The 140,560-nt window shown below is 42.1% G+C and overlaps 9 protein-coding genes, 2 long non-coding RNA genes and 1 pseudogene across 24 annotated transcripts; 9 read left to right on the top strand and 3 right to left on the bottom strand.

The window, feature by feature from the left end:
• Positions 1-24,564: 24,564 nt before the first annotated feature.
• Positions 24,565-30,997, top strand: LOC122035524 (serine/threonine-protein kinase ATG1c-like). 3 transcript variants are annotated; one of them, XM_042594815.1, is made up of 10 exons: positions 24,565-24,712; positions 26,180-26,273; positions 26,359-26,439; positions 26,518-26,623; positions 27,951-28,023; positions 28,095-28,414; positions 28,490-28,842; positions 29,918-30,200; positions 30,294-30,364; positions 30,547-30,997. In XM_042594815.1, the coding sequence occupies exons 2-10, from the start codon at positions 26,232-26,234 to the stop codon at positions 30,769-30,771; spliced, it is 1,554 nt and encodes a 517-aa protein (XP_042450749.1). In that variant the 5' UTR covers positions 24,565-24,712; positions 26,180-26,231; the 3' UTR covers positions 30,772-30,997. The 3 variants fall into 3 exon arrangements, with proteins under 3 accessions (XP_042450749.1, XP_042450748.1, XP_042450750.1); XM_042594814.1 differs by having other exon boundaries at positions 28,481-28,842; XM_042594816.1 differs by having other exon boundaries at positions 24,580-24,712; positions 26,363-26,439; positions 27,941-28,023; positions 28,481-28,842.
• Positions 30,998-31,618: 621 nt separating this feature from the next.
• On the bottom strand, positions 31,619-32,446 carry LOC122010302. Its single transcript, XR_006119840.1, has 2 exons — positions 31,908-32,446; positions 31,619-31,822 (listed from the first exon to the last, which is right to left on the bottom strand). It is a non-coding gene; the product is annotated as an uncharacterized LOC122010302 (long non-coding RNA).
• Positions 32,447-34,677: 2,231 nt separating this feature from the next.
• Positions 34,678-40,325, top strand: LOC122035498 (nuclear transcription factor Y subunit B-3-like). 3 transcript variants are annotated; one of them, XR_006127051.1, is made up of 7 exons: positions 34,678-34,882; positions 34,970-35,212; positions 35,307-35,436; positions 35,580-35,585; positions 36,467-36,565; positions 36,666-38,645; positions 38,723-40,325. XR_006127051.1 is itself a non-coding variant. In XM_042594813.1 (7 exons), exons 2-7 carry the CDS (start codon positions 34,980-34,982, stop codon positions 40,110-40,112), a joined length of 522 nt encoding a protein of 173 aa, XP_042450747.1. In that variant the 5' UTR covers positions 34,679-34,882; positions 34,970-34,979; the 3' UTR covers positions 40,113-40,325. The 3 variants fall into 3 exon arrangements, 1 of the variants encoding a protein (XP_042450747.1); XR_006127067.1 differs by having other exon boundaries at positions 34,679-34,882; positions 36,663-36,716; positions 40,110-40,325; XM_042594813.1 differs by having other exon boundaries at positions 34,679-34,882; positions 36,666-36,716; positions 40,110-40,325.
• Positions 40,326-40,715: 390 nt separating this feature from the next.
• Positions 40,716-46,720, top strand: LOC122035482 (enoyl-[acyl-carrier-protein] reductase, mitochondrial-like). The gene is made up of 10 exons (XM_042594812.1): positions 40,716-40,985; positions 41,197-41,294; positions 42,154-42,285; positions 42,399-42,542; positions 42,632-42,734; positions 43,664-43,763; positions 44,410-44,486; positions 44,596-44,674; positions 46,205-46,323; positions 46,472-46,720. The coding sequence occupies exons 1-10, from the start codon at positions 40,813-40,815 to the stop codon at positions 46,563-46,565; spliced, it is 1,119 nt and encodes a 372-aa protein (XP_042450746.1). The 5' UTR covers positions 40,716-40,812; the 3' UTR covers positions 46,566-46,720.
• Positions 46,721-68,393: 21,673 nt separating this feature from the next.
• LOC122035396 (exosome complex component RRP43-like) lies at positions 68,394-73,052 on the top strand. 3 transcript variants are annotated; one of them, XM_042594808.1, is made up of 9 exons: positions 68,394-68,669; positions 68,750-68,799; positions 68,899-68,968; positions 69,042-69,147; positions 69,668-69,734; positions 70,315-70,390; positions 72,090-72,388; positions 72,594-72,703; positions 72,849-73,052. In XM_042594808.1, the coding sequence occupies exons 1-8, from the start codon at positions 68,480-68,482 to the stop codon at positions 72,675-72,677; spliced, it is 942 nt and encodes a 313-aa protein (XP_042450742.1). In that variant the 5' UTR covers positions 68,394-68,479; the 3' UTR covers positions 72,678-72,703; positions 72,849-73,052. The 3 variants fall into 3 exon arrangements, with proteins under 3 accessions (XP_042450742.1, XP_042450743.1, XP_042450741.1); XM_042594809.1 differs by having other exon boundaries at positions 72,846-72,878; XM_042594807.1 differs by having other exon boundaries at positions 68,395-68,669; positions 72,594-72,878.
• A 1,939-nt stretch (positions 73,053-74,991) lies between these two features.
• On the top strand, positions 74,992-79,163 carry LOC122035386 (putative respiratory burst oxidase homolog protein H). The gene is made up of 15 exons (XM_042594799.1): positions 74,992-75,379; positions 75,749-75,911; positions 75,986-76,034; positions 76,132-76,245; positions 76,321-76,737; positions 76,824-77,210; positions 77,292-77,387; positions 77,482-77,597; positions 77,666-77,768; positions 77,852-77,940; positions 78,023-78,173; positions 78,249-78,392; positions 78,479-78,607; positions 78,678-78,756; positions 78,839-79,163. The coding sequence occupies exons 1-15, from the start codon at positions 74,992-74,994 to the stop codon at positions 78,946-78,948; spliced, it is 2,535 nt and encodes an 844-aa protein (XP_042450733.1). The 3' UTR covers positions 78,949-79,163.
• Positions 75,328-79,727, bottom strand: LOC122035456. Of its 4 annotated transcripts, none has more exons than XR_006127025.1 (5): positions 79,593-79,727; positions 79,473-79,498; positions 77,957-78,437; positions 77,560-77,861; positions 75,328-75,461 (listed from the first exon to the last, which is right to left on the bottom strand). It is a non-coding gene; the product is annotated as an uncharacterized LOC122035456 (long non-coding RNA). The 4 variants fall into 4 exon arrangements; XR_006127027.1 differs by having other exon boundaries at positions 79,473-79,495; positions 79,593-79,714; XR_006127024.1 differs by lacking the exon at positions 79,473-79,498 and having other exon boundaries at positions 79,593-79,720.
• A 21-nt stretch (positions 79,728-79,748) lies between these two features.
• Positions 79,749-82,988, top strand: LOC122035430. 2 transcript variants are annotated; one of them, XM_042594810.1, is made up of 4 exons: positions 79,749-80,114; positions 81,041-81,216; positions 82,122-82,311; positions 82,502-82,988. In XM_042594810.1, the coding sequence occupies exons 1-4, from the start codon at positions 80,027-80,029 to the stop codon at positions 82,723-82,725; spliced, it is 678 nt and encodes a 225-aa protein (XP_042450744.1). In that variant the 5' UTR covers positions 79,749-80,026; the 3' UTR covers positions 82,726-82,988. The 2 variants fall into 2 exon arrangements, with proteins under 2 accessions (XP_042450744.1, XP_042450745.1); XM_042594811.1 differs by having other exon boundaries at positions 82,505-82,986.
• Positions 82,989-83,286: 298 nt separating this feature from the next.
• On the top strand, positions 83,287-84,894 carry LOC122010287 (annexin-like protein RJ4). Of its 2 annotated transcripts, XM_042566769.1 has the most exons (6): positions 83,287-83,441; positions 83,517-83,662; positions 83,742-83,957; positions 84,051-84,269; positions 84,335-84,424; positions 84,507-84,887. In XM_042566769.1, exons 1-6 carry the CDS (start codon positions 83,366-83,368, stop codon positions 84,702-84,704), a joined length of 945 nt encoding a protein of 314 aa, XP_042422703.1. In that variant the 5' UTR covers positions 83,287-83,365; the 3' UTR covers positions 84,705-84,887. The 2 variants fall into 2 exon arrangements, with proteins under 2 accessions (XP_042422703.1, XP_042422709.1); XM_042566775.1 differs by lacking the exon at positions 84,335-84,424 and having other exon boundaries at positions 84,507-84,894.
• A 4,324-nt stretch (positions 84,895-89,218) lies between these two features.
• LOC122035367 (pre-mRNA-splicing factor CWC22 homolog) lies at positions 89,219-97,326 on the bottom strand. 3 transcript variants are annotated; one of them, XR_006126967.1, is made up of 11 exons: positions 97,134-97,326; positions 95,904-97,015; positions 95,693-95,815; positions 95,550-95,616; positions 94,863-94,966; positions 94,659-94,761; positions 94,272-94,573; positions 92,758-93,063; positions 92,324-92,678; positions 89,709-89,812; positions 89,219-89,639 (listed from the first exon to the last, which is right to left on the bottom strand). XR_006126967.1 is itself a non-coding variant. In XM_042594781.1 (10 exons), exons 2-9 carry the CDS (start codon positions 96,981-96,983, stop codon positions 92,334-92,336), a joined length of 2,430 nt encoding a protein of 809 aa, XP_042450715.1. In that variant the 5' UTR covers positions 96,984-97,015; positions 97,134-97,326; the 3' UTR covers positions 89,219-89,812; positions 92,324-92,333. The 3 variants fall into 3 exon arrangements, 2 of the variants coding, with proteins under 2 accessions (XP_042450715.1, XP_042450721.1); XM_042594781.1 differs by having other exon boundaries at positions 89,219-89,812; XM_042594787.1 differs by having other exon boundaries at positions 89,219-89,812; positions 95,904-97,011.
• A 10,774-nt stretch (positions 97,327-108,100) lies between these two features.
• LOC122003827 (zinc finger BED domain-containing protein RICESLEEPER 2-like) lies at positions 108,101-117,096 on the top strand. Its single transcript, XM_042558827.1, has 3 exons — positions 108,101-108,399; positions 115,835-116,975; positions 117,049-117,096. Exons 1-3 carry the CDS (start codon positions 108,170-108,172, stop codon positions 117,094-117,096), a joined length of 1,419 nt encoding a protein of 472 aa, XP_042414761.1. The 5' UTR covers positions 108,101-108,169.
• Positions 117,097-118,966: 1,870 nt separating this feature from the next.
• LOC122035364 lies at positions 118,967-122,480 on the top strand (annotated as a pseudogene).
• Positions 122,481-140,560: the final 18,080 nt, after the last annotated feature.

Raw genomic sequence — 140,560 nt, 5'->3', positions numbered from 1 at the left:
TTCTTAGAAGTCTTAGTCACATTTATTGCAAAAATACTCTTAGGGATGACTTCCCTAGTATTCTTGGCTTGACCACTAGACCTAGGGTTTGTTCCATAACTATATGGAACTCTATGGTAAGAGGGCACATCCTTCTTAGCCTTTGGTTTGTATCCCAAACCTCTATGGCCATTGGATGGCTCTTGTATCCCTAAACCTAGGTTATGCTCATTTTGCCCTAATAGGATATTTTCCATCCTTTTTAGGGTCTTTTCCATTTTATCAAGTCTTGACCTCAAGACTTGATTTTCTATCACTAAGTCCTTAGTTTTAGGTTTTTCATTTGATCCATGAGCATTTTTGTTTCTAGGCTTGTATCTTACATCCTTAGAGTTATTGCCTAGGTTTTTACCTACATTCCTAGCCTTAGGGATAGTAGTTTTGGCATGTAGGGCCACATGCTTTTCCTTAAAGCCCTCATGCTTCCTATTCTTATGGTAAATCGCATTAAAATGATAAAATTTAGAACTATCATGCTTTTTACCATAATGTAAAGGGATAGGCTCAATAAAGGTTACCTTCTTCTTTACCTTGGAGGCTCCCCCTTGCCTAATGCCTCCTTGAGCCTTGACCATCTTCTTCCCCTTGGGGCATTGACTTCGGTAATGCCCTTTTTGTTGACACAAAAAGCACACAATGTGCTCCTTGCTCTTCTTTGTCCCGGGGGTGGTCTCCTTGGGCTTCTCCTTGCCCTTTTGTGCCACTTGGCCCTTCTTCTTGGCCAAGTTGGGACACTTGCTCTTATAGTGCCCATGTTCCCTACACTCAAAACATATTATATGATTTTTATTATTAATTGAAATATTTATACCTTTGCTTGTAGGGGTGGCATCTTTTTCTTTGGATCCGGAGGTAGAAGCTTCCTCTTGATCGGACCTTGATTCTCCTCCATTTGATTTTTCTTGACTTGTGGAGGTAGAATCTACTTCCTCCTCTTCGTCTCTTGACCCGGATGTAGAAGCTTCTCCTTCTTCTTGATCCGGTGTCACCAAGGATTGCTCCCCCTCAATCCTAGAGGTGGAGGCTTCATCATCTTGAATATGAAACAAGGAGTATGCTCCCTCCTTGTTCCCTTCGTTGCATTCCCTTGAGGATGAAGCTTCTTGGATTTCCTCTTCTTCGGAGGTTGAGCATCTATCAACCTCGGAATCCTCCTTTTGGTCTTGCTCCAAAGAGTCACCCTCTTTGGATTCTTCATGATCTTGTACAGTGGAGGGGATCTCTTCATGAAGCTTGGCCAATTTGCTCCAAAGCTCCTTGGCATCTTCGAATTCTCCAACTCGAGCCAAGATGTGGCTAGGCAATAAGTTGACCAGAAGCTTGGTCACTTTGTCATTTGCCTCGCCCCTTTGAATTTGCTCTGAGCTCCATCTGCTTTTCTTTAGAAGCTTGCCCTTGGAGTTCGTTGGAGCTTTGAAGCCTTCCATTAGAGCAAACCATTGCTCTATCTCCATCATAAGAAAGTTTTCGATTCTTGATCTCCAAGAATCGAAGCTTGCCGATGTGTATGGTGGAGCCACCCTTGTGTCAAATCCAAGTCCATCTTGGAATTGCATCTTGAAGTTGAGCTTGATAGAATCTTGAACTTGAAGAATTTGCTCCAACTTCTTCACCCTCTAGCTTTTCTTGTTATACTTGACCCTTCCGGCGATGATTCCTGAAGAGCGGCCTCGCTCGATACCACTTGTTAGGACCAAAGTAGCTAGAGGGGTGAATAGCTCGTCGCGTTCGCTCGGTGCTGTTCGGCGTTGCTTGTTCCTTCGAGATGTGCAGTGGAAAAAGAAACAAACACACAACGCTAACACGGTTGGTTTTACTTGGTATCCACCTCACAAGAGGTGACTAATCCAAGGATCCACACCAACACACACACCCTCCACTAAATAAAACTCTCCTTTATGGTAACTACCAAGGGCGGAGAAGCCCTACAAGACTCAATACAAGAAGAGAGGGAAAGGATACAAGAAATACAAGCTTACAAGCTTACAATGAGTACAAAACCTAACCCTAGCTTCTCTTCTTGGCTTTGATCCGCCTCTTGACTTGGGAGCTTCCAAGATCCTTCAAGAACTGGCGATCCGAGCTTTGTGGCTGTGGAGGAGTTGGCGAGAGCTGGAGGTGAATCGGTGAAGTGATGCCGCAGCTATCGAACGCCTGCAGCTATAAGCGAGCGGTCGGATCCGTCGATCGAATGTTCCCAATCGATTGGGAGGCTTTGGATCGATCACGGATCGATCCAGAGCGCCTCGTGCTCTGAAGCGCGCTGGATCGATCCATGGATCGATCCGGCGCTTATCGCGCGAAGCAGATCCACCGATCGATTGGGACCTCTGAATCGATCCACGGATCGATCCGAGTCTCCGCGGACAGGATCGATGATCGATCCAGATCTGCTGAATCGATCCACGGATCGATCCGACGCTTTTTGTCAAAACCAAGTCCCAAACATCCCAAACCAACATCCGGTCAACCTTGACTGTTGGTATGTCATGCCTAGCATCTAGTCACTCCCTTGACCTGCTGGACTCCCTTACCAAGTGTCGGTCAATCCCTGACCCACTTGGACTTTCTTTAGTCAAGTATCCTTAATCCCTTTGACCTACTTGGACTTTTCTTTCATGCCAAGTATCCGGTCAATCCTTTGACCTACTTAGACTTCCAGCACCGGATGTCCGATCATCCTTGATCCATCTGGATTTTCCTTGCCTGGCTTCACTCACCAGGCTTTCACTTCACTCACTAGGGTTTTCCATCTGCCTAGCTTCACTCACTAGGACTTTCACCTGGCTTCACTCACCAGGATTTCCATCTGCCTAGCTTCACTCACTAGGACTTCCTTCTGCCTGGCTTCACTCACCAGGATTTCCATCTGCCTAGCTTCACTCACTAGGACTTTCACCTGGCTTCACTCACCAGGGTTTTCCATCTGCCTAGCTTCACTCACTAGGACTTTCACCTGGCTTCACTCACCAGGATTTCTTCTGCCTGGCTTCACTCACCAGGACTTTCATTTTGCCTAACATCCCAGTTAGGACTTCGCAGTCAAGTATCCAGTCAACCTTGACCTACTTGACTCTTCTTCAATCAATATCTTATTGTCAAACATCTAAACCCAAACCAAGACTCAGCTTGGTTACCCAGGTCAACCTTGACCTGAGGGATATTGCACCAACATCTATTAGCTATTTCTTTTATCATCCCGCACTCTTTCCTAGTTTTATTTCTCCTTCCTTCCATCACGCGTTCATCCCTGGCCTTATACCATGACCAGTACCTCACAGCCGACCGGCGGTGCTCCTGGTCTTTGGTATTCGACCATGGAAAGTCGGTTCGACGAGGAGGACGCCTTGCGCCTCACTCGAACCTATGATCTGTCGACCGACCACCACATCATAGTATCTGAGACCACCGATCGGCCACATGAACCGCCGCCCGACACCGTTCTTTTCTTCCGAGACCAATTTTTGGTCGGGCTGCGTTTTCCACCCCACAAGTTCTTCTTACAAGTCTGTAATTATTTTCGCATTCCGCTCGGCCAGGTAGTCCCTAACTCCATTAGGCTGTTGAGCGGAGTGATAGTCCTTTTTAAACTGAACAACATCCCCCTCGACCCTAAGATTTTTCACTACTTTTTTTATCCCAAGCAAGCCGAGTGGGGTACCTTTATTTTCCAGTCTATGATAGGTTTCGTCTTTTTTGATAATATGCCGAGCTCCAATAAACATTGGAAGGAGCACTTTTTCTATGTGCGTTTTCCCGAGCCGCCAACTTTCCGTACCAAGTGGCAGACGGCGATGCCGGCGCAACCGGAGCTCGGCAAATTTAGAAGCGATGCGGCCTACCTTCATGCGGCCGAGCGGTTAGTGGGTCAGTGCTATCACATTGACAAGCTGCTCCTTCCGGGAGTAATGTATATATTCGGCCTGTCTTCTACCCCGGCCGATCTGCCCTGCAGCATGAGTAAGCGATTCTCATCCCTCCTTTTTCTTTTGTTCTAATTGATTTAATCTTTGTTTCTGCAGCTGAAGTTATGTGGCGTGCTAAGGCGACCGAGAAGCTCAAATTGAAAGCCGCTCAGATTGAGGCGGTGAAGAACAAGGAGGTCGCCGAGCGGGGCCTTGATCCAGCTGATCCGACCGGCGAAGTAGGTGAGGGGACTCAAGATGCCCCTGAAGCCTTAGCAGCTACTACCTCTCAAGACGAGACAGCGGGCGGCGTAGAACCTTCTACCCAAGCCGAGGTGGAGGGTCGTTCGGCCGATGATGTTCCCCTGCTCACTCGGAAGCGCAGACGGCCAGAGCCGGCATCTGCATCAACTGCATTTGATGAGCCATAGCCCGAGCGGGGTGCGGATGCTCCATGTTATCGGGGACCATTTCTCTAGAGAGTACCCCGACCCCACATGGCTCTCCGCGGGCAAGCTATGAGGTTCCGCGTTCCAGCCCTTCAAGAACTCTGCGCCGTATCAGGCGTTTGGGCAAGCTTCCCTCCTCGTCCACCGGTGGGCCATCCGGTAAGGCCGATGTTTCTCAGAGCGAGCTGAGCGGCCCGAATTTAATTAAAACCATCCTGCGCCTCCCCTCAGAGGAATACATGGCTGCTGCTGACCGGCCATTGGTCCCCGAGCAGCAGATCACCTTGACAGGCCCTCTTGCAAAAGCTTGGGAGGATGATCGGCGCCGAATAACCGCGATGACTCCCGGGCAGCTCGGCGACAGCAACCTTCAACAGGCCACCGGGGTATGCTCTTTTTCTTTGTTCGTGTATTTGAATTAAGTTTTTAACCTGTTCACTTTTGCTCGCAGAACTGGGTGGAGCAGATTGCCATTAGCAATTGGTTGGCCGAGCTGGAGGATGAATTGAAAAACCTTAAAGACGCAGGGGATAACTGACAACCGACGGCCGCTCTGGAGAAGGCCAAAAGATTACTGGAAGCCGAACGAAAACGAGCTTCCGATCTGGCGAGCGAGGTCGCTCGGCTTGAATCGGTGGTCAAACAACGAGATAAGGAGATCAAGACGGCGACCACTCGGAAGCGCCAGGCCATCGATGACATGGACCGAATGAAGGTGGAGATCAGAGGGCTAGAGCAACGCATCAAGGATCTGGATGCCCTTCTGACCACTGAGAAGGAGAGCCGCTCGGCCGATTTGCTGAAATTTGATGAAGACTTAAAGGCTCTCCATGCTGCCAACGATGCCTCCCAGGCCGCGCTCAAAGAGTATCAAGAGGGAGAGTCAGCTCGCTCTGAGGAAGTGAGGAAGGCATTCGTCCGCTCGGATGCCTTTGGGGAGAAATTTACTGACAAGATCTCCCTCACCTTTGAAGAGGCGATCAAGTCGGCTGTGGATCACTTGAAGATGAAGGGCCACCTTCCCGCCGAGCTGACCATCCCCCCAGAGGATCTGGCTACCGTGATGGGCGCTATTCCTGATGCACTTTTTGATTTTGACGCATGAGGAGTGTTTCTCATCAACTTTTTTGTACCCTTGCCGTTCGCCCAAACTTGTTTTTTTATGTAACTTTTTTGGTTTGCCCAGTGCTTGGCATAAATAGCTTATCTTTTCCATTCCTTCAACTTTTGTTTTGGCAAGAAACTTTTCTTTCGTCACATTAAGTGTTCTTTAAAACTCCTCCGCTCGGCTTCACGCTCTAACATGGACTCAAGCCGCTTGCCTTCAATAACGTCTTTCGCCATGCAATTGGGCAGCCGCTCAGCGCGCGAATGTCACTCATTCACGTGCTCACATTTTTAATTCTAATTAACCTTCTTTTGCTTTGCGCCTTACCTCAAAGGGGTTTTCGCTAGATTTTTGCAATGCGAGCCGCTCGGACGTTTATAGACGCCGGCTCGTCTCTCGATATTTAACGTCAGAACTCGACGGTCTTCCGCTCAGACGTTTATAGACGCCGGCTCGTCTCTCGATATTTCGTCGGGCTCGGCGGTCTTCGCTGGGCGTTTATAGGCGCGGCTCGTCTCGATATTTAACGTCCGAGCTCGGCGGTCTTCCGCTCGGGCGTTTATAGACGCGCGGCTCGTCTCTCGATATTTAACGTCGAGCTCGACGGTCTTCCGCTCGGACGTTTATAGACGCCGACTCGTCTCTCGATATTTAACGTCGGGCTCGGCGGTCTTCCTTCGGGCGTTTATGGCGGCTCGTCTCGATATTTACGTCGCTCGGCGATCTTCGCTTCGGGCGTTTATAGGCGGCTTGTCTCTCGATATTTAACGTCGAGCTCGGCGGTCTTCCGCTCGGACTTTTATAGACGGCTCGTCTCGATATTTAACGTCGGAGCTCGGCGGTCTTTAAGGCTAACTTTAATGACGTCCTCGGCAAACCCATTGGCCATCCTTTGAATTAATTTTGCTTCCTGCATTACAAGGGTACGGGCGACCAAAATATATGCCAAAATAAGTTATATTAGTGCACCTTTCACCCGATAAAGTTGGAGATGATTCGCTCCACGAGGTCCGATTGGCGCTCGTCTTCATCCTCCAAATAATAAGCGCGGCGGAGTTTTCAATAACTTTGAAGGGCCGCCCACGGTGCCTCCAGCTTGCCAACATCGGCTTGACTTTCTTCCAGACAAGATCGCCGACCGGAATGATCCGGGATTACGTGGCGGTTGTAGTTTTGCTTCATCCATGCCGGTACGTCATCAGCCGAGCGGACGCCTTGGCTCTTTCTTCTTCACCAAATCCAGCTCCATGTTCCTCCGCTCGGCATTGTCCTCATCGTAATTTTGGATCCGGCGGACTCGACGCCGACTTCAATCACGCCTCGCCGCCATACACCAAGTGGAAAGGCGTGCGTTCCTTCCTTTGGAGTCGTTCGGATGGCCCGGCGCGCGACACTTCATCTGACTTCCTCCCAAGTGATCGAGCCAAGCGGCGAGAATCACGAAGAATTTCCCGATTGGCTACCTCGGCTTGACCATTACTTTGGGGATAGGCCACGGACGTGAAGTGTTGCTCGATGCCATAGCTTTGGCACCAATCTTCGAGCAACTTTCCTGTGAATTGCCGCCCATTATCGGAGATAAGTCGACGGGGGATGTCGAACCGACAGATGATGTTCTGCCAAATAAATTTCTTGATCATCTGCTCGGTGATCTTGGCAAGCGGCTCGGCCTCCACCCACTTGGAAAAATAATCAACCGCCACTAATAGAAATTTCCGCTGCCCGGTCGCCATTGGAAATGGACCAACAATATCCATTCCCCATTGATCGAACGGACACGAAACTGTTGATGCCTTCATTTCCTCTGCCGGCCGGTGGTGGAAGTTATGGTACTTCTGGCACGAAAGGCACATCGATATGGTCCGAGCGGCGTCTGCTTGTAATGTTGGCCAGAAGTACCCTGCCAACAGGATCTTCTTAGCCAGCGATCGTCCACCCGGATGTCCTCCGCATGATCCTTGATATACTTCTTGGAGGATGTAAGCCGAGTCCTCCGAGCTCACGCATTTCAACAGCGGGCGTGAGAAAGCCTTCTTGTAAAGCTGATCGCCGCTGAGTGTGAGCCGACCGGCTCTCCTCCTTAACAGTTGGGCTTTGCTCCGATCGGACGGTGCGGCTCCCGAGCACAGAAACTCAGTGATGGGTGTTCTCCAATCGCTCGGCAACGTGAGGCCTTCCATCCGGTCGACATGCGCCACAAAGGATACTTTTTCAATTGGCTGCTGAATGGCGACCGACGTTATTGAGCTCGCGAGTTTGGCTAACTCATCGGCTGCTTGATTTTCTGCTCTGGGTATCTTCTGGACAATAACTTCTCTAAAATTGGCTTTAAGTTTCTCAAACGCTTCAGCATAGAGCTTGAGCCGGGCGATGTTAATTTCAAAAGTGCTAGAGAGCTGCTGCACGGCCAACTGCGAATCCGAATGAAGTAGTACCCGACCGGCGCCAACATGCCGAGCTGCCTGCAAGCCGGCTATGAGGGCCTCATACTTTGCTTCATTGTTGGTCACTTTATAATCCAGCCGGACGGATAAGTGCATCTTTTCTTCTTGAGGGGAGAGCAACAATATCCCAATCCCGCTTCCGAGCCGAGTGGACGACCCATCCACATATACTCACCACATAGCCTCCGGCTCCGGCCTTTGCACCTCAGTCACAAAATCTGCTAATGACTGAGCCTTAATGGTCGTGCGGGGTTGATACTGGATGTCGAATTCACTTAGTTCTATCGTCCACTTGATCAGCCGTCCGGACGCTTCGGGATTGAGAAGAACTCTCCCTAGCCGGCTATTGGTCATTACGATGATTGTGTGCGCGAGGAAATATGGGCAAAGCCTCCGAGCGACGAGGACTAGCGCAAAAGAAAGTTTCTTGAGACCAGTGTAGCGGGATTCAGCATCCTTTAAAATATGGCTCAAGAAATACACCGGTTGTTCATCACCGTTTGGCCTCACTAGTGTCGGGCCGATTGCGTGCTCGGTCGAAGATAGATAGATATAAAGTGGCTCACCGATGGCCGGTTTGAAGAAAGGAAGGCTCCGGTCGGCAGTTTTGGAGATGAACCTGGAAAAAGCAGTTATCCGACCGGTCAAACGCTGCACTTCCCTTGTATTTCTTGGAGGCGGCATGTCTTGTAGAGCTTTCACCTTGCTGGAATTTGCTTCAATGCCCCGCTCGGTCACTATGTACCCCAGAAAACGCCCTCCTTTTGCTCCGAACAGGCACTTCTGGGGATTTAGCTTGACTCCATACTTGCGTAGCGTTCGGAAGGTTTCCTCCATGTCTTTGAAGAGATCGGCCGCGCGGCCGAACTTGATGAGAATGTCGTCCACATAAACTTCCAGATTCCGCCCGATCTGCTCTCTAAATACTTTGTTCATCAAGCGCTGATATGTGGCTCCCGCATTCTTCAATCCGAACGACATCACATTATAGCAATAGGTGTCGTCGGTCGTCACAAAGCTGACTTTTTCTTGATCTTCACGGGCGAGCGGCACTTGATGATAGCCTTGGTAAGCGTCGAGCATACATATTAATTCGCAGCCGGCTGTAGAATCCACTAGCTGATCTATCCGAGGCAAAGGATAAAAGTCTTTCGGGCAAGCTTTGTTGAGATCCCAAAAATCTATGCATACTCTCCACTTGTTGCCCGGCTTGGAGACTAATACTACGTTCGCCAACCAGCTCGGGAATTGCACCTCGCGGATATGGCCGGCCTCCAAGAGTTTTTCCACCTCCGCTCGGATGATGGAATTCTGCTCGGCGCTGAAATCTCTCTTTCTCTGCTTTACTGGCCGTGCGTCCGGTCGGACGTGTGGTTCATGCTGCGCTATGCTTGGTGAAATTCCGAGCAGCTCATGTGTCGACCAGACGAAGACATCATGGTTTCTCCTGAGGCATTGGATCACCTCCTCTTTCTGGTTGGCCTCCAGATCGGATGCGATGAATGTTGTAGCCTCCGATCGGGTGGGGTGTATCTGAACTTCCTCCTTTTCTTCATAAACTAAAGAGGGAGGCTTTTCAGTTATAGCATTCACCTCGATCCGTGGCGATTTCCGAGCGGAACTTGCTTCTGCTCGGACCATTTCAATGTAGCATCGCCGAGCTGCCAACTGGTCTCCCCGTACTTCACCCACTCTATCTTCCACGGGGAACTTGATCTTCTGATAGAAGGTGGAGATGGCCGCTCGGAACTCGCTGAGCGCCGGTCGTCCCAAAATGACGTTGTAGGACGAAGGGGAGTCGACCACCACGAAGTTTGCTGTCCTCATCCTCCGGAGCGGCTCTTCTCCTAGTGAGATAGCTAGCCGGATCTGTCCGACCGGCTGAACTTCATTACCCGTAAACCCGTATAGGGGGTTGTCATGGGTAGCAGCTCGGCTTGATCAATTTGTAGCTGATCAAACGCCTTCTTGAATATGATGTTGACTGAGCTTCCTGTGTCGACAAATACGCGGTAAATAGTGTAATTGGCTATTACTGCTTTGATGAGGAGAGCGTCGTCGTGGGGTACTTCAACTCCTTCCAAGTCCCCGGGCCCGAAACTAATTTCGGGTCCGCTCACCCACTCTTGGCTACAACCGACTGCATGGATTTGGAGCTGCCTGACGCTCGCCTTTCTTGCTCGGTTGGAGTCTCCTCCGGTCGGCCCTCCAGCAATAATGTTGATCTCGCCTCAGGAAATATTACTTCTATTCTCTTCTTCCCGAGCGGACGGTCGGGACTGTTCTCTTGACGCTCGGCGATTCTCCTGCCTTGGAGAACGATGCCGATCGGGGGTTTGTTGCTGTGGCCTATCAGATCTCGTTCGATCGGCCTCATTAGTTCTTTGTTGCCCGTCGACTGAGGGAGACCGTCGGCCGCCATTCCGGGGCACGGGATGAGCCACGAAGGGAAGACTTCGACAATCCCTTGTGTTGTGCGTATCCGTCCGGTGGAAGGAGCAGAACATCGGGGTCCATTTCTTCTTTGGCTTGGGCCGGGCGGCTGCTACCTCTTGCACGTGGGACCTCACATGAGGGGAGCGGATTGCTTCGACCCTCGGTCCTCTTGGCGGTTGATGAGCGGTGGGATGCTTCCGCTCGGCAGGTGGAGCCCGATCAGTCGGAGCTTCCTTTCTTCGAGCCGCTTGGGCCTCCTCCACGTTGATGTACTCGTTGGCTCGGTGTAGCATATGGTCATAGTCTCGAGGAGGCTTCCGAACGAGCGAGCGGAAGAAGTCCCCGTCCACGAGGCCTTGTGTAAATGCGTTCATCATTGTCTCTGAGGTGGCCGTTGGAATATCCATGGCTACCTGATTAAACCGCTGGATATAAGCTCTGAGCGGCTCTCTCGGCTCCTGTTTGATGGCAAACAGACTAACACTGGTTTTCTGATAGCGCCAACTGCTTGCGAAGTGGTGGAGGAAGGCCGTCCGGAAATCCTTGAAGCTTGTGATGGATTCATGGATCCATCCGGCAGCCTCCGAAACCACCGTTGAGCCGATACCGCGAGAGTGGTAAGAAAAACTCGGCACTTTACTCCATCTGTATATTGATGGATCGTAGCTGTGTTATCAAACTTACCCAGATGATCGTTTGGGTCGGTTGTCCCATTATACTCGCCGATCGTCGGAGGCACGTAGTGTTTCGGCAGAGGATCTCGTAGAATAGCCTCCGAAAATTGGCGATTAATCCTCTCGGGCGATGCGTCCGCTTGGGGGGCTTTCCCTTTTCTGTCATCTCGTCTAGGCATTTCGTCCGAAGAAGATCTACGATCTCTATGAGCTGCTGCGGCTTCAGGGGTGCGGAATACGATGGCAGGTGGTGCCTCCGCTCGACCACCAAACGCTGACGTTGCTTGCTGCTCGGGCCGCTCGGTGTACCTTCTGTTTTTGCTCCACAAGCTTGGCGGCCCTTATCTCGATCAGGGCGTCGAGTTCCTCCGTCGAAAGCGTCACCGTGTGTTGTCGTCCAGCCTCGTCCATTGTTTCCGGTCGGATGCAGGAGCGTTCCCACAGACGGCGCCAAATTGATCCTGTCCGAATGCCGAATCAACGGACGCTGGGCACGGGGTGCTCTCCGACTGCTGACGTGGATCTTCGGCTGGTGGTACGAAGCTCCGGCGAACCTGCATAGAAGTCGGGCCGGGAAGGGGTTCCCGGCGGCGACCCTCCGACGCTCAAGTCAGGTAAGCAAGTGGTGGAAGAAGTGACTTCAAAGGTATTTCACGCGTACCTCCGGCGAAGTATGAGGCTCGTTATATAGGATGGTGAAAGAGTTCCTGTGCGTCCACACAGGCACATACATGTCCGCAGCCCATACTTCGATATGTGTCTGTCAGAACGCTTACCTGATGTCATACTGCTACAGTCCAATCACGTCTTCGATGGGACAACAGAACACCTCGTTGTCAGACTTGGAGTATGGCCTAGCCATAGGACTTGACGGCTGTCAGAAGATGTTCCTGTCCTCCTTTACCCACCGCCGGCCGGGACGTACGTCCGGCCGGCTGGACGGAGACCGTCGTTCGGACGGCCTTCATCCCCTGAGCCGGCCGGGCGGCACGCCCCTCACTTCTCGCCTGTCGCTTGTATTGATATGCTGGGGAGACTTCCGGGCGAGTGCCCTCCGCTCGGCTCTCAGACATTGTTTCAACTGAGCGTCGGAACCCCGACCCCTGTCAGGGCACCTTTTACTGTTGGATGCTCCTCAGTTTAGCCGATCGGTCTGTCCTTTTCTTCCGAATCAGGTCGGCTCATCCTCCTCCGGTGGACCCCCCGGCCCTTTGATCTCCACGTGGCATTGACCTCTTGCAATGGGGTCCCTTGCCTTGACCACCAGATCAATGGCCATTAGGACCAAATGTATAGATAAAGCGTTCTTTTTACGCTCTTGCATTCCAGCTATGGAGGCCATCAACAACTACAACCTTCAGAACCTTGTTGAATGTACTAGCTCAGTAAACATAAGTTTGTGTGCAGAATATTATAACAACCTAGTAAAAATAGATGACTTTACTTATACTACTAGGGCAGCTGGGACTGATATCACGCTGTCCCCCACTGCCATTCGAGAGTTTTTGGAGTTACGAGAGTCTACCTGTCCCTTTCAGTGTTATCCTCCCGGGACCTACCCTTTGGAGATCCCTACTCGCATATCACTCTTGATACGATTTATTCGTATTTTTTCGGGGGCGAGCGAGTACCCACAGTGACCCAGTTTAGGTTAGTTACCCTTCGAGTCCAGGACTACGCCTTGTATAGGGTCTTAGTCTTTTGCATTCTACCTCTGAGCACTCGCGACATCGCGATGATGCGCCCATTCCATTCCTTTCTCCTCTATGCTCTGTGTCATAGGCTAGATATTGACATTAGCCTGCATATCTTTTCCACTATCATTTACTCGGTCGGATATATGACGAGTGGGCGAGTTCATATGCCCTACTGTCACATTCTGACAGCATATATGTCCTCTTTGGGCATTAATGTCACTAGAGGTGACATCCGCTATATGACCGAGTTTGACATTATAGGAGCTAGGAACTTTTCCCTAGCTAGTATTCATATAGATGATGAGGGCATCATAACCTGGCAGAGGGAGGCACAACACCAGCCTGACCCAGATGCACAGCAGGAGGAGGCCGATGAGTTCTTTCTCGCACTCTTTCCTGACGAGGCCGCTCCTGCCCCACGTCCCGCTCCTCGCACTCTAGCCGATCGAGTATCCGGACTAGAGAGAGCCATTCGAGCCTCCAGCACGAGTCCTCCGAGTTCCATCGAGATATACGACGAGAGGTCTCCGATCTCCGACGAGAGGTGCGACAGGAGGTCTCTGATCTACGGCGGGATGTGCGGCAGGAGATCTGGCAAGAGATCTCCAACCTACGACGAGACCTACGAGAGGACGACCGGGCTCGTCACACTGAGATATTGGCACTACTTCGGTCGATGGGTTCCGGACCACCTCCGTCATCATCTCAGTAGTCGTGATTATTACGTAGCATTGTTATGACACTATTACAGCCTTTTGTAGTACATATTATTCTACTGATCTTCATCTATGATTAGTTATACTCTAATAGACTAGGATTTTCAAAATTCAAAATTCCTTTCAAATTGACTGTTTTAAATTCTGGGTTAAATTTGTTTTCATCTGTTTTAAAACCTTTCAACTTTTAGAATTTCAAAACAACTTTAGCCTTGGACTAGAAAAATCCCCTTAGAAATCATGTTCCCCCGGACTAGTATTTGAGCATCTCACCAACACCCTAGGATTACCTTGCTTGTGATTAATCAAGTTATTTTAGATGTCAGGTTTAGGGGGAGGATTATTTAGTCTCATATTTATGTTTGGTTTTGAAAATCTTACTTTTGCAAATTAATCTTTATAAAGCTTATGTTTAAAACGTTGTTTTAACTTTACAAGCTTATTTTTGAAAACTACAATAATTGGATCTAGCTTTAAAGTTTGATTTGAAAATTAAACTTCACCTCATTTTGAAAATCTGGATTTTGCAAAATTAGACTTGAAAAATAAATTTTAATTAGTTTTGAAAAGTAAATTTAACAAACTCAGTTTTGAAAAATAAAGTTAGATTTGAAATTTTTTGATCTGAAAACTTATGTTTTTAATCCACTTTTGAATACTTGCTTCTATAAAAATAAGTTTTTAAATTAGATTTTATAAACTAAGGTTTTGAAAATTGATTTTGAAAACTTACTTTGAAATTTTGATCTTAAAATTCTCTTTCTTAAGTTTTGCAAAGTCAATTTATTTTGCAAAAATTATCTATGTTGCTAAATTAGCTATTTTCAAAACTTAGTTATTTTACAAAAGTTAAGAAACAAAAGCTAAATTACTCCCCCAAGTTAACCTAACATCATTTCCTACAGTTTTTTATGCATTCTGTATTGTTAAATGGTTAATTTGTCTTCCTTATTTGATGAATGCTGATCCTGTCCGAAAGCTGAATCAACGGACGCTGGGCACGTGGCGCTCTCCAAGCGGTTGACGTAGATCTACTGACTATCCGCCCGGACTTCCGGTGAACCTGCAGGGAAGTCGGGCCAGGAAGGGGTTCCCGGCGACGACCCTCCGACGCTCAAGTCAGGCAAGCAGACAACAAAGAAGTGGCTCCAAATATCGTAGAATGCGTACCTCTGGTGAAATGCAAAGCTCCTTATATAGAGCTGGGGAGGAGCTCAGGCACACATACCTAGGCAAACACGTGTCCTCAGCCCATACCCCAGTAAGGGCTTGTCAGCAAGCTTACCTAACACCATACTGCTACAGTCCAAGCATGTCTTCGATGGGACAGCGGAACCCCTTGTCGTCAGATTTGGAGTATGGTCGGATTATAAAGCATGCCCACTGTCAGAATATGTCCTTTGTCCTTTTCTCCTTACTCCCTGTCAGGCGTCCGGCCGGCCAGCACTTGCCTTACGTCCGGCCGGCCATATATAGTGATCTACTTGGGAGATACTCGGTGATGTGCTTTGTGGAGCACTGTTAGCAGTATGCTACCTTATGTCTTCGGCTGAGCGTGCCATCCGCTCAGCCTTACAATCCTGTTCGACGAGCGTCGGAACCCTAACTCCCCGCCGGGTGCCTTTGACTCTGTTGGGACCTCGCTCGGCCGACCGGTCTCCTCTTCTCCGATCGGCCGACTGATCCCCTCTTCTCCGGTCGGCCGTTCGGCCCTTTGACTTCCACATGGCATTGACTTCCCTCAGGGGGAGGGGCCTCTTCTTATCGCCGGATCACTTGCCTCCCCTTCAAGTCTAGTCGAAGGAGGCGATTAGTCCGACTGACTAGACAGACCATCAGTTGAGCCGAGCGGCGCGCTGCAACAACCATCCGCTCGGAAACCAAGGGTAGCCAAAACGCCAGTCAACGCCACCGTTACTCAGCATCTCTTCGAATTTTCCGCCAATCTTCATCATTAAGGTCTAGCACGCGCGCATTAAATGTGTTCCAATGGTTGAATGCCACGTGGCGATGCTGCCGTCATCGTATGGCGGCGGCATGGTGTCCTGATGGGATCAAGGTGGTTCAAAATGAACGGCGCGATGAGTGCTCCGATTCTCGCGACCTGGATCTAATGGTGGAGGCCGCTCGGGCTCCACACTATAAAAAGCTTCGTTCTCTCTTCGCCGCACTATTGCTTTCGCGTGCCTTCAACTTCTCGTGTTCCAGTTCCCCGGCGATCTCCTTCTTCTAGTTTCGGCAATCTCCAGTGCTCTTTTCTTCAATCTTCCTCTTCGTTGCAAGGTTCTCTTTCTTTCCCTCTTTGCTTCTGGTGTTTTCTTTACATTTCCTTCCAAGTTTCCATCTTTGGGACACTGTTCTGTTGCCATTTTGCTTTTATCTTCTGTTTCGTCTTTTTTGGTTTCGTCCGCTCGGATAATGGCTAGTTCTTCTCATCCTGAAGACTAATCCCTCGGCCCTTGGTACACCACCATGCAGTCACGATTCGATCGGCGTGACTTTGATATTCTGACCGATAATTTTGAAATCCCCGGTGATTTTGAACTTCTGTTGGTCGATCCCTCCGCTCGGCCACACAAGCCGCCGCGTGGAGCTTTCTGTGTCTTCCGCGACCAGTTTACTGCCGGTCTACATTTCCCTGTACATCCCTTCATTGTAGATGTTTGTAACTTTTTTGGTGTTCCGCTCGGTAGTCTAGTACTCAATACCTTTCACCTTCTCTGTGGTGTTGTTGTTTTGTTCAAGATCCACAACATCCCCCTCCGACCGGAGGTCTTCAATTATTTCTATTACCCCAAGCAGTCCGAGCCGGACACCTTCATGTTCCAAGCTCAGCCTGGCTTAGTCTTCTTTAATAAACTGTCTTCTTCCAATAAACATTGGAAGGAGTATTTTTTCTATATTCGTATGCCCGATCAGGCCAATTTCCGGACCAAGTGGCAGGTCGACCTACCCCTCACTCCTGAGCTGAAGAAGTTCAAGACCCGACCGGACTACCTCCATGCTGCAAATATGCTAGCCGGTCTGCTTCTGCACGAAGGAGTGATGTATATCTTCGGCCTGAGTCCCATACGGACTCCTCTTCCGAGCAGCTTCGGTAAGAATTTTACTTGGGCATATGCTTTGATTGCTAACTGATTTCTCTTCTTTCCTTTGCAGCGGACATCGTCATGGAGTCGGTAATGACCTACATTTTGAAGAAAAAGGCGGCAGCGCTCGTGACGCCAAAGAGATGGAGGCGCTCGGCATCCATCCGATCGGCTCGCATGAAGGAGGCGGGACTCGAAGAGTCGACGCTCGGGCCTCTCGGCGAGAAATAGCGGAGCCACCCCAGTGGAGGACCAACTGTCAGAAGAAGGTTCCGCTCGGGAAGAGGGACAACCTCTAGCGCCAAGTGGAGACTCCACTCCGATCGGCTATGTCTGCCGTTCAACCGTCATGGAGCTACTCGCACGCTCGGCAAGGCTCGAGGTCGAAGCTATTTACGTCGGGGACGCCCTACAGATGGGACGAGCGGTATCCCTATTGAGGCTATTCGGTCAACACCCTTTAGCAGGCTAATCGCCACTCCAACGTTCAACCATCCGATCTGGTTTTCCTGCCGGCCTCGATCCTCTTACCGCGATCAGACGACCCCGATCATAGCCTTGTCTGAGTCCTCTTTATCTCCCATTGGCTGCTGCCGGAGGCCGATACCGCGACACACCATCACCTTGAAGGCCCCTACGGGATGTGGGTCGGCCTTCGGGCGCGTCATGTGATCCCCTCGAAATTTGGCCATAGCCACATGCGGGAGGCCACGAGATAAGTTCGTTTTCTTGAGTTTGGTATGCATTATCTCCGCTTCGGCCACTAACAACTTCTAATTTTCTCTTGCGGAGATGGGTGGAGGATATTTGTCTCAACCGCTGGCGATGGTGGACGAGGAATTAAGACAAGCTGGGCGGTAGCGGTCCGTCCAAGCTCTAGGTTCGGTATGTCGAAATTGCAAGGGTGAAAGCTCAAGATTTGTTGGTGGCCGAGCAGAAGAAGTCAAAGTGGCTGCCTTGGCCAAGTCCGAGCGGCAGGTCAAATCGCTCGACACAAAAATAACCTTAGCCACACTCGTAAAAAACCACGGCCATCTCGATTTGGAGAAAAGAATGTGGAGCTCGGGGCCTGAAGTAAAGGCGATGGACCAGCTCGATGGCGAGGCGGGCCGCTCGGTGGCCTTGAAGCATATAGAAGAGTGAAAACTCTGCGGAGTCCCTCGGCGTCTCAATTGGCCTTGAAAGAATACCAAGAGGTCGGCCAGTCGGATAGCGCCCTAAGACAAAGCTACATCCGCTCACGAATTCTCGGAGAAAGTGCGGCGGATGTACCGGCCTTGACACAGCTATGACCGCCACCACTCGTGTCAAGTCTAAGGGTCTTCTTCCGGACTCTATTACTATTCCGGCCGGCGATCAAGTGGCGCTCCTGAACAACATTCCCAAGGACCTTTACGATTATATTGAGTAGACGTTTTTATATGTAATTAGGCCGCTCGGCCAAAAATGATCCTTTTTTGTACTTAAGCCGCTCGGCTTAAAGTTTTATTTTTAATGCAATGCTTTCCTTTCGCGTACTTTGCCCCTTTGTCTAGCTAATATATGTGTTGTCCGCCCATCTATTATCACACCTCTAGCATCCGAAAGGGATTTTTACGAAGTATTTGGCGTGACCCTTCCGCTCGGATAAATAGGTAATATTCCGCTTTGATAGCAGAGATCGCTCGCTATATGCCGATGAAGTACTTTTGGGTTCTGAGCCGAGAGGAACGTAGAGACGGTCGAACGATATTGTCGGCGAGTTTCTTGGACACTTGCAGTCCTTTTTATGGGCCTCATCCGCTCGGAAGGTTATAGACACCGTCTCGTCTCTCGATATTTAACGTCGGAGCTCGACGGTCTTCCGCTCGGAGGGTTTATAGACGCCGGCTCGTCTCTCGATTTTTAACGTCGGAGCTCGACGGTCTTCCGCTCGGAGGGTTTATAGACGCCGGCTCGTCTCTCGATTTTTAACGTCGGAGCTCGATGGTCTTCCGCTCGGAGGGTTTATAGACGTCGGCTCGTCTCTCGATTTTTAACGTCGGAGCTCAACGATCTTCCGCTCGGAGGGTTTATAGACGTCGGCTCGTCTCTCGATTTTTAACGTCGAAGCTCGACGGTCTTCCGCTCGGAGGGTTTATAGACGCCGGCTCGTTTCTCGATTTTTAACGTCGGAGCTCGACGGCCTTCCGCTCGGAGGGTTTATAGACGTCGGCTCGTCTCTTGATTTTTAACGTCGGAGCTCGACGGCCTTCCGCTCGGAGGGTTTATAGACACCGGCTCGTCTCTCGATTTTTAACGTCGGAGCTCGACGGTCTTCCGCTTGGAGGGTTTATAGACGTCGGCTCGTCTCTCGATTTTTAACGTCGGAGCTCGACGGCGTTTAAGGCTAATTTTGACACTGCCATTCGGCGAAACTATTTTCCATCCTTTTATCATTTTACTTCCTGCATTACAAGGACATGGACGACCCACAACATATATAAAATTACATTTAGCGCACCTCTCATCCAGCTCGATACGACTGGAGATGATTCGCGCTTCATGGTTGATCCAAGTCCCAATCCATCTTCATCCGCTCGGTGGTACTCCCCCTTGAATGCAGGTTGGATCATTGTCTCGGGGGAGGCGTCCGCTCGGGGATCATTGCCTCCGCTCGGCCACCTGATTCTAACGTTGTTTGTTACTTCAGCCGCTCGGCTTGCGCATTCTCTCTATCTGTTACTCCACAAGCTTAGCTGCTCTTGCCTTGATTAGAGCGTCGAGCTCCTTCGTGGAGAGCATCACCGTGTGCGGTCGTCCAGCTTCGTCCATTGCTTCCGATCGGATGTAGGAGTGTTCCCACAGACGACGCCAAATTAATCCTGTCCGAACGCTGAATCAACGGACGCTGGGCACGTGGCGCTCTCCGAACTGCTGACGTGGATCTTCGCTCGGTCGTACGGACCTCCGGCGAACCTGCAGGGAAGTCTGGCCGGGAAGGGGTTCCCGGTGACGACCCTCCGACGCTCATGTCAGGCAAGCAGACAACAAAGAAGTGGCTCCAAATAAGCTCAGGCACACATACCTAGGCAAACACGTGTCCTCAGCCCATACCCCAGTAAGAGCCTGTCAGCAAGCTTACCTGACACCATACTGCTACAGTCCAAGCATGTCTTCGATGGGACAGCGGAACCCCTTGTCGTTAGATTTGGAGTATGGCCGGATTATAAAGCATGCCCGCTGTCAGAATATGTCCTTTATCCTTTTCTCCTTACTCCGTGTCGGGCATCTGGCCGGCCAGCACTTGCCTTACGTCCGGCCGGCTATATATAGTGATCTACTTGGGAGATACTCGGTGATGTGCTTTGTGGAGATTGTTAGCAGTATGCTACCTTATGTCTTTGGCTGAGCGTGCCATCCGCTCAGCCTTACAATCCTGTTTGATGAGCGTCGGAACCCTAACTCCCCGCCGGGTGCCTTTGACTCCTCTGGGACCTCGCTCGATCGACCGGTCTCCTCTTCTCCGATCGGCCGATCGGTCTCCTCTTCTCGGAAGGCCGACCGATCCCCTCTTCTCCGGTCGGTCGTTCGGCCCTTTGACTTCCACGTGGCGTTGACTTCCCTCAGCGGGGGGGGGGGGGGCTCTTCTTATCGCCGGATCAAATGCCAAAGGGGGAGGGATAGGTGGTTAAGTTAGAAAAACAAAATAAAATTAAAAACTAACTTAAACCTCATACTAGAACAAAATGTTTAAACTCTTTTACTCGCATATTTTTACTAACTTAAGCAGGTTGTCATTCCATCAAAAAGGGGGAGATTGTTGGTGCAGTTAGCACTAACAGTCTAACTCAGGTTTTGATGAATGACAATCGATTAAGATTAGGTTTATTGTAATCTAATACTACGGCGTGTGCGGCGAAGTCGGCAGTCGACGGGCTGGGGATGTGCAGCACGAAGTCAAAGTCGTGGTGGCCGAGCGCTTGGCGAGAAGTCCGCTAGGTCGTCGGGCTGGCCGGATAGTGGCGTGAAGTCCAGTGGGTCGACGGGCTGATCGAGCTTGGCGAGAAGTGCGGGTCGAGAAGGACTAACCGGACGTCAGCGGATAAGTAAGGTAAGTCGTCGGAGGGTATTGTGAGAACATTCCAGAAGGAACATTAGCGTCGATCCGGCAGATCCATTCGGATATCTGTCGAGATCATGACTAGATTCCGGTCTCGGAAAGACGGAATCTAAGTCATACTTTTTATATTAAACCTATAAACTGTGCTAACACTTTGTTTTGCAGGATATACCTTATCTATTTGCCTCGGACTAACCTTGTCTTGCAGGAAAGCTGTCTTCTGGAGAAAGGTGATCCGGGCGCCCGGGAGATGAAATTTATCCAGATCGTGCGTCGCCACGTGGAGCTCATTGGTTGGACCTGCCACGTCTCACCAGGGCGCCCGGAAGGGATCCGGGGCGCCCCGAGCCTCATATAAAAGGAGGGTCAGAGGGGAGATTCAAAACAACAACTGAAAGAAAGTCTTCTACTGCTTGCTCTGCTGCTCTACGCTCCTGCGACGCTAACAAAGCTCCGACAACACACTCCTTCCCTTTTTAGTTAAATTCTTGTCGGTATTTGCTTTATTTCTGTTAGCATTCCTGTACTTTAATTTGTAACAATTTTTGAACTGCTAGTGATTGCCCACCGAAAGCACCCTTGTGTGCAGGCCTTGGAGTAGGAGTCGACACAGGCTCTGAACCAAGTAAAACCAGCTTGTGTTAGCATTGTCCTTTTATTTCCACTGCATTTATACTCGAACGATTTTGTTTATCGATATTCACTCCCCCTCTATCGAATCTCACGGTCCAACACTTTTCTCTTCCAAGCCCGAGTGGACTTAGTTTTCTTTGATAAGATGTTGTCCTCCAATAAGTATTGGAGAGACTACTTCTTCTTCGTTCACCTTCCCAAGCAGCCAGATTTTCTTGACCAACTGGCAACTAGAAGTGTTGAACCCTCCAGAACTCAAGAAGTACAAAAATCGATCGGACTACCTCCATGCAGCTTCAAGCTTGGTCGGTCAGAAGTACCACATCCATAAGTTGCTGCTAGAGGTCGTCCTCTACGTGTTTAGCTTGAGCCCAATCCGCACGAAGCTTCCGTCCAGCCTAGGTATGCTCTTTCTTCTCCCAACCTTTGAATTTAACTGATTTTTCCTCCTTTTGTGTAGCTCGAATCATATTGCGAGCGTGTTTGGCTTAAAACTACAAGCTCACGAGCACAGAGATCAACGTTGCGGTCGTGGCCAAGCTAGAGGGTTGCGGCTTACAGTCGGTCGACTCCCACAAGGATCAGCTCGGCGACGATGAGGGAACACAAGTGCTGGGGAGTGGAGGGGGGGGCTAGCCAGGTAATAGCTAGTGGAGCTGCAACTACTGTTGACCTCCCGCTTGAGCGGGCGTCAATGATATCGATCACGGTCGCTTCGGAGTCAGCCACCTCCAACGATCCCCTACGACTACGGAAGAGAAGCTGAGCGGAGGGGTCCTCCTGATCTATAACCTCTGCCTTGTAGACCCCAACAACGGTCGTCTCTCGACCCTCCTCCGAGTGGGGTGAGACCTCGCTTCTGCCTCTCGAGCAGGGAATCATGGAACTCCCTGCGTCTATATCATTCGATCGGACACCATCGCTATCTGGGCTGCCTCAAGGGACGATCTATGCACCGTCGATCGCATTCATGCCCTCACCATTGCCAGCGGCGCAGGTGTCCCGCATCCAACCAGTTCCAACGTCCCGACCTTCTGGCAGGGCGACTTCAGACCCCTCTGGCCCGAGCAGCCAGAGGCAAATAACGACAATCATGCATCTACCGATGGACGAGTGTCTCAACGCGGATGACCCAACGTTCCTCACTCCCGAGCATCATATCAGAATTCAAGAGTCGCTCGCACAGATATGGGTCGATGCTCGAGCTCATGCGGTGGTCATCTCTCCGAGGGAGCTTGCAACCAGTCATACCCAGATGTCCACTGGGGTATATACGCTGTACCTTTCTTTTCTTCTTTACATCCATTCAACTCATACAATTTTATTATCTTTGCAGTACTGGGTAGAGATCCTAGTCACGTGTCACAGGTTCGTGTACCTGGAACATAAAGTCCAGCAGCTGCGCTCCCTGAGCGGACAGGAGGTGACTTCGCAGGCGCGCTTGGAGCAGATGAGCATCGAAATGACCCAACTAAAAGTCGATATGAAGAAGAGCTCCGAGCTGCTGGCGGTAGAGAAGGGCAAAAGCGTCGGGCAGGCTACGCAATTGACCCAGCTTAATAAACAGGCCAACTCCTTCGAGTCTAAGATCCACTCGGCCAACACTAAGAAGCTCCAAGCTATTGAAGACTTGGAAATCAAAAACTCCTTGAGCTCATGAAGCAGGCCTACCTCCGCTTGGACACCTTTAACGACAAGGTCACCGATCGAGTGCTCCGTATTTTCAACCTCGTGATCGATGGGATGCTTAACCAACTGAAGGATGGTGGGTGAATTCCAACCGCTCTGACAAACAAGATCATCAGCTGGGATAAGATGATCGAGTTTCTACCCGACAATGTTTTGGATTATCTTAAGTGAATCTGCTCGTGCAAGTTTTGCCTCATTTTGTATTGCCTTTCTAGAACTTGTAATTTTTACGTGTTAATGAATGATCGCCCATTCGACGAACCTTTTTATTTAATGTCACTCCTTTGCGTTGCGCGGTTCGACGCTTCTTTGCTTTATTTTCCTTTGTTTGTCCTTATGTTGTCGCTCAGGGTCAAGTAGGACTACGAACTGCTTCCCATTTCGCCTAGCGAAAAACTTAGGATGTGTGGCTCCATGGCCCACCGATCAGCGTTGTACTACTCGCCTGGGTAAGTTATTTTTCGTTGGTCTCAGGTTTATAGCCGTCGCTCGGCTGTTGAAGACGCAGACTTGGATTTAAGATTGCCGCTCGACCTTGACAAAGACCAGGATTTAAGGTCGTCACTCGACCACTAATGACGACAAGGGTTTAAGGTCACCGCTCGACCGTTGACGAAGATCAGGGTTTAAGGTCATCGCTCGACCGTTGATGACGATAAGGATTTAAGGTCGCCGCTCGACCGCTGATGACGATTGGGGTTTAACGTCGCCGCTCGATAGTCGGTGAAGACTGGGGTTTAACGTCGTCGCTCGACGGTCGGTGAAGATTGGGTTTAACGTCGCCGCTTGACGGTTGGTGAAGACTGGAGTTTAATGTCACCACTCAACAGTCGGTGAAGACTAGGGTTTAACGTCGTCGCTCGACGGTTGGTGAAGACTGGGGTTTAACGTCATCGCTCAACGGTTGTAATGCGTAGACAAGAATTTATAGTCTCATCTCGACTTTTAACTTAGATGATCGACTCAAGAGTCTAGAATACTTGTGTTGTTTATTCATATTTTCCCTGCATCCAAAAGACATACATGCACTTATTGTTGGTTGCTACTCGGAATATCGTACCGATTCCCCTGTACAAAAATTTTGTACAAGTCCTGAACCTTTCCTAACAACCTATTGTGTTCTTTAGAAATTAAATTTGGAATCGCAAACAGAACTTAACATTATTGATTCCAAATTCAACTTATCTATTTTTAGAGGTTTAGACTTGGATCGCAAATGATGCTTAACATTATTAATCTAAATCAACCTATGCTACAAATTTGATTAAATATTTATTTCAGAGATCGGCTTCCAGGTTAAATATGGCGAGGCACTAGGCCTTCTTGGGTATGAGATTATCCACCACTTCCTAGACAAAGCCTTTCAACGAAATTCAATATTTAATCTCCTTATAGTAACCCTAGGTTTAACCAATAAGAACAATCGAATCACAAGTTTGAAAAACAAAAGAAACATAAAATTCGAATCATAAATCCGAAACCTAGAATCGCTAGCCTCTTGTGTTTGGTATTTCAAGATCTAAACAAAAAGATGAACTAGTTATGATGTGAAAACTAATAACTAGTCATACCTTTTGTAGCTTATAGACCTCATGAACTTGCTTTGCCTAGTTAAAATAATTATAAATTTCTTAGTAAAATAATCTGCTCTGATTACTTTTTTAATAGTTTCCTCCATTTTTGTTAGAATCTTCTCCTCTCAACATATGAAGAAAATTCTGTCTTGAAAATAGCTGACTTTGGCTTTGCACGGTGAGTTTTCTACATCTGATGATCAAATGATTCCTGTACTATATTAATATTTATTTATTCTTAAAAAACATGATTTCTAGATGTAGTCTAATGCCTCGTTATAGTAACAACATATCCTTGTGTTGCAAGTACTGAATAGATATTATATTTGTATATTGTTGTTGGATAATTAGCCATCTAGTATGGTATATTAACTGTACTTGTAAATCTTTCTTCCTAAGATATTTATCTCTGATTGGTTGGTTATGTTGTTAACTTCCTCAGCATGTTAACCATGGATCTTTGGTCTTTACAGTAGTGAATGTGCCCTTTTCTATTGATTGAATTTTGTGTTGATTTTTAATTTTATTCTGCAGTAATGTTTGCAAAATAGCCGACCCTACCTAGTGGGATAAGTCTTGGTTGTTGTTGTAGTAGTAGTTATGTTTGCAAAATGTATTAATCTAGGTTCTTTGTTCTATATGCTCTGATCGAGAATATCTTTATCCAAGGATTTTCTCAGTTTTTCTGCAAATGGTTGTTTCTCACAGTGAAAATATCCAGTGTTTGGTATCAATACCATATCATTCATACCCTGAAAGAGATTATGCCAATCTTACTCTTTGTTTCACTTAGTGAAGTATGAAATTAATCGTGCCATTCTCCAGCTGACATTGACATATAAGAATATATAGGTTTTTTTATCTGATAGTGGAGCACCTCTGCTAGATGCCTTATTTCTCTAAGTTTGTGTCAACTATGCTTCTCATATACCTATATATTTTGCCTCACGAAGCTGTGATTGCCCCAATTTTTATCCCTCAATGGAAATAAGGTTAAGATTCAATGTGATAGGTTTTTGAAAACTTTAACGTTGGATGTCTAATGCAACCTTCGGTTGTTCCCGTTCATGCTTGACACTTGCATTGTCAGTTTTATTGAAACCTTTCTTCTATCAAGCACCCTTTTTTAGAGTGGCAGCTGTCCTTCAAGGAAGTGAATGAAAGAGTATATATAGTATGTTAAAAGAAAAGGATAATGAGGTAGAAGACAGGAGCAAAAAACTATAGTAATTCTTAAAGAGAAATTTTATTATGTTAATAGTTTATCTATGTCTATCGATCACATTTGTGTATAGACTTTTGAGCCCTTCTTTAATACAACCTCCTTGAAGTTGTCTGTCTTAATGAGATTATGTTGGATTTGCCGAGTTTGAAAATTTATCGGCTTCTTATTTGTCATTTGGGCTTCATCCTTCTAGAGTTATGAAAAGGAGCTTAACCTGCATAAAATTTTCATCATTTATTCATTGTACTTATTATTATTTTATTGTCCTATGAAAATTTATGATTTTTTTATGAAATATTTTTCACTTGCTTTTTTCCCCCTAATAGTCTTTTTCATATTTCAGTTTCTTGTTGGATTTTGTTGAGGAAAATATTGTGATATGGTGCTTGTTTCTAACTTTCTTCTTAACTCATTTGGCAGATCTCTAGCACCTCGTGGCCTTGCTGAGACTCTTTGCGGTTCTCCTCTTTACATGGCTCCAGAAGTAATGCAGTTTCAGAAGTATGATGCAAAGGTTTGAGTTAATAAGGCTTATCACATTATAATTACCATGCATATTTGGAGCAATCTTGTATGATGCCATTCTACTTAACTAATAGGCAGATCTTTGGAGTGTTGGCATTATTCTCTACCAACTTGTGACTGGAAGAACACCTTTTACTGGGAATAGTCAAATACAGGTAGGCCTATACATTTCTTCTGGCGCTTTTATATGCAAGAAATTGGCTTCTTCAATAACAAAAGCCTTTCTTATACAGTTGCTTCAGAATATACTCAAAACAAATGAGTTCTGTTTCCCTTTGGACTGTAATTTGAGTGGTGAATGTGTTGATTTGTGCCAAAAATTGTTGCGCCGAAATGCGGGTATGCTCTGCTTGTTTTCATTTCATAAATTACTTGCCCACACATTTTTGTACCCTACAGATGGGTCAAAATTTTTGCTTCTATTTGCAAGGGTAAATGCAGAATATTATTTGATGGATGGAAGGACCGTATTACTTGTTTCTTTAATTTTATGGAATCAAATAGGGAAGTTCATGAATACTTAAAAATTGAAAAGAAAGGAATTTTTTTTCTAAGAAAAACTCTTATCTTGATAGACTTCAATAGAACTCACTTCAGGGCTTGTTCATTTGTAATAGTTGATTTTTGTATTTTCTATTCCTAATTCCTTCCATATTGCTTTAATGATTGCACATCTTGTGCAAATGCCTGCTCAGTGAGATATCTAAGGATGAAATTACTAGTTTGATATGACCAGGAAAGATAGATATCCTTGTCATGTATTGGCCCTCTGACGGGAGGTGTAATGATAACAGAGCTAGATCAAGGGCTGGGGCTCTCATAGGGTTTGAATAGGTATCTCATAGAGCTTCTCTGTGCGTTCATATTGCGGTATAGTGTTTTTCCATGTAGATATCCATAATACAATGGTAGGGCCTAGTAGAGCTAAGGATAGACGGAAAGAATGGGCCGAGTGATAATGTCTTGGCAACATGACTAGTCTTGCAATGTTCATTATTCTCATTCCTCAGATAAGGACTATTAGCGAGCTGGCAAACCAGATTGACTTTCTTTAGTTTACTAGATCAGCATAAGTCGCCGCCCTTAACTGCTTGCCTGAATCTTGCATTAGCTTCTCTTCTTTTAGAACTTACTGGCTGTGTTATACAAGACATCATCTTTTAGGATTTTTCTTTTTGTGAATGAATTCAGCTTAATTTTGCTCAGGTGTTCCAATGCTTTAGTCTATTATGAAGTACATTTATAGGATTGGGCAAACATCATAAAGGCAACACACATTTATTATGAGGTGCATTTTAATGATTGAGTCATCCTAAGTTGAATATTTTAAGTTCTGGGTTTTATAGTGTCCTATATATACAATGTAATATGTGTCTCTTTATTGGAATAGCTGTTGCATTATTTTTCCCAATTAATGACCTAATCAAATTTAATTGGCAACGGAACAAAGTGCCATTTGAATCCTCTCAGTATATTGCAGAGAGCCTCAAATAAGGATTCAATACAGGTGCAGTTCTTAGGTTACCAAAAGCACAAATCAAGTTTTTAACTGAATTTTCTGGATACTGATCACTTCATCATTTAACAAGTTGTCATCGTACTTTTTTTTGGGGTCAGAATCTTGTTATATGGTTCCAGTTTTTGATAATATGACAGTTCATTCCAGTTGAACGATTGACATTTGAGGAGTTCTTCAATCATCAATTTCTTTCGGAGCAACCAACCATTGACACAGCAAGGTGATACAGTAGTGCATATTCTTCAATGATCACCAAGTGCCATCAGAGAAATTGATATTGTACATTTGCAGGATTAAATCTGAAATAAGAGATGACATTACACTTGAATGTAGTCAAAAGAGGTTATCAGGAGAAATTTCACATGATGACAGTCTGCCTTTCCCTTTAGATGAGGAAACTAATGTGCAGGAAACAAGTATTCCTGATCCCCAGAACACGGGTTCAGTGAGACGTACTACTGGGTTTACTATTGGTTCCGAACATAAAAATCTATCTTGTAGTCCATTAAAAGATGTTGCTGTTCCTTCCAGATGTAGGGGTCAGACACATGATTTTAGCATGTCTCCTCCACGAACTGCTAAAGAACAGAAGCCTTCTAATTACTCCAATGGTCTCATCTAATTTCACACTTGCTTACTATTTAATATTTAGATCTACTGCTAATCTGTCATATTAGATTCTGCAGTTGTGGATTCCTTGGAATTTGTTGATCAAGATTACGTGATTGTTCCTAGACCCCCGTTGGATATGTCACCCAATTCAGTAAGCCCCAGTCCAAGCAATTCACCTCGCAAATCAGAAAATTCACCCGTTGCACCTTCTAAAGTTAATGGACTAAGTGCACCAGTGCCAATAATTGGTGCAGCAGGTGGTAATAGCCATGCCATTGGAACCCCGGGAAGTGGTTCTGCATCATTAACTTCACAGGGTTCCATGGACGTGATCGATGCTATAGAGCAGCCATTGGGTCATTCCATGGTGAGGATTAGATCATTGCAGCAGTTTGCATCTGTCATAACAGACATTGTTAAAGAAAAGGTAATTTTTTGAAATTGTCAGCTCGTTTTCATTCTTGTTCAGGAGCATAATCTTTTTGAATGATTAGATTTCTTCAAATCATTCTGAATTTGTCCAAGGAAGGACATTGATTCTTGTCACTGATAGTTATCTTTTTGTTTATGAATGATTGGAAATAGAATATATATTTTAACATTCTGGGTAGTACGCTGGATTTATCATGCATCAGTGACAACAACTTTGGTTTATCTATGGTTACCTTTTTACAGTCATACTGGGTAGTGGGTAGTACAAGTCATGCTCTACTATGCCCACCCAATTTTGGTTCCCAGCTGGTACATGGAGTTATTTCAGTGAAGGCTTTAGTTACTACTGTTAAAAAATTAAAAGAGTAATGCTATGATTAGTTCATGGAACTGGGTTGACAGGGCGTCGAATAGAAATATGTATTCTTTAGTTCATGGAATAAAATAAAAGGCAATTACCCTAGGATACCCCTAATAATCTTAATTCCTAAAAGAGTTCATGGAGTTATTTTAGTGAAGGCTTCAGATTGCAATTGCCTTACCAAAAATACCTCCATGGGGAATTGTAATTGCATGGGAATTGGTATTCCAAGTTACTTTTTAACCAAAATACTGATTCCATTGGAAATAGTTATTCCATTGAACCAAGCAATCTAGAACTGTCTTCTTATATTCTGCTGCTCCTGTTTTCTACTGAAGAACAATTATGATGATTTACATTTTTCTAAAAAAGAGAGCGATGTTTACCAGAGAACCACTTTATGAGCAAAAAATCTTGTTCTATTTCAGTATAAGATACAGCCTTTTTAGGTTTCTCTTGACTTCAATTCACTTTTGCAAAAACACGGGAACGTGTCTATGGGAATTACTAAAACATTGACATGGTTCTCCTATGTCTCATCTGATACTCCCACAATATTGCAACTTATGCTGTATTTTTGTTTACCTGCTTCCTTCATCCTAGACTGTTCTGCTGTAATTTTGTTGTTTTTTCCCTATTTTTTTTTTACTCAGATGTGTGGATTAACTTGCTATCTTTCTGTTTTGCATTTTGCTGATCCTACCTAAAGATTGCAAATGGTCAACAACATGAAGCATTCTCAGTCCAGCTATTGGTTCTTGCTATCTGGAAGCAAACACTGCACATTTGCCATGCAGAGGCTTCATCCACACCAGATGTCAGTCCATTTCGAGAACTAAAAAGCCTAAAGACCTGCATTCCCAACACTGCTGAATATTTGAATTGCATAGACTCTCAAGTGTCAAATTCAGTTTGTTCTGAGATCGAGAGGAATTTCCTCCTTGGCGTTGAGTATGCCGAGGAACTTGCTTTAGACATCAAACAGAAGACTGGTACAATACTACAATTGAGAAATTTTTTCGTGATTCATATTTAAATGGAAATGTGAAATGCTGTTTCTGATGCTTAAATTCACGATCACGCAGTACCTACTGAACTGCCGGATGCAATTGAGATAATATTCCAATCGGCCCTTACATTGGGCAGACAGGGTGGTGTAAGTAAAATATCTTACCTCTGGTGATCTCTCTAATAATTGCATTGAACTTTTGTCGATATAGTGAAGTTTTAACTTTTCGTGAGGCCTGTTTTCTGAGGACACCTCAATGAAAATACTGAAGCAGAATCACTTTTATCCTATCTTCTAACACTAAACCATTGCCCTCTTAAAACGACCAGGTTGATGAGATGATGGGGAACATGGAGAGGGCATCATGTCAGTATTCAAAAGCAGTAAGCTTGTTGTGTTTTCTTCTAGTGGAAGCTCCAACTCTAGCGCTCAGCCCACCGTTTTCGCCCACCAATTCAGACCGCTATCGTCTACGTACGTACATCGATGTGCTCCACAATAGACGAGGCCAGTCCTCGTTCCAAAGGAAGGGTGATGATGGAGTAAGTCCTTAAACATCCTAGATCATGCAGTTCCAATTGTTTGTACTAATTCTTTAGGCTGATGTGTAGAAGATGTCATTATTATCAATGCATCCGTCCAAACTGTGAAGTAATTAGTTGGTGCAGAAACGCAGTCATCCAAATGTTGATAAACCGTATGGCTCAGTGAAAGAGAGCAACTTTGATTGTGCTAACTAATTAATTAATTAGTTTTTTCTTGACGCTTCTAGATTGATAATGATCTCCGTGTAGGCCCTGCCTGTCTCGTTTCATCTGCATTTATAAATTGTTTTATTCCCACGCCACAGCTGCTTTTGTTGAATGATAAGGCACCACCTCCACCAGCAATATTCGATTTTTTTTCTAGCATCTTGTCGGATGCACGCCTCTCCAGCAATTATCCAATATATTAGGCAGAGAAATGCCCGTTGATATGGTACGTTTTTTTTTTTGATATTATAATTACAATCAGATTGTAATCATAATTCGATCATAATTAATTATGATTGATTTTTCTATTAAAATTATAATTTGGATATGGATGAATAATCTCTAGAGGTCATTCTCATTTGAAACCTGACAACCTTTGGTGATCTTCGGCCATCTATTCTGACCTAAAATATAATTTGAGTGGAAAGATGAACCAGAAAATAATCCCTTAATCTATAAAAAATATATAAGAGGATCCTCTTTGATTATCGAGGATAAATTCTTTTACTTAATAGTATAAAAATTACCAAAATAATAAATTATTTATTTTATTGCCTTTGTGTTTTATCTCCTCGTACGCAATGATTACTTCGTCAATCATTTAGAATCGAAGATTAAATATATTCAGAGATCATCAAGCGATTCAGCGTGAATCCGGTGAAAAGGAATGATCAGCAGTACTATTGCCAGAATATACAGAAGATTTAAAATTCGCCTGAAAAAAATCACAAGTATTTGAAAGGATGGCACTCTACTTTGGCACAAGGCGATTCCCAATCGCTCCGGCATTCACCTCTCGCCCCGTCGCAGCACCTGCACGACATTCCCAGCGACTCCAACACTCTGATATTCCCTGCAACAATCCAAAATCGATCCAATCAACAACCGAAAGCTAATAAAAATAAAAAAACACATCACAGGCCAATGCGCTCCCTTACTTTCTTCCTTTCCCGACGGCAGTGTCCTCGCCTCTGCGTTCCCGCAGCCATGGACATGGACGGAAACCAGAAACACCAGCACAGTGAAGAACCGAACCCTTCCCCGAACATCCATCACTAGAGAGAAGATCGATTTGAACACAACCTGAAACCAGCGATACATATAGCGACTGGGTATTTGGACGACGACAAATAAACCCGGCCACTTTTTCCGCCCCCTTCGACAGCTGCATGCATTCTAGAACTGCTGCCTATATCTCTGCTCGTGCATGATTGATTCTCGAGTCGTCGATCGAGTCTACGTCGTCGGGTCTTCCCTCAGGGACATGCCAATGAAGGTGCGCATTAACTGTACGCACACAGAACCTTGACGACTAAATAATATCGACGAAGGAATTCACGGATCGTGGTAACTGGTGTGAACGAGAGAATTTAAGAGTTATCTGATTGGGCCGTCTGGTTTACGGTTTGTTGGTGACGTCGCGAGAATTCTGTAAAGAAATTGGCGTTCATACTCGCCGTCTAGAACATGAGAAAAGTAAAATTATTAATTCCTTAGCAAAAGGCCACACCGTTAATATTCCAACGAAGCAATGGCCACGCCGTTAACATTCCAACAAAGCGATGCGATGGATTGGAATGACGAAATCGATCGAAATTATTTGTCCAAGCGTTTGCAATGGGAGAAGTTGATAGGTAGATAAAGAGTTCGGATCCTCTGTCCTTAAATTTTTTTGTCCCCGTGTCTCTTTATCAATTGGACGAATTAGATTATATCTTCAGAATGTCTTGCACAACACGATGATTCACATGCCTTAACTTGCTTCGTTTGGATTGAGGGAGGAAAAGGAGAAAAGTTAGCCTTGAATATCTTGCGGGCGCGTGCAAGTAGAGGCAGAGCTCTCGACCCGTTAACAGCCTGTCATCTGATGGGATGGGCTGGCCCGTTATACTGACGGACTATGAAGTCTGATGGGATGGGCTGGCCGCTATCTGACGGATTAGGAAATCTTCAATCTACTTAAGGTAGATTGTGGATTAGAAATTTAGACAAGTTAATTTATCCAAAAATATAAAAAAATTCTTATAAATCATTAAATTTAATAATTTCGTAAAAAAACTTCTTAAAGGTCTATTTCTATTTTGATTTTTTTTCCCCCCATTTTCTTCTCAACTTGCGGGGCAACTCGAGCATGTCGCATCTTGCAACTTATTTATGTCCATTTTTTAAATGAATTAATAAAATTTTAATTTAATCCATTTAATTTATTTGAGAGGAGGATGAATACGATAAACGTAAATTGATGTCTTTTTGAGCAAACTCTATGTCCAGTGAGATCACGATTGAGGCGATTATAAGCTAACTCGTGCCCTCGCTTATAGCTATGGCTATAAATGAATTAAACGTTCATGAACAAGTTTGTTGTTCGACTTGATAAGAGTTTATTTATGTTCGTTGAATATACACAAGATTAATTAAATAAATAAATTTAGACAGCTTGTCGAACTAAATAAATAAGCTTGAACAATATGTGTTCAGTTTGATAATATTCATGAACAATATTAACGAACAACGTTTATAAATAATGTTCATGATATTAATTAATAAAACTCTTTTCAATATACTAAATAAATAATAAAATAAATAAATAAGTTTTAATTATCAAATTTAATAACCAATTAAACAACTAAAAATTTTAAATAATCAAACAAGCTTTCGATAATATCTAAATGAACCAAATTCAATTAAACTTGAATTAAAAATTCGATAACATTTAAACGAACCAAACTAAGTCATACTTCAAATAAGCTTAAGTTTATATAAAAAATAAATCAAGCTAAACTTGAATAATCATTTCAAAGACTTGAATCATTTTTAACTGGGCTTAGTTTAGCTTAGATAATTACCTTATCAAATAAGTTTAACATTCTAAAGTTTAATTTAACTTGATTCATTTACCGATTTACCGCCTTAGAGGTAGATACCGTTGGAAAAGATTTGGCAGACTTTTTTTTTTTTTTTTAACAAAGAGGAAGATAAAGGTGTGTTTAGTTTGTCCCATTTTCATTTTCATTTTCATTTTCATTTTCTGAAAAATGCACGTTTTTCATTTTTTAGAAAATGATTTTTCCACGTTTTTCGTTTTCTTAGAAAACGATCTCTCATTTTCTTAAAAATGAACGTGGAAAACGCAAACCAAACTTGTTTTCCATTTTCTCAGAAAATGAAAACAAAAAACAGCGTGGAAAACGTAAACCAAATGCCCCCTAAGTTTGTTAACTTCGATTTCAATTTTCGACGGTTGAAAAAAAAAATTTAAAAAAATAGTGAACTTTTATAATATATTATAGATAGAAAAAACAATTCAATTTTTGCAAACATTTTCACTGTTATTTTGTTATTATTATTTTTTATTTTTGGCGTCCCAAATCAAATAATTCCAATTTATAGTCCATAAGCGAAGCGGAATTCAATTTATTCTTTTTTCAAAAAATAGAAAATAAATTCTTATTTTAATGATTATGATCAGGTAACTTTTGAATCCTTAAAATAGTTTAAAGCAAAATGGTAATTTTCCAGATTTTTCAGGAGCATTTTGATAAATGAAAATATGATTTTAAAGGTGAAGTGCGTATTGTAAAATAAAATTCATTTATTTATTATTATTATTTTTTTTAAAAAAGAAGAAATTAGATAAGTAAATTACGCTTTCTACTATCCGCTTTGAGTGGGGAGGGTGGGGCCCGTCCTATGTCACGTTAAAGTAGGGGCGACGGACGGTGCAGATACCCAATTATCGTATTCGAGCTCCGATCCCAGTCGTCTCCTCCGCCGCCTACTCTCCAGCGTCCGATCTCCTCTCTTCCCCCCTCCCACAGCCCATCGCCGCCGCCGCCTGCTCCTCCTCTTCTCCCTCCCTAGGCGCGCCTCGATTACAAAATCCTCCCTCCCTCTCTTTCCCTCTTTTTCTCAGGTATCATCTTCCTCCCTTTTCCTCCGATCTAGGGTTTCGTACTTTGACTGTGGCTTTGATTCTCGGCCTCGGCCATGGCTCGCGCAGTATCGCGCCCATGTCGGAAGTCCCGGCAAGTCCTACCGGCGGGGCCGGTGGCGGCGGTAGTCACGAGAGCGGCGGCGACCAGAGCCCCCGATCCAGTGTCCGGGAGCAGGACCGCTTTCTCCCCATCGCTAACATCAGCAGGATCATGAAAAAGGCGCTTCCTGCCAACGCCAAGATCGCCAAGGACGCTAAGGAGATCATCCAGGAGTGCGTCTCTGAATTCATCAGCTTCGTCACCAGCGAGTTCGAGCCCGCCTCTTAATTTCGCCTTTTTATTACTCTTATTGTCGGCTAAGTAAGCTAAGAGGTCAGGATGTTCGGATGCTTTGCGCTGTAGGGCTAGTGACAAATGCCAGAGGGAGAAAAGGAAGACCATTAATGGCGACGATCTGCTCTGGGCGATGGCCACGCTGGGATTCGAGGATTATATTGAGCCACTGAAATTGTATTTGCAGAAGTACAGAGAGGTCAGCTTCTCCCTCTTTCATTGTTGTCCACTTGATAACTCAGACCGAGTCTGAAATGCTACGCTTCAGAATATAATGATAGCAAAATGACGTTTTTCCCTGTTTCTTCTTCATGTACTCTGCTGCGGCTAATGCTGGTCCAGATGGAGGTAAGGAGCCTTCTTTTTAGTTCCTTAAATAATTCATTGGTGCTGTCTATTCTTATCTCTGTTCCAGATATTGAAAGCCGGGAGAGCTTTTAGCCTATGCTACTGCTTAAATAGGCTTATATTATTATTTTGGTTTAGGTAATCAATACAAATTTTCACATGGTTGAGGAAATGTGCTATTTTATCAATCCTAAAAATTTAATCACAAAAGAAAACAGATTTTTTTTCCCTTTTCCCTTTTTGTCAATAAGGTTGCCTTTAGAAGGTGGATGCTTTATAAAGACAGCCTGGGATGATGCTTAATGGATGCAAGCATATACGCATTTTCTCTTAAATTGGGAACATAATATTTAGCAGACAAATTATAAACAAAACAAAGTGTGTCAATACCTCTCAAGTATTTAGCCTTGGATGAAGCTCAAAGATATTTTCATCTTTCAAATCAGCTGTTGGAAACAAGTAAATTTTGAGTTGCTCACTGCTAAAGCAGTTAATACCTCGTCAAATCTGTGAAAGCCCACATGACATGGGCAGATGTTCACTAATTGGCCTCATGACAATTATGTGAGAACAACATAGGTTTTCAGCTCCTCACTTAAGGTTCCAACAAGAGGCACACTAAGTTTTTAGAGGGCAAATGAGTCTTTCTCATTTGGGTTGCCTTTTGAGTAAAGGACAAGAATCATGGGTCTCACTCCTGGAATACCTTGACAGGCCTGTGGGCCACATTCAGAAACTGACCTCATCAGGTGGTTATTCGGCACTTTCATTCCTAGTTAACGTTTTACTCGTATTGTGCTAGAGACATTGGGATAAAAGGCTTGTTAAATGCTAAACAATGATTTTCTATTTTTCATTATACTTTTGAGTATGTTGAACAGGGTGACAGTAAGGTGTCTGCCAAAGGTGGAGACAACTCTGTCAAGCAAGATACAACGAGTTCTCACGGTGGAGTTCAGCCTGGTTCAGTCTCTCAAGGGGTAATACTGACCTCATTTTTCTGCTAATTCAACTACAATTTTAGTGTTTTATCCCTAACATTTATAATACAACTTAACTACTCCTAAATGAAATTAGTAGATAGGTCATCAAGGATCTTTTACACAAGGCATGGGCTATTTGCAACCTCAGGTACCATTCTTTTTACTTGATTTTTGATATACCATTCCTTTTTTACTTGATTTACAACTTGACTACTCATGCCTTAGTTGTTCACTTAAGTTCAGAAATACCATTCTTGTTGTTTGGTTTTAAGACTGATGTGCTTACATGCAATTCCATAAGTTTTGAATACTTAGGAAGAAATTCATTATAATTTGGCAGCTTATGGTTGTAAAAGCATAAATATGATAACTTTTCAGTACGTTCAAATTAGAGAAATATTTTCTTGCACATTAATTTATTGTCATTCTTTCAAAACTGTTGATGTGGACCTCATATGCATATGCAGACTCATTATGTATGCTTTACAACGATTAAATTAGAGATTATGTGGGTTATATTGTGCTTATGTGGTCATATATTAGGTTGATCTTTAATTTATTCATCTAGACCAAGCTAATTTTTCAGTTTGAACCAAGCTACTATGTGCGAGAAAAGATTAAATGCAAAATTTTATTTTTTGTTCAATTTAATATAAATCTAAAGAGCCAATTATTTGAGATTAGAAGTGTTGTTTAGAGCTTGTATTGAATAATTTATATTTTTTACAAGTTTGCTCCTTAACTTTTGAAGTTTATTATAGTCTATTTTGCTTATTGGTACCTTGGGAAGTTTGTACTCATGCTGTCATTCATAGCATATGCGCAATACAGTGAAGCATGCTGCTTGCATACACTTTTCAAGACCTTTGTATACTCTCTGGAAATGATTGATGTTTCATTGACTCTTTTTCTTGCTTGAATATCTTCTTGAAAATTGCTTACTTACCTATAGATTTTTTTTTTGGTTTCATTAATTTGCCTTTTTCCTTGATTTGAAGGGAGACATTTTTCCTTAGTTTAGGAATATTGTTAAACTTATTTTTCCTTAATTTCAGAATATTGTAAAACTTTTATGATTTTTCACCTAACCTTAGGATTAATTTTACGATGCAACTGCTGTTTCTTTCAAGAATATTAACATTCCTTGGCTTGATAATCCTTGAATTTAACTAGTTTTCAAATACAGTATCAAGCAGTATGCTGAGTGATGCAAGGCTGATGCAGTATTTTTTGAGCTTTTGCTTACCTTTGTTGTTTTTTTCTCTCCAGATATTATGTAGGCATATAGCAGGCAGTAGAGAAATTTCATCTTATATTAATCACATAGATTCCCCGATCTTAGATTGTGTAGTTTAAGTGTAACTGATCTGGCATTTTATGACATTAAATCAGTTGGTGTTGTTTCATATGTGATTCTGAATAAAGTCGACATTTTTGCAAGGATGATGATTATAGACATCCCAAGACTTGCCAAACAGAGAGGATTACGTGATGCTCGCTCGGCATACCTAGAGACTGCTTGGCTTCATGTTGTGCACATTGTGTTGGTTGGTGTGCCAAGCTCAATTTGGCTAGTACCTGGGTTGTGCTTAGGATGACTCTTGCTAGGCTTGACCCACAAGCTGGGTTAGGCATGGTCCTCTAACTCGGCTAGGTCCAACATGAGTCTTGAACAAGAACCAATCCTATCGTCTAACTTCTTTTCCCATAAATTGCCTAAAATACCCCAAATATAAATAATAAGAGCATTTTAGTCATTGTATTATCAAAATAATTAAAATTCCTAAAAAACTCTCATAAATGCCTTCCATCCATCCACCTATATCCTCATCTCTTCATTCTCTTATTTTTCTCACATCTCTTCCTTGTTCTCCTCTCATTTTCAGTTTATATCCTCACTTTCTCTAAAATTCCTAGTTTCTATTTTCATATTTTGCTGTTTAGTAGGAGCTAAATCAACATTGTGCGAGGATGATGAAGGATTGTGGTCATGTGGAGGCTCTACACTATGGCTATAATGAAGCATATAGTTGCGCCACTTTTGTGTTATAATCCTCAAATCTCAAGCATATCGTGGGTAATATACCCAAGTCTTTACCTCAGTACATATTCTTTTGCCATCTCTTTGAGCTGAACTGTGGATGTCCTATTTAGATGGTGGCTAAATGAGGACAATGTATTCGAAAATCTCAATCAGGGACATGCTTGTTCTTTGTTGTTGGCCAGTTGAACCGATGATGTTTAAGCCCTTTACAGGATGTTGAAGGCTATTAAATCATCGATCAATCACTCCCAATGGATTAACATCAGATTCCATAGACCATGGACATCCAAGGTTGTAAAAACATATATATTCATCACTTGGCAACATATAAAGGATAGGAGTTCGACAATTGCAAATTAGAATGTATATCCATTTATTCATGTGTTTGTGTTCATTTGAATTGTCTAAATCTGTGCAATTTTTATATCATGTAATTCTTTAGATTAATGTAATATTTTTAATATTTAGTTTTTTTCAACACGACTCATTGACACCCCTAGATATCCATCCTGTATCAACAAAACAAGTGAAGGTGCCGAGTTATTGAGTTGGTAATGACCTAAGAAGTTATTGTCAAGGTTTTAGGTTCAACATCCAGCTTTACTGAAATCGGGGTTTGTATATACATAGACAAGGGGAAAAAATGGGAAGTGAAGGGATCAACCAGTGTCATAGACTTAGATAGTGTTTAAGTAGACTGAAGAAGGGGTCTATCACATGTAGAAAATATGACATTAGACATGTCAGCTGAGGTTCTAAATAGCATGCTCATATCTAATAAAAATAGAGTATAATTAGAAGATAGAACCTTAATATAACGAACTAATACTACAAGAGAAAAAGAAATTCCAAGGTGCCGAATAGAAAAAATGGTTCCCTGGATATGCAAGAGGAGAAGACATTGTAACATTAAGAATAGGCAAGTAAACACTATTTGCAAGATAACAAGATGTGACTCCACCACAACCATTTACAAGCTTCAACTTCTAAGATATAATAGTTTTTGTTTTCAATAACCTTTTCCTTGACAGTGTATATAACATTAGTGAACAGATAAATCATGCATAGTGCAGGATGTTTTTCGTTCAATTGTCCTTAGATGGAAAATAAGAGAGATAGAAAGAGAGGGAGAGGGGGAGAGAGAGAGGGAGAGGGAGAGGGAAAAAAGACTTGCAAAATTATACATGGAGCTCATTTTTTGTTACTTTCCTCTTCTCCCTCGTACTGAATTGTAGGTAGAATTAAGAAAGCTGGGCATTTGGCTTACAAGGAGTTCTGTTTATCAAAGCTTGGAAATCATCTTACAATTGTATTCACGTTGTTTGGAAGATTCACCATTGTCTTTTGCTGATCCTTTACGCACGCTAGGGCACATGTTAAACCATATATGTTTTATGCATTTTCTTTTTTCATTTTAAATATCCCTCATTATGTTTTCTGCTAAGAGATGTTCATGGGCAATTCAAATTTTCTGATTGCTATTTTTCTGTGGTGCAGTGACTGGATCTGAACCTCGTAACATCTTGAAGTGTGACTTTTAGGCGGAAAAGCTTCGTTGCTTCATGTTATCACTAAGCTTTGTATTTGATGCTTTAGATTGTAAAGTAGTATGAGTTGTATCAGTCTAAATTGTGTACGAAATTCATCTTTGTTACACTTGCTGAATTTTAGGTGGCAACACATTGCGTTGAATGAGCCTGTTTCATTCTTACTTATCTATACACTGATAAGTGGGCTGACTCACCAATTTTTATTCGTATTGCAATTATAGCTTGATTCCCCAGGTCCATTGTGTTGAAATGGTATCAACTGATTTCATTGCAGCTCGACTCTGCATTTTGTCGTCACTTGATACATACACGGATGATGGAATCATCAGTTCTACATGTCTGACTTAAAAGTATCCTTATCAGTTTTTTTTTATAATATTTCTAAAATTTAAGATAAATTATTTATTTTATTAAATTTAGATAATTATTTTTTACTTACATAATATCTTCTTAATTTTTTTTATTATAATTTTTTCCTTTCGGTATATTATCTATGTTTTATTATTCAATTTATTTTTATTATTTTTTTCTTAAATTATATATCTATATATATCGTGTCGGTGTCAGGGGGGAAGGCGACCCACTGCAGGCGACAGCCACCGATCTCTCCATCGTTCGCAGCGAACGAGTGCCTAAACGATCGCCCATAAATGGTGATTCCCAGGCTGCTTCTGGGATCGCTCAACTCGTCCCCGCTTCGTTCCCAGTGCTACCCCCTCTCGCGCCTCGCGTCGAGCAGCTTCCGAGCATTCGCCACTAAGTTATCCCCGCCGTCAAAGGCCATCGTCTACGAGCAGCACGGGCCGCCGGATAAAGTCACCAGGTTATTTGCGCAGTCGTCTGTCTCTTGATTATAGAATTTTAATGTCGTAGACTTCTGTGGATAATCTGATGGCAAGCTACTGATTTCGTTCCCATGCTCTTCAAATTGCTCGTTCTCATTGTTGACGGGGTGATTAGGGGCGTTGCTTAGAGATATACAATGCCTTTTTTTTCCCCTTTTGGGCGTTGAGACAAGGTTGCTATGTTTTCAGGTTGATTGATCTACCACCAGTGGAACTGAAAGCAAATGATGTGTGTGTCAAGATGCTCGCGGCTCCAATCAATCCTTCGGACATCAATAGGATAGAAGGTTCGAGTTTTATAAAAAGTTCTAGTTTCTGGATCTACAACGAATCTATGAGCAGCATTATGCAATGCAAAACAGTTTTATCTTGCCAATTTTCCCCTTTGCACTTTGTTGCATTGTTTCCTATCGAAGGAAGTTTGGTTACTTGCAAATATGTTTTCTGCGTCACATGAATTTTATTTTATTTTTCTTAGTGAAATACATTTGTTTTTAATATCTCCTCTAATAGGCTAGAAGGTTGTTTGTGATTAACATGGAAATGGAATGCCTATTTGCCTTATATCCAATTGGTTATTTGATATAGTTGATGCATCCCTCATGCTTGTGTATGTTAAAATGTTATAGTTAATAGGTATACCTGTTTTATGCTTTGAGAAGAAGCAGGTAGCTGAGCAAGAGGCTGAGAATTCCAAGTTCTTTGTTAATGTTACCTACACCAGCAGTATTATCACGCTGCTGTAATCCATGTCAAGGGTGAAATTGAGGCTGCCTCCTGCCTTAAATCACTACCACCCTCTTGCCTTGTCAAGATATTTTTGTAAGCGAATTCTTGTCTTGGCTTAGGTCCATTGGACAAACCCACCATGACAAAAAAGGAAAACCCGGTGCATGAAACTCCAGCCAATACGGTTAATTGGCTATCCTAAATGTTCATTGTCATTCAGAGACCATTTCATTGCACTGTTAATTTGGTTGATGCAAAGTAATATGCAGTATGATATTGTCCTCATATTGCATTTGTATTATTTGCCACCATGTTAAACTCCTCATCTTCTTTTCTTGATTTCATAGTAAGGGTTATTTTACTTTTTGGATTATGTTTCATATATGGATTTTCTGATTATTTGATACATACTTTTAGGTGTTTACCCTGTTAGGCCTCCAGTACCTGCAATTGGTGGATATGAGGGGGTTGGGGAAGTGTACTCAATTGGATCTGGAGTGAGTAACCTCTCAGTGGGTGATTGGGTCATACCATCTCCTCCATCCTTTGGTAATTAATTCTTGCTTTGTATTATAGATTCATCTCTTCGAGTTCGAGTATAAATGCTTTTACAGATTGTGACATTTTTCTTCACGAAAGAATGATTTTATTATGCTTCTCAGGAACATGGCAGACTTATGTTGTGAAAGAAGAGAATGATTGGCACAACATAGATAAGGGTGTTCCTATGGAGTATGCTGCCACTGTTACTGTAAATCCTTTGTCTGCTTTGCGTATGCTAGAAGATTTCATTAAGCTAACCCCTGGTACTTTCTCATTATCTTGTTACATTACAATATGAGTCTTGAATTCTATGTTTTTTTTTAATATCCTCTTGGTCACTAAATGCAATCAGGTGATACAATTGTGCAAAATGGTGCTACTAGTATTGTGGGACAATGCATCATTCAGCTTGCTAAAAACCAGGGTGTTCATAGTGTGAATATTGTGAGAGACAGGTGCACGTGAAATTTTATCTGTTTTTCCTGGATTGTATACATGAATTATCACACAACTACTAGTCCAATTTTATGAAAATGTGTTGCATGCTAATGTATTTTATGTTACCATTTCAATCGAAGATCTTATATTGAACTATAGGGTCATTTTAAACTAAGGCTTTCCAACTAAACGAAATTTATTAAGATACCCACACATTATATCTGTTTTGATAGAGTGATTTTGTACTTTGACAAGCCATCATGATCTCCAATTATTTGAGTGAGACTGCTTTAATATGGTACAAGATAAAGACGTGATTTTCAAATTTGTTTTTGGTTGCTTCATATTTGTACGCCCTGTCTTTATGTAAACCCAAGTACCCAACATCTAGCTTTATTTTGATTGTATAAAATGAAACAAAGTTTCTGCAAGATCACATATATCATGTTACAGTGTTCAAGTAAACTTTAAATACCAAATATCTATAAACCTGGATTAGCTTTACAATAAAGCTCTGTGCCTTACATACAATTGAAACTGATCATAATACCAAGTCATAGGCATAATACAGTGGTAGGTTGGCTTGCACAAAAAAATCACTGAAATGTTAATTAATTTATGAGGATATTGTTTATTTTCTGTGATGTGATTAAGAAATTGTATTTTTTTTTTGTGTCTTGCATTTGTTTGTATATTCCTTGTAAATTGGTCAAGGACTCACTATTTCATGTCATCAAGAAGTATATTTTCTTTGAAACTTGCATCAAATCAATTGTTGATGTGCTAGTTTCTGAATATTCTGGTAGCTAAAATATTATTTACTGCATTATATGTGCTGTGTGTATATTCTGTTGTTTCAGATATACTTTTATGTGTTCTCAATGTTTGTTTTCATAACTATGCATTGATTTCATTACTTTTCTACCTTTATTTTGTACATATGAAGAGTTGGAGCAGAGGAAATTAAAGAAAAACTTCAGAATCTTGGGGCAGATAAGGTTTTCACTGAAAGCCAATTAGAAGTGAAGAATGTTAAGAGTCTCCTGGTAAAATAATGACCTTTAAGCTATTTACTAACTAAGCTGTTTAAGATTGCATAGGTAGCTCTTCTCGTTTGCAATGGCAAATTTCTCAAAGGGTGTACCTAAAGTTGGGAATTTAACGCGTGGCCTAAATTTTCATTTCTTCTCAGAAGGCACACTCTCTTCCCAGAGTTGGGAATTTACCATGGGTGGTGCTAGTTTTTTCTCAAAATGTTCTTGATGTTGATGTTGTGAATTTTAATTTTTGTTCTTTTATATTTTCTTTGTGAGGTTGTATTCGTGTTGGCGTTATGATACATTGATTCCAATTTACATGATGACATGTTTTAGGTACATCAAGGTGGTTTAGGTCAAATCACCTAGATGTTTCATGTGCAAAACAGACGTAGAATTAAGGGGTATTTTAGGAATTTCATAAAGGGGAAGTCTGCCCTATGGGGAGAAACAAAACTTGAGGTGCTCTATGAGAATTCTAACTTTGGACCTTTCCTTTGAAAAATTTGCCTTCTTTAATTAGTTTGGAATGATCATGTTGTGTTTTTTGGACTTGTCATTGTCAATTCATTTTCTTCAGAAGATAAAAATCATTGACTTCTTTTTGTTTGTTTAATTACTTTGTACTAATCTTAGCTCAATCATCATTTACTAGGGTGATTTGCCAGAACCTGCCTTAGGATTCAATTGTGTAGGGGGAAATGCTGCCTCACTGGTCCTGAAGTTCTTGAGGTGATCCAATAGAAGAGTGCACTGCATGATAGAACAGTCACTTGTATATTTTATGATTTAGATTGTTACATCTTATTAAACATGTGGAAAATTTAATTTTCTTCTCCAGGCATGGAGGCACTATGGTAACTTATGGAGGCATGTCAAAGAAACCTGTTTTTGTTTCTACTTCATCATTCATTTTTAAGGTTTCTTTTCCTAATCACTGTCCTGAAAGATAATTTTATTTCTTTCAATTGCATGATATTATACATGTTGACTAAAGAAACGTGATGCTCATTTGACTTGCCTGCGACAAATGACATCTTGGAACTCCTATTGCATAAGGTTCACACCAATCCTAAGCCATTGAGGACTGTGAATATACATCTTTTCCTTGCATAACTAGCAAGGTAATGGTGTTTGCTCTTCCAAAGCTTATCAAGGCAATTTTATTCCCTAGCCCACTTGATGATAAATGATCATGCAAAGTTATTTCATTTACAATGATTTATTGCACTTATGGAGTGAGTACTATATTTGCAATGCTTCAGGAAAAAAAACACTGTCATTATATCTTATGTTTAGCTACCTAACAGTACATTTTAGTAATCAAGACCTTGTTTACTTGGGAATTGGAGAGGGAGAGAAGGGAAAGGCTAAGGTAGAATGATAGTATTATTTTATTCTTTTTGTTTGGAAGGATGGAAAGAAGAGGGGAAGGGAATGCCTCCATCTACCTCTAACTCTGATTTCAATTTCTCTTCCTCACCTTGAAGTGCTCCACCAAATGTGCCCTAGTGACTATCTCTTCGACAAAGCCTTACTCTAACTCCACCTTTTCCCCAACCACATCAACTGAAACTGGGTGGAAGTTACAACAGCAGCAGAGGCCACGAAGCTCATGTGGATTGGCACAGTAGTGGAGTGGATGACCTTGTGGTCACCATGGAACCAGACTTTGGTCATTCTCGTCAGACAGCATTATTGTGCACCATGTGGAGTTGATTTTGGTGTCTTCTTGCATTTAGTGAAGAATTTTGTGAGGAGCAGTGACAATTTAACAAGCATGTGGTTTGCCATGGTGGTGCTTGTGTTTAGTACGATGGCCAACTGCGTGTTTCTGGTTCAGATCAGGTATAAGAGGGTATGATTTGATTCCCACAATTCCCAATTTAGTGAGTAGTAGGCCAACTTGGATGGGGACAATGAGCGTAAGAACAGGAAGTGTCACAACTCTTGCATGCTATCATGCACCCACCACCATCTTCACAAACACCCAATAAAGCACTAGTTTCTTCCCTGAAGCGGACCAAGCATTGAGAGCTTGTCACGTCCATGTTTCCTCTCTTATTCTCCCACTTTGGCGTAAAGATGATGTCACGATCTTCTTCCCTTCCCTCTCCTCTTCTTGCAAAGTAAATTGGAGATTTGTAATTTTCATTCCCCTTCCTTTGCCTAGACTCCCCATTTCTTCCTTCAAAGTAAGTATGCTGTTATTGTCGTATGCTATTTGTTTGTTTGTTTTTTGACATTTTAAATAATTTATGGTGCTTACTTTGGGGAGTATGTCACAAGCCCTTGATTACTGAATTTACCTAGAAAGAATTTAGTCATTGCAACATTACTGAACCCAAATTCAAATATTACTGGGTCTTGAACTTTTAAAGTTCGAATATGACTATTTGAACGATTATTTCTGTCAGTAACATTTACTTTTTGAAATGCATATGCATTAGGATCTTTCCCTGCGGGGATTCTGGTTACAGAAGTGGATGAATTCAGAGAATGCAAAAGAATGTAGAACAATGATCGACTACATTTTGCGCTTGGTGAAGAGTGGCAGTTTCAAATACGAGTATGTTCCATATATTCTAATCTAATATTTTCTTTGAACTTTCCTCTTGCCAGCAGACGCCCCTTCTTTGTCTCTTGTACTGGCATCAAGCCTCCTTTTTTTACCAGTTGGAACTCTGGACTGATATCAGGTTCTATTTGTTTCTCAGAATGGAGCTGGTTCCTTTTGACGATTTCAATGTTGCCTTGGACAAGGCACTTGGGAAATTAGGCAGCCATCCCAAACAAGTTATCAAGTTCTAATTTTCAGAATGCAAACAAGTTCCTCTATTTCAGCGCTCCAAGTGTTAGTCAGAACACTAAGCATCTTGATATTTCACCACTTCTGAAGTTGAAAACGTTGTAGCATCAATATTCAAGGTTGTTTCAATTCTAATCTAAATTTTTATTGTTCTTAATTTTATGGTCCTTTGTCATTAATTTTCTTCACTCCTTATAATCCGTTCTCAAGTTATATGAAAGAAGATAAATCACTGGGTCAGTTTATATCTAACCGCCAAATCAGCTATGGGGTGAGAGGATTTTTTTTTTTCTCCTAGTACATGTTTTCATCAAAAATTGATCTCTTATCTCATTATAACTAGTTTATCACCCTCTATTCAACTGGGTATTTCATGAGGACGTCATTACTTTTCTTTCCATTGTTTACATGTGATTTGTATCAAATTATAATTGAAATTTGAGCATAGAGCATGGATACGAAATTGTAATTAGGGATGGACTGTGAAGGACATCTGATATGAACGTAATTATTTTTTCCTAGAGAAAAAAAAAAGAAATTGAGTCCCCTAATAGCTCTCGGAATCAATTATCAGTGGATGTAAAATGCTTTGCTGGGTATTTAATTTTTCCCATTTAAAAGACCGCTGTGCTAGGCAAATGTTCTTGGTAATTTGCTCCCTTTTAAAGACTGTGGGATCTTCTTAAAGGAGCAATTAATATGATGATTTCATTTTTTGTCTTGTAGAAATAAGAAGAGAAGATCTCCTGGTCCACAAAAAAAATGGACCAGAGGATGATTTACTCTCAATTGTGGTCAGATTGTAATTATGATCCGGTCGTAATTGGTTGTGATCCCTTCATAGGTTCATCGTTCCCACCAGGTTAAAGTTTGGGTCGGAGCAGGGGTCGGATGCCACCGGAAGTGGACAAGTGTTCAGGTTGCAGGGCGCTGAGCAAGGGGCGGCCTCCAACTGTCCGCTCCGATCCAAATTATAACCTGGTGAGAACGGTGAACCTATGAAGAAATCACAACTAATTGCGATCGAATCATAATTACGATCTAGCCGTAATCAGAAGTGGACCATCCCCTGGTCCACTTTTTTGTGGATCAGGAGATCTGGTCTCAAGAATAAGAAATTGAGCATTTTCTCAATTTAATTTTTCAGCCGGCCTATTATATTTATTTTTTAAAACACTTTTCTCTCAATGCTCTAAATTAAAATAAAAGCCCTCTGGCGTAGCAAGATGGTGGACACATGACATCTCTGGCGTAATGATCAGGGGTCGATTCTCAGGAACTGACGATCTGAAGTTGATCCCAGTATATGCCTATGGCTTGTGTACTTATATTTACCTCTCTTCCGTGTGATCGATATTAGGGGGTTACTAAGATAGCAGATCTATTTTTTCTAAATTAAAATAAAAAATTATTATTATTTATTTAAATTGAATAATCGAATCACGAAAAAATTTGAAATTTAAATATAAAAGTTATTGATCCTGTCCGAGCGCTGAGTCGATGGACGCTGGGGACGTGGTTCTTTCCGCTGTCTTCGACTGGCTGAACGAATCTCCGGCACTACCTGCAAAGAAGTCGGGCCGGGAGGAGTTTCCCGGCGACAACCCTCCGACGCTCAAATCAGGCAAGAGGCAAGCGAAAAAGTGGCGTTGAGAATCAGAGATTGCATACCTCCTTTAAGTCTGGGGGGCTGGGGGCTCTCATATATATAGAGCTATGGGGAGGCTTGTGCACTCCCATCGAGGCGTACACGTGTACCTCACCTTACCTCGGTATGAGCTTGCCAGCAGAGCATGTCTGACACCATACTGCTACAGTCCTAGCATCTCTTTGATGGGACGGCAGACCATTTCTTCTTAGGCTTCTGCGTTATTGCCTGGTCATTGAACATACCTGTTGTCAGTGACAGGTGTTTCTGAGGATGATGCTCCCATTGTTCCCTTTGTCGTCTGGTCTCCTTTCTCCGTGCCGAGCGTTCAGCTGTTCGGCCAGCACATTACTCCCGACCGGGCGTAGGTATTGGTCCGACCGGGAAGATTCCCAGTCCGCTCGGCCCGACTACCCTTTTCACCTTGAGCGTCGGAAGCCGGACTCTGTCAAGGGGGTTATTGATTTCGCTCGGACTCGCTAGGCCGGTCGACCTGTTAACCCTACTCCTATCCGATCGGCCAGACCTTAGGTTGACAATTTTACCTTTTGACCTCCACGTGGCGTTGACTCCCCCAGAGGGGGTCCCCTGACCTTACTGCCGGATCACTTACCTCCCCTTCAAGTCTAGTCGAAGGAGGCGATTAGTCCGACTGATTGGACCGCCAGTTACGTCGAGCGGCATCTCTGTGAAACTATCCTTCGCTCGACCCCCACGGGGGTAGCTATGACGTCAGTCAACGCCAACATTCCTCGGATCTCTTCGAAATTTGCGCCAATCTTCGACATTAAGGCCGGGCATGCGCTCTGTGCCTTGTGAAGGCGCTCATTAAATGCACTCTAGTGGTTGAATGCCACGTGGCGCTGCTGCCGTCATCGTACGGCGGCGGCGTCGCGGGCGACGAGACCGAGGCGGTTTGAAATGGACGGCCCGATAGAGTCCTTGGTTTTTGCGACCTGCATCCGATGGCTGAGGCCGTTCGGGCCCAACCCTATAAAGCTTTCGCCTTCTTCCTCCGCCGCATTCCTGCTTTCGCGTGCCCAGAAGTTTTCCCTGTCGTTCCTGCTCCGGTGATCTTGCTGTTGCTTCTTCCGGCGACCTCTCGCATTCTTCCTTCGATCTTCGTCTGCTTCCATAAGGTCCTTCTGCCATCTTCTTTTCATTTCTTGTTTTTCCTCGTGCTTTCTTCTTCTCTTCGCATTCTCGTCTCCTGGTTACGATTCGGTCCCCTCTCTTAAGCTTTTTGCCCTTTCGTCCATCTCTTGCTCCTTTTCCCGCTCGGCTTATGGCCAGCTCTTCTCAACCTCAAGACCCAGCCCTCGGCCCGTGGTATACCACCATGGAGTCGCGCTTCGATCGGAGCGACACCGAGATTCTGATGGACAATTTTGATATCCCCTCTGACTTTGAAGTTATCCTACCCTCCCCCTCCACTCGGCCACACAAACCGCCGCGCGGAGCTATCTGTTTTTTCCGCGACCAGTTCATAGCCGGTCTGCGCTTTCCACTCCATCCCTTTATTGTAGAAGTCTGTAATTTTTTCGGCATTCCGCTCGGAAGCTTAATCCCTAATACCTTCCGCCTGCTATGTGGCGTTGTTGTCTTGTTCAGAATCCACAACATTCCCCTCCGACCGGAGGTCTTCTACTATTTTTATTATCCTAAACAATCTGAGCTAGGTACTTACATGTTCCAGGCTCGGCCCAGTTTAGTCTTCTTTAATAAACTGCCCTATTCCAATAAACATTGGAAAGAGTACTACTTCTATCTTCGTCTTCCCGAACGGGCCCTTTTCCGAACCCAGTGGCAGGTCGGACCGCCAACCTCCCCTGAGCTAAAGAGGTTCAAGACCCGACCGGACTATCTTCACGCTGCCAACATGCTAGCCGGTCTGAAGTTCGACATCAATAAGTTCTTACCTGAAGGGGTGATGTACATATTTGGTCTGAGTCCGATCCGGACTCCCCTCCCGAGCAGCTTCGGTAAGAATTTTACTTGTGCATTCGCCTTGATTGCTAACTGATTTTCTCCTTTTTTCCTTTGCATCGGACATTGTCATGGAGTCCGTGATGGTCGGGATTTTGAAGAGGAAAGCGGCGGCACTTGAGGCGGCAACCGCCAAGGAGATGGAGCAACTGGGCATCACCCCGGTCGGCTCTCACGAGGGAGAGAGCGAAACGAATGCGGGAGAGTCGGCCGCTCAGGCTTCTCTCCCGGAGCCAGCGGGTGGCGCAACTTCTAGCCGAGGGCCTTCCGTCCGGGAGGAAGGTTCTATTCAGGAGGAAGAGCGTCCGCTTAGGCAAAAAAGACGCCGGCCGGAAACTCCCCCACGATCAGCCACTTCCGCGATCCAGGCGCCTGAGCGAGAGGGAAATGCTTCTCGCGGCAAAGGTCCAGCGATTGAGGCGATCTCCTCCGATTGGACCCCCACTCACCTGGACCTACCCGCGGATCCCATCGAGGCGGTGCCAGTCAGCTCAATTCCTCCTGTGCCTCGCCGAGTTCACCGCTCGACTATTTTATCCAAGTTCTCCACTCCGGCCTCCAATCGTTCTGTGTCTGCTTACACAACTCCCCGCCGGAGTCGTACGATCAGGGCCACGCTGCATCTCCCTACCGAGGAGCTTATGGCCGAGTCCACTCGGCCAACTGTGCCCGAGCACATGATTACTATGAAGGGGCCCCTTGCCGAGATGTGGGCCGATGCTAGGGCTCGGGTTGCCTTGATTCCGCTCGGCAACTTGGCCAACAGTCATATGCAGCAGGCCACTGGGGTAAGTGTGTTTTCTTCCGAAGTTTTTTATGCCGTAATTCCGATCGGCTATTAATATTCCTATTCATGCCAGAGATGGGTGGAGGAGATCGCTGTCTCCAACCGCTTGGCTATGGCGGAAGAAGAGATAAAGAGGCTGAAGGCTTCGGGCAGCCCATCCGGCTCCCAAGGCCCCTCATACGCCGAGCTGCAGAAAGAGCTCAAGAAGACCCAGGATTTGTTGGAGGCGGAACAGAAGAAGACAACCGATCAGGCTTATACTCTAGCAGAACTTGAAAGACAGGTGAAGACACTCGATCGGAAAATAAGTCTTGCCACCGATCGGAAGAATACGGCCATCGCCGATCTGGAGAAGAAAAACATCGAGGCTCGAGGCCTGGTGCAACAGGTTAAGGAGCTGATGGAGCAGCTGGATGGCGAGAAGGCGAGCCGCTCGGGTGAAGCCATCAAACATAAGGACGAGCTGAAGAAATTACAGGAGGTTCTTGAAGCTTCCCAAGCTGCCTTCAAGGAGTACCAGGAGGCTGAGCCCGGCCGAGTTGCAGCCCTGAGGCTGAAGCACATCCGCTCGACCGAATTTTCAAAAAAAGTGTGCGAGCGGATGTATACTGTCTTTGAGCTTGCCATCACCGCCACGACGGACTATCTGAAGTCCAAGGGTCAGCTCCCTGACTCCGCCAGCATCCCGGCCCAAGACTATGCGGTGCTCCTTAGCACCATCCCTAAGGACCTTTATGATTTTCTGGAATAGAAGTCTTTATGTAACCACTCCGATCGGCCTTAACGACCTCTAATGATATGTCATCCTCTTGCTTGCTTTTTCTTTTGCTAATCAAAACGCTTGTTGTCCGCTCGGCTCACCAACCACTGTCGTTCACGTTCCTCCACTTCTCCTCGTTATTCGCCTATCATCCCGCCTCTATTGTGTTTGAAAGGGATTTTTCACAAAGTATTTTGTATAGCTAGGCCGCTCGGCTGAATATATCTTGTTTCGCAAATGAGATTTTCGCTAGATGTTTACGGGGTACTCTTGGTAACCCGCCCGCTTGCACACTTGGTCAGCCGGACTCGCTTAGTTGAATACATGCATAGCTTTAACTGGAATTACCGCTAAACAGCATTACTTCCGGCCGGAGGGTTTATAGTCGCCGGTCCGACTCTCGATATTTAACGTCGGAGCTCGACGGTCTTCCGACTGGAGGGTTTATAGTCGCCGGTTCGACTCTCGATATTTAACGTCGGAGCTCGACGGTCTTCCGGGCTAATTTCAACACGGATGATATACGCCCTGCCTAGCGGCACGGGGTCTTCGTGTAGTCAGCCGTTCGACGAATAATGTCAAATGCGTTTTATCACTTTGTTTCCTGCATTAAAAAGACACAGGCGACCAAGACATACATAAAATGAATTACATCGGCGCACCTCTCACCCAGCTTAGTACGGCTGGAGATTATTTGCGCTCCATGGTCGATCCAGCTGCCGTCCGTCTTCATCCTCCAAATAATAGGCATCCGAGCGGAGCTTTTCGATGACTTTGAAGGGGTCCGCCCAAGGAGTCTCCAGCTTGCCAACGTCCCCGACCGGCTTACTTTCTTCCACACTAGGTCGCCGACCTGGAATGCTCTAGGGATCACACGCCGGTTGTAGTTCTACTTCATTCTCTGCCGGTATGCCATCAGCCGGACGGACGCCTTGGCTCGCTCCTCGTCGATCAAGTCCAACTCCATCTTCCTCCGCTCGGCATTGTCATCATCATAGTTCTGGATCCGGACGGACTCTACGCCGACTTCAACTGGGATAACTGCTTCGCCTCTGTACACTAAATGGAATGGCGTGACGCCCGTTCCCTCCTTTGGGGTCGTGCGGATAGCCCATAGGATACCCTGCAGCTCGTCCACCCAGCTTTCTCCTATGTGGTTAAGTCGAGCCCGAAGAATTCTGAGGATTTCTCGGTTGGTTACTTCAGCTTGGCCGTTGCTCTGGGGATACGCCACGGAAGTAAAGTGTTGTTCGATGCCATAACTTTTGCACCATTCTTCGAGCTGCTTCCCGACGAACTGTCGCCCGTTATCAGATATGAGCCGGCGAGGAATGCCGAACCGACAGATTATATGCTGCCAGATAAACCTTTTGACCATCTGCTCGGTGATCTTGGCCAGTGGCTCGGCCTCCACCCATTTGGAAAAGTAGTCGACCGCCACTAGTAGAAACTTCCGCTGACCGGTCGCCATAGGGAACGGACCTACGATATCCATTCCCCACTGATCGAACGGACAGGACACTGTAGATGCTTTCATCTCCTCCGCCGGTCGGTGGGAGACGTTGTGGTACTTCTGGCAGGAGAGGCACGTCGCGACGGTCCGAGCGGCGTCTGCTTGCAGGGTTGGCCAGAAGTACCCGGCCAGCAGGATCTTCCTAGCCAGCGATCGCCCGCCCGGATGTCCTCCGCACGATCCTTGGTGCACTTCCTGGAGGATGTACTCCGCGTCCTCCAAGCTCACACATTTCAAAAGTGGGCGGGAGAAAGCCTTCTTGTAGAGCTGGTCTCCAACGAGCGTGAACCGGCCGGCTCTCCTCCTCAATAGTTGGGCTTCCTCCCGATTGAACGATGTCGCACCTGAGCGCAGAAACTCCATGATGGCTGTCCTCCAATCGCTCGAGAATGCGAGGTCCTCCATCCGGTCAATGTGCGCCACCAAGGATACTTGCTCAATTGGCTGCTGGATGACGACCGGTGATATTGAACTTGCGAGCTTGGCTAACTCATCTGTCGCCTGGTTCTCTGCTCGGGGTATCTTCTGGATAATACTTCTCTGAAGTGGGTCTTGAGCTTTTCGTAGGCCTCCGCGTAGAGCTTGAGCCGAGCGTTGTTAATCTCAAAAGTGCCCGAGAGCTGCTAGGCGGCCAGCTGAGAGTCTGAATAGAGTGTCACCCGGCCGGCTCCTACATGCCGGGCTGCCTGCAAGTCGGCTATAAGGGTCTCATACTCCGCTTCATTATTTGTGGCTCTGTAGTCCAGCCGGACGGATAGGTGCATCTGTTCTTCTTGGGGAGAGAGTAATAGCACACCAATCCCGCTCCCGAGCCGAGTGGACGATCCCTCCACAAATATTTTCCACATGGCTTCGGGCTCGGGATTTTGCACTTCGGTAACAAAATCTGCTAAGAACTGCGCCTTTATCGTCAAACGGGGTTGATACTGAATGTCAAATTCACTCAATTCCGTTGTCCATTTGATGAGCCGTCCGGACGCTTCTGGGTTCAGCAGCACTCTTCCCAATGAGCTATTTGTCCGGACGATGATTGTATGTGCTAGAAATAAGGACGAAGTCTCCGAGCGGCGAGGACCAAAGCAAAAACCAGCTTCTCGAGCCTAGTGTAGCGAGATTCAACATCCTTTAAAATATGGCTCAAGAAGTACATGGGTTGTTCTTCACCGCTCGTCCTCACTAATGCCGAGCCTACTGCCTGCTCGGTTGAAGATAAATAAATACAGAGCGGCTCACCTACAGCTGGCTTGGCTAGCACGGGCAAGGAGTTCAGGTATGTCTTCAGCTCCTCAAACGCCCGATCGCATTCCTCGTCCCAATGAAACTTAGTAGTTTTGCTTAGGATCTTGGAAAAAGGGAGACTCCGGTCAGCAGTCTTAGAGATGAATCTTGACAATGCAGTTATCCGCTCGGTCAGGCGCTGTACTTCCCTCAGATTTCTTGGGGGCGGCATATCTTGCAACGCTTTTACCTTGCTGGGATTTGCTTCTATGCCCTGCTCGGTCACTATATAGCTCAAGAAACGCCCGCCTTTTGCTCCAAACAAACATTTCTGAGAGTTCAGCTTGACTCCATACTTCCTTAACGTTTGGAAGGTCTCCTCCATGTCCATAAAAAGATCAGTCGCTCGGACGGACTTGATGAGAATATCATCCACGTACACTTTTAAATTGCGTCCGATCTGCTCCTTGAATACCTTGTTCATCAAACGTTGGTAGGTTGCTCCCGCGTTCTTCAGTCCGAACGACATTATATTGTAACAGTAAGTGTCGTCGGATGTGACGAAGCTGACCTTCTCTTGATCTTCTCGGGCGAGCGGCACCTGATGGTAGCCCTGATAGGCGTCTAGCATGCATATCAGCTCGCTCCCGGCTGTGGAGTCCCCCAGTTGATCAATCCAGGGCAGAGGGTAGAAATCCTTTGGGCATGCTTTGTTGAGATTCCGAAAATCTATGCAAACCCTCCACTTGTTGCCCGACTTGGAGACTAGCACTACATTTGCGAGCCAGCTCGGGAACTGGACCTCCCTTATATGGCCGGCCTCCAGGAGCTTCTCGACCTCCGCTCGGATGATGGCGTTTTGTTCGGCGCTAAAGTCCCTCCGTCCGGTCGGACGTGAAGCTCATGCTGTGCTATACTTGGCGAAATTCTCGGCGGCTCATGCGTCGACCAAACGAAGACGTCGTAGTTTCTCTGGAGACATTTGATCACCTCCTTTTTCTGGCTTGCCTCCAGATCGGCCGCAATGAATGTGGTGGCCTCCGATCGGGTCGGGTGGATCTGCACCTCCTCTTTTTCTTCATAAACCAAAGAGGGTGGTTTTTCGGTTATGGCGTTCACCTCGATCCGTAGCATCTTTCGCGCGGAATTAGCTTCGGCTCGGACCATTTCGACGTAGCATCGCCGAGCCGCCAGCTGATCTCCTCGCACTTCTCCAACTTTATCTTCAACCGGGAACTTAATTTTCTGGTAGAAGGTGGAGACGGCCGCTCGGAACTCACTGAGCGCTGGTCTCCCCAGGATAACATTGTATGCTGAGGGAGAGTCGACCACGACGAAGTTGGCAGTCCGCGTCCTTCTGAGCGGCTCTTCTCCCAGCGAAATAGTCAGTCGGACATGTCCGGCCGGTAGAACTTCATTGCCCGTAAACCCGTAGAGGGGGGTTGTCATGGGCAGCAACTCAGCTCGATCAATTTGCAGTTGGTCGAAAGCCTTTTTAAATATAATGTTGACCGAGCTGCCTGTATCGATGAAAATGCGATGAATAGTATAGTTAGCTATTACCGCTTTGATGATGAGGGCGTCATCATGTGGCACTTCAACTCCCTCAAGGTCCCTGGGCCCGAAGCTGATTTCGGGCCCGCTCGCCCGTTCTTAACTGTAGCCGACCGCATGGATCTTGAGCTGCCTGACACTCGCCTTCCTCACTCTGTTGGAGTCACCTCCGGTCGGTCCGCCAGCGATGATGTTGATTTCGCCCCGGGACGTGTTGCTTCTATTTTCTTCCTCCCGTGCGGACGGCCTAGGCCGCTCCTTAGATACCCGGGGATTGTCCTCGTGCCTCTGAGGATGATACCGCTCGGGAGACTTTCTAGATATCCGCCGATCGGCTTCATGATGTCGATGTCGCCCGTCGGGCGATGTCGATCGACGACTGCCACTCCGGGGAGCGGGGTGGGCGATCAGGGAAAGGTTTCGGCAATATCGTGTGTTATGCGTGTCGGTCCGGTGGAACGAGCAAAACATGGGGGTCCATACCTTCTTTTTTGGTTTGGGCCGCTCAGCGGCTACCTCTTGGATGGCATGGGACCTTGCGGGGTGAGGGCGGACTGCTTCGGCTCGCGGTCCTCTTGGCAGCTGGTGGCCAGTGAGCGGCTTCCGCTCGGCAGGAGCTAGCCGCTCAGTTGGAGCTTCTTTTCTTCGGGCCACCTGGGCTTCCTCCACATTAATGTACTCATTGGCCCGGTGTAACATATGATCATAGTCTCGGGGCGGGTTTCGAATAAGTGAACGGAAGAAGTCACCGTCCACAAGGCCTTGCGTGAATGCATTCATCATTGTTTCTGAGGTGGCCGTTGGAATATCCATGGCCACCCGGTTGAATCAGGGGAGGCATCCGTTCGGGGAGCCTTGCCTTTTCTGTAGTCTTGCCTGGGCGCCTCGTTGGATGAAGATCCTCGATCAAGGTTAGCTGATGCGACTTCAGGAGGCGTACGGAATAGGGCCCGATGAAATGGAATCGGAGCAGGCGGTGCTTCTCCTTGGATGCCGATCGGATCCTTATCTCGGCCCCATGCTGAGATTTTCTCCGGTCGGAATTCTGCTGCCGCTCGGCCTCCTGACGCTGACGTCGCTTGTTGCTCCAGTTGCTTGGCTTGCGCCTTCTGTTTCTGTTGCTCCACGAGCTTAGCTGCTCTTGCCTCGATTAGAGCGTCGAGCTCCTCCTGGGAGAGCATCACGGTGTGAGGTCGTCTAGCTTCGTCCATCTCTTCCGCTCGGATGCAGGTGCGTTCCCACAGACGGCGCCAATTTAATCTTGTCCGAGCGCTGAGTCGATGGACGCTGGGGACGTGGTGCTCTCCGCTGTCTTCGACTGGCTGAACGAATCTCCGGCACTACCTGCAAAGAAGTCGGGCCGGGAGGAGTTTCCCGGCGACGACCCTCCGACGCTCAAGTCAGGCAAGAGGCAAGCGAAAAAGTGGCGTTGAGAATCAGAGATTGCATACCTCCTTGAAGTCTGGGGGGCTCTCATATATATAGAGCTATGGGGAGGCTTGTGCACTCCCATCGAGGCGTACATGTGTACCTCACCTTACCTCGGTATGGACTTGCCAGCAGAGCATGTCTGACACCATACTACTACAGTCCTAGCATCTCTTTGATGGGACGGCAGACCATTTCGTCTTAGGCTTCTGCGTTATGGCCTGGTCATTGAACATACTTGTTGTCAGTGACAGGTGTTTCTGAGGATGATGCTCCCACTGTTCCCTTTTGTTGGTGCAACCTTAGGTCAAGGTTGACCTGGTTGACCCGACTCGAGGTGACTTGACTCGAGTTGTATTTTGATGTTTGACTTGGGAAGATTGTCGGTGCAACCTTAGGTCAAGGTTGACCTAGTTGAGTTGTATGTTGATGTTTGACGAAAAGATAGTTCTATTCTTGATGTTTGACAAGAATAGATGTTTGGGAGATTGTTGGTGCAATCGTAGGTCAAGGTTGACCTGGTTGACCTGATTCGGGAAAAAGTCCAAGTATGGAGACTTGGCAACGGAAAAGTCCAAGCAGGGAGCTTGGCACCGGAAAAGTCCAAGTATGGAGACTTGGCAATGGAAAAGTCCAAGCAGGGAGCTTGGCACCGGAAAAGTTCAAGTATGGAGACTTGGCACTGGAAAAGTCCAAGTATGGAGACTTGGCACGGGGAAAAGTCCAAGCAGGTAGCTTGGCACGCGGAAAGTCCAAACAGGGAGTTTGGCACGGGGAAAGTCCTGGTGAGTGAAGCCAGGCAGTCGGGAAATCCTGGTGAGTGAAGCCAGGTGAAAATCCTAGTGAGTGAAGCTAGGTGAAAGTGAAAGTCCTGGTGAGTGAAGCTAGGCAGTGGGAAAAGTCCTGGTGAGTGAAGCCAGGCAGTGGTGGAAATCCTGGTGAGTGAAGCCAGGTGAAAACCCTAGTGAGTGAAGCTAGGTGAAAGTCCTGGTGAGTGAAGTCGGGCAAGGGAAAATCCAGATGGATCAAGGGTGATCGGACATCTGGTGTTGAGAAGGTCAAGTAGGTCAAGGGAGTGACCGGATACTTGACACGAAGAGAAAAGTCCAAGTGGGTCAAAGGGATTGACCGGACACTTGGTGGGAAGTCTTAGCAGGTCAATGGAGTGATCGGATGCTAAGTATGATATACCAACAGGTCAAGGTTGACCGGATGTTGGTTTGAAAGGCTTGGGACTTGGTTTGGGTAAAAACCAAGCTCTGGATCGATCAGTGGATCGATCCAGTGATACTGCGTTTGCCCTGATCGGTCTGGTGACCGATCAGAATCAGATCAGTGGCTCACTAATTATAATCTGATCGGTCTGGAGATCGATCAGGAGGCAACGCAACCTCGCGAGAAGAAAGCCGTGGATCGGTCTGCTGACCGATCCACCCATGGCCTGATCGGTCGGCAGACCGATCAGGCATAGATCAGTGGCTGAGGAACCGAAGCCTGATCGGTCTATGGACCGATCAGGAGGTTCCCTGATCGGTCCACAGACCGATCAGGAAACGAACAGAAAGTTGGGCGACTTTCTGTGGAGCAATCTGATCGGTCTAGGGACCGATCAGCCCAGGGCCTGATCGGTCCCCAGACCGATCAGAAGGGTCCTGGACCGATCAGGGTGGAGCCTGATCGGTCCACGATTCGACCGTTGAGTCACAACGGGTCGCTCCGTCTTCTCCACTGGCTTCTGTCTTCACTGTGCAGGTTCGCAGGTTATAAAAGGAGTTCAAGGCTTTGGTGCTGCGCTCTCCTTCTTTCTTCCTTCTCTTCTGCTGAAGATTTGTGGGCTGCGATAAGAGCTCTGTTGAGTTCCTTCCGAAAGCATCGCGTGAGCTTCCCCGACTGGAACAGCTGCTGCTGTTAGGGTTTTTGAAGCTGCTGCTTCATCCGGACTCCAGTCGACGAGAAAGCAAGTTTGGTAGAGTGCTTGTGTATTCTTATTGTATTTCTTGCTTATTCTTTGTACTTGTACTCCTGTTTGCTGTTGCAAACAAGTGTGGCGAGGTTTCTCCACCCAGAAGGAGTTTTTATTAGCCGGTTTTCCGGGGACTCATCCACCGACGGATTGATTGGGTTCGTCCACCTTACGGACACGCCGAGGAGTAGGAGCATCATCTCCGAACCTCGTACATCGCTGTGTTAAGGTTTGATATTCTTCCTTTCGTTTCTAGTTTATTTTTCCGCTGCGCTAACGAATTGTAGGAAGAAACGCGAGCAATTGGGGTCGGCTATTCACACCCCCCCCTCTCTAGCCGTACAAAGGATCCTAACAAGTGGTATCAGAGCGAGGTCGCTCTTCGCCGGATTAACACCCGAGGGAGCACAAGCTAGAGATGGATCAACTCGGAGACGACATCACCATTCCACCCTTCTACGATCGCGACGACTTCGCGTTTTGGAAGGTAAGAATGAAATATTTTCTTATGACTAATCTTGAGAATTGGAGTTGTGTCCAATTAGGTTTCAAGCCTCCGACGGACAAGAAAGGAGAAACCCTAGAGAAGAAGGAGTGGACCAAGGAACAAGTCCACCAATCCCTAGTCAACGATGAGGTATTGAAGATTTTTGAATTTTCTTTACCTAATGATGTTTTGTGTAGGATAGGTGGATACAACAATGCCAAGGAGTTGTGGAACAACTTGGCTAAGTTCCATGAGGGAAGCTCAAATTCAAGCCATGAAGAGGAGCTAAGTGAGCCAAGTAGCTCACATCATGGAGGAGAAGATTTAGAAGTTGAGGGTTACTCAACATCTAAGGACGAAGAGGAGGAGAGTTCTTCTTCAAGTTCGGAGCAAGAAGAAGAAGCTTCTACATCCGAAAGGGATGAAGAAGAGAGCTCGCATCCACCTTCAACCCTAGGTAACTCAAGCAATTTAAGTTCAATTAAATTACACATTATGTGCTTTGAGTGTAGGGAACATGGACATTACAAGAGTAAGTGTCCAAAGAGGGTAAGAAAGACTCCACCGGCGCCAAAGGTCAAGGAAGCCGGAGTCCCGAAACGCAAGGGCAAGGAGCACATCGTGTGCTTCCAATGCAAGCAAAGGGGACACTATAGGAGCCATTGTCCGAGGGGGAGGCAACCTCACAAGGGCAAGAGACCGGGCACATCGATAGGGGGAGCTAAGGCAAACCCTAAGGTAACCTCTAAGGTTCATTTTTGCAATTCTAATAAAATGCATGCTAGGAATTTTATTGCACTTGTCGATAATAACAAGCATGATAACCTTAGGAATCAATACATGTGCTTAGGAGCTAAACATGTGAGTCTAGATAAGGATAATTCTAGAAAGGCTAACCCTAGGATCAACCCATCTAAGGCTAAGGATAACCTAGGTAGGAATCCTAAATCAACTAGACATATGCCTAGGAATACCTCAAGGAAGAGTGATAAATCAAAAATTGAGGTATTAGAGAAGGAGAATCAAGTCTTGAAGTCAATGTTGGTGCAACCTTAGGTCAAGGTTGACCTGGTTGACCCGACTCGAGTTGACGTGACTCGAGTTGTATTTTGATGTTTGACTTGGGAAGATTGTCGGTGCAACCTTAGGTCAAGGTTGACCTAGTTGAGTTGCATGTTGATGTTTGACACTCGTGAGAGAGTTCTATTCTTGATATGGGACAAGAATAGATGGTTGGGAGATTATTGGTGTAACCATAGGTCAAGGTTGACCTGGTTGACCTGATTCGGGAAAAAGTCCAAGTATGGAGACTTGGCACTGGAAAAGTCCAAGCAGGGAGCTTGGCACGGGAAAAGTCCAAGTATGGAGACTTGGCACTGGAAAAGTCCAAGTATGGAGACTTGGCACGGAGAAGTCCAAACAGGAAGTTTGGCACGGGAAAAGTCCACTGTGAGTGAGGCAGTGTGGAAAATCACGGTGAGTGAAGCCAGGTGAAAATCCTAGTGAGTGAAGCTAGGTGAATGAGAAAGTCCTAACTGGGATGTTAGGCAGTGTGGAAAGTCCTGGTGAGTGAAGCCAGGCAGTGGGAAAGTCCTAATTGGGATGTTAGGCAGTTGGAAAGTCCTGGTGAGTGAAGCCAAGAGGAGAAAGTCCTAACTGGGATGTTAGGCGGTGTGAAAACCCTAGTGAGTGAAGCTAGGTGAAAGTCACGGTGAGTGAGCCAGGCAAGGAAAATCCAGATGGATCAAGGGTGATCGGACATCCGGTGTTGTTAAGTCCAAGTGAGTGAAGCTTGGCATATGGAGTCGGAGAGGGCTTGGTAGCTCGTTCTCGAACTAGGTTAGAGGGGCACTCTAAACCTAGGAGTTGGATCGGTCCGCATGAGACCGATCCGGATATCGATGTTTCTGATCGGTCGGTGACCGATCGATTCCACTCAAGAGCATCTGGAGTTCTGATCGGTCCACGCACCGATCGTGAAACGATCGAAGCGGAGAAAGAGCTCGATCGGTCCGTGGACCGATCAGTATCTGATCGGTCTCCACGACCGATCAAGAGACGAGCGATTCTCTGTCTGTAAGAGAGCTGGGAGAGCTGGGATCGGTCCGGGGACCGATCAGGACAGAGCCTGATCGGTCTGCGATGCAACGGCTAGTTTCTTCACTGTCTTCTTCGCAGTATAAAGGGCTGCTGCTGCGCGTAAAACTTCTTCCTCTTCTCTTCTGCTACAGAGCTGCTGTTCTGGTGCTTGAGCTTTGTTGAGCTCTTCTTCGCAAGCTTCGCGTGAGCTTCTCGACTGGGATATCCTGCTGTTGTAGGTGTTCTGAGGAGCTGCTGCTTCAACGAAATCCAGTCGGCGAGGAGGCAAGAAAACCTGTGTTTTTACATTCATTGTTCTTGTCTTCTTGTATTTCTTGTTGTATTCCTTTCTTGCTGTTGCAAGAATATTGTGGCGAGGTTTCTCCACCCACAAGGAGTATATTGTATTAGCCGGTTCTCCGGGGACTCATCCACCGACGGATTGACTGGACTCGTCCACCTTACGGACACGCCGAGGAGTAGGAGTATCATCTCCGAACCTCGTTACATCGACGCGTTGAGGTTTGATCTTCTTGTTTTCGTTTCCTTGTTTGTTTTTCCGCTGCGCTAACGAATTGTAGGAAGAAACGCGATCGATTTGGGGCGGCTATTCACACCCCCCTCTCTAGCCGAGTACGAAGGATCCCAACAGTCAAGACTTGATACTTTAGAAAAGGCTCTTAAAAACATGGAGAAGTCATCTCTAGGGTTTAAGAGTCAAAAACCCAAGTCCAAGGACAAGAAAGGTTTGGGTCACAAACCTAAGTCCCAAGTGGTCAAGCCCACTTATCATAATGTTCCATTCGATTATGGAACAAAACCTAGGGCTAGGAAGACCACCACCAAGGTCACAAGGGGAGTCACCCCTAGAGTTGATCTTGATGAGTCCCAAATGGCCAAGGCTTTAAAGCCTAAGAGGGTCATTAGGAGGGTTGCTAGGGAAGTTATCCCTAGTGAATATTTAGTGAACCCAATGAGCTCTAATAGGTATTGGGTTCCTAGGAGCATCTTCTCTATCCCATAGATGGGTTAGAGAGTGTCAACTCCAATTAGAAGGGTAGTTAACCCAACTTTGAGGAAATTGACACTCAAGGAGCATTTTCAAGGTTTTGATAACCTTTGAAAATGAAAACGAATTATTATTTACTCCTTGAAGAGTAAATTGTGCCATATTTGAAAAATATCGATTTTAATCTTATTTGGCACAACTTAAGAAAACCTAGAGAAATACCATAATTGGGATTTTGGTTTTCTCTTAGGGATATATGGGCAATCTAGGGTTAGATTTTAAGTTAGCTAAGGCTAAGGATACTTAGATAGGGAATTTAGGTATTTTATTTGTGCTAACTTGCCATGATTGGTTGCCATATGTCATGCCATGACATCATATTTATTTTATTATCATTTGAAATGCCATGATAATGCTTAGGCTAGTTTTTATGTCATGTTTATTTAAGTTTCAAACTTTATGTCATGACATCATGACATTGGCACATGTTTTCATTTATGATACCATTTTATGCCATGTCATCATCTCTTGCATTAGTAATCAATTGAATTGATTTAAGGATGAAAAACACATTTTGATATTGAGATCAAATTTGTGTTTAGAAAATGCATGAGACCTTAGTCTAAGATACCTAAACTCATATCTCACATCAAAATTGACATGGATGTGTTTGATACACTTTAGATGTGTGTGAGATATTAGGATCATGAGTTAGGATCAAGGTGCATAGTTCTTGTACCTAGATGAGCCTAATTCAAGAAATGGAGGATCATAGGGAAAACTTGTGTACAAGTCATGTACATATAGTCCTAAGATTATGGTCCTAAATTCAAATGGTTTTAAAAGCATTTTAAAATTGATTGAAAAACCTTGATGAAGCCATCTTAGTGATTGCATTCATCATTGAACATTGTGATACAAAGTTGAGTTAAACTTGAACTATTTCAAAGTTTTTGAACTTTGTATCAAGATTGAAAAATGGAAGTTATTTTCATAGAAAACTATTTTTCCATGATAGTGTATGATATGAGGAATGTATCCTCAAAATTTCACAATTTTTGAAATTTTCTGGAATTTTCTAGGAGTTTCTGAATTTCTCCCGGAGAGATAAATCAGAAATCTCTGATTTCAGAGGCTGGATCGGTCACTGGACCGATCCAGGGAAGGCTGGATCGGTCTGGGGACCGATCCAGAGGGGTCCTGATCGGTCCGGTGACCGATCAGGTGTGCCGGTTTCTGATTTTCAGCAGGTGTCCGAAATTTCAGTTTTGGGAGTTGATTTTCGGATTTCTAAAGGTTTGAAACTCTCCAAGACATTGTTGGTGCAATGGTCAAGGGGGAGTTGACCTTTAGGGGGAGTCTTAACTAATTGTCAAGGGGGAGTTGACTTTTAGGGGGAGTTTTTACTCCTTAAGACTTTTGAGGATTAGTGATATGGGATTATCACTAAGTTGATTGTTAAGTTTAGTATCAAGGGGGAAATTAAGAGTTTCAATGAAAGGTATGGGACTTTCATTAGGAAGAAACTCTTGACCTTGATACTCTCCTTTTTCTTTTTGATGTGTGTCAAAAAGGGGAGAGTGTTCATTGGAGAATTATTGGAGAACCCAAGTTAGGTTATCGGGTAATTCATTAGCAAGGAATGTCAAAGAATGTTAGGACATGGAATTCTTTCGATGTGATCAGAAAGTTAGGTTAGAACAAGTTAGGTTATACCTGGTCTAAGTGTGCAGGAGCTTAGGAGTGTAGGAAGTTGAACGGAAGATGTAGTTAGCCAAAGGATGGTACGGGAACCTAACCGACGGGTTTAGTGAAACATCAAAAGTGTTGGTGCAACCTTAGGTCAAGGTTGACCTGGTTGACCCGACTCGAGGTGACTTGACTCGAGTTGTATTTTGATGTTTGACTTGGGAAGATTGTCGGTGCAACCTTAGGTCAAGGTTGACCTAGTTGAGTTGTATGTTGATGTTTGACGAAAAGATAGTTCTATTCTTGATGTTTGACAAGAATAGATGTTTGGGAGATTGTTGGTGCAACCGTAGGTCAAGGTTGACCTGGTTGACTTGATTCGGGAAAAAGTCCAAGTATGGAGACTTGGCAACGGAAAAGTCCAAGCAGGGAGTTTGGCACCGGAAAAGTCCAAGTATGGAGACTTGGCAACGGAAAAGTCCAAGCAGGGAGCTTGGCACCGGAAAAGTCCAAGTATGGAGACTTGGCACTGGAAAAGTCCAAGTACGGAGACTTGGCACGGGGAAAAGTCCAAGCAGGTAGCTTGGCACGCGGAAAGTCCAAACAGGGAGTTTGGCACGGGGAAAGTCCTGGTGAGTGAAGCCAGGCAGTCGGGAAATCCTGGTGAGTGAAGCCAGGTGAAAATCCTAGTGAGTGAAGCTAGGTGAAAGTGAAAGTCCTGGTGAGTGAAGCCAGGCAGTGGTGGAAATCCTGGTGAGTGAAGCCAGGTGAAAACCCTAGTGAGTGAAGCTAGGTGAAAGTCCTGGTGAGTGAAGCCGGGCAAGGGAAAATCCAGATGGATCAAGGGTGATCGGACATCTGGTGTTGAGAAGGTCAAGTAGGTCAAGGGAGTGACCGGATACTTGACACGAAGAGAAAAGTCCAAGTGGGTCAAAGGGATTGACCGGACACTTGGTGGGAAGTCTTAGCAGGTCAATGGAGTGATCGGATGCTAAGTATGATATACCAACAGGTCAAGGTTGACCGGATGTTGGTTTGAAAGGCTTGGGACTTGGTTTGGGTAAAAACCAAGCTCTGGATCGATCAGTGGATCGATCCAGTGATACTGCGTTTGCCCTGATCGGTCTGGTGACCGATCAGAATCAGATCAGTGGCTCACTGATTATAATCTGATCGGTCTGGAGACCGATCAGGAGGCAACGCAACCTCGCGAGAAGAAAGCCGTGGATCGGTCTACTGACCGATCCACCCATGGCCTGATCGGTCGGCAGACCGATCAGGCCGACCGATCAGGCATAGATCAGTGGCTGAGGAACCGAAGCCTGATCGGTCTATGGACCGATCAGGAGGTTCCCTGATCGGTCCACAGACCGATCAGGAAACGAACAGAAAGTTGGGCGACTTTCTGTGGAGCAATCTGATCGGTCTAGGGACCGATCAGCCCAGGGCCTGATCGGTCCCCAGACCGATCAGAAGGGTCCTGGACTGATCAGGGTGGAGCCTGATCGGTCCACGATTCGACCGTTGAGTCACAACGGGTCGCTCCGTCTTCTCCACTGGCTTCTGTCTTCATTGTGCAGGTTCGCAGGTTATAAAAGGAGTTCAAGGCTTTGGTGCTGCGCTCTCCTTCTTTCTTCCTTCTCTTCTGCTGAAGATTTGTGGGCTGCGATAAGAGCTCTGTTGAGTTCCTTCTGAAAGCTTGACTGGAACAGCTGCTGCTGTTAGGGTTTTTGAAGCTGCTGCTTCATCCGGACTCCAGTCGACGAGAAAGCAAGTTTGGTAGAGTGCTTGTGTATTCTTATTGTATTTCTTGCTTATTCTTTGTACTTGTACTCCTGTTTGCTGTTGCAAACAAGTGTGGCGAGGTTTCTCCACCCAGAAGGAGTTTTTATTAGCCGGTTTTCCGGGGACTCATCCACCGACGGATTGATTGGGTTCGTCCACCTTACGGACACGCCGAGGAGTAGGAGCATCATCTCCGAACCTCGTACATCGCTGTGTTAAGGTTTGATATTTTTCCTTTCGTTTTTAGTTTATTTTTCCGCTGCGCTAACGAATTGTAGGAAGAAACGCGAGCAATTGGGGTCGGCTATTCACACCCCCCCTCTCTAGCCGTACAAAGGATCCTAACACCTTTGTCGTCTGGTCTCCTTTCTCCGCGCCGAGCGTCCAGCTGTTCGACCAGCACATTACTCCCGACCCGGCGTTGGTATTGGTCCGACCAGGAAGATTCCCAGTCGCGTGTTCGGACGAGCTTATTCCCGCCCATGATGCTTTATGCCTTGGCCGAGCGAACTACCCGCTCGGCCCGACTACCCTTTTCACCTTGAGCATCGGAAGCCGGACTCCTGTCAGGGGGGTTATTGATTTCGCTCGGACTCGCTAGGTCGGTCGACCTGTTAACCCTACTCCTATCCGATTGGGCAGACCTTAGGTTGACAATTTTGCCTTTTGACCTCCACGTGACGTTGACTCTCCCAGAGGGGGTCCCCCGACCTTACTGCCGGATCAGTTATTAATAATATTAAAATGTTCATTTTTTTAAAAAATACTCATTAAAAATAATGATGCACTAAATTTATTTATGTTTTTAATTTTGAAAATCTAAAAAAAAAAATTAAAAATATAAATGATTAATAAAAAAAATAAATAATAAAATTCATGATGATCTCTTAATTTTATAATAAAAAATAAATATTTTATATTTTTTATTAATATGTTTTTGCATTTTTAATTTTTTTTAAAATAAAGCTCTAAAATTAAAAATAAGTTCATTGTCATTTAAAAAAAATTAATGAATTTTCTGATAAATTAATAATATTTTTTTCCATTTTTAATTTGATTTAAATAATAATAATAATTTTGTTTTATTTTCGAAGATCCAAATATCTAGTTATTTAAATTGATTAATTCTAAAAATAATCATTTTTACGAAATTTTATCAACCATTAGAATAAATTAAGAATATTGACCGTCTTAGAATTATTATTCTAGCGGAGAAAAATACCATCAAAACATCGCAATTATGTTTTCAATCCTTTGACGCATTAACAGTTCAAAGGGTCTTGTATTTTCTATCGGAATAAATCAAAATTTTCTTTTTTACCTTTAAAGGAAAATAAGAGAAAAAATTAGATGGGAGAGAAAGATGAATATGAGAGAAAAATATATTGAAAGAGAATAATGAGAGGGAAAGTGTGATGAGAAAGAATGAAGAGAGAGAAAGTGTGATGAGAGAAAATGAGAAAAGAGAGTGTGATAGAAGAGAGTATGATGAGAGAAGATGAGAGAAAGTTTGATGAGAAAAAAAGAGAACAGTGAATGTGATGGGAGAGATTGAGGAGAGAGAAATTATGATGAGGGAAAAAGTACAATGAGAGAGAAAGTGTGTTGAGGAAAAAAAAGAGGGAGTGTGACAAGAGAGATTGAGGAGAGAGAAAGTGTGATGAGAAAAAAAAAAGTATGATGGGAGTGATTGAGGATAGAGAAAGTATGATGAGAGAGAAAGTATGATAAGAAAAAAAAAAAAAGAGAATGTGATGAAAGAGAAAGAAAGTGTAATGAGAAAAAAAAGAAGAAAGAAAATGTATAATGACTCATTAAAGGGAGATACATGAGTCTCATTAATAATAAGATTTATTCTCTTATTTATATTCTTATTTTTACATGACAAACTATATTCTCTTAAACCAAACGCCCTTGAATGCGTTTGGAAAATGCGGTAATAAATTTAAAGGACAATGTTCGCGTGTTAGGTTTTAGGGTTTTAGGTTTTCCGCTTCGTTTACGTTACGTATGGCAGCAGCGACGTCAACGCCTTTTGGCGGCGGCGACACTGGCGGCGGCGGTCTGGCGGCAGGGGAGATGGAGGTGGAAGCTTACCGCCGCCTCTTCCCCCTTGCTTTCTACGAGCGCCACCTCCGCGATTCCGTCCGCCCCGACGCCCGTCCCCTCCATCGCGCCCGGGATACTTCCATCGCCCTTGGTTACCCTCTTTCTCTCTTCCTCCGTTCGACAACTATGTATTGCGCATTAACTAATTCTGTCTTTCTATCATCTCAAAAGGCCCTGTTGCTTTTTCCGATGGTTCCGCCTTGGTTAAGATTGGCGATACGGTGTGCCTTCTCTTTCTTCCTATTGCTTTCTTGTTGTTTGCTTATGGTTCCTTTTTACGTCTATCGCCAGTTTGGTGAAATGCTTCTCCTTTTTGGCAGACAATGCTGGCAGCTATCAAACTTGAAGTTATGACCCCAGCTACCGACGCGCCTGATGAAGGCTCCTTAGGTCTAACTTGTCGCTCTTTCAGAGGATCCATTGTTTTCTTTTTGTAGCAGCCTCTAATTTGGACGTTATGCAGCTATTGAGTTCTACATGCCTCCAATATGTTCACCGACTGTTAGGCCTGGGAGGCCTGCTGAGGTAGCACCTGTTATTTCAAAACAGTTATCAGATACTATAATTAGGTAATTTCCATTTCCTTCATTGTGTGATTGTTTTGCTTTCTGACAAAACAGCGCCTTTTGCAACTATTTGTATTGTATGGGACTGTTTGTGTGAATTAGTACCAGACTGGGTGGTGTTTTCTTGTTGAATGGAGTTTCAAGTGTTTTCTGCTTGATTACTCATTGCCATGTGTTTTTTATCAACAATGAACATTATTAGCTTTTAGAAGAATAAAACTTTTACATTGTCAATAATTTATTATGTCAACTGCGAGGGAAATTTTTTTGTGTTGTTCAATAACGGTGATACACTAAATACATCATGTATTACTTAACTAATAACACAACTATGTTTACTCCAAAACTATCATTTTATTAACCACTATAGCTATGAAGATCCATATGCAACCATCTTAACCTCTTTTTAAACCAATGCTTATACATTGGAAGGGCCAATATACTACCATTTTATAACTTTTTTTCCTTTTCTTTAATTTGCTTATGTATTTGTGTGGTTTGTTTAAGTTTTGAATTGTTGCAGTTCTCAGATGATAAACTTAAAAGAACTATCTTTGGTTAGTGGCAAAGCTTCATGGATGGCCTATCTGGTATGAAGATTTAATATGAGATTTCTGTCTTGATTTGCACGATTATTTTTAATGCCTTTTGGAATTGTTTGAAATTTCCAAATATGGTGAAAGAATATTGTTAAATGTAGTGGTTAAATATGTGTCTGGCCATGGTTTTAAAATTGTATTTAGTTGGTATGCAATCCATCCATTGCATAGTGCATATGTGTTCTATATCAAAAAATAATTAAATAATAATAATAAGACAACAGTATCATATATGTATACGGAAGAGTATTATTTAATCTATGAAATTCATAATTTCTCAAAAGATTATGTCAATACATAACTAGTATAATTGAAAATCACTATTAATCAACATAAGCAATTTATACATGCCTTCGGATTAATGTGTACACCTAGTGGGATAAGGTTTGGTTGATGTTGTCAGAATAATGTGTACACATCCATGCATAGGTGGTGCACCAGTTTCATTGGCGGATCTCTTTTATAAATATGCAACCGCTTATTGCCAAAATCATTTTAAAACATAGAGTGGTAATGGTGCTTTTTCTCTTCTTTGAACATAGTAATAGGAGCATCTTCTTTCCTTTTGCAGGACATTTATTGTCTCAATGCTGATGGTGCTCTATTTGATGCTGCATTACTCTCAGCAATTGCTGCATTTTCTCACTGTAAGTCACAACATTTTATTTCAAGTAAAATGTTTACTGGCTTATTATCAACAAAATTCCCGTGGTTAAAATGATCGAATAAAATGTTTACAGCCTTGCTACATAGACCAACAAAATCTGGTTATCGAAATGCCTATTTCCTCCTAGCCCATCCCTTTAGTGCTATGTTTGCTTTTCCACAAAGATCATCTTGTTGTCCTTAATTATTAGTTGCTAGAAATATAGTTATCAGTAAGTTCTGTTTTTACTTGTCAGATTGGTGGTGGATCAATCTGTCAGACCTCATAATTTCAAGATAATTCAGATAAACATGAACATAATAAAGTGGCATACGAATATATAATGTTAATATATGGGCATTTTTGTATCACTAGTAAATATATATATAACATATATGAGAAACTACAAAATTAAAAATATAATCCCCAAAGAAAAAAATCTTGAATTTTAAAGTAGGTTACTTGCAGTAACTATTTCGAACTCCATTGCTGATAATGCAACATCATACATACACTAACAACAAGGTCTTTTCATGAGCGATGACTCACAAATTCGAAGTACAAGCTTATGCTGCTCTTAGGAAAAGGTGCTAAAGTATCTCAGTTTGAGTCTGAGTAACACCATCCTACCAAAATATATCAATAATCATCTAAACGGATACAATGCATAACTATAACGTATCCAAATGTGGATTTCAATTCTTCAATAAGTCTCCTTTCATTGATATCTTATTAGTTAAGAAAGTTAGATATTTTGTACACGAGTACATCATGACAAGGGATCCCCAAAGTTAAATGCTTATATAGCTAGCCTCTAGAAACAAAGTTTTCTGGAAAAAAAAACTGTTTTTGATAAACCTAGATCAGGTACTCCTCTTCTCCTCTTTATGTTTCTTGGATGAGTTCATTGGTTCATATTCTCCATTGCGATTCTCATAAAATCAGTCTAGGCTCCTAATCTACTCTGTTGTTTTCCAACATACTCTTTATTCAATAACCAATTATAGGCTCTTGGAACTGTTGTCCTTCCCCTACTAGTGTTATTGCTTTGATAATGATTCTCTTACTGTTTTTATGGTTGATTTGGAAGCTAAAGAGGAAGAAAATTACTGAAGGGTGCTTCAGGATTCAAAACACTTATTTTGAATGGTAGAAAGAATTTTAAGGTGGACTTTACCTTCATCTAGTTGATTAGTACTGCCTGACCTTTCTTTAGACTTCTCATTGTTTTGTATCGTTATACCATTTATAATTTAGTCTCAACTTTGCCTTGACAAACATGCCTATTATTAATATACTGCCAAAGTGGTTGAGGTGGCATTTCCATCTTTGTCAAATACTCATGGTTATTCCTTTTATCATGAACAACTATGCAAATTTCCTGTTCGTTGTGGACATTTTTTTTCCAATAATAATAATCATTAGTTAGTCTTCTTTCTCTATTTTAAGGTGCTGGTGCACTTAAGACATGTATTGTGCCACTCTTTTGTTTGTGATCTCACAATATTTTTATTGACTTGAAACTTTCCTTTTATATTATCTGTAACTTTTAATGACTTATAGTTTATTTGATTTGTAAGATAATAATCAATATAGAATATTTTCTACAACCATTAATCATCTAGCTTAGAAGATATAAAAATATTAATGTTTAAGTTCCAATTGTGGATCTTTCATGATATAATTGTGTTATTGGTCAGTGCAAATCCCTCTTGTTTCTCTCAATGATGATGGCAAAGTAATTACTGTTTCTGAGGAGCTACTTGAAGGAAAACCATCGGTTGAGTTAGTTAATAAAGAAAAGAGAAAGCTTTCGCTTCAAAGGATCCCGTTTTCTTTGACATGCTTGCTTCATGGAAAGTACATCTTGGCAGACCCAACTGCAGAGGAAGAGTCCGTTATGGAAACTTTTGTAACTGTAGTACTTGATTCATTAGGGCAACTGGTGTCAATCTATAAACCTGGTGGGGCAGTCCTCGCTCACAGATCCACTGTTAAGGTTTGCCACATTATCCTTTTTCTTCATAATCTTCCATGCAGTACCTAATTTCTTTCTGAGCTACTATTGAAAATGAAGAAATTGAATTGAACCAAGTTGTAGTCAACTTATTCCTCATAGAACAGTTAGAAACCTTGTATGAAGTATTGAACTTGGAGCCTTTTTTTTCCTTGTAATGCAATGAACACACTATTTTTTACTGTAGGAGTGCATCCGTCTCACAAAGCAAAGAATTGACGAGCTGAAGAATATATTAGCTGAATCAGCATCCGCAATGGAAGTGGCCTAGTTCCTCTTCCATGGGACGTCATTCAGGTAAAACTGCTCCAGTTCATCTTCATGTTTTTTTGTCTCGATTTATACATTATTTGGAGGCTAGGATTAAAGCCGAAGCTAGTTATTCTTGCACTAATGTTTCCCCAGCACAATTATTATGAACTCCATTCATTGAGTTTAGCAGGTTAAAATTAAACAATGTTAAATTACACACTGAAATCATCGGGAAGAGGGGCGACCGGAAAGGGGACACCGGGACAGATGACGAAGGCATATTGGAAATATGAAATAATACATCACTTGAAGTGTATTTTTGTTAAATAATTGAAAGGTGCCTCTTTAAAAATTGGTAAAATTAAGACAAATAAAAAAACAAATTTCTTTGGAATGCCTTTTATTCACGAGTTTAGTGTTTTTTGCCATTTTTTTTTTTTGCGATTTAATGACTCGATCGAAATTTGAAGGACCTTTCAAACTGTTCACGCGATGTGGATAGAGCATTTGCTAGGAACAAATAAAATACAAGAGCATTTAATAATTTATATAAATTGGAGTGCTCTTTGATGGCATATTTAGCTAGTTGCCAATATTTGTCATGTTTGTGGTTGGAAACCAAACCATTATCTTGCGGTGCACGGGTAGGTCCACATGCGGATAGATTTTCAAAATCCCTTGATAAGCATTTAATCTTAAGTAAGTGGTGGTGGGAAATTTCCGTAGAGCAGGCTGTTACTCGGCCGGTCATCTCAGGTTTGATATTATTTAGTCTGATTAATTATATTTTAAAATTTTAATGGGGCAATGGGGCTGTTCATTGTTCTAGATTCGGTATTATTCATCATTTTTTTTAATTAACGATTATGTTCTAATTCCATTTCCAACAAACCACTCAATCTCAATCAATGGCGACCTTCTAATGCGCGTCGCCTAACTCATACTTGAATAAGCATATGCATGAATCACGCCTTTCATATTTTTCAATATTCTTGTTTGGGCAAATGTCGTTTTTTTTTCTTTCTGTTTTTTAAAGGATCATTTTGATATATTATTTTCCAAGATGGCCCTGTTTCAATTCCACGTGATTTATAAATAAATAAAAAAAATAGTTTGACTGTTTAATTTTAGATACAGGCCAGTTTATAAAAACAATTTACATAGTTGGAAATTACACACAATCGTCTGCATAATACTTGGATGAAGATTAAACATCAAGTTCCTTTTAACCAAATTAAGAGGTCTCTAATGGGTTAATTATGCACAGATTGGCATAAATTTGTAGGAATAAATGAACATAATGTTTCAGCAAACATTGCAGATGGACGATAGGTGAGACGACACTTCAATCCATCTCTCGATGATAAGCACTCATCACCAAACACGTGCTCAAGTCATATCTGCCATTTAAATTTAAAATATTATTATTATTTAATAATTCAGATATCTAATTCTTTAAGTAGCTTAATTTTAAAGATGATCGATTCGATTTTATAAATTTTTTTTTACCGATTATCAAAGCAAATAAAAAAGTATTCATGAAAATTCATCTTAGCAACTAGCGTTTTAGAACTGTTATCTCACTGAATCTCAATTAATTTTAACTCTTAAACATCTAATTAACTACTTGATAGTTTAACCACTATACCATTTTTCAGTGCAAATTTAAAATATCATTGCTCTATTCAACTAAGTCCATGCAAAAGGATAAATGCAATTTGATAATCTGTGGCAATGAATACCTTTATATGATAACGATGACAAATGAATATTCTACAGAGAATTATTATAAAAATAAATATTAATTTAAAATAATAATTAAAAAAAAAACTTACGGTAACACTTGCCGTGCAACTGATGCATTTCTGTTATTTTTTTAATGAGGGTACCCAACCGTTCAGACAAACTAATACGATCGGTTCGGTCGTATGAAAATAAATCCGAAAGTATTTCCGATAAATTCGAAAGTCTGGAGGGTTTAAAAGTCCAATAGTCCATCGCAGGGACCATCTCTTGAACAATTATTGTGGACAGCAAAGCGAAGTTGAGCTATCAACATCATCAAGAGCGCACCACCTGTTATACTGCTATTAGACACACCGCTCCACAATACGATTGCATCCACTCAGATATCTCCAAGCGCTGCCAACGCACAAAATCATAATTAACACTGACAGTTAGAATGCTAGACATTTCCATATACCAATCTTCATCTTTACTTTCGATTGTAACTTGTAATGCACCACGGTTATCCAACGTGCTCAAACCATTCTGCAAGACTTAAATAGCAGCTAGGGTACAGCACGCTGCATCAGGATATCTTTCATCCAGAGATGGAATCGCCGCATCAACCTGTGGATGTTCCAGAGATCGATAATTCTGCACACCAGCTCCATGCTACTAGTTCTCATGGAGAACCAGACCAATCAGCTCCAGCACAGCAGCTTGTGCTTGAACCTGACGTTGAGCTGCAGGGCATCACCCCGAAGCATGGCCAGCATCTTGTGCTTGAACCTGACGTTGAGCTGCAGGATATCACCCCGAAGCCTGGCACTGAAAAGCATCAACATCGTAGGACGAGAGGGTTTATATCCGGTGCTCAGATCAAGTTCCTCGACAAGACTTTGGCAGGGAAGGGAGGCTGGCATACGATCGAGAAGCGATTTGAAAAATCTGCAGTGGGCGGCAGGCTTCAGAAGGAGAATTTTGGACCTTGCATTGGTAACTGGCTCTTTGTTTAATTCTTCATGCATGTGTTGCTTTTACTTGCAAAATCAGTTCTATTTGGGAATACGGCAATTTCCTGCACAAAAGTAACCACAGAATATGAGTATTTCAAGTTATCTCAGCACGTAAATCAGAGAAGATCAACACACTCTATAAACTTTTTGAGGAATAAATCATCAATATTTTTACAAAGTCTCTTCTTGCAAATCATTTTATGGTACAGGTTGAAGATTTTACCTAGTTAAGTACATTGGTAGGCTGATTTTACTATACTGCAGCAAAGCATAAGAAGCTAGAATTAGAGGTGACATTAGAATGTACAACACATGCATTAGTTTATAAGCCTAATTTGATGATTGTTAGGTATGGCTGATTCAAAGGAGTTTTCTGGGAAGCTATACGATGCTCTTGCAAGACGAAGGAATTTGGATCCTGCATCTGGAATAACTAAAGAAGAGCTAAATGAATTCTGGAAAGAAATGACAGACAAAAACTTCGACTCTCGACTACGGATATTCTTTGACATGTACTATACTAATTTCTAGCTAATGATATCGTAACATCCATTTGACATAGTTTTATCTCTTCATATGGCCTAAGGGTTGACAACAATGGAGATGGACAACTCACTGAAGATGAGGTCAAAGAGGTAGGAGGTAGTTTCTAATTAACCGGCAGACTTCATGTCCTAGAATGCTTCTTTGCTTAAATGTGACACCAGATTATACAATCGATGTCATTGACAGGTGATCATCCTGAGTGCCGCAACAAACAAACTTTCGAAACTCAAAGCACATGCTGCGACCTATGCAGCTCTTGTCATGAAGGAACTAGACCCTTACAACCATGGCTATATTGAGGTAACATAATGGAAATCTATATAGCCATACAGATCTAGTAGACGACGCAGAGTAATGTACAAACTTCTATAACAGATTTCGCAGCTGGAAACTTTGATTCAAGGCCTCGTTAGCTCCCAAGGATCTGAGAGAACATTCAGACGGTCACATGGGCTTGCAAAATCAATGATGCCAAAGATATACAAAAGAGATAACAAATTTGTTAGAAGGGCCACAGATTTTATGTATGAAAATTGGAAGAGGATTTGGGTTCTTTCGCTATGGATAATCGTGAATCTAGCACTAGCAGCATGGAAATTTGAACAGTACAGGAGGAGGTCAGCTTTCCAAGTAATGGGCTACTGTGTTTGCATAGCCAAGGCAGCAGCAGAAACCCTGAAGTTGAACATGGCTCTCATTCTCATCCCTGTTTGCAGAAACACACTTACAAGACTCAGAAAAACTGCTCTTGGTTCGATTTTCCCATTTGACGACAACATCAATTTCCACAAGGTATTAGAGCCATTTTCACTAGCCAATGCCCTTCAGCTTTGCTTATTTATAGCTCATGCTTTATGCTAAGCAAAAAATCTCTACAGATCATTGCGACGGCTATAGCTATAGGGGCAGCAGTGCATACTCTTGCACATGTAACATGCGACTTCCCAAGACTGATAACTTGTCCAAAACCAAAGTTCATGACGACATTGGGACCATATTTCAACCACAAGCAACCGACCTATCCATCTCTACTGGCCAGCATTCCAGGAGTCACTGGTATCCTCATGATTATCATAATGGCCTTTTCTTTCACACTGGCAACACATTCCTTCAGAAGAAGTGTCGTGAAGTTGCCATCACCACTCCATAATTTAGCGGGATTCAACTCATTTTGGTATGCCCACCATCTTCTTGCATTGGTGTATGTTCTTCTCGTACTTCATTCCTACTTCATTTTCCTCACCAAGAAATGGTACAAAAAGACGGTATGTCATTTCTCCTTCTGATTGAAGTTATTTTAGCTCCAGAAATAATTGTAATAATAATTGGTACTTCCTATTATGCAGACATGGATGTATCTAACAATTCCTATCCTCTTTTATGCCTGCGAGAGACTTACTCGAAAAATTCGTGAGAACAACTTCCGGGTGGATGTCATCAAGGTAAGCTATTCATCATATACAACTAAAGATTTAGGGAAGAATAAATCTGATGAGTCAATCATGAAAAAAAAAACTCCTTCCATGTGATAAACAGGCAGCAATATATCCAGGTAATGTACTTTCAATCCATATGACAAAGCCACCAGGATTCGAGTATCATAGTGGAATGTACCTGTTCATCAAGTGTCCAGATATATCACCATTCGAATGGTACGTCTGATCTCATATTCACAGAGAAACTGTGACCTTTTATTTAACTTTTGTTTTGATTCTACTAGGCATCCCTTCTCGATCACGTCAGCACCAGGAGATGACTACTTGAGTGTTCACATCCGCTCCTTGGGAGACTGGACAACTGCTCTCAGAAATTGTTTTGGAAAGGTTTGATTAGAAGATTGATGTGTTCTCGCTTTTCCTCAAAATCTATATCCACATTTCAAGAATAACATGACACTTTGAAACAGGCTTGTGAGGCTGAAGTTAAGTCCAAAAAGGCAAATTTAGTTAGGTTGGAAACAACCATCGTAGCAGATATTGAACTTCAAGATACACGGTATAAAATTGCTCACCAGTTATCTCTACAAGATTTTCCGAAGTAACCAAACTCTGAAGATGAATTACATTTGTCATGCAAGATTTCCAAAGATCTTCATCGATGGGCCTTATGGTGCACCTGCTCAAGATTACAAAAAGTATGACATTCTTTTGCTTGTTGGACTGGGAATTGGGGCAACCCCGTTTATCAGCATATTAAGGGATATTTTAAACAACACACAATCAAACAAAGTAAATATCCAGCCAAAGTGGTTTTGGAAACTTCTTTTACATGAACCAGCATTCATAACCTCTACATTAATGCAGGAAATGGAAAGTAAAACTTCACAGAATGAAACCAACAATGGAGATGGTCCAGGAAGGGCTTACTTCTATTGGGTGACCCGGGAACAAGGTTCCTTTGAATGGTTTAAAGGTGTCATGAATGAGGTTGCAGAAAGTGACCACAATGTACGTCCAAACCCTTTGTTACTTCTTTTCTTACTTGTTAATTTTCTGAGGAAGAAAAAAACTGATGAGAGTAAGTGCATTATCAGAATGTCATCGAAATGCATAACTACTTGACAAGTGTTTACGAAGAAGGTGATGTTCGATCTGCTATCATTGCAATGGTTCAGTCACTTCAATACGCAAAAAGCGGAATTGATATTGTATCTGGAAGTCAGGTAATTGCCCTAGATCTGTTCAAACAATAGAAACTATATGTCCATTTTGACTGACGCATGAAATTGACAGATAAGAACACACTTCGCGAGACCAAACTGGAGGAAAGTATTCTCCAACTTAGCAAGCACTCACAAGGCCTGTTCAATAGGTTAGCTCTCTGCAACTAAACCGATACTAAGATATTCCGATATTCCTATTGCTTACGCATTTTTACATATTTGGAACTACAGGTGTTTTCTACTGTGGACCCTCAAACCTCGCAAAACAACTGAGAGATCTTTCAATGGAATTCAGCCATGACACAACGACCCGCTTTGATTTCCACAAGGAGAACTTCTAGCAAAGGACTCTAGAAATACAAGATTGTATGATAATTCAAAGAGTGAAAAACTCAGATGTTTTAAAAGAATCCATAATAAAGTTGTGATTGTTGTAAGTACATCTAGCAATTGGCCTGCATAGAAGGAAAAGGAAGAAACTTATTGAGTTGGCTGGAAAATATCTCAGATGTTAAGTTGTGATTGATTTGAATATTACTAGTTATTAAACCCAACATATATCTCAAAAGATAGATAAGATTCCGTAACCAATCTCAAGTAAGTATTAGGTGGGAAATGTAGACTAGCCTTTTTAGATTGCCTAATTCTTAGCAACAATTTACAAAACAATTTGATAATTTTTTCATAAGGACATATCTCAATACAATTAAATGATTTAAACAAGTTGTCACTAAGTAAACGATTATAGTTTTTTAGGTATAGTTTGAAGAGGAGAAACGATCTTCAAGTCAAAGAGGAACTAAATAACAATGATCGACACATCTAATGCAGAATCCGTTGTTCCCCAAGACGAGGTCATACTTACAGTATTTACAGCAAAGAAGGAGACTGCTGGGCTCGGAGGATATTTTCCAACAAGTCAGACTTGCTAAAGATGAGACTCAAAGTCCCAAATCAACCAACAAATACAGCGAATTCATCTCACCAGGAAAGTAGATGGCTAGGGCAGCTCGACTGGATGCGGACGGGCGCGGCGCCCGACGGAGTACCGAAGACGGGAGGCAGTCGGCGACGGTGGCTCCGGAAGGAGATTCGATCGGCCGGGATATGACCGTACCAAGAAGGCATTTCTTAAAATTGTGAGGGCAAAATAGACAGACGATGATTAAAGGGCCATTTCGTAACATTACCGATCTAATTGGGCATTAAATCCATTTTTGAAAATAGCAAGGGGCAAAAATCAAAATGGCGCCCTGAAAAGTTCCTAACCACACATGGGGTCCACCTCGGCTCCGTCATTTGGAATTACTTCTGCTCCCTTCTTCCTCAATATGTGGATCTTCGCTTTGTTCTTCATTCCCTGCGTCGCGATCTTGCAATCCCATTTTTTGTGCTCTTTCAACTCGTTGATTGATACGTATGAGGACACGACGGTATCTGCTTCTTTCCGCTGTCTCACTAGGGAATGTTCTTCTCATTGCATCTCTCATTTTTTGCTCCATCCCAGGTAGAGTAGTCTCTCAAATCGTGCTCAATGAATGAATTTATCTCATGGTGTGGCTAGATGGCTGGATTTACCATCGAGACGTGTCATTTATTTTCCAAGATCATTGTGCAGTACAATAATTTGCCTTTGATGCTGGCCATCCGTGCCCCGGCTCTTTCTTCGCATGTGCCTTTGATAGTTAAATTTTGGGCCAGACTGTAATGCTGATAGTTAATGAACCTAGTGTTTTACTTGCTGATTGACATTATGATTAGATATATCAAACCAAGAGATGCAACTTGTTTTTCCATTTTTCTTTTCTGGAGAATGGAAGCCAAAAGTGGGGTGGAATATTAATCTGGATGATTAATGATAAATGTGGTTTATCTACACCATGTGAACTAGAAAACAGAATTAGATGTTAATTCTTCTGGAAAGACTTCTCCCAAATCAGTAGCTAATTGGACTATTGGAATGGCTTGGACAAATCATTATTTATTTTGATTTAGTGAATCTTGGAACTTGTCTCTGAGTTTAGGCTAATCGAAAATCTTTATAAGATTAGATGAGTTAGCTATTATTGAATTAGGTTTAAGCCCTTTTCCAAGGCATGGTAAGGCTTTAGAAAGGGTTGCCCTCAGATACCAACGATTAGGGATGATTCTAAACTATGAGTTAAAGTTTGTATCTTGACTATTATGATCAACTATTAAATAGGGGAGATTGTAACACCCCAATTAACTCTCATATAATGAATTGCAAGCCAATAGAGAGTCTTTATAAGTTTAGATGAGATAGTTATTATTAACTTGGGCTTAAGTGTGTGCTTTGTGCAAAGCTATATCACTAGTAATAAACTAATCCATTAAGTCATTTTGATTATATGGTTAATGTTTTCCTGATCTTCCTTTGCTTTTCAACTTCGTTGTGCTTCTTTTTGTTTGCAGGAAGTTTCTCAACCAGGGCTATTATACTCAGATCAATTCAGATCTACAACACTCATGAGTTTCTTGCTCCACACCCAACAATCTACTTCTTTTGCAAAGGAGAGAACAAAACAATTTTGCCTGATGTAAAGGAGAGACATTTTTTCTATAATTTCAAAGGCAAAGAATCCTGGCAGGTCAGCATTTCTTTTCTTTCTTAAATTGTCAATCTCCTGTATATCTTACTTATGGATCTTCTTGGATATTGGTCAAGTCTTACATTTATAAGCTATTATGTTCATCTTATCCGATATATTAAAAGGCGCTATGTTTGCAATCTTGAAAGACAAAACAGCTTTACTTCTACAGGTTGAAGCACGAGAAAGTAATTAAGTATGAAAATACAACTGCAATCATTGGTCTATTCTTTATTTCTTCAAAGTTTTGCATGGTTGTAATTAGGAGTAGGTGTCACTCAGTGTCTTAGTCGATAAAAATGATTTTAAAATATGAATTATTTAGAAGTTTTGCAGTTTGAAGATATAATTGGAAGTGTTCTCTCACGATGGGCTAATTTAATGTAGCTTGTCTACCTTTAGAGGTTCATTTTGTCTTGCATTTTGTATAGGAGCCAATTTATAGGTATCCAAACTGTTGACATCCTTAGTGAGATATCCTTATGGATGGTCCATTCGACAATGTTTAATAGTTCAGTGAAAATTAAGATTTAATGTTTCATTGTCTGCTAGGATTTGGTCCCTGGATGAAATGGTAAAGTTTCATTAGCCTATTCGCTCTCAGCTTGCCTTGCCATACATAGAAGTAGAGGTAAGAAAAAAATTAAGGAAAAGAAAAAACAAAGGAGCACTGTGTTTTTTATATCATACATGAGGCGCCCTTTTTCTTAAAAACGTCAAAAGGGTGCTCTAACCGAAGTGTTCTTCTATAAATGCCTTCAAACTTACCAAAATCCATCACCCACTCGTCTAAAAGATCCAAATTGATTGTCTAACCAGCTAATGTGCACGTCTAAAGAGACCTATGTAGCAATTTTGTTTATCTGTCTTTGAAATAGTAACTCTAGTATATACTTTTGTTTCAGCCGTTGACAGTGCTGTCACATAACAAGTGCAAGAGATGCGGTTTGTATGAGTCCGACAGATTAAAATCAGATGATGTGTTTGACGAATGGGAGCTTTGCCCAGATGATTTTCTTACTGGAATATCCATACATTATAAGTCAAAAGAATTCAATGCCACACTGGAATGTGATGAATGCAAAACTACCCACGGTAAGAATCCTGCTCCTCAATATATACAAGGAATACTTATTCTCACAATTAGCATAATGATATTTCCGTTTTGTGAAATATTGTTCTTCGTCGATTACTTGCACAACTGTAGAATTCATTCATACTTTTTACCACAGCTAAATTGTTTCTGATCTTATTTGTGTCTTTCCATACTGATTTTTCCCCTTAGTAGATCCTACTCAACCCCCCAAAGCAAGTGGAGTCCCTTACAACAAAAAACTGGTTGCTGGTATAGTCATAATCACTGTATTTATCTGCATCATGTCCACTCTTATAGTAGTATCTGCATACAAATATTGGCAAAGGAGAAAAAGAGAACGAGACCAAGCGCGATTTCTGAAACTATTCGAAGATGGCGACGACATCGAAAACGAACTTGGTCTGGGACTTTAAAAACACACAGCTGTTGCTCCGCCAGAGCCATTCTCGGAGGACAAGCACCGTCGTATCGTGCGACAAAAGCTTCCGAGGACATCTACATCTGAGGAGAACATTGCTAGAACTACTCAGTAGTTGTGAAGAAGGAAGGAAAATTCTCTTGAATTTGCTAGGCAGGGAAATCAATGATAGCCTGTGTTTTTTTTTTTTTGTAAACATGGTTTATTTGCATCCTTAAATATCTTTTTTTTTCCCCCACTCTACCTGCCGTATCCTCATAATTATCTAATGAAGTTCAAAACTTGAAATTCAGGAACGTTTTTAGAACAATCGCCATCATTGAATCTCAGACTAAAGAAAAATGAATTAAATGAATGAAACGGACAAATGACAGTAAACGACGACACTCGGACAGCACAACAATACCTGTACGCGTAACGCTACTCGAAGCAGTTCCCAAATTAATGAGAACAGGCAAAGCATTAACACATAGCTTTCTGTTTAATCTAATTGCCAGCAAAAAAGTTTCCGTAACGTATCCGTTTCCTGGCATTTTCTTGCCAGTCCTCAAACGTTCAGTTAAGTCAGTCGATGCATCATCCTCTATAAATTCTCATCAGAATTTCTGTAGAAAGAAACACCAAGAGGTAGATCAATGGCAACTTTCACGCTTCCTGATCCTGTTCCTTCTCCATATGAAGACGCCGAGCACATCTGGAAGGCTTGCCATGGTAGTTCTCGTCAGTCAGTGATTTCCATTTTTTTATTTTGTATACTTAATCTCGATCTTGCTCATGATTCTTTAGGATGGGGAACTGATGAGAAAGCAATAATCGACGTATTAGCACATAGAAATGCAGCTCAAAGGAACCAAATAAGATTGGCTTTCGAGGAGCAGCACAACGAGAATCTCATCAAACGACTTGAATCAGAATTAACAGGGGACTTCGAAGTAGCCATCTACATAGCCTTTCATACTTTTTCTTTGCATATCTTGATCGACTCCCATTAATTCTCGGCATTCCTTTTAGAGAGCTGTATATCGATGGATCTTCGAGCCGATCGAACGGGAGGCTATGATGGCAAAGATTGCGCTGAAGAAGAAACTCGACTATCAAGTGATCATCGAAATCGCATGTGTGAATTCCCCCAAGGAACTCTTGGCAGTCAAGGACGCCTACCAGGCTCGTTACAAACATTGCTTGGAAGAAGATGTGGCAGCTCATGCTGCTGGGGATTTTCGTCAAGTAGGAGTTTTTTTTTGTTCGTTTCTTTCGATATTAATTTGATTTGGATGAGCACAAATGAACTAAAGTGTTCATATCGACAATTGCTCGCAGCTCTTGGTTGCACTAGTGAGCACATACAGATACGATGGAGAGGAGATCGACATGGGCTTAGCGCATTCGGAAGCTAAAACAATCCAAGGGGCCATCGAGGAGGGCGTCGGCAGCTTCGACCACAGTGAAATCATCAGAATTTTGAGTACTCGAAGCAAGGCACAACTTCGTGCTACGTTTAACCATTACAAAGATGAATATGGTGTTTCTATTACAAAGGTAATAACAGTCATTTATTCTGTTTTTTAAGGATGAACTGGGTAGTGATCGTAAAAATTGATTAGGCTTTCGCTGCTGATCCTACAAATGAGTTTGCACACGCACTGCGAACGGCGATACGATGTATCGTCTCGCCGTATAAGTACTTTGTAAAGGTGAGTAGGAAGAAACATGAAAAGCAATATTGATTGAAGTCCATTTTGGGGTGTTGATTAGATGATGAATTTTGATTTGTAGGTTCTTCGAGGAGCAGTCTCCGGCAAAAATACTGATGAGGATGCGCTCACTCGGATAGTTGTGATGCATGCAGAGAAGGATTTGAAGCTGATCAAAGAGAAGTTCTATGAGAGGACCAATGTCACACTGGAAGATGCAGTTGGCAACGAGACTTCAGGGGACTACAGGGCCTTTCTGCTTGCCTTAATAGGGAATTAAATATGAATGTCTAGTTAATTACTTCATCAGAACTCTTGCTATTAAATATTAATAGTGTCGGAAAAAGTGAAGAAGAATTGAGAGTCGAGATGGGTGATCGTGTTAGTTGGGTTATGGTACAATGAGTACGTGACAAGTTCTTCCTATCTTAATTAGTATTACTAGTTTCTTTGTTTTTTAATCAAAATAATATTATATTGATTCTGTCAATAGTTTCTATGTTTTTGGGAGAACCTTAATATGTCTCTTCGGATGGGTCTAGTGGTTAGCACATGAGATATTGCTATAATGAGATCTGGGGTTCGAATCTCGATAAAATCGAGATAAATACCTCCCTTATGTGTTAGTTGCTATTCCAAAGGCTAGTAGTCGCTCGTGATTTATCTCCTCCGTATTGATCTTGGGACGAATTGACAGGAACGTTAGGAGCGAACATATTCATCTTTTGCCATAATTGGGAGAACCTTAATATTAACATACCTTGATGGATGCTAAAGATGGAGGTGATGAGTTTTGTCTACCAAGACATGCAAACAAAGCGATGGATCCATTTAGCAAACTATACAAGCGAAGAGATGGACAAGGAGGTTTCTATTCGACACAATCGATCTTGTCAAAAGGATTTTACAGAATGTAAGGTCTACCTAAAGTAGTGGGACAATCTTAGTGATCAGGTCTATGTTAAGTGGGGAAAAAATCTCCAGAGTGCAAATCCTGACCATAGGAAATGGTTGGATTTTTCGTCCATTCTACTGTCTACTTGGAATAATTCGCAAGGGACGGATTCAGTGAACACGGGCACAGAAAGTAGTGCTGAACCAAATATTCATGGATAAGTCTAAGTTTGATGTTGGATTCAATAAGAGTTAATAAGAGTTTATTTATATTCGTTTAATATATAGTTGATCAATTAAATAAATAAATAAATGATATAGAGTGTTATGGGTGACCTTGAAAGTAAAATGAGGTCAATGGTCAAGGTGAGATGACAATTAAAATCAAGATGAGGTAACGGTTAAAGTCAAGATGAGATGATAATTAAAGTTAAGGAAGTGGTCAGGATGTGCGTAGTTAGACATACCACTCACCTTATTGGACTTAGCCCCGTACTTCTCATATGCAACCTCATTCCAGAGCTCAGTTTCTCATTCCTCAGGGGCGAGGCTCCCCTGGTCGGTCGGCCCAAAGTGTCAGTCATACCTCCGGGACTCAGTTTTTCACTCTTCTAGGGCAAGGCCCCCCCCATATAGTCGGTCGGCCAAAGAGTCGATCGAACCTTTTGGGACTCAGCTTTCCACTCTTCAAAGGAAAGTCTCACAGCATGTGGTCGGTGAGCCAAAAGTGCTGGTTGGACCTTCCGAGACTTAGCTCCCCACTCTTCAGGGGCAAGTCCACGGCATAAGGTCAATCGCCTAAAAGTGTCGGTTAGACCTTCCGAGACTTAGTACTTCACTCTTAAGGGGCAAGGCCGCATATGGTCAGTTGGCCAAAAGAGCCGATCGAACCTTCCGGGACTTAACTTCTCACTTTTCAAGGGCAAGTCTTACAGCATATGGTTGGTCAACCAAAAGTGTCAGTCGAACCTTACAAGACTCAACTCCCCACTCTTCAGGAGCAAGTGTTACAGCATATGGTCAATCGGCCAAAAGTGTCGCCGTGTCGGTTGGACTTTCCGGGACTTAGTTCTTCACTCTTAAGCGACAAGGCCGCATATCGTCAGTCGACCAAAAGAGTCGATCGAACCTTTCGGGACTTAGCTTCCCACTCTTCAAGGGCAAGTCCCACAGCATTTGGTTGGTCGGCCAAAAGTGTCGGTCGGATCTTCTGGGGCTCAGTTCTTCACTTTTTAGGGGCAAGTGGTTGGTCGGCCCAAAGAACCATTCAGAGCTTCTGAAACTTAGCTCCTCATTCTTCAAGGGCAAGTTTCACAGCATATGGTCAGTCGACCCAAAGTTCCAGTCAAACCTTCCAGGACTCAGCTCCCCACTTTTTAAGGGTAAATCTCACAGTATATAGCTGATCAGCCAAAGTGTCGATCGGACATCCAGAGCTCATCTCCTCACTTTTCAGGGGCAAGTCTCACAGCATATGGTTGGTTGGCCCAAAGTGTTGGTCATACCTACGGGAGTAAGCTTCTCACTTCTCATATGTTAGTCTTCCAACATGCAACCGGTCGGCTACAAGGCCGGTTGGATTTCTTCCAGGAGACAACAGTGTTAGAAAATCATAACAACTTATTATAGAATTACAATCATTCGTCAGGGAATATTCTGCTACCCTGACATATGCACGTAATGGAACCTTTCTCTAAAGGTAATTGTACCTTTGCCTTTATTCAATATATTATGACACCAGACATTCTCTGACGTCTCATTATTGTAGAGGTTATGAGGGTCAGTATAAAAAGAGGACTCTCTTCGTTTGCTAGGTATGCTCACTTACGCTTACTTACGTTACATCACACTCATTTATTGTTCTATTATTCATCTTCTTCTCCAATTTTTGCCACAGTTCTGACTTGATCGTTGGAGTGCCTATACCAGAGACCCCTCCCTGGTTCTCGCTCTAACGTTTACATTTGGTCTCTCTGTGGTATACGTAGAAGGAATCGTTCTACGTCATCCCTAGCCAACTCAGAGTCTTCTCACGGTCAACAGCGGAGCCACCTACCTAGCACTCCATCTTTCTCGATTTCAAATAAGATCAATAAGCTTGAACAATTCATTGAATTAAGCAAACAAACTTGAACACATATGTGCTCAGCTTGTTAATATTCATGAACAATGTTCGTAAACAACATTCATAAATAATGTTCACGAATCATGTTCATCAATAAAACTCTTAATGCACTAAATAAACAAAGAAGTATTTAAAATGAATAAATAAAATTGAATTATCAAACTCAATAACCAATCAAAAAAATAAAAATTTTAAATAATCAAATAAGTTTGCATTGAGTGCTCAATAACAAAACTCAAATTCATAAAAAAAAATAAACTAAATCAAATTTAAACAATCATTAAAATGAGTTAATTTATTTTAGAATCAGCTAGACTTAGACTCGATTACCCGTCAAATAAATAAGCTTGACAATCTCAAATCTTAACTCAACTTGGCTTATTTACCGCCATAGAATCAAGACCAAAGTTCTAGATAAAAGTCGTGGAAGAATATATTCTCAGTGAGCAAATAACCTTCGTACCCCTGTTAAGTTAGAAAGATTACTACAAACTGTTTAACCAATATGTAAAACAAAATAACTTCTCTTGGCACTAACAAGCAAGCTAAGCTAGATCTTTCATTTTGATTCTGATTCTTTACATGAGCTGCAGTTATCTCATATATTACAAACATCGATAGGTTTTGTTATGATTTTCCAGCTCTCTTCCATTGCAAATTGCAACTATAATGGATTTATGTTTTACCCATATCTGTAATATAGCCTACATACTCGCTTGCTACAATAGTTACAGGGATACAATTATTAGGCAAAATTACAGGTACATGATATACTAATTGTATGTCCTTTAACAGTTCGCATATAGCCCCCGGGGCTATGGTGTAACAACAGAGTATTCAGATTGTCACTCAGATATTCGTGATTCAAGCTCTAGCTATGATGAATTTGTAAGAATTTTTTCTCCAAATGGGTCACGTAACTAAATGATGCTAGGCTCTTGATCTGCCTGCTGCGAGCGCTTTCCGATTTACCCTGACGGTTGGTGGGAAACTTCCATGGGACTGGGCCCCGGTCATCCCAGGTTGTTACCCTGTCTGATTAATTATTTTTGTTAACAGTTTGCATATATTAAAGGATACAGATTTATTTTAATAGGAAAATAATTAATTTTTGATAGACGCAAATGAACTCCCACTTCTAATCATTTGGCGGATATAAATTAATCTAATAATTTATCTCCCCTCGTCGCCTGGAAGGAACATAATTAATTTTTTTTACTACAATTTAACAGTTTTCATATTCATTATCATATATATGTGAGTTTTAAACTTTTCTCATTCCAATGCCTTACAACTTTTTTCTCTCTGAATTATTTTTCTTCTGTTTCAAAACTCCCTGGATTAATCTGCGTTTTTAAGCCTTAGGGACAAGGTGTATGTAATCAAATCCAAAGGAAGAAGCCGAGAGGAAAACGAAGGCTCGACCTGACTGACGGACAGAGATGCAGTTGGCTCGGTCAATTTTGAAACAGGATCTCAACCGAAAAGAAGATGGAATTGGTAAATGATGGAATCAAATAACTCTTGGTTCGCTTAAATTTAAAGAGTAAAAGAAAGATCTTCATACTTGTGCCAATTCATTGTGTTCTACTTCTACCAAATCAATAATTTTTATTTAATTTGAAATTAAAAAAGATTTTTTTTAATAAAAAAACACTAAAGGCCAATCTGGTCCTGAAAGCATTGTCACGAGATGATTTGTTGTCTGGTGTGATTCGTCTTTTACATAGAAAGCACAATACTTCACTATGAGATCCTGAAACTCGTTCAGAACATCGGAGAAATCTGCAAACAAATTTAGTATCCAAGACCGGTGATTACTGCAAAACTAGAACAATGAGAAATCACAAGCACGCATTTCGCTGTGCGACTATAGCGAATCAACCAAACGCCTAGGCAAATATCCAAATTCTCTAGTATGAAAATTACAATGGCCATTTCCTGGGACGAATTTGAAGCATATGTTACCCTACAAGCAAGTTGCTGATTCTGAAATCCCTCCGATCAGAAAATAACATCACCACACGATCATACCTCAGCAAGGCATCTATAAAACAAACAGCATATTAAACTTTGAGGGGTAATTTGAGGTCAACGCTCCGTTGCGTGATGACAAAATCTGATGCATGGACTTTTCATGGAGAATCCTTCTCTAACTGTAATCCTCACTTGAGCAGTTCAAGCGCCGTCTTCTTCCTTTATGGAAGAATTGGTCAGAAAATCAGATAACCGACTGAAATTTCCAGTTACTAAGATATAACATACTATCAATAGTATCTGGAGAACACCCCCTCTTGACTCATCGCTCGCATCCATCTTCCCACGACTTCACAAAAAGATATAAGCTTCTCCACTCCATTTTCAGTTATCTGATCAAAAAGGTATGGATGAATTTATTAAAGGAATGTAGATGCATTGTTCAAGTATCAAATTCTAAGAGAACTGATCGTTACATGTATAACAGAACTTGCTATATTCAGCATTTCAAGCAACCATTACGAATGGACTTGAGCAAATTAAATGTCAGCTGCAAACTATGGTAAGTGACAGCAAAAGTTGACAATACAATGGCTGTGAAAACAACTTGATAATTCATACCAAAAAACAAAAAATCCATCAGAATGGATGGTACTGTTTTTTTTCCTTAGATCAAGAAATCAAAAGATCACAGTCAAGATCACATCCACCACTACACAATCAAGGTAGATACGTGCCCCAGAAATCAGTAAAGATCAGCCAATCAATTTGGTCAATCTGTATCAGGATCAGGTCAGTTTGCCAACTATGGTGAATAAACAACATGGTGTTGCCTCTGATGTAGTAGAAGTGGAGACAAAAAGGTGTGAAACGAAATCTCAATAAAATTCAAGAGAAAATAGTGGTGAGTGGTGACGATTGAAACTTCGAATATTCAAGAAGAAAGATGCACTTGAAAAACTTAAGGATAATTTATCACCTAAAGACAAGATATAAAGAAAGCAAGTGCACCTACATACAGATGGCCGAGGACAATATATGTTTTATCATGAGAAAAGAGAATAGAGAAAGAAACTTATAAAAATTGTAATATTTTCATATTACAATTTCATTGAATTAGAAAAAACTTATAATAATCTCAAGAAAAATTATATAGAGGATTCAGGTGGAAGCGTAGCATATATTAAAAAGATGTGTTAGTGTAGCATATATTAAACTAATTAAAAATATATATGAGGATGTAACAATTAGAGTGAAAACTTCAGGTGGAATACTGAAGCATTTCTAATAAAGATAGAATTATATCAAGAATAAGATCTAAGTTCCTAACTTTTTACAATATTCATGAACGAACCCACATCCAACACACTGTCTGTGTGCATGTTATTTATACATGATATTATTTTGATAGATGAGACGTGTGAATAAGTAAATACTAAACTATAATTTTGGCAAGAAAAGGTGAAAGGTTTTAAGTTTAGTAGAGTAAAGACAATATATGAAATTTAAATTTAACAATATTAAACGTAATGAGACAAAAAAAAAAGACAATTCAGTGCACGAAACTCCCGCCATACGGGGTCTCAAGGAAGGATCCATTGTACGCAGTCTTACCTTACTTTTTGCAAGAGGCTGTTTTCAGGTTTCGAACCCGTGACCTTTTAGTCACATGACAACAACTTTACCGTTGTGTCAAGGCTCCCCTTCATTAAACGTAATGAAACAATTGGTAACATAGAAGATGACGAGTTAAGTATTTAGAATCATTTTTTGCAAAATGCAGGAATTGAGCGAGATGTCTTACATAGAATACAAGCAGGATAATTGAAATAGACACTAGCGTCAGGTATTTTATGTGATCGTAAAATACCTCTAAGGAAAATTCTACAAAACAATGATTAGACCTGTTATATTATATGGCGTTGAATATTGAGCTTTGACTTGAGCACATAAGCAAAAGATGAAAGTTGTAGAGATGAGGATGTTAAGATAGATGTGTGGAGATACGAAGATAGACAGAACAAAAAATGAGAGCATTAGAGAGAAAAACGGAGTTGCATCTATTGAGAAAAAACTTTGAGAAACGTGTTTAATATGGTATGGACATATACTTACACGACCAATAAATGCCCCAATTAGGCAATGTGAAATGACAAATATGTACATCAAACCAGGAAGACTAAAAAAAGACTTGGTTAGCAACAATAAAATAAGATAAAATTTATTTAAATATAAATGATATAGTAGGGAATAGAGCGTAAGGATCTATATAGTCGACCCATTTAGTGGGATAAGGCTTGGTTATTGTTGTAAAATTTGATTTAAGATTTCTAAGATGTTTTACAATATGGCTTGGTAAGAAAATGTTAAAAAATAGTACATACCTGCAAAACATTTGCCATGACCACTAACAAACAAGCTTAATCATATCTTTAAACCGCATTATTATTCATGGAATATGATGCTCAGTGGTATTTAAGATATCCAAAATAAAAGTCACATGAAGATTGAGAATGATAATGAAGTTATGCTCAATGGGAGCACTTGTTAGAAAATTCATAAACCTCGTATTTACATGTTTGATCTAATAGCATTTTGCCATGTTGGTATATGCTCAAATGATGGTTCTAAGATACCAACTTAATAGGCAAGGTAATTTGCATTTTGTTGAACACCGTTAAACATGGAATCAAAAAATAAATATGGGTTTTCCCAAATGATAATCAAATTAACAAACAAATTAAACTCAGTTATTCTAGAGACAAAAGATTTACTAAAGCACTACAGCTAATGCCATCAAGACAAACTAACACATTTAAAAAAAAAAGAGTAAAAATAACCTAGTTATAGCTATATTTTACAAATTACAAAGAATGTGTAAGAACAGGAAATAGTTTGTTCACCAGATATAATTCAGTTCCTGTTCTGCTTCTTGGAGCGTCTCCTATTCCTTTCACTTTCATCTGAACTAGATCCCGACTCAGAATCTGACTGGGAGCTTGAGTCGCTAGAATTTTCAGGTTCATCTTCCGAATCAGTTACTGATTTTTGTTGTTGCATAATTAGTCTTGGCATGTTCTTCAAATATTCTCTCAGGTTTTCAGTGATACCACCCAACCCAATCGATGTGAAAAAGTTGATGGAAAATCTTGTATTTTTAGGGTTATCCTTGGGAAATATAGACTCAAATGAATCTTGCATAGTAGTATCATTGAGTCTCTCATTAAGTAAACGAATTCCTAAGTGCTCAGACAATTCCTGCAATGAAAATTTTATGACTAAATACTGAAGATTCAACTAGATACCACAAACTTATTACACTGAAATTTACACATACCTGAAAGAGAATCTTAATGAAGATTCGAGAAGAGGAAGTTGTGTCTTCCTCAGTCAACCGTATATAAGCAAGCACATGCCAAGGAAGTGCATCCGTTCCAAGCAAGTGAGCAAAGAATTTTGCTACATTGCGCAATTTATTAGTTTCAAGACGATGTATCATAGAATATTGCTGAACAAAGCATTTCTCAAAATTTTCTTGATGAACTTTGTTAATCATGCAAAATCTCTGCCCAAGAAGACCATAATATCGTAGGTATGTTCTCTCTTGGCTGCAGCATTCCAGCAACATAATACATAATTCCATCTGTGCATAAACAAAATAAAATAATAAGTCCATTTATTTTAAGAACTCTTAAAAGGATGTCAAACAAAAATGATATGAGATATATTATATGGAAACAAGTTAAAAGAGATGCCATGAAAAAGGTATCACATGAGAAAACATTTAGCAGCCATATGAACATGAACTTAACTTTCCAGAGACAGAGGAAAGATCAAATTTTGACACACCTCCCTACAGCTAATACAGCAAACAATACTAAAAGCATGTACAGGAAGCAAATTCAATTAAGAAACTGATAAAAGAAGAAAAACTATGCAAAACAGAAAATGCAAAGTATTGTGTTGTCGTCATTGTAAATACTAAATACCATGGTTGAAACAAAATGCACCATTTTCCACTTCCCCTTGTATATCTTGTTCAAGATCATTAATGAGTTTTGAGAACCTAAAGAAGCTTTGAAATGTCCGTCCACATTTTGCATCAATGCTGAAATCTTGATAAAAGTTTTTGTGTTGATGAAGAATAGCTCATGGCATTGTCGCTTCATGATATCTTTCACCAAATGATGAATGGCCAAATAAACTTTTAGCAGAATTTTCCTTGAGTATAACTTCAAATCTTAGCTAGTATTATTGTGATATTAAATGGAACCACATGGACTGCTTTCTAAGACATGGCCTTACTTTTAGGGTCTATTTACTTCCTGATAGGAGCAGTTTCCTGAATAAATGGGCACAAACTACATACACAATTTCTTTCTCAATTTAAATAAAATGTGGATCACAATTAACAAAATGGTTTATAAACTACAAAGGTAATTTAGTACTTGCCATTCCACATCAACTGAGTGAAGCTAGTATTTCTTTCCCAATACTTTCGTAAAACACTAACATTAGCATTCTAGAACTTGATAATTGAATCATAATTAGGTCTATATTATACCATAAAAAATATGTATTAGATTAGTAAACCAATTGAAGCAATCAATACTTCAAAATGGAAATACTAGTTCATTCAATTGCATACAATACTTGTCAGAGAAGAGTCCTATTATAAATGAAATATGCTAAAGGCATCAAGCTTCACTGTACAACCAACCAATAAATGCACAAAAACAGCCTCCTATCATGAAAACGTAATGATTAAAAATTTTAGTCACTGAGTGAATTTCAAGGATAACCATGGCGATATATGATAGATCAAAAGAATATCCAGCACTAAATACTTACCTCCTGACCAGGCTCAAGTTTGATTTTTAACAATTTATGTCCAGCCTCCTCAAAATCAACACTTGACATGATTGTAAGATATATAGTTCTTCGCAAATTGACAAGATTTGTCTCGGTTTCATCTTTTATCTTCATCATCTCATCATCCTCTTCCTCAGATTCTTCTTCATCTTCATCTTCATCCTCTGAAGCTGCATCAGAATCTTCTTCATCATCAGAAGACTCATCCCCAAGAATGGTTTTCTTCAGATTCTCATATGCCTTCTCGTCTTCAAGAAAATTAGGATTTGCCTTAAAAACATCTGCACAGATAGAGAAAGAATTATGAGAGCTTCATTTATAAATGTGAAATGATCTTCGAAAAGGATTTCAATCCAACACTATTACCAAGATTAGTCTCCGGATCAATCTCTTCATCAAGTGATATCTCATGAGTAAATTGGTCCTCTTGCTCAACAAGATCCAGTTCTGGACGAATAGCAGGAAATCCCTGAACAACAATTTGATCAAATGAAATACTTCAGCCACTAGCATATATCAAGGTTGGCCAACAAATATGCACATTCAAGCATCTAGGTTGACAAACTCTACCTGAAATTTTGCTTTTCGTATGGCAAAAAGGCCTTCAATCAGAAACTGGACCCTTTTATCAATTTCTCCTTCATGAAGTATACCACGAAAACGTTCAAAGATACCTGCATTAACATGTAAACCTTGTGATGGTAAGAACAGCACTGACTAGAACTGACCCAAAATATGATTGCAGGCAACCATATTTTGCCAGAAGCATTTAGTAAAATGGAATGTGACACTTCAAAAGCAATTAATATACAGATAATGGATAAAAAGCAGAATGTTGTAGTTTGAGAAAGCATATGTTTAATAGTCATATGACAAGGAAAATGAGTATTATTATAACACGTCAAAGGAGTTAAGAAGTTGGAAATATTGACAGGTTTAATCTCAGCAAATTGCAATATGATCTAATGCGCTAATCCAAAAACCTTCTCCAAATTTGAAATTATAATACATTATAAGCATTCCCCATATCTGAAAACTATTTATACTCAAATTTTAGTAACATTTATTCATGATAATATTTATTTATTTAATTGCCTTTCTTTCTCAGGTAACATCCTAACTAGTTCACCTTTAAGATCGAGTACAAATATACTTCCTAATGACCAAAAGACCAATCACTAAAAATAGTGCAAAAAATACCAACATGCAACAATTAACTAAATCTACAATTTTTTTAGTAGAAGAAGAGTAACTTACCATGGAGTCCTTGAGGTGAAATATCTTGAAGTAATGCACCACATTCCTTGATAAATCCAACAGCTACCTGAACAAGAATTAACCAAACAATAAGATTAATTCAAGAAAAGCACAAAATATGTCAAATAACATGCTATATTTACCTCTACACTGTCATCTGTAGGGTTTTCCAATAATATAGTGAGAAGCTCCAGAGCAATGATCTCATGTGCCACCAGTTGATTCACAAGATGGGCAATGAACTTGGTTGCAGCAAGTAGTTGAGGCTGCAAAGGAATAACATCAAAATAATATAAGAACTGTTTTAAATCTGATCAAAACACGAGAACTAAACGATCAAAGAGAAGTTCTTACCTTGTCATTCCTTTTATAAGCCCTCTTGAGTTGCAAGACAATTCTCACCACAAGAAGCCTACCAATCTCTGGAAATTTAGTATTAACGACTGCAACCAATGCAGAAAATACATCAGTAAATCCAGGAGAAGCCATTTGAGACTTCATGCATGATCGGCAGAAAAGCCCCCTTCCACGAATTAAATTCTCAGAGAAGAGCTCAGGAATAATGTTCTTGATATTGGTAGCATTGACTTTATTCACCAAACCATTGATACTTTTTCTGAGAGCGTCCCAGCTCAGTCGCTGGTAAGCTTCACTACTCTTATCCTGCACTTCTCGCATCAATTGCGCCATTCTGTGAGGAGGGATGTAAATACCCCCCGTCCTTCCCATGTTAGAATCTGGCATAGGTGGAGGCTGACTATCTAGCTTCTTTATCTCCTGGTTAGGTAACTTATCTCCCTCTGCAGGTTTTTCTTCATGGCGTTCATTGCGTTCCTTGTGATTTTCCCGTCTTCGTGTACCTTTTTCCTTATCCGACCAATCACTTTCTCCTTCACTGTCTTCACGCCGAGGGGTACCCTTTCGTGCTCTTGAGCGGCAATCTCGTCTCCGAGGTGGACTATCCTCTCTCTTCTCCCTGCGGCGGTCATCTCTATCACGGACTCTGCCACCATCTTCATGCTTACGTCTCCGCGGACTCCTGTCTACATTCTCAGAGCGCCTTCTTTCCCTCTTTCCCTCCTCTTCGTCCTCTTCACTCCGCCTCCTGTCCCTCTTATCAACCCCGTTGTCCTCATCATCAACAACACGCCGCATCCCTTCCCTCTTCATCTCGCCGTCGCTCTCGCTATCTCTAGCGCTCCGCCTTCTTTTCCGTCTCCTCTCATGATCGCTTTCTTCGTTGTCAAACTCTCGCCTCCCATCAGATCTGCGGCTCCTCAATCTTTCCTCAAGATGACGCAAGGGTTTCGAATCCCTAGCACCTGGTGGACTGTAGCCGTTCCGACGGTCATAACCCACGGCGACAGCTCCGTGACTTCGATGGCTGCTTCTGCTGTCGTAGGAATAGGAATCGTCGGAGTAACCGGCCGCCATGAGGAATCCGCGGACGAATACACAGCTCCTAACTTAAAAAAACAGAGATTAACTGCCTCAGGATTCAGGCGAACCACTTTAAAGATTCGGATGAGAGGATGTTGGATCTTTCCCAGATGTAAAAGCAAACTTAAAAACGAAATCTCGTACCGTAGTTGGAACGAGAAGGGACGCCGACGGACCGGAATATGCACAAAGTGAAGGCAAGAAATCGACCGGAGGTGTCAGAGGTACCTTGGAGGCGACGAGAAGGAAGAGATGAAAAAAAACCCTAACGCAAGCGACGGCGCGAGGAGGAATCAAGAAAAAGCTTCGTGACGGTTTGGATATTTTTTTTTTAAGGCGATAATGACTGAACCGGCCGGACGCAACGTCAAATTATAGGCCGTGAGCCGGTGTCTCTGAGCCGTACCGTTTGGCGAGGGTTAGTATACGGTTGTGTCGGATAGACTTGTGTGGTTATTCATTATGACATAACATAAACCTTCCCCTCAGGAAACATATAAAAAATTCGGTAAAAATCAAGGGCCTTTTTTAAAAATATACATCCCTTTTTAAAATATATTTTAATATATTTTTTTCCCTAAAATATTTTTATTTTAATTTATTATAGCATCTATCAAAATTAAAGTATTAATTAAAATATAATATATTGAAATCACATTGACCCTTTATAATGAAATTATATTAATTAAAATATTTTAGTATAAAAATACTAAAGAATTATTTAGGTCTTTAAAAATTCGAATTGTTTGGATTTTCGAATGTCACTCATACACTTTCCTATGAAAAAAATTAATTTAATTTAATATTATACTTATCTTAATAAAAAAATTAAGAAAAGTATATTTTTTAAGCCTAAAATATTTATAAAAGCTTTTTTGATCATAGTGTTGTCAATTCTAAGATATAAGACTAAAGAAAACTATATTTTTTTATATAAAACAACCAGAGAAAATTAATGATAAGAAAAATTCATAATAATATGCCGCGGCTAAGTCTCAAACTCTAGATTATTGATTGTTTCACTTGTGGAATTACTAATAAACCTTAGAATTATTTTTAGTGAGAATAGAAAAAACGGATATTAACGTAAATTTATTTTAGACTTCACCAAAATTATAAAGTGTTAGGGGCAAAACTTAATGTGTCCGAACATATTTTCTTTCATGCCTTATTATTTTTTTATTACAAAAGTATCTCATATCAAATTTCTTATTTAAAATTTAGAATTAAAAAATTATTTTATTAAATTTAAATATCCATTTTTATTATACAATACATCAACTTATTTATAATTTACCATAATTATTATTATTTTTTTCTCTTATCTATAAAATGAAAAATAATATTTTAGTATTTAAAAAATGAATTTCAGTCTTTCAATTTAAATACAAAGTATGCAAATACTTTCACATAGATGCACTAATATAAAGATTAACACGAAGATGACGATGCTCAAATTTCGATCTGTGCTCTCTACTATTGAATGGTTTCGAAACCCTAGCAACCGGTGGACTGTGGTCATTCCGACGGTCATAATCCGCGACGACAGCTCTGTGACTTCTTCTTTCACGATGGCGGCTTCTACTGTCGTAGGAATTGTCAAAGTCACCGGCCGCCATGGTATCACTGACTGTCTCCCGCTTCGAATCTTACAATCAGGGTTTGAGATCATGAAAGAGGAACGACGTGGACGAATACACACCTGGCTCCTAATCTAATAAACCCTTTTTTATATATAAATTTTACATTTACTACTACTAAATTAATTTTCTAACCAAAATATACATTATTCCACTAAAACTTTTTTTTTAACAAAAAACTTAATTAACTCCATAAAAATTCTAACATATGTTTTACTCCCCGCCTATTTCAAAAATATGAATTTAAATTAATGCATTTATATATAAAATCTAGGGGTCAAAATTTAATGCGTTCGATCATATCTTCTTTCATGCTTTGACTATATTTTGTACTACAACTAGGGGTCATCATTCGGTTAATTCGGTCCATAATTAACTGAATTAACCGAATTTGTTATTTCAGCTAACACTTAATTAACTAAATTTATTTAAAATAATAATAAAAAAAATTTATATAAAATTAATATCAAATTAACCGAATACTCATCCCTAACTAAAAGAGTATCTCATACCAAATTTCTTATTTAAAATTTAGAAGTAAAGAAATAACTATTTTATTAAATATAAATATTCATTTTTTAGTATACAATACATCAATTTATTTATAATTTACCATATTTTTAATTATTTTTTTCTCTCATATATAAACTGAAAAATAATATTTTAATATTTCAAGAATGAATTTCATTCTTACTATTTTATTAAAATAAATTTACGTTAATGTCCTTTTTTCTATTCATACTAAAAATAATTCCAACTTTTATTAATAATTCCACAAGCAAAACAATCAGTGATCTAGAGTTCGAGACTTAGCTACGACGTATTATTATGAATTTTTCTCATCATTAATTTTCTCTAATTGTTTTATATAAAAAAATATAGTTTTCTTTAGTCTCACATCTTATAATTGACAACATTATGATCAAAGAAACTTCTATAAATATTTTAAGCCGACGATGTTAAAAAATATATTTTTCTTAGTTTTTTATTAAGAAAAGTATAATATTAAATTAAATTAATTTTTTTCAGTTGTTTGTTGTAGGGATTCTCTAACGTCACCCTTGCATTATTGTACTCTTGCATGGGTTTGACGAATCTTACCCAAATAATTAATTTTTTTTTCCTTGAAATTATATTATATGTCGATCACTAGTTTATTATTATATAAAGTGTTAGGGTCAAAACTTAATGTGTCCGGTCATATTTTCTTTGATGCCTTATTATTTTTTTTATTACAAAAGTATCTCATATCAAATTTCTTATTTAAAATTTAGAATTAAAAAATCATTTTATTAAATTTAAATATCCATTTTTATTAGACAATACATCAACTTATTTATAATTTACCATAATTATTATTATTTTTTTCTCTTATCTATAAAATGAAAAATAATATTTTAGTATTTAAAAAATGAATTTCATTCTTTCAATTTAAATACAGAGTATGCAAATATTTTCACATAGATGCTATAATATAAAGATTAAAACGAAGATGACGGTGCTCGGATTTCGATCTGTGCTCTCTACTATCGAAGGGTTTCGAAACCCTAGCAACCGGTGGACTGTGGTCGTTGCGACGATCATAATCCGCAATGACAACTCCGTGACTTATTCTTTCACAATAGCGGCTTCTACTGTCATGGGAATAGTCAGAGTCACCGGCCGCCATGGTATCACTGACTGTCTCCCGCTTCGGATCTTACAATCAGGGTTTGAGATCATGAAGGAGGAACGACGTGGACGAATACACACTCGGTTCCTAATCTAATAAACCCTTTTTTTATATATAAATTTTACATTTGCTACTACTAAATTAATTTTCTAACAAAAATGTACATTATTCCACTAAAACTTTTTTTTAAAAAAAACTTAATTAACTTCATAAAAATTCTAACATATTTTTTCAAAAATATGAATTTAAATTAATACATTTCTATATAAAATCTAGGGGTCAAAATTTAATGCATCCGATCATATCTTCTTTCATGCTTTGACTATCTTTTGTACTACAACTAGGGGTGATCATTTGATTAATTCGGTCCATAAATTAACCGAATTAACCGAAAATCGATTTAGTGTTAGCTAACCGAATCAAATCAAAATTTTATTAAAATCGAATTAACCGAATTGATTATTTTAGTTAACACTTAATTAATTAAATTTGTTTAAAATAATAATAAAAAAAATTTATACAAAATTAATATCAAATTAACCGAATACTCATCCCTAACTAAAATAGTATCTCATACCAAATTTCTTATTTAAAATTTAGAATTAAAGAAAGAACTATTTTATTAAATTTAAATATTTATTTTTCAGTATACAATACATCAATTTATTTATAATTTACCACATTTTTTATTATTTTCTGCTCTCTTATATAAAATGAAAAATAATATTTTAATATTTCAAGAATGAATTTCATTCTTACTATTTTATTAAAAATCTCCCCTAATTTTGATAAAACCTAAAATAAATTTACGTTAATGTCCTTTTTTCTATTCACACTAAAAATAATTCCAAAGGTTATTAATAATTCCACAAGTGAAACAATTAGTGATCTAGAGTTCGAGACTTAGCTAAGGCATGTTATTATGAATTTTTCTCATCGTTAATTTTCTCCGGTTGGTTTATATAAAAAAAATATAGTTTTTCTTTAGTCCCACATCTTATAATTGACAACACTATTATCAAAAAAGTTTCTATAAATATTTTAGGCCAACGATGTTAAAAAATATATTTGTCTTAATTTTTTACTAAGATAAGTATAATATTAAATTAAATTAATTTTTTGCATAGGAAAGCTGATTTGTTGCTGGGATTCTCTAACGAAATTATATTATATGTTAGTGTTAGGAACATATTTTCTTTCTTATTATTTTTTTATTTCAAAAGTATCTCATATCAAATTTCTTATTTAAAATTTAGAATTAAAGACCCATTTTATTAAATTTAAATATCCATTTTTATTATACAATGCATCAACTTATTTATAATTTACCATAATTATTATTATTTTTTCTCTTATCTATAAAATGAAAAATAATATTTTAGTATTTAAAAAATGAATTTCATTCTTTCAATTTAAATACAGAGTATGCAAATATTTTCACATAGATGCTCTAATATAAAGATTAACACGAAGATGACAGCGCTCGGATTTCGATCTGTGCTCTCTACTATCGAAGGGTTTTGAAACCCTAGCAACCGGTGGACTGTGGTCGTTCTGACGATCATAACCCGCAGCGACAGCTCCGTGACTTCTTATTTCACGATGGCGACTTCTACTGTCGTGCAGTGGCGTAGCTAGGATTTTAGACCAGCAGGGGGCAATTTTAAAAATATAAATATTAGTATTGATCAATATTTTTCACTCTCTAAAAGTATAAATTTTGAATTCAATGAGTTAAAAATGAACTTAAATTCAATTTTTTTTAATTTAGCCCTTGATTTTAGTTGAAACAACGATCTGTCGACCGTATCTATGAGTCAAAGTCAAAGAATCATTTAGATGGAAAAGGAAGAGAAGAAGGATGTAGTGAGGGGGAGATGCCCTATTTGAAGTAGGTATATCTCATATTTTCTTAAAATATCTTGACATTCATATTTCACCTAATTTATTATTAGCATAATATTTTAGACATATAATTACTTAATTTAATGACTAGCATTTTTCCAACCATTCAAAAATAATAATAAAATTGATAGTAAACTTGACAAACAAATAAAAACATAAATACGAAAAATTGACACCATATTTTTTTTAACACTTAAATCTGTAACGAAAAAGATCAAACAAGAAACTTTCACCATAATCCAAAAGGTATTTGCTATGGATAATTGGTGTAGTGACGATGCCGATACTCGTAGCAAACAACGGCAGCTGCCAATAATATCGTGTAGTGACAATAATGTCAGCGGTAGTGGTAGAGAGGAAAACACAAGAAAAAAATAAAACACGATATTGAAGACAAATAAAAAGATAGGAGAGAGACGGGAAAAAGAAACCAGAGACAAAAAATAAAACATGGTCTAATTTTCATTGGATTTTTTTTATGTAAAATCCCATAGAATGTTAAAATTTATAATTAAGTTTTTTTTTCCCAATGTACAATTTTTTTTCTCAAAATTCAAGGGGTGTGGTCGCACCCCCAAAGCTCCACCTAGCTACGCCCCTGCTGTCGTGGGAATCGTCGGAGTCACCGGCCGCTATGGTATCGCTGACTGTCTCCCGCTTCGGATCTTACAATCAGGGTTTGAGATCATGAAAGAGGAACGATGTGGACGAATACACACCCGGCTCCTAATCTGATAAACCTTTTTTTATATATATAAATTTTACATTTGCAACTACTAAATTAATTTTCTAACAAAAATGTACATTATTCCACTAAAACTTTTTTTTTAAAAAAAACTTAATTAACTCCGTAAAAATTCTAACCTATGTTTTACTCCCCGCCTATTTCAAAAATATGAATTTAAATTAATGCATTTCTATATAAAATCTAGGGGTCAAAATTTAATGCGTCCGATCATATATTCTTTATGCTTTGACTATCTTTTGTACTACAACTAGGGGTGATCATTCGGTTAATTCGGTCCATAAATTTATCGTCGTTGTCCTCATCATCTGCAACGCGTCGCATCCCTTCCCTCTTCATCTCGCCGTCGCTCTCGCTATCTCTAGCGCTCCGCCTTCTTTTCCGTCTCCTCTCATGATCACTTTCTTCGTCGTCAATCTCTCGCCTCCCGTCAGATCTGCGGCTCCTCGATCTTTCCTCAAGATGGCAGCGCAAGGGTTTCGAAACCCTAGCAACCGGTTGATGGCGCAAGGGTTTCGAAACCCTAGCAACAACTCCGTGATGACGGCTTCTGCTGTCGTAGGAATCGTCGGAGTCACCGACCATGGTATCGGGGTTTGAGATCATGAAAGAGAACCACGTGGACGAATACACAGCTCCTAACCTAATAAACCCTTTTTTATATAAATTTTGCATTAGCTACTAATAAAAAAAATTTCTAGTTAAAAATCTACATTATTCCACTAAAAATTTTAAAAAAAACTTAATTAACTCGATAAAAATTCTAACATATTTTTTACTCCCCGCCTATTTCAGAAATATCAATTTAAATTAATGCATTTCTGGAAGTGTGCGAGTGTTATGTTATTCCCTTATGATTGAGATATAATCTTACTATTTTATTAAAAATCTCTCCCTTTAATAGTTAAATTTGATGAAGCCTAAATTAAATTTACGTTAATGTCCTTTTTTCTATTCATACTAAAAATAATTTCAAGATTTATTAATAATTTCACAAGCGAAACAATCAGTGATCTAGAGTTCGAAACTTAACTACGGTGTATTATTATGAATTTTTCTTATCATTAATTTTCTCTGGTTATTTTATATAAAAAAAATATAATTTTCTTTAGTCACACATCTACAACACTATAATCAAAGAAACTTCTATAAATATTTTGAGATCAAATCCTCTGTCTCCAAATTTCTCTGTCCCCGTGTCCCGTTGCCGATCGGACGGACCAGATTACATCTCAAGGATGTCTTGCACATCACGAGGATACTGCACACATCTTAAAGATGTCATGATACCTTAAGATGTAATCTGGTTCGTCCGATCGACAGGGAACACGAGGACAGAGAAATTTGGGGACAGAAGATTTGATCTGAAATATTTTAGGCCGACGATATTAAAAAATATACTTTCTTAATTTTTTACTAAGATAAGTATAATATTAAATTAAAATATTTTTTCGCATAGGGAAGCCCGTTACAGTAGTTTATTATTGGAATTCTCTGGCGTCACGCTTGTATTATTATACTTATTACATGGGTCAGACGAATCTTACCCAAATAATAAATTTTTTGTGCTTGAAATTATATTATGCGTTGATCACTAGTTTATTATTATATAAAGTGTTAGGGAAACTTAATGTGTTGGAACATATTTTCTTTCATGCCTTATTATTTTTTTATTACAAAAGTATCTCATATCAAATCTCTTATTTAAAATTTAGAATTAAAAAACTATTTTATTAAATTTAAATATATATTTTTATTATACAATACATCAACTTATTTATAAATTTACCATAATTATTATTATTTTTTTCTCTTATCTATAAAATGGAAAATAATATTTTAGTATTTAAAGAATGAATTTCATTCTTCCAATTTAAATACAGATAATGGAAACTATGCAAATATTTTCACATAGATGCTCTAATATAAAGATTAACACGAAGATGACGGCGATCGGATTTTGATCTGTGCTCTCTATTATTGAAGGGTTTCGAAACCCTAGCCACCGGTGGATTGTGGTCGTTCCGACGGTCATAACCCGCGACGACAGCTCCGTGACTTCTTCTTTCACGATGACGGCTTCTACTGTCGTTGGAATCGTCGGAGTCACCGGGTGCCATGGTATCGCTGACTGTCTCCCACTTCGGATCTTACAATCGGAGTTTGAGATCATGAAAGAGGAACAACACGGACGAATACACACCCGACTCCTAATCTAATAAACCCTTTTTTTATATATAAATTTTACATTTGCTACTACTAAATTAATTTTCTAACAAAAATGTACATTATTACACTAAAACTTTTTTTTTTAAAAAACTTAATTAACTTGATAAAAATTCTAACATATGTTTTACTCCTGCCTATTTAAAAAATATGAATTTAAATTAATGCATTTCTATATAAAATCTAGGGGTCAAAATTTAATGCGTCCGATCATATCTTTTTTCATGCTTTGACTATCTTTTGTACTACAACTAGGGGTGATCATTCGATTAATTCGGTCCACAAATTAACTGAATTAACTGAAACCCGATTTAGTGTTAGCTAACCGAATCAAATTTAAAATTTTATTAAAACCTAATTTGTTATTTCAGTTAACACTTAATTAATTAAATTTATTTAAAATAATAATAAAAAGATTTTATACAAAATTAATATCAAATAAGCCGAATATTCATCCCTAACTAAAAGAGTATCTCATACCAAATTTCTTATTTAAAATTTATAATTAAAGAAAGAACTATTTTATTTATTAAATTTAAATATTCATTTTTTATTATACAATACATCAATTTATTTATAATTTATCATATTTTTTATTATTTTTTTCTCTCATATATAAAATGAAAAATAATATTTTAATATTTCAAGAATGAATTTCATTCTTTCAATCTAAATATAGAAAATGGAATTAGTTCCTTTTCGATTTTAATATGTTTGATAGTTGAAAATAGGGGTGCAAACGAGTCAAGCCACTCGTGAGCCGCTCAGTCAAAGCTCAGCTCGAGCTTGATTTTGACTGAGCTCGAGCCGACTCGTTTAATATTCGAGCTGAGCTCGAGCTCCTCTAATACTGGCTCGATGGCTCGTCGAGCTTTTTTGAGCCCAACTATATATGTATAATATATTTTTATCTATTCATGTGAATATTGATAAATTTAGGTCATTAAGTAATTAATGATAAGTATTAGGGTAAAGGTGTAATTTTTGAGAGTTTATTTTTAAAATAAAAATACCTTTCTAAATCCAAGTTAAAGTAGTCAACCAACTCAACCATAATCTCATCCTCTCACCCTTCGTCGCCCTCACCTTTCGTCGCCGCCCTCACCTTTCGTCCCCGCCAACCCTTGTCCTCCATCGGCGCCGTCTACTCAACCGTCGCTGTCTAGCCTACTCAGCATCACCCTCAGTCGGGATCATCCCTCACCCCCTTCCCCGTCATCCTCATCCCTCACCCCCTTCCTTATCTCCCTCAATCGTCAGACGTTGCTCTCATCCCTCACCCTCTTCCTTATCGTCCTCAATCGTCACACGTTGCCCTCAGCACTTACCCCCCTTCCCTGTCACCCTCAACTTGATTATAGGAACATCAGTTTGGTTCTGTGGTGGAAGGTTGGTTTTCTACATAACATTATAAGCTAGGCTTTGAAGAAATCCTTAAGAGGAGTTGCTGGAATTGGGTTTACACTACGGTGAAAGCCGACAAGGTAAATTGTAAATGTAGTTATTTGTATCTTTTAAATGTTTTTTTAGAGAGGTTTCTTCTATACTGTGGTTTTCTCTATTAGCTGAGTGGAGAAATAATCTTTTGAGATTTTCTGGACTTTGGAAATTAATATGGTGGTCCTTTTGTATATTGTTGGTTCTGTATTTTTTCCCCCAAGTCAATGGAATCATTCCTAGAGCAGTAAATGCCTTAAAACCCTTGATTTGCAAGTTAGTCGTGTTATGTGTATTTGGGGCTAACTTCTTCAGTGCTTTAGGTGTCCCTCCTATTGGATTTTAGTGGGCGATAAGATTACATTTTCTTGCACAATCCGTGTATGCACTTCTGTTGTCTTAATTTATATGGTAATTTTTCATGGTGGAATTTCTCCAATTTAAATTGAAAATTTCTCTGAACTTAATCACAGCAATAACCATATCTGATCTTCATTTCTATTCATATTCTATGTAGCCTTTTATAGTACAACACTATAATCTCAGTCTGAAGTTAGTCATATTTTTAATGTTTTTGCAATTCTATTTTTATTAGTCTATTTAGTATGAATGACCTATAAATTATGTGTGCTTGCAATATATGGAAGTGGTAATGAATTGATTTGCTGAGGTTTGTTTCCTTCATTTTTTAAGGGGGATTTCAAAGATTTGACCTTGGAAGTTTGGAGCTTGTTTTTTGTTTCTCGCAAGTACTTACATGGAGTTCTTTTGATTCCTACAAACTAAAGATTTGAATGTTGCTTTATAGACAATATTTTCTCTTTTTATTATTGTTTGAGCATTTTATAATTTATTTGATAATTATTTATCTCTGGATCAGTTATGTTTGTAGAAGAGTCATCTGTTCCACATACCGTAAATAGTGCCATAGCTGAAAGTAATGAAGTTAATCTTGAGATCAACAAGGAAATTATCACAGCTGGTCAAAAAACACAAGAAAATGCTAAAGAAAAAGAGGAAGAGGGGTTCAAAACAAATAAAAGGAAAAAAATTTCAGAAGTGTGGAATGATTTTGACACAATGGATGGATCAAAGAAAGCCAAATGTAAACATTGCCAATCCCTTTTTACATTGGGTAAATCAGGGCCCACATCAAGTCTTTTGAGGTATAGATTACATTGTGTGAAGAGAAAATTTTATTTGCGAGAAGCTGAACAACAAACAAAGTTGAATTTTTTGCCCACTGATTCAGCTTCACCATCCATTCTTACTTTGCATTCTGGAAAATTTGACATGGAACAAATGAGGGAGGCAGTTGCTCATTGGATTATGATGCATGAACATCCATTCACCATTCTTGATGAAGAGGGGTTCAATTTATTGATGAGGCGTGGAATGCCTGAATGGCAAAAAATTAGTAGGACGACATGTAGAGCAGATTGTATGAAAATTTATGAGGTTGAGAAAAAGAGGTTGAAGAAAAAGTCTTGAATGCATTGATAAAATAAGTTTGACAACAGATTGTTGGAAGTCAAAGACTCAAAAAATTGAATACATGGTTGTCACTGGGCATTGGATTGATTCTTGTTGGAATTTGCAAAAGAGAGTTTTAAGTTTCATTAACATTCCACCATCAAGGGGAGGTCTTCAAATTTCTGATGCCATTTTTAAGTGCATGAAAGAGTGGGGTATTGAAAACAAGGTTTTCACTATTACTGTTGATAATGCTTCAAGTAATGATTTGGTCATTCGGTACATGAAAGATACCATTCAAAGATCTAGAACATTGTGTTAGGACCAAAAGTAGCTAGAGGGGGGGGGTGAATAGCTCGTCGCGCTTCGCTCGTTGCTCGGCGTTTCTTGTTCCTTCAAAGATGTGCAGCGGGAAATACAGAAACAAACACACAACGCTAACACGGTTGGTTTTACTTGGTATCCACCTCACAAGAGGTGACTAATCCAAGGATCCACACCAACACACACACCCTCCACTAAATAAAACTCTCCTTTATGGTAACTACCAAGGGCGGAGAAGCCCTACAAGACTCAATACAAGAAGAGAGGGAAAGGATACAAGAAATACAAGTTTACAAGCTTACAATGAGTACAAAACCCTAACCCTAGCTTCTCTTCTTTGCTTTGATCCGCCTCTTGACTTGGAGAGCTTCCAAGATCCTTCAAGAACTGGCGATCTGAGCTTTGTGAGCGCTATGGAGGAGTTGGCGAGAGCTCTGGAGTGAATCAGTGAAGAGATTGCAGCAGCCATCGAACGCCTGTAGCTATAAACGATGCCAACGGTCGGATCCCGATCGATTCGAATGTTCCCAATCGATCGGGGAGGCTTTGGATCGATCCACGGATCGATCCAGAGCGCCTCTGTGCTCTGGAAACGCGCCTGGATCGATCCACGGATCGATCCAGCGCTTATCGCGCGAAGCAGCCGCGTCCCAATCGATCCACTGATCGATTGGGACCTCTGGATCGATCCACGGATCGATCCAGAGGCTCTCTGTTCGCTGGGACAGGTCTGGATCGATCCACTGATCGATCCAGAGCCTGGATCGATCCACTGATCGATCCAGCACTTGATTTTTGTCCAAAACCAAGTCCCAAACCTCCCAAACCAACATCCGGTCAACCTTGACCTGTTGGTATGTCATGCCTAGCATCTAGTCACTCCCTTGACCTGCTAGGACTCCCTTACCAAGTGTCCGGTCAATCCCTTTGACCCACTTGGACTTTTCTCTGTGCCAAGTATCCGGTCAATCCCTTTGACCTACTTGGACTTTTCTTTGTGCCAAGTATCCGGTCAATCCTTTGACCTACTTGGACTTCCCAGCACCGGATGTCCGATCATCTGATCCATCTGGATTTTCCCTTGCCTGGCTTCACTCACCAGGACTTTCCCCTAGCTTCACTCACTAGGGTTTTCCATCTGCCTAGCTTCACTCACTAGGACTTTCACCTGGCTTCACTCACCAGGATTTCCATCTGCCTAGCTTCACTCACTAGGACTTTCACCTGGCTTCACTCACCAGGATTTCCATCTGCCTAGCTTCACTCACTAGGACTTTCACCTGGCTTCACTCACCAGGATTTCCATCTGCCTAGCTTCACTTACTAGGACTTCCTTCTGCCTGGCTTCACTCACCAGGACTTTTCTTCTGCCTGGCTTCACTCACCAGGACTTTCATACTGCCTAGCTTCACTCACTAGGTCTTTCATTCTGCCTAACATCCCAGTTAGGACTTCCCAGTCAAGTATCCAGTCAACCGTGACCTACTTGACTCTTCTTCAATCAATATCTTATTGTCAAACATCTAAACCCAAACCAAGACTCAGCTTGGTTACCCAGGTCAACCTTGACCTGAGGGATATTGCACCAACAATCTCCCCCTTTTTGATGTTTGACAATACCACAATAACACTTACAATCCCATATGTAAGTTAGGCTAATCTCATAGCCTCCTTCTCCATGCCACTAGGTAATGAAAGCATAAATTAAGCTCTTCATTCTCCCCCTAAGAGGGCAAACTCCCTCTAGGTAATGAAAGTCTAGCTTACTCCCTTTCATGAGTCCTTTCATTCTCCCCCTATGACCTTCCCATAGGTAATGAAGGACTAAGCTTAACCATACATTCTCCCCCTATTGGCACACATCAACCCATCGTTGGACACACATCAACCTATGCTCCAATTCTGGGCACACTTCAACAAATCCATTTGTTGAAGACTCTCCCCCTGAAGAATTGCTCATCATTGTTCACAACATTACTCGTTGTGATCAACACGATAATGAAGGTCCCATACCCTTCATTTATCCTTAACTTCTCCCTCAATGTAGACAACTACCCAACCTTGAGCATTATCTACCACTTGAGTGTCCACTTGAAATAATGAGGATATCCACTCCCCATTTCTCCCCATTTCAAGTTTAAATGCTCAACCTTGAGCAAGTTCACAACAGAAGGTTAACCACCTTCCAAGGTTCATGAAAAATAATTTTCATGTCTTTAAAGAGTCCCTCCCCCTAAAGACATGGTGGTAACTTCTGTCATTGCACCAACAATGACTTGGAATCCCTAAACCATTAGGAAACCCAAATTTAGAAGTTTTGAGGTTCAAATATTCAAAATTTGAAACAACCTCAACCTAAACTTCTACTTAGTCTTCGTTAACCAATCCATCCTTGTTTTCAACATGAAAACACCCTTTGTATGTATACAAATGTATTTAAGGGTTTGGAATGGTTACCTAGACTCAAAGAGGATCAAAGATGCTGAAATCAAGCCTTCCCACCCAAAATCAGCAACTTGGATCGATTGGAGTGGTTCCAATCGATTGAACCTTTCCGAATCGATCCATCGATCGATTCAGACTCCGGATCGATCGGCTGATCGATCCGAGTTCTCGCAGGAATTGCCGTTTGAATCGATCCATGGATCGATTCAGAACTCAATCGATCCATGGATCGATCGAGACTCGATAGTTGCTGAAATTCCATTTCGGTCAACGAAACCCTAGAAAATTCTACAAAATCCAAAAATTATGAAATTTCGTGTAGACATTGTTTAGGGCATACTTAATCATGGAAAAATAGTTTTCTATGAAAATACATCATATTTTCAAAGATTGACACAAACTTGAAAACTTGCAAAAACTTTAGTGTTTTATTCAAGTTTGTGTCTAACTATTCAATGGTGATTACTATCAAAAGATAGCCTTCACCAAGGTTTTCCAAAATCATTTTGAAAACATTTTCAAAACCAATATCCCATCATGTTCCTTGGGCATAATGCACATGACTTGTACATTAGCTTTCCCAATGATGGGAAAACACATAACTATGTGTTTTGATGAACCTAAAACTCAAAAGAATGCACTAAATCAACATCTTGAGCTTTGTTCATCATTCTAACATCTCACTAGTATATAATATGCACTAAAACACATACAAGTCACCTTATAGTCTTTGTGAGATGTAGATTTTGGTTTTTGCCCTAATCTAGGGATCATGCATATTTATCTAGGCATTTTAAAAATATTAGACATCCACCTAGGATGTCACTTGTCAATAAGTGTCGTTAAATGCCATTTGTCCTTAATTACAAGGAATTAAACTTAATGCATGATTATGTTATGGCATACATCAAAAGAAAATAATTTTCAAAAGAAAATATCCTATTACTACATGATGTATGAATGTCATGACATGGTATTTTTGGATTTTTCATAATAAAACATGAATGCAAGACTAGACATGATGTCATGGCATATGATGGGCAAACAATCATGGCAAGATTTAGCATAAATAAAATATACCTAGATTAACTATCTAAGTATCCTTAAAGTCTTAGCTAAACTTACACCTTAAACCTAGATTGCCCTAAAGTGCTATAAGAGAATGCCAAAACCTAAATTGACATTTCTAATTTCTTTGATTTAATGTATGCCAATTGAAAATAAACATGTCCTCAAATGTTGGCATATTCCATGTTTCATCAAGAGTAGCACTTTTAAATTTAAGGCCCGGTTGCCTTAAATTGCCTAAGAACATACCAAAATCCCAACTTGATAGTTCTTATGAATTTCCCAATATGTGCCATTTAAGATTAAAATCAATTCTTCCACCATTAGGCACATTTTACTCTTTCAAGGAGTAATCAAAAGGTCCATTTCATTTTCAAAGGTTAACTAAAACCTTGAAAATGCTCCTTGAGTGTCAATTTCCTCAAAGTTGGGTTAACTACCCTTCTAATCGGAGTTGACACTCTCTAACCCATCTATGGGGTAGAGAAGATGCTCCTAGGAACCCAACACCTATTGGTGCTCCTTGGATGCTCTAGGTACTCACTAGGGATAACTTCCCTAGATACCTTCCTAGTGACCTTGTTGGGCTTCTTAGAAGCCTTGGTCACATTTTCTAGGTCAACTCTAGGGATAACCTCCCTTGTGATCTTGTTTTTGACTTTCTTAGACTTCTTAGAAGTCTTAGTCACATTTATTGCAAAAATACTCTTAGGGATGACTTCCCTAGTATTCTTGGCTTGACCACTAGACCTAGGGTTTGTTCCATAACTATATGAAACTCTATGGTAAGAGGGCACATCCTTCTTAGCCTTTGGTTTGTATCCCAAACCTCTATGGCCATTGGATGACTTTTGTACCCCTAAACCTAGGTTATGCTCATTTTGCCCTAATAGGATATTTTCTATCCTTTTTAGGGTCTTTTCCATTTTATCAAGCCTTGATCTCAAGACTTTATTTTCTATCACTAAGTCCTTAGTTTTTGGTTTGTCATTTGATCCATGAGCATTTTTGTTTCTAGGCTTGTATCTTACATCCTTAGAGTTATCGCCTAGGTTTTTACCTACATTCCTAGCCTTAGGGATAGTAGTTTTGGCATGTAGGGCCACATGCTTTTCCTTAAAGCCCTCATGCTTCCTATTCTTATGGTAAATCGCATTAAAATGATAAAAAATTTGACCTAGCATGCTTTTTACCATTTTGCAAGGGAATAGGCTCAATGAAAGTTACCTTTTTTTTTACCTTGGAGGCTCCCCCTTGACTAGTGCCTCCTTGAGCCTTGACCATCTTCTTCCCCTTGGGGCATTGACTTCGGTAATGCCCTTTTTGTTGACACAAGAAGCACACAATGTGCTCTTTGCTCTTCTTTGTCCTGGGGGTGGTCTCCTTGGGCTTCTCCTTGCCCTTTTGTGCCACTTGGCCCTTCTTCTTGGCCAATTTAGGGCATTTGCTCTTGTAGTGCCCACTTTCCCTACACTCAAAACATATTATATGATTTTTATTATTAATTGAAATATTTATACCTTTGCTTGTAGGGGTGGCATCTTTTTCTTTGGATCCGGAGGTAGAAGCTTCCTCTTGATCGGACCTTGATTCTCCTCCATTTGATTTTTCTTGACTTGTGGAGGTAGAATCTACTTCCTCCTCTTCGTCTCTTGACCCGGATGTAGAAGCTTCTCCTTCTTCTTGATCCGGCGTCACCAAGAATTGCTCCCCCTCAATCCTAGGGGTGGAGGCTTCATCATCTTGAATATGAAACAAGGAGTATGCTCCCTCCTTGTTCCCTTCATTGCATTCCCTTGAGGATGAAGCTTCTTGGATTTCCTCTTCTTCGGAGGTTGAGCATCTCTCAACCTCGGAGTCCTCCTCTTGGTCTTGATCCAATGAGTCGCCCTCTTTGGATTCTCCTTGATTTGATACAGTGGAGGGGATCTCATGAATTCTTGCCAATTTGCTCCAAAGCTCCTTGGCATCTTCAAACTCTCCAATTTGTTCCAAGATGTTGCTTGGCAATAAATTGACCAAAAGCTTGGTCACTTTGTCATTGGCCTCACATCTTTGGATTTGGTCTTTGCTCCACTTGCTCCTTTTGAGTACTTTGCCCTTGGAATTTGTGGGAGCTTCAAAACCTTCCATGAGAGCAAACCATTGCTCTATCTCCATCATAAGAAAATTTTCGATTCTTGATTTCCAAGAATCGAAGCTTGTAGATGAATATGGTGGAGCCACCCTTGTGTCAAATCCAAGTCCATCTTGGAATTGCATCTTGAAGTTGAGCTTGATAAAGTCTTGAACTTGAAGAATTTGCTTCAACTTCTTCACCCTCTAGCTTTTCTTGTTATGCTTGACCCTTCCGGCGATGATTCCGGTGAAGAGCGGCCTCGCTCTGATACCACTTGTTAGGACCAAAAGTAGCTAGAGGGGGGGGTGAATAGCTCGTCGCGCTTCGCTCGTTGCTCGGCGTTTCTTGTTCCTTCAAAGATGTGCAGCGGGAAATACAGAAACAAACACACAACGCTAACATGGTTGGTTTTACTTGGTATCCACCTCACAAGAGGTGACTAATCCAAGGATCCACACCAACACACACACCCTCCACTAAATAAAACTCTCCTTTATGGTAACTACCAAGGGCGGAGAAGCCCTACAAGACTCAATACAAGAAGAGAGGGAAAGGATACAAGAAATACAAGCTTACAATGAGTACAAAACCCTAACCCTAGCTGCTTTGATCCGCCTCTTGACTTGGAGAGCTTCCAAGATCCTTCAAGAACTGGCGATCTGAGCTTTGTGAGCGCTGTGGAGGAGTTGGCGAGAGCTCTGGAGTGAATCAGTGAAGAGATTGCAGCAGCCATCGAACGCCTGCAGCTATAAACGATGCCAACGGTCGGATCCCGATCGATTCGAATGTTCCCAATCGATCGGGGAGGCTTTGGATCGATCCACGGATCGATCCAGAGCGCCTCTGTGCTCTGGAAACGCGCCTGGATCGATCCACGGATCGATCCAGTGCTTATCGCGCGAAGCAGCCGCGTCCCAATCGATCCACTGATCGATTGGGACCTCTGGATCGATCCACGGATCGATCCAGAGGCTCTCTGTTCGCTGGGACAGGTCTGGATCGATCCAGAGCCTGGATCGATCCACTGATCGATCCAGCATTTGATTTTTGTCCAAAACCAAGTCCCAAACCTCCCAAACCAACATCCGGTCAACCTTGACATGTTGGTATGTCATGCATAGCATCTAGACACTCCCTTGACATGCTAGGACTCCCTTACCAAGTGTCCGGTCAATCCCTTTGACCCACTTGGACTTTTCTCTGTGCCAAGTATCCGGTCAATCCCCTTGACCTACTTGGACTTTTCTTTCATGCCAAGTATCCAGTCAATCCTTTGACCTACTTGGACTTCCCAGCACCAGATGTCCGATCATCCTTGATCCATCTGGATTTTCCCTTGCCTGGCTTCACTCACCAGGACTTTCACCTAGCTTCACTCACTAGGGTTTTCCATCTGCCTAGCTTCACTCACTAGGACTTTCACCTGGCTTCACTCACCAGGATTTCCATCTGCCTAGCTTCACTCACTAGGACTTTCACCTGGCTTCACTCACCAGGATTTCCATCTGCCTAGCTTCACTCACTAGGAATTCCTTCTGCCTGACTTCACTCACCAGGACTTTTCTTCTGCCTGGCTTCACTCACCAGGACTTTCATACTGCCTAGCTTCACTCACTAGGTCTTTCATTCTGCCTAACATCCCAGTTAGGACTTCCCAGTCAAGTATCCAGTCAACCGTGACCTACTTGACTCTTCTTCAATCAATATCTTATTGTCAAACATCTAAACCCAAACCAAGACTCAGCTTGGTTACCCAGGTCAACCTTGACCTGAGGGATATTGCACCAACACATTGGCATGTGAAGGAAATTTATTTCATATTCGTTGTTGTGCACATATCTTGAACTTGTGCGTTCAAGATGGGTTGAGGGAGATTGAAGATATTATTAGTAATATAAGGGAAAGTGTAGAATATGTAAATCGTTCAGAGGCAAGACGTATGCAATTTACAGAGTGTGTGCAACAATTGCAGTTGAAGGATAAAAGATTGATTCGTGATTGCAAAACTAGGTGGAACTCAACTTTTGAAATGTTAAGTTGTGCACTCAAGTTCAAAGAAGTTTTTCAAATGTTCAAAGAACGTGATCACTTTTATGGTTGCTGCCCTCAAGAAGAAGAATGGAATAAAGCTCAAAAGATTTGCTCACTGTTGGAGGCTTTTTGGACAGCCACACACATCATTTCAGGTAGTGAGTATCCTACTTCAAATTTATTTCTTCAGAAAGTTCAAAAAATAAAGTCATCATTGGATACTTATGCACAACATGAAGATTTGTTTCTTAAGCAACTGGCTAATAAAATGAAAGAAAAATTTGACAAGTATTGGGGTGATTGTAATCTATTGATGGCTATAGCTGCTGTGTTAGATCCAACCAAAAAAATGCTTGCTGTTGAGTTTTGCTTCCCTAAGCTTTATTCTGAAATAGATGTCTCTAAGCATATCTCAAAAGTTAAGGAGATAATTAATTCTTTTTATGAAAAGTATGTTGCTGAAGAAACTAATAAAGGAGCGCCTCATCCATCTGAGTCTGAGAGTTTTGGTTCTTCAAGTGTTAAAACAAATCAACAAAGTTCTGTGTATAGTTGGGATGATTTTGATGACTATTGTGCAAAAGTTGAAACTTCGGAGACTAAGAGATCTGAATTGGTAGATTATCTTGAAAAGGGTCGTCTTAAGAAGAATGAGATTCCTAAAATTTTTTCGTGTTTAGAATGGTGGAAGATGAATAGAATGCAATATCCAATATTGTCAAAGATAGCAGCTGATATTTTAGCTATCCCAGTGAGTTCAATGGCTTCAGAAGCAACATTTAGTGTAGGGACGAGAGTTATTGATTCTTATCGTTCATCACTATCTCCGGACACAGTGCAGGCTCTTCTATGTGGGGGTGATTGGCTTCGAAAGATACATGGATTGAAAAAAAAGACTAAAGTAAGTTAAATTTCATTATTGGTTTTCTAAGTTACAAACTAATCATCTAATTATTTGAATTTTTCTTTTACAGAAAGAGAAAACTTACCAGGAAATTTTTCTTCAAGTATCTACCTCTTAAAGTAAGTTAAATTTTAGTTTTTTGTTTAACATGTGTTTTTGGTTTGATTATTATGGTATTATAGTTGAGCTTAATATCAATCCATATTATGACCTCTCGGTACATAAGAAGAATTCATTCTTCTAACCAAATGATTGGCCTTTTCTATAATAGATAACTACAAAACTGCAGAAGCTAAGCACGTCACTTTGATATTGATACTAGTGTTAAATAATTGTTCCCAGTTTAGCAGTACTTCCCTATATGAAATTGTTTCACAAAGAATAAAAGAGCTTTATCACTAACATACATGATCTTTCAACAGAACAAGTCGTTGTCATCCTATCCATGTACTGAAGACGAAGGTATTATAGTTGATTATTATGGTTTGAATGCAGTGCAAGTGATATAACTGAGAATTTGATTGAATGCAGTGCAGGTGATATAACTGAGAATTTGAGATGAAGGAAGATATTGAACGTGGCAAAAATTTGATATTGTGAGCAGCTAAGCAATTTGGATTTTGGAATATCATGTATGTTGGGTCATTATGTTTTGATGTTCAGTAATTTGACTTTTTATTGGAGAAACAGATAATTGTATTTTGATCAATTTTATGGATGAAGATGATACTGAACATTGCAGAAATTTGATATTTTGAACAGGTTTAGATTTTGGAATATCATGCTTTTGGGTTTAGTGTAAAACTGTAAACTATATTGGGTCATTTTTTGATGTTCAGTAATTTGACTCTTTTATTGGAGAAATAAATAATTATATTTTGATCAATTTTGTGGTTGAAGATGGATATGTTGCAGAAATTTAATATTTTGAGCAGGTTTGGATTTTGGAATATTATGTTTTTGAATTTGGTGTAAATTATGTTGCGATGAAATTTGAGAATAATTATGTTTTGATGTCCAGTAATTTAACTTTTTTATTAGAAAGATAGATAATTGTATTTGATCAGTTTTATGGGTGAATTTGATGAAGTTGTTAAAATTACAGTAAAATAAGCTCAAGTTATGATTGGCTTGAGCTCGAGCTCGAAAGCTTGCTTTTAATTCGAGCTTTTCGAGTCGAGCTCGAGCCTTGAATTAAATGATCGAACCGAGTTCGAGCTCAAATTTACAAGCTCGATCGAGCTCGAGCCGAGCTAGCATAAAATGAGTCGAGCCGAGCTCGAGCCAATGTGACTCGAGCTCGACTCGACTCGTTTACAGCCCTAGTTGAAAAGATACAAGACAACCCTCAAGCTCAATACAATGACAAAGCGATTGCTGCATTTTTCTATTTAAGTGTATTTGGATTAAACCTATCTTTTTAAAAATAAATAAATAAATTATAAATGCTTAAAATATAACGAGTTTACTTTTTATTTCATCGCTTAATTAGGTTACAATTTAAGGAAGCACGAGGAAGATCCAATTAGAAACAGCAGAAACCACATGAGAGCTTCAACTACTTCAGCTCCCCCCCGTTCGCCCCTCATCGGCCCTCACCTCCTCCTCCTCCTCCTTCCCAACCGCCGCCTCCTCCTCCTCCTCCTCCTCCTCCTCCTCCTCCGTCGCCCGATCCGCCTCCAGGAACCGGAAAGTTCCGAACTTGGGCGTCGTCTCGATCGGCGACTGCCCCTTCGCGTCGAAGAAGAATGAGAACTCGCCTCGGACCGCCCCGCTCGACTGACCCTCCTCCTCCGCCGCTGCCGCAGCCACCGCGGACGAGGCCGCTGTCTCGAGCGCCGTCGGGCAGGTCCGCCGCCGCTTCGATTCTCTAGGGCAGTCTTCGCTATCCGCGGCCTCCTCATTCCTCTCGATCCTTCTCTCCTCTTCGAGGACGCGTCGCGCCTCCGAATCTGGGCGGGGATCTGGGGGATCGATCGGAGTGGCGGCGGAGACCGGTGGCGCGTCCCCCGCTTTAGCCGCCATGGGGAAGGAGGAGAAGAAGGAAAGCGGATGGAAAGAGGGACAACACAGAGAGCGGCACTAAAGAGAGCAGAGATGCCTTTCGCCGGTGGTAACAATCCACTTTTAATTATGTGCAGCGAAATTGCAAATATGATCTGTGCATGAATTTGACATTGTCTTGACTTTTCAAAACTATTTTTTTAATTATATTATTCAAAACAAAATATTATTTATTAAGGGGTCATCCCGAGGGGCGAGGGGACAATTTTGTTTTTGTAAAGGGTTGAATTGAAGATGAATGTTGAGGATACCAACTCAATTAGTTTATTCTCTTGATAAGGGTTTCAACGGCAACGGTGAACGGGCCCTGCTTTTCTATATTTGATCCTCATTGTTTTCCTTTTTTACAGAAAAAGATAATAATGTTTGGAGAACCCACTTTTTTGTTTTGGGGAATTTGAAGGGACCATTTTGAATTTTGGCCATAGAACGAGCGATCGTAGGAGAGCTACGTGTCCACACTCGACAGGCGCACGCGGTTTCCCATCTACCGAACCCGAACAACTCGTATTGCAAAATACGCGGAGTCTCCGTCGAGTCATCGGCGATCTGGTTCCAGATGGCTGGCTATCCTCCCGGCTCCGGTTACCCTCCTTACGGCCCTCCTCCGGCGGGACAACCCTACGCCTACGGCAGCCCTTACGGCGCGCCCCGCCTCCCTACGGATCCTCCGCACCTTCAGCGCCTCCGGCGGGCGCGAAGCCGCCTAAGGAGGGCAAGGCCCAGAGCTACGGACAGCCCGGGTACTACGGTCACTCCGCTCTCCCGGTAGCGTCCGCCCCGCCTCATCCTTATCCGGCACCGTATGGCGCCGACCCGTTTGCGTCGCTCCTTCCGTCGGTGTTTCCGCCGGGGACGGACCCCAACGTGGTGGCGTGCTTTCAGGCCGCGGATCGCGACGGAAGCGGGATCATCGATGATAAGGAGCTGCAGCAGGCGCTTTCGTCCTACAACCAGAGCTTCAGCATGAGGACCGTCCATCTCCTTATGTACTTATTCACCTCCACCAACGTCCGGAAGATCGGTGAGTTTCCTTCTTTCTCCACCTCCTGATCGAAATTTTCTTCTAAGTTGTTTCCTCATCGCAAAATCGGCCTACATCTTTAGTTAAAACGCTGTATTTTCTTTTGTTCTCCCTCTCCGCACTGGCGTGTTCTGAACCCTAATTCTGGCGGTTCATGTTTTCTTGTTCTCTTACCTGATTGTTGCGTGCCTAGAAACCAGTCTATTCTTGAAACCTCTACCCATTAAACTTTTTGCGGAATTTGAATAATTACAAGATGAGCGAAGCTTAAATGATCTAATTCGCTCATGAGAGAACAGTAGCTGAAGAAGGCCTTTAGGAGTTGAGTGCTGTAGTCATTCTTCAGACAAACTGACCTATCACTACGTTTATCAAGTTACCGAACTCGATATGTATATCTGATTTGATCAAAATTATGTTTGTAAACGAACTCTCACAAGTTTCCCTTCCAAAAAAATGATAAGTAACCCATCAAGCCCGATGAAGCATTCATCCCACTGTTTTCATTATCCTTCAATGTTATGACAATCCAAACCTTAGAAAATTGCACTGATAAATTTTTTTTGTACGATTAAATAATTATATATATTTTATTTTAGAGGTTGGGTGGCTACTGATTAGGGTTTGGTCTGAAATGGGAAAGAAGAAGAAGGGAGGAAGAGGGAGGAGAATGGGGAAATGGGGGAATTTTAGAGGAAATTCATGTGAAAGCTGAGCCTGTTTTAATTCCCTTTAGTGGGGGTATTAAAAAAAAAAGTCACGAACCACTTTTTTTTTTTTTTTTTTGAAAAAAAACTCTTCTTCTCTAGCAGCCCACAGTCAGAACCACCATGCTAAGTTCTGACGGAAACATGGGGGGCTAAAGCCTCCCTTAGCGTCCCATGTAGTTCCGCCACTGTCTATGTGTTGGTATGTTGTTGACTTTGCACTGAGCTTTCTGGGCTTGAAACTGGCTACGATAATACTCACCCTGTGTCAAATACATTAATTTTCAACCATGGGATCTACTTCTTAGATCTTAGGCTTTGAAATTCATTGCTCCTTTCTCATAAGCATATTTGTCTTTCCCTACAGGTAGAAATGTTCTTATCTTACTTATTTAATTAAGAATCTGGACTCTTTAATAATTAATTTTGATAAAATCTAAAATTAAATTATGTTAATGTCTTTTTTTTTTCTTTTCACACTGAAAATAAATTAAAAGCTTATTAATAATTTTCTTTGGTTATTTTTTATATAAAAAATATGTATCATGATTCTCTTTAGTCTCACATCTTAGGATTAACAGCACTACTTGAGAAACTTCTATAAATATCTTGGGTCGGCAACGTTAGAAAGTATACCTTTATCTTTTATGAGGAAGAGTCTGTTATCCTAACTTGCTGTAGGGGTTCTCGAGCATTGTCTTTGCGTTGCACTACTTTATGGGTCTGACACATCCTCATCTAGTCCAATTTATGGATCTGAGACACTAACTTATGTGTATTCCATATGTTATATTACACATACAATGTTGTGTTGTGTGCCCGATGGTTAGTGTATATTAAGTTTTAAAGTGAGAAAAAGTATATCAATTTTCTCTCTTGTTCATACTAAATTTACATCATTTCTGATTCTCTGCACACAGGGCCAAAAGAGTTCGCATCTATCTTCTACAGCCTTCAGAGCTGGAGGGTATAAGAGCTAATGATTCAACTTTGTTTGTTAGTTGGCTCTTAAAGAAAAAACTTGTATTGATGATTTTTTTTTTCCCAGGCTATCTTTGAGAGGTTCGATCATGACCGCAGTGGCAGGATTGACACTACAGAGCTCCGCGAAGCCCTTCTGAGTCTGGGCTTCTCTGTTTCCCCACCAATTCTCGATTTGCTCGTTTCCAAGTTTGACAAATCCGGAGGCAAAAGCAAAGCCATTGAATATGACAACTTCATCGAGTAAGTGATAGTTAAATTTAAGATTAGTTTTGTTGTTAGCAGAATTAATCACAATTGTGAAATTGTTTGCCCATGTTTGTTTTGGTGGTGATGCAGGTGCTGTCTCACAGTTAAGGTGATACGTCGTCCAGATGCTTTTACAAATCTTCTTCTTCATTTCTTCATTTTCCTTCTGAATGAATTAACAACTGGTTTTGTTCAGGGCTTGACAGAGAAATTCAAGGAGAAGGACACCAAGTATTCAGGTTCAGCAACTTTCACTTATGAATCTTTCATGTTAACCGTGTTGCCCTTTCTCATTGCGTAAGGGCAATTGCCTTTAGTTACCGATTGGCAAAAGCTCTATTTTTTTATATGTTTGGCTGTTAGCTGTTTGTGAGCATCTTCCAGGTAGCAAGTGAAAAGTGTTGCTTTTGATTGGCATGTGCTTGTGTGTTAGTTCTGAAATTATAGTAATAATTGCAAAAATATATGAATCCTAAACCATGGTTGCCATGTGTGTATCTTGACTTGTAAATGTAGATTATGTACACATGAACATACTGATTTCCAGCAGTTGGGTAGGGTGGAAAACCAACCATCTGGTAGTTTGGAAAAGAGGGTGCAGGGGCATATCCATAAACACCTGCTGTAGTTAAATCGGCGAGGGGTGTGAATGCAGGTGCTAATGGCACTACTAGAGGTGGTGGCGCGGGTGGCGGTGGAAATGGTATTGGCGGTGGCGGCTCCACACTTGAGTTTGGGTAGGTAACAAGTGCAGGCAGCAGCTGCAGTGAAGGCTGATTCACTGTATCGGGATGCAGTGGTGGAAAAGGCAGTTGGAGCTGCGGTTGAGATGGAAATGATGTTGGCTCATACCCTAGTTTCGATCTTTTATTATTCAACAGAAGGTCCTCAATTGTGCGCCCGACAATGTCATCCCGACAATGACTGAGCATAGCTTCTTATCTGAGCATGGATTCTTGAGGCTGCAAGCCGTGGCTCACCTGAAGCAGCTTCCAAAGTCGAGGATGTTGAAGCTGCAAGCTGTGGCAGAGTTGAGGATGTTGAAGTCTCTGCCTTCTGGCTCCCTTCTACATGGTCAAAAACATAATTGTTTGAAAAGCCAGGAGGTCCATGATCGGGCGATTCCAGAAGTCTTGGATCTGGTGAGATATCGATATTAAATTGCTTGCATAGGTTGACAGATACTCGATGCCCAGATTGAGCCGCCGGGTTAACAATTAAGAAAACAGGTTATGAAGAAATCTACAAACTTAGCTGTAAAACATTAGCTTTTATAGAAGTGTCAATCGCTGTAAAAATCTAGTGTAGTCATAACTAACACAAGAGGCTTTGCAAAAAAACTACACCAAAGCTTACTATATAAAACCATCACATTAATGTGCAGATGAGATACCTTTAGCTGTCGACAAACTTGGCTTTTCTTCGTTTCCTGTCAACAAATCGATTGAGAAATATTTAATACTTATGGAATAAGCAACAAAACATGAGCAAAGCATTCAAAAGTATGAACTAGTACAGAACTTGCTCAACAAGCACCTCTCTTGAGCAGGCAACAAGAGTTGCCCTTACTAAACATTAAAGCTGAGAGGCTAAAGTAAGTTTTATTTCCTAAAATAAGTTTAATTCGGAACAAGTCAATTTGGCTCCTAAAATTGTCAGGTATCTAGCACTTTTTTGCCAAATCGTTACTGCCTTATCAATGCAATCCGCTGCCAACCATTTCCACCATAGTTGTGAATGACCTTAGATAATGATAATTATTTTGGAATATCAGGGGCCAGATTAATACACATGGACTGAATTGATACTCATTTGATAGCCAAAATCAAGACAGGCAAAACCGATATAATTAAAACTTAACAAGTCGATTGAGATTTTTCTCTTTTTCTTAGTTTTTTAAACTTCATGAACCAAATAGGAAATTGCCCAAACTATAAATTGTAAATAATATATGATCCCGTCTGGAAGCTGAGTCGGATGAAGGCGGGCCTTGTTGTGCGAAAGGTTGACGGAGAGTCGTTGAAGTTCTGAATCTGTCGGGTACCCCCCTGGAAAGGTTCGTACGGGCGACCTATGGAGAGAGATGATCAGGACGATGCTGCTAATGTTCTACACACACTCAGACGAGTCCACCGATCGTCAGAGACCAAGAACCAAGGAAAAAGTCCCCCGGGTCAGGCCCTCCGACGCTTAAGTCAGGTACTTTTTCCCCAGAAATCGCAGAGAAAGGACGAAAAGTAAATGACTAATGAGAAATGACGAGTGAGCCTACCTGCATAAGGGACAATGTACCCCTTTTTATACTGCAACAGAAGTTTCTGGGTCTGACGGGTGTCAGGGAATGTTGGATGTCAGATTTTGTCTGGCGATGATTGACACGTGGCTTTTCCTGATAGGCTGACGACAAAATCGAAGGTGTGTTGAGCCCCGATTGTTGGCATATTCCCTGACACCTTGATTATTCTCTTACAAACAGTTACGATTCTTTGGGCTAATTTGTCCTGTAGTGTCTGACCGACGAGCCTGCGTTTCGAGATCTAGGCTTGCCCTGCCTTTGTCCTCTACTATCTCTGGCCTGCACATCTTGATCAACACTCTGGGTCTATATCCAGACCTACTCTTTGGCTTGGATGTCCTGACCTGCGCACCAAGTCTGTAAGAAGACCTCTGATCTTTGGTACAAACGTCCCGACCTGCACGTTGAGTCTGTCTGCCGACCCACATCTGTCTGCTGTTATCAAATGCATGAACGTCCCGACCTGCACGCTGGGTCTGTCCGCCGACCCACATCTGTCTGCTGTTATCCAAGGCATGAACGTCCCGACCTGAACGCTGGGTTTGTCTGTCGACCCACATCTATCTGCTGTTATCCAAGGCATAAACGTCCCGACCTGTACGCTGGGTCTATCCGCCGACCCACATCTGTCTGCTATTATCTAAGGCATGAACGCCCCGACCTGAACGCTGGGTCTGTCTGCCAAGGCATGAACGTCCCGAGCTGCACGCTGGGTCTGTCCGCCGACCCACATCTGTCTGCTGTTATCCAAGGCATGAACGTCCTGACCTGCACGCTAAGTCTGTCCGCCGACCCACATCTGTCTGCTGTTATCCAAGGCATGAACGTCCTGACCTACACGCTGGGTCTGTCTGCCGACCCATATCTATCTGCTGTTATCCAAGGCATGAACGTCCCGACCTGAACGCTGGGTCTGTCCGTCGACCCATTGGCTTGTAGTCTCCGTCCTTAGCTATATCTAGCCTGCGGGCCCGTTTACTACTCACTGTCAGGGCTAGTCTTACGATCTCTTCCTTTGATCACCCTGTCCGCTGAGACTCTGACTTTGGACACGTCAGCTGGACTTTTGACCTTCCTGCTGTCTTCATCAGCCTGACTGCTGACCGGCCACGAAGGTTTGACTTTTGATCTCCCTGTCCTCCAGGTCAACTTGACTACTGACCTGTCACGGATGCTTGACTTTTGACCTTCTTGTTCTCCAGGTCAGCTTGATTGCTGACCTGCCACGGAGGCTTGACTTCTGATCTTCTTGTCCTCCAGATCAGCTTGACTGTTGACCTGCCACGGAGACTTGACTTTTGACCTTCATGTCCTCCAGATCAGCTTGACTGTTAACCTGCCACGAAGACTTAACTTTTGACCTTCCTGTCCTCTGGGTCAACTTGACTTCTGACCTTCTTGGGTCCTTGACTCCTACATTACAGCAGATTAATGACTGTATTCACCCAAACAAAAGGCTCCAACATTATGAGCATCATAATTGAGTTTAACTTGCATATGTACAAAAATACAAAAGAAATAAAAAAACTAAATTTCTCCATGTAATCTGAGATATTTAAGAAAAATGCCAATTTGGTTATGGTTATGTTGATTATCATTCAATAAATTTACCAGAATTAGCTAAATCAGAAACTTAATTATCATTCAATAAATTTATGGGAATTATCTAAATTAGAAACTTACTTTGTCTCCAATTGTCCTCCTCAAACCTCTCAATAAAGCTGATGGCAGCTTGACAATTCTCCAATAATGTCTCTTCATCGAAGGAAAATCCAGATACATCACCATACGCCGAAACTAGTTTCTGTAGCTGCTCGCCACCTGGTTGTTTCTGCAAATGAATAAACAACATGTCGGTGCATATATCCTTGATGAAATGGTTATGGCATATGAAGGTCACCATTGCACAAGTGTGACTATGCAAGGGGAAATGATTTAGTGTTAGTACTTTACCAGTTTGTATGAGATTCCCTTTTTGTTTCTATTTCTACTATCAATATTTTTTGTCAATATATCTTGTTTCAAGGATTCACAAGAGCCAAAGACTTTGCGTTGTTCCCATATATCGATCTGAGATTATTTAGAAGAAACAAAGGATGTCAAATGTTCAGTAAATAAATGAATGAGTATAAAATAACATTCCCAACAGTCCAATTAAACTTGATCAGTGCATATCTTATAAACTCAAGCCTACAACACGAGGCTACTACTAAAATCAAGTCCAGGGAGCATCAACATAAGTAGCCTTACAGAAAACAAAAAAGGCATCTGGATGAAAACTTTAAGTGGCAGCAGACAAGGCAATAAAAAAATGATGAAAAGAACACAGCATCATTCATCAGGACATTCTTAATATTTTGCAGATAGAGACTGGAAGAAACTTTTTTGATTCAAGTGTTGTCAAAATGCTATGGGAACTTTGTCTGCCCTAAACCTCTCTGGTCTTTTCTTGAGCTTTCATCCACATCAACGTAGCAAAGTGAGCCAAGCCACATTTTTTTAGGAAGAAAATTTGAAGAATCAATCATGATCTTATGGTTTTCAATCTAAAGCTAGCAATACAAGAGACAAATCAAGAAGAAGACACAACCCTACTTGAAATCTTAAAAAGAGAAATTCATTTTAAAAGCTTTAAAAACATTTTATGTGATATAAATTAATTCTTTCCTTAGAGAGAGTATACACAATTTTTAAAAATGCAATCAGTTTTATGTTATTTTATATAGCTTTATATCAACACAATTAACAAGATACAACAAAAATTGTCACCCTTATTTCAAGCATACATGCAAACACTCCTCAGGTCCCAAGTTTCTTCACAAAGCAACCCCTACGCTTGACCAACTCTCAAATTACTTCTTGAAACTCCAATTTGTTCCCTCATTTGACTAGGATTTTGTGAAGAATGAGATGGGACTCTGGACGATCATAAGTTTTAAGTTGCATATGTTGGACCCCGTGGTTGTTTTGATATGATCAACCAAGTTAGGTTAGGTCCTGTTTGTTATTTGATCTATGTGTCTAAGTGTGCAGAAGCTTAGAAGCGCAAGAAGTTGAGCGGAAGACACAGCTAGCGAGAAGGACGACACGAGAAGGGAGTCGACGGCTCGGTGTGTCCGAAGGACGAAAGAGTTGCGGAAGAATACACCGGTGGACGAGAAGAACGTGTACGACGTTCGAGGGACGAGAAGCCGGGACGGAAGCTTGCTCGAGGAGAAGGCTGGAAATTGGGTTCGGGTGAGCCCTATTTCGGTTGGCCGAAATCACCCCAAGCGATCGGAGCTTCGGAAGAAGAGGAAAAAGAGATGCTGGAAGCTATTTATACCATGCAGTGTTGGAGGCGCCTCAGACTTGTCCGAGGTGGCTTCAAGCTGTCTGAGGCGCCTTCAAGAACATTGGAGGCGCCTCAGACCCAGTCTACTTGACCGTTTGAGCGCAGATAAAGTTTTATCCGGTCAAACCCCTTGGAGACGCCCTCAATCCTCTTGGAGACGCCTTCAGGACTCGGGATTGGTTTTCCAGGAGCTATATAAAGGCCCTTGGAGGTAGGAAATTCATGAACCAACTCTGTAACAGTTTCCTAGCAACCTGTAAGAGCTTTTAGTGTGTAAAAGTCTTCTCTACCTTCAGAGAAGGAGACTTTTCTAGTGCGCTTTCCAACCGCCTTGGATTAACAACCTTCTTGATTGTAACCAAGTCAAAATTGCCGAGTCTTCTTTCTTTTCTGTTATTCTATTTTATTTAATTTTCGTATTATTGTTGCTATAATTTTAGAGTTGAAAGTTTGAGGAGGGTATTCTTATTTTACAGGCAATTCACCCCTCTCTTCTTGCCGGCCCCGTTGCACCAACAATTGGTATCGAAGCTAGAACGTCTCAGAAGGATTAACCGCCGACTGAAGTACAAAGATCAAGACGATGGCTGAAGCTAACATCTATCCACCAGCATTCGAGGGGGAGTTTGCTTTCTGGAAGCAACAAATGGAGGTATATCTTAACACAGACTCTGATATTTTTTTAATAATGAAATTTAGTTACGAAATACCAAAGACAACGAATGGAGAAGACATCGAACAACACCTCTGGACCAATAAACAACGTGACGAGTTTATGGCAAACGGTCGGACTGAATTTTACCTCCTAAGCGTACTACCAGATAAAGAGCTTGATAAGGTTGGCGACTACCAAAGTGCAAAAGAACTTTGGGAAAAGGTCTTAAAGCTCCACGAAGAACCAAGAGAAGCTGACTCCTCGATGGATATTGAACCGTCAGAAAAGTCCGAGATCGAGGAAACTATCGGGTCAGTCCCAACAGCCGAATTCCATCCCGAGGACACAGAAAGCTCATCCCAGATAAGCATCGATGAAGGGAGAGAGTCTTCGGAAGAAGACAACTCAACAGGGGGAGAATCAACGACCGACAAGGTAAGTCAGGTATGGTCTCCACCTCCTGATCAATTGGTTAAGTCAGTCAAAATGTTGTTGCAAGATTTTTGTGAATTACAAAATATTTTGTCAAAAGAGTTTTGCAAATTAGAAACATCATCGAAAGATTTTTTCGAATTAGAAAATATAGTGTCAAAAGATTTTTGCAAATCAGAATATTCCTGTCAATTAGAAAAATTATTAACTAATAGTGAGTTAAAAACAACCTGTCAATTAAAGGATTTTGACAAACTAACAATAGAAAAGATACTACACTTTTCTGCATGTTCAAATTTACCTACTTTAGATTTGAGTAATTATGATAAACTAAAATGGAAATTTAAATATCATAGTGTAAAAATTAGAGCATTTGATCTAAATTAAAACTTTAGACTTAGTGCTTTCAGCGAAAAAATTAAACATTAAAGTTTCTTTATGGGGCTTTGTCTAAGGAAGTAGTTGTTGCTCCAATAACCAAGAAGGTCTAGTGCCTTGCCACGACTTGGAAGCCAAAATATTGGAATAAAAATGTTTACTTTCGGATAAAGCATTAAAATTAGAATTAAATAATATTTTAAAAAGTTTTTCAAACATTTTTTAAATAATTTTTTTGTTAAAACTTGAACTTTTCTTTAGAAACTTCTACTTGATAATTATGACCCCATTTTTTTTTGCTGTGATCAAAGGGAGAAAGGTAGGAATCAGTTAGGGAGAGTTAAAAATTAAAAAAAAATTCTTAGTGTTGCAAATTCTTTTATTGCAACCTTTCTGCTTAAAATGTTAGTTTAGTAATTTCTTTAAATTACTACTCGTCTGCTTTTTTTCCCTAACTTGAACTTGGGTTGATGCACATCAAAAAGGGGAAGATTGTTGGACCCCGTAGTTGTTTTGATGTGATCAACCAAGTTAGGTTAGGTCTTGTTTGTTATTTGATCTCTGTGTCTAAGTGTGCAGGAATTTAGGAGTGCAGGAAGTCAAGCGGAAGACGCAGCTAGCGAGAAGAATGACACGGGAAGGGAGCTGACGGGCTCGGTGCGTCCGAAGGACGAAAGAGCTGCGGAAGAGTACACCGGTGGACGAGAAGAACGTGCATGACGTTAGAGAGACGAGAAGCCGGGACGGAAGCCTGCTCGAGGAGAAGGCCGGAAATTGGGTTTGGGTGAGCCCTATTTCGGTTGGCCGAAATCACCCAAGCGATCGGAGCTTCGGAAGAAGAGGAAAAAGAGAAGCTGGAAGCTATTTATACCATGTAGTGTTGGAGGCGCCTTAGACTTGTCCGAGGCACCTTCAAGAATATTGGAGGCGCCTCAAACCCAGTCTACTTTACCGTTTGAGCGCGGATGAAGTTTTATCCAGTCAAACCCCTTGGAGGCGCCCTCAACCCTCTTGGAGGCGCCTTCAGGACTCAGGATAGGTTTTCCAGGAGCTATATAAAGGCCCCTGGAGCTAGGAAATTCATGAACCAACTCTGTAACAATTTCCTAGCAACCTATAAGAGCTTTTAGTGTGTAAAAGACTTCTCCGCCTTCAGAGAAGGAGACTTTTCTAGTGCGCTTTCCAACCGCCTTGGATTAACAACCTTCTTGATTGTAACCAAGTCAAAATTGCTGAGTCTTCTTTCTTTTCTGTTATTCCGCTTTATTTAATTTTCGTATTATTGTTGCTATAATTTTAGAGTTGAAAGTTTGAGGAGAGTATTCTTATATTGCAGGCAATTCACCCTCTCCCCTCTTGTCGACCCCATTGCACCAACAACATAATGTTTATAATTTACCTTTTTGTTAGCATGATCCAGCTTGTTTAAGTAAATTCTTGGTAATTTACTTTATGACATCTTGATATGAAGTAAAATGCATGAAATTTGTTGGAACACATATGAATATTACATGATATCCTAAGACCTGAAAAAAAAAACTACTTATTAATTCAAATAAATGCTCCTTGCAGCCCTAGTTACTCATCTTTGTTTTTATCACTCCTTCACGAAGCAATTATATAGTTCCTAATGAAATTAAGAAAGGATGAATAGGGCCCATATCCTCACACCCTAACTTCTCTAATCAATTTGAGATACCTTAAAGTAAGTTTACATAGGGATAGGAAGTGTCATAAACCATGAAGAGCCTCTAAATAATTTCTTTAGCAAAAATTTCAACGAGACTTCACTTGAACAAACTCGGGGGAAAAATCAAATAAAATCATACACCATGATTGACCAAGTTTGTCAAATTGCGCAGATCGATTCATTGAATTTCCAAATTGAGAATTGAAAAAATCAACTAAGTAAATTCCTACCTTACTTTAAATGAACAAGTAAAATAAGGTGATATCCTATTCTAATGCATAAAGCATTATTGAAGCAAGCTGGCCTATATATATATATATATATATATATATATATATATATATATATATATATATATATATATATATATATATATATATATATATATATATATATAGAGAGAGAGAGAGAGAGAGAGAGAGGGGGGGATGTTATGTCGCACACCTACGCTGCACACGGCTAACGTAATTTTTTTGTTTGAATTTTTGTTTTATGCTTAATACTATCCCCTAAACTAATTAGCTAAACTGCAAGCTAAAAAAACCCGTTGTGCAGCACGCGGTGTGCAACATTATATCCATTTTGTTTGGTATTAACATGAAAATGGGCATGTGTGCATTAACCATCTAACCAACTTCTGATAATAGAACAAGTATCATCGACCTCATCCTTGACGTTGAATTTGAGTCTTGATCCTGTCCGAGCGCTGAGTCGACGGAAGCTGGGGACGTGGCACGCTCCGCTGTCTTCGACTGGTGGTGTAAATCTCCGGCGAACCTGCAAAGAAGCCGAGCCGGGAGGGGTTTCCCGACGACGGCCCTCCGACGCTCAAGTCAGGCAACGAGAAATGAGAGAGGCAGCGTAACTATGGCTACAGTGAAGATTTGCGCATACCTTCGTCGACGTCTGGAGGTCCTTATATAGGACCCCGGGGAGGCGCGGGCACGCTTCTTGATGCGTGCACGCTTCCCCAAGCATACCTTAACGAGCCCATGTCAGAAAAGCACCTCTGACGCCATTCCGCAATCGTCCGAGCATATCCCAGATGTGACGGTGGAAGCTTCCATCGTACGATCCTGCGTACGGTTCGGTTGCCAACCCTGCTCCTTGTCGGTGGCAGATGTCTCGAGGATGATGTTATCCCCTGTCTCCTTTGTCCTCTTGCGTTCCCTGTCTGTTCCAGGGCCGAGCGGTTCGGCCGCTCGGCAGGCGTATCACTTCTGTTGCCGGTTATAGGTATCGGTCCGACCGGGAGGACTCCCGGTCGTATGCTCGGATGAGATTGCTCCTGCCTGTCTCTGTTGCCTTGTGCCCTGGCTGAACGGACAGCCCGCTCGGCCTTGAAACCTTCTTACCTTGAGCATCGGAAACCCGACCCCTAGTCGGGTTGTCTTTCATTCGGCCCGGGGGATTCACGGCCGGTCGGCCTGCTTCGTCCGGTCGGTCGGGTCTCAGCGTTGAATCTCTTGACCTTTGACCTCCACGTGTCGTTGACCTTCCGCCCACGAGGGTCCCCCGTCCTTACCACTGGATCACATGTCTCCCCTTCAAGTCTAGTTGAAGGAGACGCTAAGTCCGACTGATTGGACTGTCGGTCGGCCGGAGTGACATCGCTCTGTCACTTTCTGGAATGTTCCTCCTCACGGCCGCTCGGCCTATTACTGTTACTGGCTTTGCAACCGTGTCAACGTTGACGCCCTTCGGGTCTCCTCGGAATTCGTGTAAATCCTTTCCATTAAGACCGAGCACGCGCGCTGCGCGCCGTAATGACGCTCATTAAATGCGCCCCTGTGGCATGGTGCCACGTGGCACCTCGGCTGGCGTCATCGTACGGCTCGGCGATGTGTCCGATGGGACATCGATGGTTTTAAATGAACGGCCCGATGTGGGCCTCGGTTCCTGTGACCTGCATTCGACGGTCGAGGCCGATCGGGCCCGACCTTATAAAGCCTTCACCTTCTTCCTCCGCCGCACCCTTGCCTTCGCGTGTCCCGTAGCCTTCTTCGGTGCTTCAGCATTCTGGCGACTCCGATTTTCCGTTCTCCGATGATTCCCTGCCTCCTTCGATCCTTAACTTCTTTGTAAGGTTCTTCCGCCTTTCTTCCTTTAATTCCCGTGTTTTCTTCGCGATCTTGGCCGCGTGTCGTCCTTTGGTTACTGCTTTGCTCCTTTTCTCGCTTGCGCATTTGCTTTCCCTTTCGATTTCTGCTTCCTCCATTGCTCTGGCGATGGCGAGCTCCTCTCAGCCTGCGGACCCGACTCTCGGCCCATGGTATACCACCATGGAGTGGCGGTTCGATCGGCGCGATGCCGAGAGCCTGTTTAACGCTTTTGATATCCCTTCCGACTTTGAGCTAATTTTACCTTCACCTTCCGCTCGGCCGCACAAACCGCCGAGCGGCGCCTTTTGTCTTTTCCGCGACCAATTCGTAGCCGGTCTGCGGTTTCCCCTCCACCCCTTCATTGTTGAAGTTTGTAACTTTTTTGGCATTTCGCTCGCCCAACTGGTTCCCAACACCTTTCGCCTCCTATGCGAGGTTGTGGTCTTATTTAAGATACGCAACATTCCCCTCCGCCCAAAGGTCTTCTATTATTTTTATTACCCCAAGCAGTCCGAGCCGGACACTTATCTATTTCAAGCTCGGCCTGGCTTAGTCTTTTTTGATAAGTTGCCCTCTTCCAACAAACACTAGATGGAGAACTTTTTCTACCTTCGTGTTCCCGGGCGGCTCCCCTTCCGTACGAAATGGCAGGTCGGACCGCCCATCTCTCCCGAACTGAAGAAATATAAGACCCGACCGGACTATCTCCAAGCAGCGAATCTGCTAGCCGGTCTGAAGCTCGACATCAACAAGCTTCTACCTGAAGGAGTGATGTACATATTTGGTTTGAGTCCGAGCCGGACCCCCCTCCCGAGCAGCTTCGGTAAGAACTTCACTTGTACATTTACCTTGAGTTCTAACTGATTTCCTTCTCTTTTCTTTGCAGCGAATATCGTAATGGAGTCGGTGCTGTTCGGGATTTTGAAAAAGAAAGCGGTCGTGCTCGAAGCGGCAGCGGCCAACGAAATGGAGGAATTGGGAGTGAAGCGCAAGCAGGCGAGTCGGCCGCTCAGGCTTCGCCTATGGATGCCGCTGCCAGTGCAACTTCTAGCAAAGAACCGATCGTTCGGGAGGAAAGCTCCGATCCGGAGGACGAACTTCCGCTTGACAGGAAAAGACGGCGAGTTGAGAAGCCTCTCCGTTCGGCAACTTCCGCGGTGCAAGCGTCTGAGCGGATAGACACCGCCTCTCAACGTGGCAAAGCACCGTCGGTCGAGGTGCTTTCCTCCGACCGGACTCCCTCTCAGCTGGATGCGCCTGCGGCGCCAATCGAAGTGATTTCGGTTACCTCCCTTCCTCCAGTACCCCGCCGAGTCCTCCGCTCGGGAATTCTATCCACCATGTCCAGCTCGACCACCGATCCTTTGGCGTCCGCTCAGACGACTCCGGGCCAGCGCCGTACTGTTAGGGCTACTCTGCATCTCCCTACTGAGGCTTTCATGGCCGAGTCCGATCGGCCGACGACCCTCGAGCATATGATCACTATGAAGGGGCCCCTCGTTGAGATGTGGGCAGACGCTCGGGCCCGTGTGACCATGATACCGCTCGACAAACTGGCTGACAGCCACATGCAACAGGCCACAGGGGTAAGCTTTGTTTCCTCTTCTTTATGTAGTCTTCCCGATCGGCCTTTTAACCTTTCCGTGTACATCAGCGATGGGTGGAAGAGGTTGCTGTCTCCAACCGCTTGGCAGTGGTGGAGGACAAGCTGAAGAGGCTGAAGAGTCAGGACGGCCAGTCTTCCCGAGGCCCTTCTTATGCCGAGCTGCAGAAGGAGCTCGCCAAAACCAAGGATCTGTTAGAGGTCTAGAGAAAGAAGACAGCCGACCAGGCATACACGTTGGAGCAGCTTAAGAAGCAGGTCAAAAGTTATGACCACAAAATTGAACTCGCCACCACTCGGAAGAACACCGCCATTGCAGATTTGGAAAAGAAGAATGTGGAAGCCTGAGCTCTGCAGCAGCGTGTGAATGAGCTGGCCGATCTACTAGAAGGGGAGCAGAAAGGCCGCTCGGAGGAGGTGACCAAACTCAAGGACGATTTGAAGGCCTTGCAGGAGGCTCTTGATGCTTCTCGCGCTGTCTTCAAAGAGTATTAAGAGGCGGAGCCGGGCCGCGTCGCCGCCTTGAGGCAAAACTACATCCGCTCGGCGGAGTTTGTGGAGAAGGTGTGCGATCGGCTGGTCATCGCCTTCGAGTTGGCCATCACCGCCACGGCGGATTATCTGAAGACCAAGGGTCAGCTCCCCGAGTCCGTGGTCATCCATGCGATGGAGCATGCGTCGCTTCTCACTACCATCCCAAAGCATATTTTTTGTTTCCTTGAATGAAGTATTTTCAGTAATTCTTCCGATCGGCGAGTCTTTAATTTTCATGTAGCGTCTGTAACTTTTAAATGCTAATTTTAAATGAATGCCCACTCTTGCTGTGTTAGCCTTTCCTTTCGAGTGTTCCTTTTGACTATGCCGACCGGTCGCTAGACCCTTTTCCCGCAGGGAATTTCTTAATTTCGCCATTCGGTTAAACAACCTCCCACTATGCCTGGGACTTCAAAGTTTGTCGTTGGGGTGTTTGTCTTTACTGTGTCGATCGGTCAAACGACCTTCCACTCCCTGGGATTTCTATGAGCTTGTCGCTGGAGTATTTTTATTTTCTGCACCGATCGGTCAAATGACTCTCCATTTTATATGAATTTTCTGACAGTGTCTCGCTGAAGTGCTTCAACGCGACACTGCCTTGTTTGAGGGGTTTATAGTCGCCAGTCCGACTCTAGAGTTTAACGTCGCCGCTCGACGGTCTTCAAGCCGGGGGGTTTATAGTCGTCGGTCCGACTCTAGAGTTTAACGTCGCCGCTCGACGGTCTTCAAGCCGGGGGGTTTATAGTCGCCGGTCCGACTCTAGAGTTTAACGTCGCCGCTCGACGGTCTTCAGGCCGGAGGGTTTATAGTCGCCGGTTCGACTCTAAGATTTAACGTCGCTGCTCGACGGTCTTTAGGCCGGAGTGTTTATAGTCGCCGGTTCGACTCTAAGATTTAACGTCGTTGCTCGACGGTCTTTAGGCCGGAGGGTTTATAGTCGCCGGTTCGACTATAAGATTTAACGTCTCTGCTCGACGGTCTTCAGGCCGGAGGATTTATAGTCGCCGGTTCAACTCTAAGATTTAATGTCGCTGCTCGACGGTCTTTAGGCCGGAGGGTTTATAGTCGCCGGTCTGACTCTAGAGTTTAACGTCACTGCTCGACGGTCTTCAGGCCGGAAGGTTTATAGTCGCCGGTTCGACTCTAAGATTTAACGTCGCTGCTCGACGGTCCTCAGGCCGGAGGGTTTATAGTCGCCGGTTCGACTCTAAGATTTAACGTCGCTGCTCGACGGTCCTCAGACCGGAGGGTTTATAGTCGCCGGTTCGACTCTAAGATTTAACGTCGCTGCTCGACGGTCTTCAGGCCGGAAGGTTTATAGTCGCCGGTTCGACTCTAAGATTTAACATCGATGCTCGACGGTCTTCAACAATGAGCTTATAGCTCGGATAATATACGCCCGGCCGAACGACACGGGGTCTTCAGCATCGAGCATGTGGCTCGGATAATATACGCCCGACCGAATGGCACAGGGTCATCGACATCGAGCATGTGGCTCGGATAATATACGGCCGGCCGAACGACACGAGGTCTTCGACATCGAGCATGTGGCTCGGATAATATACGGCCGGTCGAACGGCACGGGGTCTTCGACATCGAGCATGTGGCTCGGATAATATACGCCCGGCCGAATGGCACGGGGTCTTCGCAACTCCTTCATGCAACTACCCGCTTGGTGCACAATGCTCATGCCTTCGCTTTGTTTTTATAACTTTTATTCCTGCAGCCAAAGGATACATCCAATGGAATATTCATGAAATATATTACATCGGCACACCTTTCATCCAGCCCGATAGGGCTGGAGGTGGTTTGCGCTCCATGGTCTCTTTAGCCGCCGTCTATCCTCATCCTCCAAGTAGTAGGCTCCCGATCGGAGCTTCTCGACGACTTTGAAGGGTCCTGCCTAGGGAGCCTCCAGCTTGCCTACGTCCCCGACCGGCTTCACTTTCTTCCAGACCAAGTCACCCACATGGAATGCTCGGGGAATCATGCGGCGGTTGTAGCTCTGCTTCATTCTCTGCCTATAGGCCATCACCCGGACGAATGCTTTGGCTCGCTTCTCGTCGATCAAGTCCAACTCTAGCTGCCTCCGCTCAGAATTATCCACATCGTAGTTCTGGATCCGGACGGACTCTATGCTGACTTCGACTGGGATGACCGCCTCGCCTCTATACACCAGGTGGAACGGTGTTACTCCCGTTCCCTCCTTAGGGGTCGTGCGGATGGCCCATAAGACTCCCGGCAGCTTGTTCACCCAGCTTCCTCCCATGTGGTCGAGTCGAGCCCGAAGAATTCGGAGGATCTCCCGGTTGACTACTTCGGCTTGACCGTTACTTTGGGGATACGCCACAGACGTGAAGTGCTGCTCAATGCCATATCCCTTGCACTATTTCTCGAGCTGCTTTCCGACGAACTGTCGCCCGTTGTCCGACACGAGCTGACGCGGAATGCCGAACTGACAGATGATGTGTTGCCAGATGAATTTTTTGACCATCTGCTCGGTTATCTTGGCCAATGGCTCGCCTCTACCCACTTTGAGAAGTAATCGACTGCCATCAGTAGGAACCTCCGTTGTCCGGTCACCATAGGGAAAGGTCCTACGATGTCCATGCCCCACTGGTCGAACGGGCAGGACACTGTGGACGCTTCCATTTCCTCCGTCAGCTTATGAGAGAAACTATGGTACTTCTGACAAGAAAGACATGTTGCGACTGTCCGAGCGGCGTCCTCATGTAGAGTTGGCCAGAAGTATCCGGCCAGCAGGATCTTCCTAGCTAAAGACCGAGTGCCCGGATGACCTCCGCAAGATCTTTCGTGTACCTCTTGGAGAATGTACTCTACGTCCTCCGAGCTGACGCACTTTAGCAGCGGTCGGGAGAATGCCTTTTTGTAAAGCTGATCTCCGATGAGCGTGAACCGGCCGGCTCTCCTCCTCAGTAGTTGGGCTTCATCTCGATCGGACGGCGTGACACCTGAGCGCAAAAATTGCATGAAGGATGTTCGACAATCGCTCGGGAATGTGAGGCCTTCCATTCGGTCCACGTGTGCTACCAATGATACTTGCTCGATTGGTTGCTGGATGACGACCGGCGATATGGAGCTTGCGAGCTTGGCTAATTCATCTGCCGCCTGGTTCTCCGTTCAGGGTATCTTCTGGACTACCACCTCGGTGAAGCTGGTCTTGAGTTTTTCAAAGGCCTCCACATACAACCTGAGTCTTGCATTGTTTATCTCAAAGGCGCCTATGAGTTGTTGAGCGGCTAGCTGGGAATCCGAGTGGATCACCACCCGGCTAGCTCCAACATGTCGTGCGGCCTGCAGTCTGGCTATGAGGGCTTCGTACTCTGCCTCATTATTTATTGTCCGATAATCCAGCCGGATGGACAAGTGCATCCGCTCTCCTTGAGGCAAAAGTATCAGGATCCCAATTCTGCTTCCAAGCCGAGTGGATGATCCGTCCACATATACTTTCCATGTAGCTTCGGGCTTGGGCTTTTGCACCTCCGTCACGAAATCTGCCAAGGATTGTGCCTTGATCTCGGGGCGGGGTTGGTATTGGATGTCGAATTCGCTTAGTTCTGTCGTCCACTTGATGAGCCGTCCGGATGCTTCAGGGTTTAGGAGTACCCTTCCCAACGGGCTATTCGTCATCACAATAATGGTGTGCACCAAAAAGCAAGGGCGCAACCTCCAAGCGGCAAGGACCAAGACGAAAGCCAACTTCTCGAGACCGGTGTAGCGAGACTCAGCATCCTTTAAGATATGGCTTAAAAAGTACACAGGCTGTTCTTCGCCGCTCGGCCTTACTAATGCTGAGCCCACAACATGCTCAGTTGAAGATAAATAAATGCAGAGTGGCTCACCTACGGTCGGTTTTGCCAACATGGGTAAGGAATTCAGGTAAGTCTTTAGTTCCTCGAATGCCCTATCGCACTCCTCGTCCCATTGAAACTTGGTAACTTTGCGCAGAATCTTGAAGAATGGCAGGCTCTGGTCGGCGATCTTAGAGATAAACCTTGACAGCGTCGTTATCCGATCGGTGAGACGCTATACCTCTCGAAGATTTCTGGGAGGCAGCATGTCTTGCAATGCCTTGATCTTGTTGGGGTTCGCCTCTATGCCCCGCTCGGTCACGATGTAGCCCAGGAAGCGTCTGTCTTTTGCTCCGAACAGGCACTTCTGAGGGTTATGCTTGGAAAGTTTCCTCCATATCCGCATAGAGATCTGCCGCCCGGAATGACTTGATAAGTATGTCATCCACGTACACTTCCAGGTTGTGTCCGATCTGCTCCCAGAATACCTTGTTCATCAGACGTTGGTAGGTAGCTCCTGTATTCTTCAGCCCAAACGACATTACGTTGTAGCAGTAGGTGTCGTCCGCCGTGACGAAGCTGACTTTCTCCTGGTCTTCTCGGGCGAGCGGCACTTGATGGTAGCCTTGGTATGCATCCAGCATGCATATCAGCTCGCACCCGGCCGTGGAGTCTACCAGTTGATCGATCCGGGGCAGGGGGTAGAAGTCCTTCGGACATGCCTTGTTCAGGTCCCGGAAATCGATGCAGACTCTCCACTTATTGCCCGGCTTGGAGACCAGTACCACATTTCCGAGCCAACTCGGGAATTGCACTTCCCTTATGTGGCCGGCCTCCAGAAGCTTCTCTACCTCCGCCCGGATAATCACATTCTGCTCAGCGCTAAAGTCCCTCTTCCTTTGCTTCACTGGTCGAGCATCTGGCCGGACGTGAAGCTCGTGCTGTGCTACGCTTGGCGAGACCCTTGACAGCTCATGGGTCGACCAAGCGAAGACGTCACGGTTTCGCTGGAGGCATTTGATCAGCTTTTCCTTCTGGTTCTCCTCCAGGTCGGATGCTATGAAGGTGGTGGCCTCCGGTCGGGAAAAGTCAATCTGCACCTCCTCCTTTTCTTCGTAAACCAAAGAAGGTGGTTTTTCGGTTATATTATTTACCTCGACTCGCGGCACTTTCCGAGCGGACTTGGCTTCTGCTCGGACCATCTCCACATAGCATCTTCGAGCTGCCAGCTGGTCTCCCCGCACCTCCCCTACTTGATCTTCCACCGGGAACTTGATCTTCTGGCAGAAGGTAGAGACGACCGCACGGAGCTCGTTGAGAGCCGGTCGCCCCAAGATAACGTTGTATGCAGAAGGAGCATCAACCACGATGAAGCTGGTGGTCCTTGTCCTTCTGAGCGGCTCCTCTCCCAATTAGATAGCCAGCCGGACCTGGCCGACCAGCAAGACTTCGTTCCCAGTGAACCCGTAGAGGGGGGTTGTCATTGGCAGTAGTTCAGCTCGGTCAATTTGCAGTTGGTCGAAGGCCTTCTTGAATATTATGTTGACCGAGCTGCCTATGTCAATGAAAATGTGGTGAATAGTGTAATTAGCTATTACCGCTCGAATGATCAGGGCGTCATCGTGCGGGACTTCAACTCCCTCGAGGTCCCTAGGCCCGAAGCTGATCTCGGGTCCGCTCGCCCTCTCCTGGTTGCTACCGACCGCATGTATCCTCAGCTA

This window comes from Zingiber officinale, chromosome 1A, assembly GCF_018446385.1.
Source record: "Zingiber officinale cultivar Zhangliang chromosome 1A, Zo_v1.1, whole genome shotgun sequence".
Lineage (NCBI taxonomy): Eukaryota > Viridiplantae > Streptophyta > Magnoliopsida > Zingiberales > Zingiberaceae > Zingiber > Zingiber officinale.
Note: the sequence above shows the minus strand (reverse complement) of the source record. Positions and strands in the feature narration are given on the sequence as shown.

Coding starts and splice junctions, on each gene's coding strand:
- LOC122035430 (XM_042594810.1), top strand. CDS start 80,027: ATGAGGACACGACGGTATCTGCTTCTTTCCGCTGTCTCACTAGGGAAT. Junction 81,217..82,121: donor AAGGCAAAGAATCCTGGCAG/GTCAGCATTTCT, acceptor CTTTTGTTTCAG/CCGTTGACAGTGCTGTCACA. Junction 82,312..82,501: donor TGAATGCAAAACTACCCACG/GTAAGAATCCTG, acceptor TTTTCCCCTTAG/TAGATCCTACTCAACCCCCC.
- LOC122035498 (XM_042594813.1), top strand. CDS start 34,980: ATGTCGGAAGTCCCGGCAAGTCCTACCGGCGGGGCCGGTGGCGGCGGT. Junction 35,213..35,306: donor ATCAGCTTCGTCACCAGCGA/GTTCGAGCCCGC, acceptor TTTGCGCTGTAG/GGCTAGTGACAAATGCCAGA. Junction 36,566..36,665: donor CTGGTTCAGTCTCTCAAGGG/GTAATACTGACC, acceptor TGAAATTAGTAG/ATAGGTCATCAAGGATCTTT.
- LOC122010287 (XM_042566769.1), top strand. CDS start 83,366: ATGGCAACTTTCACGCTTCCTGATCCTGTTCCTTCTCCATATGAAGAC. Junction 83,442..83,516: donor CATCTGGAAGGCTTGCCATG/GTAGTTCTCGTC, acceptor ATGATTCTTTAG/GATGGGGAACTGATGAGAAA. Junction 83,958..84,050: donor CTGCTGGGGATTTTCGTCAA/GTAGGAGTTTTT, acceptor AATTGCTCGCAG/CTCTTGGTTGCACTAGTGAG.
- LOC122003827 (XM_042558827.1), top strand. CDS start 108,170: ATGGTTGTCACTGGGCATTGGATTGATTCTTGTTGGAATTTGCAAAAG. Junction 108,400..115,834: donor ACCATTCAAAGATCTAGAAC/ATTGTGTTAGGA, acceptor TTGCACCAACAC/ATTGGCATGTGAAGGAAATT. Junction 116,976..117,048: donor GATTGAAAAAAAAGACTAAA/GTAAGTTAAATT, acceptor TTTCTTTTACAG/AAAGAGAAAACTTACCAGGA.
- LOC122035396 (XM_042594808.1), top strand. CDS start 68,480: ATGGCAGCAGCGACGTCAACGCCTTTTGGCGGCGGCGACACTGGCGGC. Junction 69,148..69,667: donor TTATCAGATACTATAATTAG/GTAATTTCCATT, acceptor GAATTGTTGCAG/TTCTCAGATGATAAACTTAA. Junction 69,735..70,314: donor CTTCATGGATGGCCTATCTG/GTATGAAGATTT, acceptor TTCCTTTTGCAG/GACATTTATTGTCTCAATGC.
- LOC122035386 (XM_042594799.1), top strand. CDS start 74,992: ATGGAATCGCCGCATCAACCTGTGGATGTTCCAGAGATCGATAATTCT. Junction 77,941..78,022: donor ATTGAACTTCAAGATACACG/GTATAAAATTGC, acceptor TTGTCATGCAAG/ATTTCCAAAGATCTTCATCG. Junction 78,393..78,478: donor TTGCAGAAAGTGACCACAAT/GTACGTCCAAAC, acceptor GTGCATTATCAG/AATGTCATCGAAATGCATAA.
- LOC122035367 (XM_042594781.1), bottom strand. CDS start 96,983: ATGGCGGCCGGTTACTCCGACGATTCCTATTCCTACGACAGCAGAAGC. Junction 95,617..95,692: donor CTACAGATGACAGTGTAGAG/GTAAATATAGCA, acceptor ATTCTTGTTCAG/GTAGCTGTTGGATTTATCAA. Junction 94,762..94,862: donor TACGAAAAGCAAAATTTCAG/GTAGAGTTTGTC, acceptor ATTGTTGTTCAG/GGATTTCCTGCTATTCGTCC.
- LOC122035482 (XM_042594812.1), top strand. CDS start 40,813: ATGGTGATTCCCAGGCTGCTTCTGGGATCGCTCAACTCGTCCCCGCTT. Junction 41,295..42,153: donor GGACATCAATAGGATAGAAG/GTTCGAGTTTTA, acceptor ACATACTTTTAG/GTGTTTACCCTGTTAGGCCT. Junction 43,764..44,409: donor AGAATGTTAAGAGTCTCCTG/GTAAAATAATGA, acceptor ATCATTTACTAG/GGTGATTTGCCAGAACCTGC.
- LOC122035524 (XM_042594814.1), top strand. CDS start 26,232: ATGGCTCCAGAAGTAATGCAGTTTCAGAAGTATGATGCAAAG. Junction 28,024..28,094: donor CCAACCATTGACACAGCAAG/GTGATACAGTAG, acceptor GTACATTTGCAG/GATTAAATCTGAAATAAGAG. Junction 28,843..29,917: donor CAGACATTGTTAAAGAAAAG/GTAATTTTTTGA, acceptor TCCTACCTAAAG/ATTGCAAATGGTCAACAACA.